We start from the raw sequence: 144,179 nt of genomic DNA, 5'->3' as shown, positions 1-144,179 counted from the left end.
TTTTCACCACATAACTAATTGGCCATAAGGCAATTTTGCCATAAAAGGTAAAATAACTGGTTGACAGTTTAGTTTCAGCTGGTGGACTTTGGTTTCATTTCTCCATTGACACAGTACTCCCATTTTTTTATTATATAACTCTTACCCTTTATGATGGTCTATATAGTGGCGCAGGATTGAACCCACATTTCCCATAGAACTTTGGAACAGCTATCAACAGGCATGTGACAATATGCCAAGAATAAACAACAACAGTGTAGAAGGTTTTCACAATGCAACACAAAGCTCAGTTACAAATATGCATCCTCGTGTTTGGAAACTGATATCTCTCTTAATGAAGTAAGAAATGTTAGCAAAAAAGAAAAAGTGCAATGCCAAACGAGAAGACAAATCTACAAGCAAGAAAAAGGTCTAATACTATTATAAAAAAATTCAAAGATAAGCTCTTAGGTACAACCCACAAAATAATATCAGTTATTTACACAGTATTGCCATGAATCTGCACACATTTTAAATTTATTCAAATATTTTGTATTTCACAATAAAGTCTTTTGTTATTTTTCATGTTTCATTATGTCCTTTTTGTGTGTGTGAGGAAGATTGGCCCCAAGCTAACATCTGTTGCCAGTCTTCCTCTATTTTATTTGGGACGCCACCACAGCATGGCCTGACGAGTGGTGCTAGAGCTGCACCCAGGTCCAAACTTAACCACAAAGCCACCTGGCTCTACACAGAGGTGGTTTCTTCTGAGGGCTATAATGGACTGAGTCTGTTCCAGGCATCTTCTTGCTGTTTTGTCCTTACATAGTTGTCCCTCGGTGAAGGTACAGCCCTGAGGTCTCTTCTTCTTATAAGGACACTAGACATATTGGATAAGGGCCCCATCCTAATGGTCTGATATTAGCTTAATCACTTCTTGAAATATGTTATCGCCAAATACCATTCTGAAGTCCTGCACATTGAAACTTCAAAATATGAATTGGGTGGGGATATGGGGGAAACAACTCAGCCCATAATAGCTGTGGCTGCATGAGAGAATGTCCTTGATTGTGGAAACGTGCATGGAAGTATTTGGGGTGGTGGGGAATCATGCTATAGCTTTCTTTTGCATGAGTGGTTCAGAGTAAAACTGTTCTTTGTAGGGCCAACCTCAGTGGCCTAGTAGTTAAGTTCAGTGTGCCCCACTTTGGCAGCCCAGGTCCAATTCCCAGGCACAGACCCACATCACTCGTCAGTGGCCATGCTGTGGCAGTGGCTCACATAAAAAAAAAAAAGAAGAAGAAGAAGACTGGCAACAGATGTTAGCTCAGGGTGAATCTTCCTCGGGGAAAAATAATGTTGTTTGTATTATTCTGACAACTTTTCTGTAAATTTGAAATTATCTCAAAAGAAATTATTTTCAAAAGAAAAAAATTAAGTTGATCAAATGTAAAAGTTTCATGGACCAAAATAATAATAGGAATCAGTCATAGCTTTGTTTTTTAGTATACACATCTGTTTTTCAGTGCACTAATCATGCATATGTAATAAAATAAGAAGGACACAATAATGCAGTGCATACGGCATGTGGATAAGAGTGTGGGATCTAGGGCTGGACCACCTGGACTCAAATCCTGGCTCTACCACTTACTTGCAATATGACTTTGGGAAAGTTTCTTAAACTTTTCATGCCTCAATTTCTTTACCTTCAAAATTGTTGACGTTGTTAGTGCCGTCAAGTTGATTCCACCTCCTAGTGACCCTGTGTACAGCAGAGCAGAACGCTGCCTGGTCTCTTTACGCCATCCTCTCACCCTGCAGAAATTTGAAATCCCTGTGGCATAGCTTTCAGCATCACAGAAACATGCAGCCACCACAGTATGACAACCAACAGAGGAATCTTAACCACTAGACCACTAGGGCTGGTCACCTTTAAAATAGATGTACGTCAATACCAGCCCTAAGTCATTATGCAAATGAAATGAGTTAACATGCAAAAGTACTTGAAACAGTGACTGGAGTAAGTGCTCAACAAATGTTAGCCCAAATTGTAAAGCAATGTGAAAAAAGTAAGTTAGTAGTTCTGGAATCCGGATCTATTTCTGTTAGGATGGTCTCCATTGAAAAATGGATTGTATTTTAGTTTATTCCCCAACATAAAAGAAGACTGGGACTAGGTTATGACAAGATTAAGCAATGTTATACTTCTCTATGTTTAGCTATTAAACAGAGCTGCCTGTTATAAATACCTCCACTTCCAGCTTTGATTGCTTTTTGCCCTTCTCCTAAGCAGTACTGAGGGCAATTTAATTTAGGGATTCACACGAATGTAGTAGAGAAATCCAAGGAGCAAGATGACTAGTAAAACCAGAAATGTGAGTAAGTGGTGCCGAAATTTCCCAAGGAGAAGACAAAAAGAGAGTCCCCGTCTTCTCCAGCCCTCCTCCCCTCCCCGCCACATCCAGTGTAAAGAGCAGAAGTCACAGAAAGAAGGGTACCTGTCTCTCCTCCATCCCTCTCCCTGATATAATGAGAGTGTGCCGTTAGGAGGGGCTGAAGCCAGGAGAGTGTACAGTGATGTGATGGCAGAAGAGGTTCCTTGTGAGCTGAATGCCCTTTACCAAAAATGCACACTTTTGAAACCAGCTTAGCTTACCAGAATGGTGTTTCCTCATGTGGTTCTTTGACTGTAAGAAAAGTATATCTTCCAAGGGACAACCTGCCATATTGATCTTTGTCTTCTATTAAATTATCTCAGGACTCCAAAGAACAAAAAGTAATTTTTAAGATGCAGGGGACTGTAGGACTGGCAACAGTAACAATTTTTCCACTACCTCACAATGTAACCTGAGGGAGTCAAATAACCCCTTTATGCTTCAGATTCTTGTCTGTAATATGAGAGAAAGGACTCAAGAGCCTCTGACGGACCTTCCAGTGCTAATGTGCTATCATTCTGTAAAGCTCCACAAATTATTCCTTATTTCCCCCAAAATCAACACAGGACAGACTAAAGTTGTTTCCTCAAATCCAAGGTGCTCCAAATTCCTTCCAGCTCTCATTTGTTCCTTTAATGAATTCAGAAAAGCTACACCAAAGTATTACATGTTACCATTGACCATTTTTTTTCCTGACCAACCTGCCCTGTGATCTGCCAGAGAAAAATGTCCCTTTCCTGAGAGACATTGCCCAGGGAGAAGGGCATACTCAAGTAGAGATAGGAGATAGTTTAAACAAATGGCATATGTAAGTGGAGTGGTTGCACATAGAAAGTGAGTTCTCTTTCCCATGCAAACATGGCGGTGCCAACCGAAAGTAGAGCATACTTTCCATCCCCTGGCCAGGATGCTAGTCTCTATGACGCTTTGAGGCCCTTACTAATTGAGATAAGCATTTCCAAGATTGCTAGCCAGGTTTTGGTATAAGATTCATGGTTAATATACCAGGGCTAAACTAGACACTCATTTATTCATTTATTCATTCAATGCCCACTAAAGCAGTGTACTGTAGTAGTAAAGAGCATGGGCTACAAAACCAGACAACTTACAACTCAGACACTGCAATCTCAACTCTACCATTTAAAATCCATGTGATGTTGGACAAACTGCTCGATTTCTCTTGCCTCAGAGTCTTCATTGGCAAACTGAGGATGATTGCTAAATGACCTGCTTCAGAGGGTGGTTGTGAGGATAAAATGAGTTCATAAACATTTAGCATTTAGAACAGAGCCTGGAACATAGCTCTCAAAATATTGCTTATTGTTGTCATTATTCTTATTTGCTAGGTACTAAGTATGGAAATTAATAAAAGAAACCTTAACTAAATTGGAGTGGGGAAAGCCTGTAGTGGGAGCTCCCATGCCCTATCACCCATTGTCAATTACACCAACCAGGAAGAGACATCTGCTTGCATCTTTGTCTGAAAGTAAAACTGCTTTACTACTAAAGGAAGATTTCTCTCCCCACCCGGCAACAGCTCAGCCAATGAGAAGCCATTGCTCTCCTGAACTGTTACTTTCCTCCAATGGACTTTTGTTTTGAACAGCCCCGCCCTACTTCCTTTTTCTCTATAAAAGCAGCTCACTTGTGTTCTGAATTTGCCTATGGTTTGCCATAGCGTGCATGGCCTGAATTGCAATTCTTTTAACTATTCCCAAATAAACTCATTCTGAGGGTAAAATAACTAGTGAATTTGCCTTTTAAGTTAACCTTGCAAATAATTAAGCCACTTAGGAATTACATGATTATGTTTAGAATATAGAACATAAGTAGAAGGATTTTGTCTTTGTCATCACCCCAGGACCTGTATCCATCAATAACATATTTTGAACACTCAATAAATGTCCACTGAATAATTCAGTGAATTAGTTAATGAAATTAATCTAAAGCTAGTCAGCAAGTTAGCCAGACACATAGATAATTTTAGATTGTTGATTTGAATGTAAATATCAATTTTTGGTCTAAAATTTTATCTTGAAACTAATTGGTAAAGGAAATGTCATTTTTATTTCTTGTCTTTTTGTTATCTGAGCAAGGATTTTATAAAGTTTATTCTGGTAAATATCAGAACATTTCATTATGACATTACAAAACCTTGGGTGTACACATCATAACCAAAGTGTGTGTGTGCGATCCAAGCATTGTGAAAAACTTTCAAGAAATTGTTTGCAGCTATCCTAAATATTGCTCAAGAATTGTTCATAAAATTTATGCATCAAATGAAACAGAGGTATCATTACTATGACAAATCTATAGAGGATAGTATATGCCTGAATTAACTGGGCAACTTCTGTATCATCTTTCTGAAGTTGTATCTTACTTGATAAATGAATTAATTTATTCCCTGAACAGTTAATGTGAGTAGGCATTTGAAAATAAACCCATTTAGACTTTGAATTTAATTTTAATTATTGTAGGTTGAGCCATAGAATTCTAGTACATTTAAATAATAAACCATAAATGTGCTTTATGTTGTAATTATAAATATTACAGGTAATTAATGCACCAAAAGGAAAGAAAAAGATAAACAACTCAATAAAAAAATGGATAAAATGAGGTTTATTTAACTCTCACTAGAGTGTGGAATATCAAAATTGTGCCTAAATCCTCATTCTAAATCAGCCTTTAAATTTTTCCTCTCTTTAGAAAAGCTTATCTAAAATAGCTCTATAAGACAATTCCAGCTGGTGTTATGATTTGAAATCCATCTCAGTAAAGTGGAGGATGGCCTCCCTTTGGCCACAGGCCTTCCTCACTGGCCTTTGTACTCTTCAGCCCATAGCACCTTAAGTGAAGGGTACAGAATTAAAGGAAAAGACTCCAATGTCCACTCTATCTTCTATGAATAGTAACAGTGCCGGCTGGTGCAAGCTGTAGCTCCTTGGCTTGGGTCCTGGTAAACATTAAGAATTCCAAAGGAGGTAAGGTTACAATCCTTATTAAGTATCTAACCTAGATTTGTAAAGCAGGCTAAACCAGCAATTCTCAAACTTCTTCATCTCAGAACGCTTTTACACTTTTACAGTTGTTGAGGATCCCACAGAGCTTTTGTTTATGTGGTTATATCTATCAATATTTACCATCATAATTTGAATTTAACTGAGAAAATTTAGATTTATTTATTTACTTTAAAATTAACTACCATAACCTATTACATATTAACATAAATAACATACTATAAGTAATACACATAATTATTAATGAAAAGTAATTATTTCTGAACCGAAAATCATTAGTGAGAAGAGTGGTATTGTTTTACATTTTTGCAAATCTCCTTAATATTTGGCTTAATAGAAGACAGCAAGATTCTCATATCTGCTTCTGCATTCAGTCTGTTGCAATATGTGTTTTGGTTGAAGTATACAAAGAAAATATGTACAGATATATAGTTGGGAAAGAAGGGAGTGTTTTATTAGCCTTTTTAGATAATTATGGATATTTGTCTTTGATACTATACCAAAACTCAACCAGTGGTAGTTAAAGATTTGCTGCAATGTGGAATCTGAAATCACATCAATGAACTTTTCATTCTCTTCCTTCGAAATCCATTGGTCTATCTTGAATGTTGAATGAATCTTCACCTATGCATGATTTTTACCAGCATGTACTGATCATTTGAAAAAAGTGCTGGTTCACTGAGTTATGTAGCAACTCCAAATGTTGACATATTTATTGAAATATTTGTTGCAACAATTCACTGAGATATTTTTACAATGGGGGCCAGCCAAGTAGTGTAGTGGTTACGTTTGCTCGCTCTGCTTCAGCAACCCAGGGTTCGTGGTTTCGGGTCCTGGGGCCAGACCTACACACTGCTTATCATGCCACGCTGTGGCAGAAGTCCCACATATAAAGCTGAGGAAGATGGCCACAGATGTTAGCTCAGGGCCAATCTTCCTCAACAAAAGGAGGAGGATTAGCAGTGGATGTTAGCTCAGGGCTAATCTTCCTCAAAATATATGTATATATTTTTACAATGACATTTGTTAATATCATCACTTATTTCATCAGAAAAGCCCTTAATTACTGGGAAGCTACCCAGTTCAGAGTGGCAGATCACAAATTTTCAAAATTCTAATTTTCACTTGAAAGCTTGAATTGTACCATTTTAGCAAAAAGTAGCATAACTTATTTACCCTGAAGTGACAGGCTCACTTCATTCACTTTTGAGACACTATCTACCAAATAACCATGTCTGAAAACCGCAGTATGTCTATCAGTCCTTCTTTGAAGTACAAACGGTGGAAAAAAATCAGCTAGCTCAGCTCACCAGTTAATCGCACAATTGTTCTCCTCAAGATAAGCATCATCGTTCCATAGCAGCAAAAAGCACTTTATGAATACATCCCATTTCATCACACAGAATATTAAAGAGACGTGTACCCATGGTTTGAGTTTTCATGAAATTAATAATTTTTGCTGCTTCACCAAGAACATTCTTAAATAAAACTGGTTTGCGCTTTTTTTTTTATAGCATGTACATTGTGGTGAAGAATTCAATGACTATCATTATGATTTGGTGCCATGTCTTGGTTCTTGCTAAGTCCTATTTTGTTTTGGCCCCATGGATCCCCTGAAAGGGTCTTGTGACACCTAGGGGTCTGTAGATCAAATCTGAGAACTCAAATTTGAGAGCACTGTAGAAAGAAATGAACTAGTCAAGCCATAAATGACAACAACTAAGAAAATAAGAATTTGTTTTTATGTAGCAACCTACAACATAACTTCTCATGCGTTACCTCATCTGACCCTCACAACACCCTCTCCAAGTGGTAGGTAAAGCTGGTAGTAGTATTTTTCACACACGTAAGAAAACATCTTTGAGCTAACTGGAATGACATGGTCAGCATCTTAGCTAGTAAGTGATGGAGCTAGCATTCAAAACCAGACTTTCTGACCTCAAGCGCAGAATTTTTCCCACAATTCCACATTTCCTCTCTGTCCAACATGGAATAGAGATCTGCTTCTCTTTTTCCTCCTTAATATGTCTGTAGCCTGTCCTCTGTTGATCCCCAACCCCAAACCTCACCTTGTGCTGAATTTAACAGGAACCTTCACATAATGGACAGGATAAAGAATTGCAGAAACTGGCCCACAAATGGGGTTGAAAGTTTGGGAGATTTTCTCCAAAGAGAAGGAAGTACGTAACAAAAATTGCCACCGTGAAGATGGTATGAGGTAAGCAGAGGACATGTCAGCAGACTGTTCAATGCTATTCTATTTAGGCCATTAGGATGCCCTAGGAAGTGACAGAGCAATTGCTTGTAAGCAACCTGTGTCCCTAGATGACCCCAGCATCAGAACTACCCCACCAACCTAGACGTTTTACATCTGGACTGCTATGTGAGAAACAGACTTCTTTGTTTTCAAGCCACTTCACTGTTACAACAGCTTAGCTTTGCCCTGATTAATACGCCCTCACATCTTCAAGATTTTAGCTCCTGATTCACTGTTCGTCTCCCCAGTACTAATCCGGTGATAATTCTTCAAGATTTTCATACCCGCAAAGGAGATCCTTCAAACCCCTCTACATTACGTTGACAAAGATCACCTTTGATCTCCACATTGCTAAATCAAAGGATCCCTTCTCAGTTCTCTTTTTACCGGACCTACCTGCAGTATTTGATCAGTCTCTTTGAAATACTTCTTGCACTTGGTTTCTGGAACACTATGCTCTCCTTGTTTTCCTCCCATTTTTTTGGCATCTCCTTAGTTTCCTTTGTTGGTTTTTCCATGTCTCCTCAACCAAACTCAGGTTTTGTACCATTTCCTTTTACTAAATGCACTCATGTCTTCGGTGATCTCATTCAGTCCCCTAGTTTTAAATACAATTAATTTGCTCATGATGCCCACACCTATCTCTCCAACCCAGCTCTTTCTTGCCCCAGAACTTTAAACTCATATATTCAGCACCTGTTCACCACCCGTTCAGCATCTCCACTTCCATGTACCTTAGACATTTCAAACTTACCATGTCCAAAACTTAACTCCTGAATTCCCTTCCCAAACCTGAAAGTAAATGTTAAGTATATTTTTCCACTTGCTCACATCCCGTACTTTCTTGAACATCCAATCCATCAGCAAATTCTGTTGATTCTAACTTCAAAATATATCTAGACTCCAACCACTTATCAACCCTTCCTTTAATGCCACTGTTGTACAAGCCACAATCATCTCTCACCTGCATTATTGCAATAGCCTCCTAACTGGCCTCCCAGCTGCACCCTTGCTGTCACCAGCCAAAGTGATCCTGTTAAAACACCTTAGATTGTGTCATTCCTCTGTCTCTTAGTCAGGGTAAGAACTAAAGTTCTTCAAAATGGCCTGCAAAGCCATGGGTCTAGACTTGATAACCAATAAGACTTCATTTCCTGTTACCCTTTCTTACATTTTCTACTTCAAGCACACTGGCCTCTGTGCTCCTCCAGGAACATATCAGTCATGTTTCTGCCTCAGGGTTTTACAACTGTTCCTTCTGCCCAGAATGTTCTTCTCCCACATGCTGCCTGACTTACTTTCTCACCTTAAAGTGAAACGTAAGAAGATAGAAAAATGAGAAGTGGAAAGATAACATGGGGTCAGGAATAGCCTTAAGAGTGTGTTGGCAATAATCATCCTTACTAACAATGGCCACTAACCAGGTCCTTAAGTCTTTTTATAGACAACTGGTTAGTGACATAATTTGATGTTTAGATACATAGGCTTAGGGCCTTTATTCTTGATGTTAAGATCAGGCAAGAATATCTTCCAGGGATCTTTATAAAGACACTGTGTGAAATGTACTTGTGATAATACCCTTAGAGTAAGGATAGCATTAATACTCCCATAGAGCTTTTTCTTGTAGCCTTCAATTGAAAGGCAAATTCAGTTTACAAAACAAAAAAATAAACAAAAGTAGAGGAGGTGAAGAGAATAACACACAAATAATCTGAGTACCCAGGCCAGTGCAGGGATATATTTTAGAATCCGTATTAGCAAGTGAACTGAATGTAGGTCTTTTAATCCATTGACCTGGAACATTGTTTATCTCTCATTTGAGATTTTAATAAATTTTTGAAGATGGCAAGCTAAAGATTTAAAAGTCCAGCCTAGAGAGAAGCTATTCTAATGTTGGATCAACTGGACTTGTAGACCTTAAGTAGCCTCTGTGCCTAAATAAGCCATTCTCATTCCTGTTGTGAAGATGCCTAGCTTTTCCTTAGCATATTGTTTCAGTCTGCTCTATAAAGTAGAGAAACAGGAAGATCATGTCTTAGATAGACAAATGAAGCTGTGGTGAAAATTCCACAAAGGCTATTCGTGTTTACAAGACTGCAGGGCAGTAAGAAGAAGTGCAGTCATCCTAGATGGGCCCCTGGTCTGACCTCTCCTCCCTCACTTCTTTGGTATTGCTCCAAAGTTGCGAAAGAAACATTCAAGTGAAACGGGAACCCAAAGAGTTTTCCCCAGTTGCTCCCAATGCTTTTCAGTCCTTCCTCCACAATGTGACCAGAGTTACCAATGTAAATGCAGCATTACAAAAGTTTCAGAGGTGCAGTTGTGTTTCCAAGGATAAAGCCCTTCAGTGGTTCCTTGGCATACAAAACCTCTTCACCTCCCAGCTCTCTCCACATCCTTACATGCTCTGGAGACTCACTGAACTACTTGAAGTTGAAGGCATGTTGCAATTAAAAGTTGTGGCACCTGACCAGTGCAGATGCTGTTCCCTCTCTTACCTGTCACTCAGCAGGAACTGCCTGCTAGTTGGCTTTTAGGACTCCATACAATGGCCCTTTCTTCTTGGGACCCTTTTCCAACTGTCTCTACCTGCCTTCCATCACTCCCCGCTCCCACCCAGCCTGGGGCAGAAGCTGCTGTGCTGTGTACACCTTTTCATTGCACATATCACATTATATTGAAGTTACTGGAGTGTTTGATTTCTTTTCCTCACTGGTCTTGAACTCCTTGAAGGCAAGGGCTATAATCTTGATCTTTGGTGCATAATTCAGTGCTAATTCAGACAACTAAATGTTGAATAGATGAAGGAATTCAATGAAAAATAACTATTGATTGAATGTCAACTATTCTGGGACCTGTGGACCTACGCACACGGGGATACAAGTGAAAGCAAAAATCAATACAGCATCCTCTCTCATGTGGCTTACACTCTATTGGGGGAGCAGACATGAGCCAACTAAACATACTAATGAATAAATAACTAAAACTAAAATGTGTGTTTTGCAGATGAGGAGTACAGTTCAGTGACAGCAGTATAGCCTAGACTGTTTATTCTTTTTATTTTCTGTTTGCCCTTGTTTATTTGTTTGGTTTTAGATGGAAAAGATCTGAGTATGATTTAGACTTGATGGGAATAGGAGAGGTTAAATAGTATACATGAGAGAAAAAGGATTACATAACAGAGAACACTTCTGGAGAGGATAGAGAGGATCCTACAACCCTCATGGAGGGATTAGCCTTGGATGAGAGAAGGAGCACCTCCTCTGAGGTCACAAGGGGAAAATGAAGAGCGTAGATACAGAAGTAGGTAGGCGGCAGATTTTGTACTAGAAAATTGAATGAGGTCCTGTCCAAAAGCCTGAATTTTCTCCAAGGGAGAAGAGTCAAAGTTATCTACAAGAAATAGGCAGAACATGAGAGAGTCAGAGATTTGAAGAGACTGGAGAGGGTTTGAAGCTTTCATTATAGAGTTCAGGAAACAAGTCAACTGAGAAACATAGCAGGATAGTTGGGCTCTATTAAGAAGAACCCATCTGAGTTTGATGATGGTGACTACAGATACTGACAGCAATCTGCCTATTATGTGATTTTCTCCAGCAGATTTGGAGGCTCAGGAGCAACCACAGAGAAAGCATACAGTTAGTCTCATTCAAGGTTGGGGTTTTGCCAAAGTGTGATGAGGACATGCCAGTAGGTCAAGGGAGTTAGGGCAAATGGTAAGAGTGTTATTGAAATAAAGGATCATAGTATCCAAGAGCAGAAGCCTGATGGATTGCAGAAAGGCGGGGGGGAATCGGTGGACTGGAGTTCCCAAGGAGGCTGAAGAACAACCGTAGTGAGAGTGGTTGAACAGGAGGCTGGAAGGAAAGACAGGAGCATAGCTAGAGGATAGGGGTATGGTAGAGCTACCTCTGAACACATTTCCAAACATAGAATCTTTCCAACAATATTCAAGATATGAAAAGTATGATGGAATGATATTAGAGGAAGCAGCATGGAAGCAAGGCAGTGAGAGTCAAGAGACATCGAAAAGGGTGGTGCATTTTCAGTATCGTTGTTGCTCCTCCATCAACCATTAGCATAAGCCCCAGAGTCTCTCTGGAAACTCACTTCTTACAGTTCAAGTTATGTTACAATTAAATGTTGTGGCACTAGGCCAGTGCACATGCTGTTCTCTCTCTTACCCATAACTCACTGGGCAACTGCTCCTGGTTGGCAGTTGGCAACCCACACCCTACCCACTCCTAGGTTTCATCTTCCCAGTGTTGGAACGTATCTAAGCTTGTGAGGAGGGGAAGACACAGTTACAGATCAAAATGCTTAAAATTGTTATTTTGGAGATGAATTATTTCAAATGATGACAAGATCTAGTGTTTAGCGGTGGCAGAAGTAGAGAGAAGGCGATTGGAGATGAGGAAGTCAGAGAGTTTTGGAGGGTCATCCGTGGAGGGTGAGGGCACACTTCATAGAGATTGCTCTTAGCCCAGCATCAAAGTCTTTAGTGAATGACAGAGTATAACCACAAGGCGGGTAAATGACAGGGAATAGGAGAGGGGAAGGATAGCTGATCAAAAGACATGACCCTTAGTAAAGGAGAATTTTTTGCAAGTGAGGGAATAAGAAGCAGTGGAAAGCAAGGACAAAACCTAGTGCTGGTTCCTGAGGTAAGTATATATAAGAGCATAAACAGCCAACATTTAACCTAGAGAAAGGTACACATTATAGAAGGATCATGACTTAAGCTGTGCCCCCAATGGACTGTATTGGCCCCAAAGATACGCCTTTCAAACTTGTCAAATGCACCCTCTGGGCTAGCTGTGAACTTGGCTGGGAAAGTGCTGACCTCAGGAAGAGTCAGATTTCAGCTCAGATGAGGAGGTGAAGGGAGGACAGAGAAAGGCTGGTTATGGATTAGCCAAGGATAATGGATTAGCCATAAAATAAATGAATATTAATTAATTTAAGAGAAAACTAAGATTAGTGGCTCTCTAAGGTTGTGTTTCATCAATAGATTGAAAGCTGCATGAAGGCAGGGACTACATGTCTTGTTCACCATTGTATCCCCAGGGCCCTAGCAGATAGCAAGTCCTTGAAATATGTTTGTTAAAAGTGGGAATAAATTTCCTGTTGCTGGAGATGTAGTATGGAAGGAAAATTGGTAAGAAAAACAGCGATGCACACTTTAAGCCTAAATCAGTGGAAGTAAGGTGGATAGTGAGCACAAAGTATATTGAAAGTCTATGCCCTCAAGAGAAGCTTTGGAAAGTGCCTTTGTCCCCTGACTTCCAAAGTCCTTGTTCCAAAAATGGAGTGTACCTGGGGATGCCTCCTGCTGACTTGAGTTCTCTAGTACTACAGAAGAGGCTGAGCAGTAGCTGAAATAGAGGAGAGAAAGAGGGAGGGAGAGAGAATGAAGGAAAGAAAAACGGAGGTGGGGAGGAGAAAGAGAGAGTTTCTGTTAGAAGAAGGTATAACTGGGATTCACCTGAATGCAAAGGTAGAAATTCAGCCCCAAATTAATTTTATTCTATGTTTTATATGAAGGAAGAAGAAGATAGATAGATAAGATGCTTATTAATTTTCTAGTGGTGTCTTAGGAGAAGGACTGGAAAGAAATACAACATAATGTTAACAGTAGTTATCTCTGACTGGTAGACTTGTTTTTCCTTCTTTGTAGATTTCCTCATGTCCGCATTTTCTGTATTGAACATATGTGACTTGATTTTGTAGAAAAATATTATGCCTCTTCTAAATTCCTCACAAGCCCAGAATATCTAATTTTAGGGCAAATTGGTTGCAAACTAAAGGGATTATAAGGCTTCAAAAGAAATTCTCTCTAGAAATTTCAGCAGTGGTGCTGTAATTGTGAAGAATCAATACCCGGTAAATTTAATAAAATGAAATTTGTGAGGAGAGCAAACAATATGCAAAACACCAGCTGTGTGCCTTAATGTTGATACTTAGCACAAAACACTCTACAGTACATAAAAGGAACATTCAAGGCTGCAAGAAAGCTTGCCCCATGATGGGAGAAAGGCATCCGTTTTAGGAAATCAGCATGACAGGCTACTAAAGCGGAAATAACTAAGTATCTATTATTGTCTAATAGTCTCAGAGGGGTACTAGTTTGAAACTAGGTGAGAAATTTTAAAGTTAAACAGAACATTCCCTTACTTGAAGGATCTACAAGGACATATCCTTTATTTCAATACAACTGAGAACTAGAACTGTGTATTAACCTGTTTTAGCTAGATTATGCTGCAGTAGCAAACAGCTCCCAAAATTTTACTGGTCTACAACAATACAGCAATGCATCATTTAATGACAGGACTACATTGTGAGGAATGCATCATTAGCTGACTTCATCATTGTGCAAACATCATGGAGTGTACTTACACAAATCCAGATGTTATAGCATACTACATGCGTAGGCTATATGGTATAGCCTATTGCTCCTAGGCTACAAATGTGCAGAGCATGTTACTGTACTGAATACTGTAGGCAATTGTAACACAGTGGTAAATTTTTGTGTATCTAAACATATCTAAACACAGAAAAGGTACAGTAAAAATATGGTATAAAAGAGAAAAAAATGGCACACCTGTATAGGGCACTTACCATGAATGCAGCTTGCAGGACTGGAAGTGAATGTGAACAATGCCTTCTTCTGGAATACATCCTGAAGAGCCTACCTGAGAATCTTCTAAAGGAGGTGTCACTCTTTCCAGAAATACGTCCATGATGGTTTGCTTGTTTTGTTTCTTTTTTCATCATAGATTTGCTTGTAAGTGGATAATGCACCATGAACGTTCTTCTCTATGAATGAAAACTTTTTGGTATTGGGGTCTATGTTTTCAAACCTTTTAAGGAACTTGTTGAGATCTGCAAAAGCTTCTGATAAACACTTCACTGTAAATTTTCTTGGGGGTTTTTCTTTTTCTTCTCCTGCAGTTTCCTTTTCTCTTGCCTCTTCTTCAGCTACGTGTTCCTGCTTCAGTTCCAACGACTCTGCATTAGTCAGCTCCTCAGGAACCACCTCTAGCAGCCCCTCAATGTCATCATCACCCACACCCAGGTTAAAGCTGTTTGCCATCTCAACCGCAGCCTTGCTCATTTTTGACACCTCATCCTTGGTAAATCCTTTGAAGTCATGGATGAACCTCTTGAGTGTCTTCTTCCAGAAGCCATTCATACACTCCTCAGCGACATCACCTCAAGCCCAAGCAAGGTTCTTGATGCAGTCGTAGATGTTGTAATTCTTCCCGAATTGCATCAGTGTCTTCTCAGTTCTTCCTCGGCGGCAGCAATAGCCTGGGTAAGGCTCCTCACCATGGAGTAGGCCTTAAAAGCTGCTATAACTCCTTGATCCATTGGTTGGATCAAAGAGATGGTGTTTGGAGGGAGAAAGACCCCTTGGATATTGGGATGAAGATCACCAATAAAAGGAGGATGGCCGGGAGCATTATCAAAATAAGCAAAATCTTGAAAGGTATGTTGTTCTCTAAACAGCACTTCTCTATTTGGCTCACATACCAACATAGAAGGGCATCTGGTAAAGAGAAGCTGGGTCATCTATGACTTTTTATTGCTCTTGTAGTAAACTGGCAGTGTGTGCTTATTGATATGCTTGAAGGTCCTAGGGTTCTCGCTGTGCCATATCACAAAGGATCTCAATTTTTAGCCTTTAACGTTGCCCCCAAGCAAGATTGTTATCCTGTCCTTAAAAGCCTTGAAACTTGAGTTGACTTGGCCTCTGTATGAATGAAAGTCTTTTCAGGCATCCATTTCCAGAATAGAGAGCTTTCATCCATATTGAATATTTGTTCTTGCAAGTAATTTTCCTCTACAATCAGCTTATTTAGAGTCTCCAAAAATTTTTCAGCTGCTTTCACATCAGCACTCACAGATTCACCACTCGCTTTCACGTTATGTAATGAATAACAACTGTTGAATGAGTTAAACCACCAGAGCTACAAGTAAACTCAATATCATAGTTGAGTCCAGCCTTTTCTTTCAAGATTATAAATAAACTTTTTTCTTTGGTCGTGCTTATCACGGTGTGAGAGGGATATACTTCCGTGTCTGGTCTTCAGTCCAGGTCATTAGAAGTTTCTCCATGTCTGATATAAGCTCTTTTCAAATTTTGGTTAGTCTCGTTACCTTCAATGAAGCAAATCCTTTAACAACTTCTCCAACCTTGTTCATGTTCTTCAAGATGGTAGCTATGGTGGAATGGGACATGCCTTACTGGCAAGTAATAGCCATCACTAATTTTCCACTTTCATAATTAATCATTTTTAATTTTGTTTCCAGGTCAATCACTTGACGTGGCCTCTCACTGGCAACATTAGCATTGGATTTTGTATCCTTAGGGGCCATGATGAGCAAAACAGCTCAAGATTAAATCAAGCACAAGAGAAAATGATGCAATCAAGAGCTATGGTAAACACAAGATGAGGCTGCTGCCACCATAACACAGCATACTGTTTCACAGTAAACTGTTTGTTTTTAAGCAGAAATAGTACACTCTAAAATAGTGATAAAAAAAGTATAGTAAGTACATAAACCAGTAACAGTCGTTTATTATCATAATACTTAAGAAATGTTATGTACCATGTTGATACCGAACCTGAAGTGAGTTCACTCACCCATTGCACAGCAAGCCAATCTCTGACACCGGGTGTGGTGAAAGAAAGTAGGAATTTTATTTTTGCACAGCGCTGAGCAAGGAGAGAGGGCAGCTAACGCTAAAATCCCAAACTCCCCGAAAAGCTAAAAGGAAGGATTTTTATTTGGGGTTTTAGGTAGGGGAGGGGGAGCATATGGCCTTGCTGGTCGGAGCTTTCCCACCAGTCTGTCTTTGGCCTTGAGACTACTTGTAGAGAGGAGGGAGCCCAAGACCTTGCTGGTCAGCAGCTTTCCCACCAGCCTGTATCTCTCTGTGAGGAGGAGATAATCCAGGTGCCTGTCCTTGGTGGTGTCTGTTTCCATGGAGGATAGTGGATTCTGGAGCCAGGAAGCCAGAGAGTAAGCAGGGAATGAGCATTTTGGTTTTAACCCCATATATGCTGGGTTTAATGTGGGGAAACTGATATCAGGGTCAACATCAATATGTAATTGTATGTGCTATACTTTTTTACCACTGGCAGTGCAGTAGGTTTGTTTACACCAGCATCACCATAAACACGTGAGTAATGTGTTGCACCATGATGTTACAATGGGCACGAAGTCACTGGTGATAGGAATTTTTCAGTTCCATTATAATCTCATGAGACCACCATCGTATATGGGGTCTGTCATTGACTGAAACGTTGTTATGTGGCACATGATTCGTTTATTTCTCATTCATGTTACATGTTAGGAGCTGCAGGTTGGCTTCAGCTCTGCTCTGTATTTACTCTCATTCTAGGAACCAGGCTGAAGGAAAAGTCTCTATCTGGATACGAAATTCTCAGGGCAGAGGGAAATATTAAGTGAGTTAGTGAGAAACAGCAATGGCTTTTAAAGCTCCTGCTAAGAACTGGGATATTATAATCTCTCTCTCTTTTTTTCTCTCAAAGAAAGTGACATGGCTAAGTCTAATGATAGCACAGGGACTTATACCCCTACCAAGGGATCCACTACAAGTCACACAGCAATGGGTAGGGATATACAATCACTTTATATAGAAGGGGTCAGTGAATATTTGGGAATAATTGTATAATCTATCACAAAATGTATTCACTTGCTGAGCAATTACTATGGTATTAAGCACTGGAAAAAATTCAGTGAAGATGAAAAACATTGTACCCTTAGGAGCTTAGTAGACAGGTGTCATAGAATGCCTGCTGTGGGGCATACACTACACCAGGTCCTCTATTTATAGTGACCCATTTAAGCCTTCAATAACCCTACAAGGTATTATAGGTATTCGTTTTTCTCATTTTATTTAAGAGAAAACCGAGGTTGGCTAACTGGTCCAGGGTCTCTCTGGTAGGTTGTAAAAATGGCCACAAATTCTTCCTCTTCCTGCATCCATACCTTGCAGTGTCACATGGCAGATATTTCCATAAGAAGTGGAGACAATTTTTCCACTCTTAAATCTGAGCTGACCATGTGACTTGCTGTAGCTGATGAGACATAACAAATACGGTAACAGAGACTTGAAAAGTGCTTGTGCATTGGGGCTTGCCCTTTTGCTGCTTTTGGAACCAAGCTGCCCTCAGAACAAGTCCAGGCTACCTTTCTGGATGATCAGTAACATGTGGCCCATTGTCTTTTTGTTCCAACCAACAGCCTGACAACCACCAGACGAGGCCATCCTAAATCATCCAGTCACTGGACAAACTGCCATCCGAAAACAGATACATGAGAGAGCCCAGCAAAGACCAGCTGAGATGGCCATCCAGCTGAGACTAAGAACCTTAAGCTAAACGAATAGATGCTATTTCAAGTTTTGGGGTGGTCTGTTATGCAGCAAAAGCTAAGTAATATGCAGAAAGAGAGGACCAGAAAGGAATTTGAATGCAAGCCTGTCTGTCTCCAAAGCCCTTTTTCTTCCTACTAAGCTATACTTTCTCTCTAGGATGGAAAAAGGACCTTGAAAATCATGTCCTCCATTCATTCATGCAACATGCATTTAACAAATATTTACTGAGTGACTAGCCTAGCATATCTCAGACACTATGCTATGTTTACCTTCACTGTATTGAACAAGAAGGAAATAGCCTCTGCCATCTAAGAGTTTACAGTATTATGGCTAGAGAGGAAGGAATATGTAATAAATGAACAAAGAATATATTATTTTTAATCGTGATCAGAGATATAAAGAAAACCAACATAATTATGTAGTAGAAATGTGTAGGATGAGAGGAAAAGAGGGGATTAGGGCAAGAGCCTAAGCTTATGTAGACTTGTTCAGGGGAGCAGGGAAGGCCTCTCTAAGGAGGTTGTGCTCATTAGGTTCCCCTGGAAGCAGATATTGAGATAGTTAGGAGTGCAAAAGGTTTATTGAAGAATAATGCTTATTAAGAAAAATTAAAGGAGAAATATTGGGCAGGAGGACCATCAAAATATAAGCTGACCAGAAAGAAACCACAAAGACTGATAGCCCAATAGGGAGCTCTGGAGCAAAGGTTGGCTGTTAGATGAAAATCGCTTGGGTGAAAATCGCTTGTACCACTGACTCTAACAATGACCACAGACATTGGCTGGGGAACGCCATGAAAAGGGTGTGATGTCAGTCCAAACACTGAGGGGACTAATAGGTAAACACACTCCTCACAACTGGGCAGTGAATCCTTTCTTTCTTTAATGTATTAAAATACATATATAACATTAAACAGCATTTTTTAGTGTACGGTTCAATGGCATTAAGTACATTCACACTGTTATTCAACTATCACCACCATCCATTTCTAGAATTTTTATCTCCTCCAACTTAAATTCTGTCCTTATTAAACGCTAACTTTGAAGTCTTCCCTCCTGTCAGCCCCTAAAACTACCATTCTATCTTCTGTTTCTATGAATTTGACTATTCTAGGTTTCTCATATGAGTGGAATCATGCAGTATCTGTCCTTTTGTGACTGGCTGATTTCACTTAGCATAATGACCTCAAGGTCCATCCATGTTGTAGCATGTGTCAAAATTTTATCCTTTTTAAGGTTGAACGGTATTCCACTGTATGTATATGCCATATTTTGTTTATCTATTCATCCATTCATGTGCAACCCACGGACACTTAGGTTGCTTCCACATTTTGGCTATTGTGAATAATGCTGTTATGAACGTGTGTGTACAACTACTTATATGAGTCCCTGTTTGTAAGTCTTTGTTTACACACCCAGAAGTGAAATTGCTGGATCATATGATAAGTCTTTGCTTAATTTTTTGAGGAACCACCATACTGTTTTCCATAGCAGCTGCACCATTTTACATTCCCAGCAACAGTGTACAACGGTTCCAATTTTTCCACATCCTCTCCAACACTTGTTATTTTCTGGTTTTGTTTTTTTATAATAGCCATCCTAATGAGTCTGAAGTGGTATCTCATTGTGGTTTTGATTTGTATTTCCATAATGATTAGCGATATTCACCATCTTTTTGTGTATTTATTGGGTATTTGCATATTTTCTTTGGAGAAATGTCTGATTCCTTTGCCTATTTTCTAATTAGTTTAGTTGTTATTTTTGTTGTTGAATTGTAGGAGTACTTTATATATATTGATTATTAATCCCTTATCAGATATATGATTTGCAAATATTTCTCACAGTCCGTGGGTCACCCTTTCACTCTGTTGATAGTGTCCTTTGAGGCACAAAAGATTTGCTTTTGATGAAATTCAATTTGTCTATGGTTTCTTTTGCTGCCTGTGCTTTTGGTGTCGTATCCAAAACATCACTGCCAAATCCAATGTGAGGAAGCTTTTCACCTATGTTTCCTTCTAAGAGTTTTATAGTTTTAGCTCTTATGTTTAGGCCTTTGATCCATTTTGAGTTATTTTTTGTGTATGGTATAATGGAACAGTCTAATTTCATTCTTTTGCATGTGGCTGTCCAGTTTTCCCAACACCATTTGTTGAAAAGACTGTTATTTCCCCTCATTGAAAGGTTTGCACCCTTGTTGAAAATCATTTGACTCTATATGCAAGGGTTTTTCTGGGTTCTCTATTCTATTCCATTGGTCTATAGGTCTGTTTTTATGCCAATACTGTACTATTTGGATAACTGTAGCTTTGTAGTTTTGAGATCAGGAAATGTAAGATCTCCAACTTTTGGTCTTCTTTTTCAAGATTGTTTTGGCTATTTGGGGTCCCTTGAGTTTCCATATGAATTTTAGCATAGATTTTTTAAAAACTTTTTAATTCTGTGAAAAACATCATTGGGATTTTGATAGAAATTATATTGAATCTGTAGATCACTTTGGATAATATTGACGTTTTAACAATATTAAGTCTTCAAAGCCATGAATATGAGATATGCCCCCATTTACTCGTGTCTTCTTTAATTTCCTTCAGCAGTATTTTGTAGTTTTGAGTGTACAAGTCTTTTGACTCCTTGGTTAAGTTTATTCCTAAGTATTTTATTCTTTTTGATGCTAATGTAAATGAAATTGTCTTCTTAATTTCCTTTTTAAATTGTTCATTTTTAGTGTATAGATATGCAACAGGTTTTTGCATGTTGATTTTGTACCTACAACTCTTTTGAATTCATTTATTTTTCTAATAGTTTTTTTATGAATCCTTAGAATTTTCTACATATAAGTTCACATTATCCATCAACAGAGGTAATTTTCCTTCTCCCTTCTAATTTGAAAGCCTCTTATTTCTTTTTTCTTGCCTTAATGTCCTGGCTAAGATGTCCAGTGTTCTGTTGAATAGAAGTGGCAAAAGCAGGAATCCTTGTAACGAATCCTTTCTTGAAGAGGATTTCCATCTTTACCATAGTCTACCTCCTTATTCTGTATGGATCCATTTCTCCATACAATTGTGGGAGCAGCTCGTCCAGGATTCTGGTGGGTCTCTCTCCCCACGGGAAAGCTTAAAAAAAGATGGTTAGTGTGATGAGCTTCAACCCCCATTAATGTCTTTGGTCTGAGGGCCACATCTGGTTCTCCTCCTCTCCCTTGCTCAGTATCCATTTCAAATTCCCTTTGCCTTCAGCCATCACCTGAAGTGCTCTTTGTGGCATATCTGGTAGTGTGAGCCAAATCCTCATTCTTCAAGGGTCTGAGCACCTGGTAACCATACCCATCTAAAGTTGAGGTTGCTGCACTTGCCCATTAACATCACAATTATGCAAAGGAGTAATAAGACACACACAAGTGGGTCATCTGTGTTCCACACATATTCCTCCCTGGCCACATTTTGTAACAGTAGCCTCACCTCCTTCTGTTAGAGAGGGTCAATCACCCCTGACAAGATGTTGTCTCATTTTCTTGCCTATTGGTCCCTGGACACAAGGACACCACAGATGGTAGCTGTAGTTCATTGCAACCCTTTCTGTGTCTCTAGGTGAGTGTATACCCCCTTTGGGATCAGGACCTCTAACCCTGCAGACCCAGAGTTTTAGGGACAGAAAGAACAGTCCCCAAGTAGGTCATTCGGAGTGACAGTGAGAGGAGCCCTTAGTTCCTGGATACATATATCCTTCCTACTGAAAACACAGCATCACATAAAGGTCTTTGACTGAATGAATATACTATGTCGTGGAGAATGCTGCCCTCATCCTTGTAAGGGTTGTGAGTGTCTCTGCCTTCAAGAAGCATGAGACACCCATGGAGAATTGTATCCCAACATACCTCAGATCTCCTTGTCTCCAACCTTCCTTTTTCCTTTTAGCATCCTAACCAGAGAGACAGGCTATTTACCACTACCCATAAGGCTTAAAATATATTCTAACTGTATCTTCTACCTTTACGTCACTTCTTCTACACAAAATGGATGACTGGGTAAACCATCCAAAACACTCTGCCCATTGAGAAGATTTCCCTAACCACTGTCCTTAAAGGCACTCCTGAGTAAGGCGGTATGCAGCCGCCATCCATTTTGGGCTTGTACTTTACCAACCTAAATCATTCATAACCCAAGACTGGGCTTTCTCCTCCTCCTTCATTTGGTCATTCAAGACCCCCATATGGCCATGGATGTGAGCTGATGGAGGGATACTGTATCACCTAGTGGTTTGAGCTATTTGCTCAAGTATTTTGCTCTTCAAAAGATACTACTAAGAAAATGAAAAGCAAACCATACACTGAAACAAAATATTTACAAAATAAATATCTGATAAAGAACTTGTGTCCAGAATATATAAAGAACTCCAAAAATAAGAAAAGTGACCTAATTTTAAAAATGGACAGAAGATTTGAAAATGTATTTCACCAAAGAGGTTGAGTGAATGGCAAATAAGAACACAAAAGAAATGATCAACATCATCAGTCATTAGGGAAATACAAGTTAAAATCACAACAAGCTGATTTTACACACCTGTTAGAATGACTAAAATTTAAAAGACTGATGATACCAAGTGTTGACAAGGAAGTAGAGCAAACTGGAGCTCTCATACATTGCTGATGGAAACTCAAAGTGATCCAGCCACTTTGGAAATGAGTATGGAAGTTTCTCATAAACTTAAAACATACTCACCATATGACCCAGCAATTCCACCCCTAGACACATACCCAAAAGAAGTGAAAACATATGAGTACCCAAAGACTTGTACATGAGTGTTCATAGTAGCTTTATTGCCACTGGAGACATCCCAAGTGTCCACCAGATGGTGAATGGATACACAAATTGTGACATATCCACAAAATGGGACATATTTTGATCATGATGTTGAGTGAGAGTAAGATCAGGAAGCCTTTGCAGGGGACATGCACCACAGCTGACTCTTGAGTGACACTCAAAGGAGCTAGAAGAGCATGTGATCTGAATAGAAACTAGTAGAGGTCTTGAGCAGATATATTAATGTCCATTTCTCATTCGTTAGCCCAGGCTTCATATATCTCAGCCCAACATTTTTTAATAACAGCTTCATTAAGATATAATTCACATATTATACAATGTATTTACTTTTAACAGTGCAATTTAATAGTGCTTAGTATATTCACAGAGTTGTGCAACAATCAATTTCAGAACATTTTCATGACCCCCAAAACCAGTCAGTACCCATTAGCAGTCACTCCCCAGTCCCCTGAAAGCTCCCCCAACCCTAGGTAACCAATACCTATTTTCTATTTCTAGGAACTTGCCTGTTATGGACATTGCATACAAATGGAGTCATACAATACGTGGCTTTTTTGCATCTAGCTTCTTTCACTTAGCATAATGTTTTCAAGGGTCATCCAATGTTGTAAACACAGCCTAACATTTAATAGTTGCTACAAACTGGTTTCATAATTTTTTTTTTGACTGAAGGATGAGAATGTCACGTTGCAGAAAGGTGGATGCTTAGGGTGTGGCCTCTTGCTGGGGGACACCCTGGCCCTGGCTTGGGCCAGCAGATGCAGAAGCAGAGAGTGTAGGGCCCAGCAGATGGGTGCATGGTCCAGGCAGCTCAGATGCAGGTAAGCATACATGTCATGATGGCTTATGATGCCATCTGAGTGCACAAAGCCAGGGTCAGCATCCAGGAAGTGGGCCCGTGAATGGCCAGCCAATGCTGCCTGTACCAATTGGCTCACCTGCTGGTTTTTCTCATTGGCCCCTTGGAAGCAAGTCCAACACCATGACCCAGACCTGGGGCTGCCGCTGGTTCATCAGTTGCACGATGGCCATGATGTCACCAGTCACCTGCTCTGCTGTGTGCCCATGGTTGTTGGCACTCACCCAGACCAACTGGTTTCATAATATTTTCTATTTCATTAATTAAATACATATATAGGTTAACATTTTGGGACAGTGAGATATTATTCTGTAATGGAATTGTACCTAATGTAATGTTATGCAACAAACCATCCCAAATCTTAGTGGTGTAAAACCACAACCATTTTATTATGCTAACAGTTTTGTGGGTCAGGCATTTGGACAAGGCACAGCAGGGACAATTCATCTCAATTTATAACGACTAAGGTGGCTCAAAAGGCTGGAGATTACTAGGATAGCTTCAAATAGGCCATATATCTGGAGTAGGCTCGGTGTTACAGGTGTGAGACCTATGCTGACTCAATAATAAAATGGCCCCATGGTTTAATTCTCTGTTGTCACCATCCTGAAGTTCTGAACGAGTTTTGAACAAAGGGCACCACATTTTCATTTAGCACTGTGTCCCTCAAATGATGTAGTCAGTCCCCCAGTTCTGGTTGTCAGCCGGCTTCTGCAATTCTTAACTCCTGTCTGCTTGGGCTGAAATGTCAAAGATGGCTTCTTCACTCAGATATTGGTTGCCTGTGTTGGGATGGCTGGAAAAGCTGGGGATGGCCAAGCATCGCTCTCCCTCTCTCTAAGTGGCCTCTCTATGTGGCTAGCTTGGCTTCCTCACAACACAGCAGTTGAGGGGAAATCAGAGAGTTCACACGGTGCCCGACTTCCTCTAGAGTGAGTAGTCTAAGAGCCTGGGGAGAAAAAAGCAAGGATTCTTATGACCTAACTGGGAAATCACAAAACTTCATTTCTATTACATTCTATTGCTAAACAAAGTTACTAAGGCCAGCCCAGATTGAAAGGAAGGGAAATTAATCTCCACTTCTCATTGGAGAGAGGAGTAAAGAATTTGGCTAACATTATCTTTAATATACAGCAGGCTAATATCTGTCTGATACATTCATTTTCAGGGGACAAAATTAGCATTTGTTATAGAAAGAATGCAAAGAGATAGGCCAATGTAATATACAGTTTTTAACATTCAAAATAGGATTATGAAGTAGGGCAATATGCTTGCAAGTCAGACCTTTATGTCTTCCTGAAGAATATGAAGGAGTCGGGCTAGAGCATAAATTATAGACTTTGAAGAATGGAGGGTGGCAAGCTTCCTCCTTCTGTCCCCCAGGGATAGTTGTAAATAGAGAGGAAAGAAGTGAGTGAAATGTGAGTTTCTCTTCTCTCTGATCTTCAGTCTGGAGGAGGAAGGTTCCGTAGACAAGTGAGGGCAATGCGGAAGGCACAGGAGGGTTCTTCGTCCTCCCCCAGCCTTGTCACACTTTCCACCGGAGGTTCTGAGAGGAGGTTCCTTCAAGAGTCCCCTGAACCAAACACACTTGGTAACATGGTATGGTCAGGCAGAGGGGGGAGCGTAGCGACCCTTGGTTTCTGTGTGGACTCCAGATCTCTTGCCTGCCTGATCCTTGAGCACCACGTTGAGTCCATATGGATTCAAGGAAAATGTCTTCCAAAAGTGTTACAATATGGCACAAGCCACACACATCAACCTCATACATCTGGACATCTTAAGTAAAACTAAGGAGGAGAAAGCTGACTGAGAGGCCAGCTGTTTAAACCAAGACAGACTGAACGTGATTTAAAGAGACTGATTAAATTATTAGACTGGACTGTTTTGAGTCAGATTGAACATTTAATGAACTCTACATAGACTCATATCCTAACTAGTGACAAAGAGTTGGGGGTCAAGGGGAGGAGGGAAGGGAGGGAGGGAAGGAGGGAAAGAAAGTCATTATTTTGGTACATCTGAATTGCAGTGTGAGTTACATTTGGGATTCTGCTACATTACATACCATACCACATAAAACCACAAGGTGGGTTCTTGAGTCATATACAGCTTCAAATACCAAACACAGGGACAGGCTGGGAGGAAAGAGGAAAAAGAGACTGAGTTCAAGCCAGAGGCTTGGGTGTGGGATAAGAAGTAAGCACCTCCAATCGGCATGGAGCTGCCCAGAGCAGGTGGGGGTGAAGGAATGGATCCAGCTATAGTGATCTCTCTCTTCCAAATCAGCCTCTTGAGAAGGAGTTATGGGTGAAGGAAAGAGGAACTTGACAGCATTATCTTAACTCCATCATTCCATCTTATAACCTGACTGTATTAGTTAGATAATTTTTAGGAAAATAAAGAAGAGCCTACTTGACAATTCATTCCTGGGAATATTCTCAGCTTTAGTGTAAATTGTGAAATAAGGTCAGATAACCTTCTGGCAAAAAGCTGACTCAATTATAATAAATAAATAGAAGAGATATGGAAATTAAATTAAACAGGCTGTCATTAAAATAAAGATGTATTGGAGCTGGACAAAACAGCCAGTTTGGAGGGAATTCCAACATCCCCCAGGCTGAGTGTGCAGTATTTCTGCGTGGATGGGAAGGAGGAGAAAGGTGGTCTCCTGGTAAAGTCCTCGAATTGGGCAGAAGAGGGGCCCCGGTGCCCAGGTACCCTATTGCTCAGCTGGGAATCACTAAACTAGGAAGGAGATGTGGCAATAAGAAGCTCTTTCAGGTTCTAAAGCTACAGTAACTACGGGTGCGCCCTGTTCAACTAGTTGGGAACCCTGCAGAAGGGAATTTTGATATGTGGATTCTCTAAATTAGAGTAAGTGACATCTAAGTGGGTTGATTTAAACTTGTCTTGTAGGATTCATAAACATCAGCTGGGTGCCTTTTTCCTTTCATAATAATTTGTATTTCATGTGATTTGTATTATCATGCCATCTTTTTACATATAGCATACTCAGGGGAAAATTGTTTTCTAGTTTGCTTAAATATATTGAAACTGTTTTGATACACTGATATGGAGGAGAAAAACCTTTCATTCAAGTATTCATTTATAGGGCACTTAAATGTAAGTCACTGTTCTGAGTATAGTGGACACTGAGATCAAAGACATCCTCCTGGACCTCAATGCTTCTCCAGGCCAATGTTTTTCTCTTTTCCTGCCTTTATGCAAGGGTAGACACAAGCCCATTCCAATTCTTCAAAGCAAGTTAAGACCAGGCTGTAACATATAATCAGACTTTATTAAAGGCTTCAGGATAGTAAAATGGAATTATAATTCAATAAAGGAAAACTTTAAACTGGCTACTAAATGTGACTGTCTCCTGAATGTCACAGGAGACAGTACTCTTACCTACCCACTCTTTTTAGCCCCTGACTTCCCACTACATCTTAGGAGGAGCTTACTCTCCTTAACAGGAATACCTGAGACCAAGAACATCATCTCCCAGAGCTCAGGCTCCCTGAATCCTCCCAGGCCCGGTGAGAAGAGGAACCGGCCTCCCCCTAGCTCCAGCCTCAGGTTAGCTTCCCAGGAAACATCATAATCTACAGAGAAACAACTCCACCCACAAGGGTGACAACTTCTGGTATTGTTAAGCAGGGCAATTTAGCTCTGCACTGTCTTGAACCTCTCCACTGCTGAACTGCATCTTGACTTCCTTTCTGCAAATCCACATGGCATTTTTCTTTTTTGGCTTTTTATTTTTAGTCATACTTACGGAGGTTTTATAGACATAGAGTAAAATTCACTCATTTTAATGTACAGTTCGATGAGTTTTGACAAACACATAGTCATGTTGCCACCACCACAATCAAGAGGCAGAGTAGTTTCCTCACCCCATCCCCCCGTCCTTTTGGAGTCACCCTCCTCACACACTCAGCCCCAGGCAAAGACTGAGCGGTTTTCTGAGTCCACAGTTTTGCCTGTTCCAGAATGCCATATAAATGGAATCATAGAGCACATAGCCTTTAATATCTGATTTCTGTCACTTGGCGTAATGCAGTTGAGAGTCACCCATGTTGTTGAGCGCATCAGAAGTTTGTCTTGTTATTATTGCTGAGTAGTTTTCTACTGTATGAATGTACTACAGTTGATTTATCCACCCACCAGTTGAAGCATTTTTTCCCAGTTTTTGACGATTATGAACAAAGCCACTATAACATGTGCATACAGCTCTTTAAATGAACGTAAGTTTTCATCTATCTTGGGTAAATATCTAAGAATAGGATTGCTGAGTTGCATAAGCGAACGCTTAACATTATACGCAACAATAAATTATCTTCCAGAGTGGTTGTACCATTTTGCATTCCTACCAACAATGTATGAGAGTTCTAACTGGTCTAAATGGTCACCAGCACTACTTGCAATGCCAATTTTTGTGAGGTTTTTAAGATCTTATTCATTCTAATAGATGTATAGATGCACCCATGTGTGGTTTAAATTTTCATTTTCCTAATGACTCATCCTGTTGAGTGTCTTTCATGTGCTTATTTGCCATCCATATCTTTTTGGTGAAATGTCTCTTCAATTCTTTTGCCCATTTATTTATTGAGTTGTTTGCTTTATTACTGGATTTTGAGGATTCTTTGCATATTCTAGATCCAAGTCCTTTATCAGAAATGTGTTTTGCAAATATTTTCTCCCAAGTCTGTACTTTGTCTTTTCATTTTCTTAAATAGTTTCTGTCTTAGCCAGTTCTGGCTGCTGTACAAAATACCATAGACTGGGTGGCTTCAGCAACAGACATTTATTGCTCACAGGTCTGGAGGCTGCAAGTCCAAATCAGGGCGCCGGCAGATTCGGCTCCTGGTGAGAGCCTCCTCCTGGCATGCAGAGGGCCGCCTTCTCACGACGTCCTCGCATGTTGGGGAGAGAGGCAGATCCCACTCTCTGGTTTCTTCTAATAAAGGCACTAATCCCACCATGAGGATCCCACATCATGACCTCCCTAAATCTAATTACCTCTTAAAGGCCCACCTTCAAACACACTGGGGGTTAGGGCTTAGACATGTGCGTTTTGGAGGGGATACCGTTCACTCCATAGCACTATCTGTCAAAGAGAGTAAGTTCTTAATTTTGGTGAAGTCCAAATTATCAGTTTTTCCTTTATGGACCATACCTTTGGTGTCATATCTAAGAATCTATTCCTAACTCAAGATCACAAAGATTTTCTCTGTTTTCTTCTAGACAATTTATAATTTTAGGTGTTTTTATTTGGGTCTACAATCCATTTTGAGTTGTTATATATGGTGCTAGGTAGAGATCAAGCCTCTTTTTCATATATATATATTATATATATGTATGTCAAATTGTTCCAGCACCATTTGTTAAAAAAACTCTCTCTTGGGGCTGGCCCCGTGGCTGAGTGGTTAAGTTCACGCGCTGCGCTGCAGGCGGCCCAGTGTTTCATTGGTTCGGGTCCTGGGCGCAGACATGGCACTGCTCATCAAACCACGCTGGGGCGGCGTCCCACATGCCACAACTAGAAGGACCCACAACGAAGAATATACAACTGTGTACCAGGGGGCTTTGGGGAGAAAAAGGAAAAAATAAAAATCTTTTAAAAAATTTAAAAAAAAAACTCTCTCTTCTCCATTGAATTACCTTTGTAAATTTTCAAAAATTAATCACAAATGTGTAGGTCTATTTCTGGCTGCTCTAGCCTGTTTCAGTGATCTATGTGTATACGCTTTTAACAATATCACACTCTTTTGATTACAGTGGCTTTATCCTAAACCCTGAAATCAAGTGGTATGAATCCTCCAAATTTTCTTTTAAATTGTTTTGATTATTCTAGTCCTTTGCATTTCCAGATAAATTTTAGAATTAGCCTGTCAATTTCTACTTTTAAAAAAGGCTTCTGGCATTTTGATGGGGATTTCATTAAATTTATATAAATCAATTTGAAGAGAATTGACATCTTAACAATATGAAATCTTCTGATCCATGATCATGGTATTTCTCTCCCTTTATTTAAATCTTCTTTAACTTCCCTCAGTAACATTTAATAGTTTTCAGTGTACAGATCTTACACATCTTTTGCTAATTTTTTTTTTAAAGATTTTATTTTTTCCTTTTTCTCCCCAAAGCTCCCCAGTACATAGTTGTGTATTCTTCGTTGTGGGTTCTTCTAGTTGTGGCATGTGGGACGCTGCCTCGGCGTGGTCTGATGAGCAGTGCCATGTCCGCGCCCAGGATTCAAACTAGCGAAACACTGGGCCGCCTGCAGCGGAGCGCGTGAACTTAACCACTCGGCCACGGGGCCAGCCCCCATCTTTTGCTAATTTTATCCTTAAGTATTTTATATACCCTAAAATTCAATTTCTGATTGTTCATTACTAGTATATAACTGATTTTTTATATTGACCTTGAATCCTATGAACTTGCTAAACTCACTTATCTGTTCTAATAGTTTTTTTGTGGATTCGTTAGGATTGTCTGTGCATAAAGACTGTTACTTCTTCCTTTCCAATTTAACATTTATTGATTTTTCTTGATTTTATTGGTTGCATTAGATAGAAGCTCCAGCAATACGATGACTAAAGGTGCTGAGAGTGGGTATCCTTGCTTCTCTCAAATTTTAGTCTTTCACCACTGTATTAGTTTGCTCGGGCTGCCATAACAAAGTGCCACAGACTAGGCAGCTTAAACAACAGAAATTTATTTCCTCACAATGCTGGTGTCTAGAAGTCTAGGATCAAGATTTCAGTGACTGGTTTTTTCTGAGGCCTCCCTTCTTGGCTTGCAGATGGCTGCCTTTTCCCAGTGTCTGCACATGGTCTTCCCTCTGTGTCTGTGTCCTAATGCCCCGTCTTTCAGGATATCACTCTAATGACCTCATTTTAACTTAATTACTTCTTTGTAGACTGTATCCTCAAATACAGTCACATTCTGAGGTGTTCAGGGTTAGGACTTGGACATATGAATTTTCTGAGGAGGGTGAGGGGACACGATTCAGCCCATAACAATTAAACATGATGTCAGCTGTAGGTCTCTGTAGATGCCCCATGTCAGGCTGTTAAAATTCTTTTATTTCTGCTGTGCTTAAACTTTTTTTTAATGGATGAGTGCTAAATTTTGCCGAATTTTATCTGCATCTATTAAGATGATTATCTGCTTCCTTTTCCATCTGTTAATATGATGAATTACACTGATTGTTTCAAATTTTAAGCCAATCCTGTATTTCTGGGACTAACACATTCAATCATGATACAGTATCCTTTTTACATGTTGCCAATTTTTACTTGGGAAAATATTACAGAATATCTTTGTGGTGCACAATGCACTGAAGGATTTGTTTGTGGGTGGAAGAGATGCTATAACAAAGCTTAATCAATCTTCATTTACTATAACATACACAACAAGCATATTACTTCCAAATATGTAGACAAGTAGACAGAAGAGTTCAAACAATTAAAAGTGATTGGAAGCAGGACTAGAGGGCACGGCTGTTCCTGTTGCAGTTTTTGTACCACCTGACTTTTCAAATTCGTTCGTTTTTAGTTTAATTCCAACTCTGATTCAGGTGGGATTTTCTGTTGGCGCGTGGTATGCAAAACAACTGGAACAGTGTGTTTTTCCTCGGAATCGGTAACTAACTCCCACCAGAATTCATTGATCAGTCCTTATTCTTTCCCCATGACTTGTGAACACTTGTTATTTATTCTAGAATATTTCTACACTATCTGTCCTGGCCCTGGTACCACACCGATTTGAGCTACAGTGAGAATGAGTTTACAGTGGTGGAGAAGCTCATTCAAAGAAAAAAGAATAGGATGTGCAAAGGCAGAGAGGCTTATAAAAGCTTATAAAAGCAAGTGGCTGGTAAATGCACGGCTGGGAGGAATCTGAGAGTAGATGATAACGACTGCTAGAAGCGCTACAGTAAGTGTCATTAGTTAAAAGAAACCCCATGACTCGTCCTCCTTCGGGAGGAAACATGACGCTTCCCAAGCTGAACCCCCCGGGGAGGCAGAGGCAGCACGCGCGGAGCTTCATTCGAGACCAAGCGGCTCCCCCTTTGATTTCGGGCGCCCGCGCCGGCGCAGCCGGAGATTGGCGGGGGCCCGGGGCGGGGCGAACGCCACTTCCGGCTGCGGCCGCCGGGTCCTGGCGCGCGATGACGGCCAGCGCGGCAGCGCGGGGGCGGCGGCCTGGCGTCGGGGTGGGAGTGGTGGTGACTAGCAGCAGCCATCCTCGTTGTGTCCTCCTGGGCAAGAGGAAAGGGTCGTTTGGAGCCGGCACTTTCCAGCTTCCTGGGGGTCATTTGGAGTTCGGGTGAGCAGCCGCCCGGGACAGCAGCGCACGCACGGACGGAGCTGCGCCGTGCATGCGTGCGTCCGTGCGTGCGTGCGCGGCGACGCTGCGTCGTTTCTTGCGCGCGCCTATGTTCTCCGCTTGGGCGCCTGCGCGGGGAGGGGCGCTGAGCTAGGTGAGGGTGGAAGGTGGAAGTTCCCCGTTGTCTGGGGCTGCTTTAGCTCGGGCCCGTCAGCTCTGCTCCTGCTTGGCCGCGGCTGGGCGTTGGTTTCTGAGATGTTTTTTACTTGGTATTTATGCATAAGAGATGTTAAGCGGGTGTTTATAATCCTCCAGCAGTCCAGTTTTGTCAGTTAAGACGTTTGCACGGTTTGCCTGTGGTTTAAACGTACACATAGGTTTGCTGTTTCCAGCCTGCGTAGGTGTGGTTGCACGTGAAACTCTTTAGGCCTCAGTTTCCCCATATTTAAAACGAGGAGGTTGGACGAAGTAGTGTGTAAGGTCCCTCTCTGCTTTGGCGTCTGTGATTTGGTGATGTATCAGACCGGCAGAGAAGGTTGCAGGGTGGAGCCACTTGTACACAAGGGATGAAGAAAGCCTGGGGCTGTGCATTCTGAAGTGAGAAGGTTAAAGTCAACAGCGGATAAAGGGCATCTAGAGCGTTCAGACACTGCACATGTGTTTGCTTAAGTATAAAAAGTTTCAAACATACGTAAAAGTAGAGAAAATGGCCATTGAATCCTCATGTACCCGTCACTTAGCTTGTTCTCCGTTCTTTACTGCTCCTCTCCCCACAACAGACGTATATACACACAGCTCTTGTTTTCTAGACTATTTGAAAGGAAAATTCAGATATCCTATTATACCACCCCTAAATAGTTAAGTATGTATCTTTAGTAGGCATTAGAAAACATCCACAATACTATTTTCACACGGTAACAAAATTTTTTTTTTTTTTTTTTTTTTTTGCTGAGGACGATTTGTCCTGAGCTAACGTCTATTGCCAATCATACTATTTTTTTAATGTTAAATAATTTATTATGTATCATAGGGTCTTCTAACTGAATAAAAATATATATTATAGAACTGCTTCCTGGATGATATAATTACACAAATTATTCTTCAGATCATTTGGATAATTTCCAAATAATTCATTGATTTTAGAGGGGTTCCCCCATGATTATTTGTTTCTTGTGACTGTTTCTAGGTGCATGATGCTCTGTTTCTTCCATAGTTTAACATAGGGAACAGCAACAACTTTGCCAACAAACTTCCTATTAAATTGGTAGTCATTAGGTTGCTTGTGAACTAATCACTATGGATTTTATCTTGACATAATCAATACTGGTTTGGGGGCTTTTTTTCAATCTTACTCTTTTTTTGCTTTAGGAAGATTGGCCCTGAGCTAACATATGTGCCAGTCTTCCTCTATTTTGTATGTGGGTCACTGCCACAGCATGGCTGATGAGTGGTGTAGGTCCTCACCTGGAATCCAAACTTGCCAACCCTAGGCACCGAACCTAACTGCTATGCCATGGGGCCAGCCCCCAAAATAATTCTTTAACAACATCTGACACTCAGTTTGTACTGTTTTCCCAATTGTCTTGAAAATGTCTTTTTACTGTTTATGAACCAATCGAGATCAAAGGAAGGGCACATATTGCCTGTGGTTGATAAATTTTTTCTAGTCTCAATCTAACAGTAACCCCCTCCTCTTTTTTCCTGTGCTGTGTTGAAGAATAGGGGTCATTTGAAGGATATCTTATGTTTTGACTATATTCTTCTAATCCACTCATTTCTTATTAAGTGCTAGTTAGAAGTAGAGGCTTGATCCTAGTGCCTTTTAATCAGACTTTATAAAATATAGAATTCTTATGATCTTTTAGCACATGGAATTTTTTTAATGGTCTTCAGAATTTTAAAAGGCATCAATAAATTTATCATTTTTAGATAATTAAGATAAGCCATCAGTTAATAAACAATAAAATTTCTAGATTAAGAATCCAATTGCCCAGACCGGCTCACCATATTATACTTTTTCAGTTATTGGTGGGCATTAGCCAAACTTATCACAAACTAAGCACTATTTAGAAAGTACAATTACTAGAGCAATAGCTAGAGACAGCTGTCTTAACAATTAACACGAGAAGGTATTGGAGTTTTGACTCAGATATAGAATAATAGCCAAAATTGAACTTGAATGAGCTTTTTCCTACGTGCTGGAGATTATGCTAAGCTCTTCACGGGTGTGCTTTCATTTTTTGTACCTGGTGTGCTGAGCAGGCTGCATTTGACGGGAAACAAACAGGAAATGGCTTTATAGGCTCCTTCCATTGTCTTCAAACAGGATTTGTCTTTCCCTTCTCTGTTGCCCCATGACATTTCCTGCAAATTCTGTTGTTTCCCTGTCACGTGATTATAAAAATAAATCACATTTGGGTCATTATGATCCACTTCCAAGCATTTCCCTCTCGCCTGTAGTGGGGAAAGGAGGTGTGGGCCATTGAATTGCTCTTTCTCCACCTCCTCCTCTTCTCACTGTTTCTGCTCTCCTTCCTTCCCCAATGTGCTTTTCCATGACTAGTGCTGCTGTGACCCATCCATTGGTGCCCTCTGGGTGCGGGGTTCATCTGTGTGCTCTCTTTCTCAGGGTATGTTTGTCGGTTGTTTGGAAGACCTGCAAGGCTTTCTGCACTGCACAGTTCCATTACAAAGACGGCTGACCTCCCTCCCCTAGCTCTTGCGTTTAGCATAGCATCCTACTTCTTTTTTTCTGTAGGGTCCCCAGCAATCTCTTGTAGCATCTGCTTGGCCCAAAGGAAATTCACAATGGGAATATTGCTTTCGCTGCTGCCCTTTTTCCTTGCACAGCCATCGTGGCTGCTCTAGCCAATCTCCTGTCTTCCAAATTCCCAAAGTGGGAATAAGCATCAGTCTCTGTATTCACATGCGTCCCTAAACACCAAGCGACGCGTTTCAGACTTACCAAGAGCTCTCACCCTCCTACCAGCTCTGCTCTGATGCATCAGGGTAGACCTGTGAGTTTCCGCTCAGGGTGTCTTTAGCAGAAGAGTGACACATCAGTATCTCCTTCTTGGGGGTCACACCCCATCTCTATGACTAATTCCCTTGCAGGACTCCTTACTTGGTTTGGGGGCAGAGTTGGCCCCTCATCAGGAGGAAGGGAGTCATGTCTACTAGACTAAAAACTGACAACTTACCCTCCCTAACAAAGATCTCCTGTCTTTCTTATGAAGACTGGGGAGGGGAGGCTCAAAAGTCCACTTTGGCTTTCCTTAGCTGACCCTTGAGTTTAGATGGCATCTGTTTGCTCTCTTGCTATACTCTTTAGAATTCAGAGGCACTTATTGCCTATTGTCCTCAATTTTGAGGCTTAAACTAAACTTCTGAGACTACAGGAAAAGACATCATCCGTTTCTTGATAGACTTGGAACTCAAACCTAGGTCGAGTTGACACCCAAGCCTGTGCTCTTAACTGATACGCTAAACTGCCTCCTGGTTGCATTGTGCTCCCAGGCCTGTGAACTAGTGCAGAATTGGCCAAATGTTCATTTTTTTTGTTCAATCTGAAGTCCTTTTGGTCTTCAGATAACTAGGTACAGGATAAACAGAGTGTTGAAGACAGGGTTGTTGATTTATTGTTTTAAAACATGAGCCAATTACAGTTCTTTTTGTGTTATACTAGAAATTTCTAGCCAAGAAGTTCGTGGCCCAAAAAAAAAAAAGTTTACCTAAATAGAATTGAATATAATGATGTGTTTCTGTTTTCCAGTGAAAGCTGGGAGGAATGTGCTCAAAGGGAAACCTGGGAAGAAGCAGCTCTTCATCTGAAAAATGTTCGCTTTGCCTCGGTTGTGAATTCTTTCGTTGAGGAAGAGAATTACCATTATGTCACTATACTAATGAAAGGAGAGGTGGATGTGACTCAGGATTCAGAACCAAAAAATGTAGAGCCTGAGAAAAATGAAAGTAAGGGAATTATATATAATATGCATTTTCTCTGAGGGGAGCATATCGTCTGAAGCAGTATTACATTATGTCACCACATGAAGAGGATTAGATTCTCTTCCTATAGAAATGTACATATACTTAAATCCTGGAGACAAAGGACACAGCAGAAAGAGAACTGGCTGTGGGGCCAGACCACCTGGCTTACGTCCTGGTGCTTCCACTTAGAGGTCTGTAACCCTGGGCAAGTTATTTACCATCTCTGGGCCTCTTTCCATCTGTGGTAATAGTAACCACCTCAGATGGGTTGATACAAGGATAAAATGGGTTAACCCACATAAACAACCTAGTGAACACAGTAAGTACTCAGTGTAAATATTAGTTTTATTTTTAGTGTTTAATTTTGTTTCACACTTGGTTTTTAAAGAAAACATTTAATGAGCCTTCCTCAGTTTTCTCACCTGTACAAGAGAGGCAATAAATTCCTTTTTTAGAGAATGACTAATCTAACAAAACAGTGACCTGTTACCTTCCAGGTTGAATTGAGTGCTCCGAAAGCTTTAATGGCAGCAACTGCTATCATCTACTGCATGCTAAGCATTGTTTTAAGGGCTTTGCATGTATCATCTCTCTTCAAATGTCATAAAACTCCGTGAGAAAAGGAACTAAAGAGAAAAATATCAAACTTGCTGAGTATATTATTTGCTATATGAGGGCTTATCCCAGTGATCTCGTGTGCTGGCCCTTCCCTCTCAACATTTAATTTCTCCTCCAATATGGAAGAATCTTTTCATTTAACAAATACTTCTTGAGTACTGTGTGTCAGACACTGTTCCAGGCACTAAAGAATCAGTGGTGTATGGAACAAAGTCCCTGCCCTCCTGGACTTTACATTTTATTGGGGAGAAAGGCAACAAATTAGCAAATATTTTATGATAGCAATGGTAAGGAATAAGAATAAAAATAAGCTGTGTAAGGATAGTGGTACATGGGTGCTGTGGTCAGGGCAGGTTTCTGACAAGGGGACATATATGCAGAGGCCTGGAGGAAGTGATATTTCTAGAATGAATAAATCACATCTAAAGTGTTTTACAGATTGATTTGCTTGAATGAACAGAAGGGCATGTTCCACCTGAAGGCCTGTTGAGTCATAAGAGGTTTTTTATAAAATAAGTAACTACTTGGAAACATCTAAAATGAGCTAGTAAAATGTGAGCTGTTTTTACTCACAACACTCTGACACAAATGTGTGGGTTTTCTGCTCACACCAAATAGTTCTCCAACTCCCCAGACAGCAGCAGTGCCCTACAATCAGTTCAGTCCTTCTGGAGGTAGCGTCAGATTCCAACACTTCAAGATCTCAGTCCCACAAGACTGCCCCCACTTCAAACGCCAGTCTCAAGTCCTGGCCTCCTGTACTTCTGACCGCCAGGCTATCGGGGGTCCCCACAATCCCCTCCTCAGGTTCATCCATTTGCTAGAATGGCCCAGAGAACTCAGAAAAATACTATGTTACCAGTTTATTAGAAAGGATACAACTCAGGAGCAGCCAGTGGAAGAGATGCACAGGGCAAGGTATGGGGAAGGGGTATGGAGCTATCTCACTCTCTCCAGTCTGCCACCCTCCCAGCGCCTCGCTGTGTTCAACTCCAAAGTTCTCCGAACCCAGTTGTGTAGGGTTTTTATGGAGCTTCCTGTGTAATGGAGGTTCCCGTGATTGATTAAATCATTGTCCGCTGGCGATTAAGTCAATCTCCAGCCCCTCTCCCCTCCCCTAAGGTGGGGAGGTGGGGCTGAAAGTGCCAACCCTAAAAGTTCCAAGTTAGTGTTTCTGGTGACCCTGCCCCATCCTGAAGCTATCTAGGGGTCCCCCAGCCACCTGTTGTCATATTAGCATAAACTCAGGTGTGGTTAAAGAGGGCTTATTCTGGATAATAAAAGATGCTTCTCTCAGTCCTATCACTGGGGAAATTACCAAAGTTTTAGGAACTCTGCTGGGAAAGCAAGACAAAGACCAAATATATACGTCTTAGTTCACAATATCACAGAAAGAAACACCCAAAAATTATCCAAAGGCCTTCAGTTGTCCTAGGGTACAAATAAAATTATTCAGGCCTCAAGAAGTGGAAGGCAGAAGAGGTAGATAAGAACTGTGCCAGGTTCATTGGGGGAATTTTCTACAAGTCTGTCCTGTCTCTCTCATCCCTAATTATCCAGAAAAAATGAGGACTAGGAGAGAGGAGAGCCCAGGACAATAACAATGGAAAAATCAATAGTTTTGACATTCCGAAGCTGGGGGGAGGAGCAGCTGATTGCTTGGCATTTTAATATTAAATTGAAGTTTAGATATGCATATTTCCATTTCAATACTTTTTGTAGGACTCAATTTACTTTTTTCTTTCCGAAGCAAAATATATTACATATAACTGAATTTTTTTTAATTTAGTTTTGAGATGTAATTTATTCTGGTAATAAGAACAGATTGTTGTTATTTTAAAATAGAGCCCTAAACTTGAAAGGAATGAACACACCCTTATTTTTATCTTTTCTTCGGGCAAAAAAAATCTGAGACTAGGTAAGACAAATATGATGAAATAGTTAAGTTTTTTGTACTTAGTCCCCTTCACAAGAAGCAAGGAATAGAGAAGGTGCTGAGGAGAAAACAACAGAGTCACTGACTGGACCATGGGCTGTCACAGTCTCGCTCGCCGAGCGGGCTCTTTGTTTCTTCAGAGCTCCTGCCCTGCCTGGTCTCTGGAGGGATTTGAGCTGGTGAACTCTGGTGCACATCACAACTTCTCATCTTGCTCTTCTGAGCTGCAGGCCTGTGTTTCTAGTTATCCCGTAATATTCACAAGGCACCTCACATTCAGCTCAGCAATTCAGCTTCAGACCATACTTACTATTTTCCTTTACTGAACTTTGAATACATAAGGAGCAGAAATTTTGGCTCCTTCATCTTTGACTCGCCCCTGCCTGACACTGTGCCTGGCTCGTAATCAGTGTTCGGAAGATGTTGAAGGAAGGACGCTTCCAGGGAATGAATATACTAGCAAACCTCTTGCTGTGAGCTTCTTAAATGTGGTACCTACATTGGCCTGCTTTTCAATAACTTCTAAAAGGTCCTTATTCAGCTTTCTGAAGTTCTTCTAAAAGGTTATTACCCTACTTTATGAAGTTCTTTATTAGAGTTTTTGTTACTATATTATTGTATATATTGCTTTTACCTCCTGGAATATAGTAGTTTTGAGTAGTTTTTACATGCTTTGTGATTTTTTAATTCATTAATGTAACTTTTTTTGTTTGCCTACCTTCGCTCTGTTGACCCTCTGACATTGCTAGTCATCTCACATCAAGCAGTGTGATTTTACAAAGCCCAAGGTTAAAGCCCCAAGTCAGATTTGATCAGAAACACTTGTTCCTCTCTATCTCTTAGAAACAGTGTAGCAGGAATTATTTTCACTTTTTTCCCAGTTGGAGCCCTTGCTGGTAACCAGCTGCAGCCTGGCCAAGGTGCAACGGCTCGGTGGGGCTTTGTTTTACTTATAATATAGAGATGCCGTCTCTGTCCCATGTTCATCAGGTCCTGCATCTGGATAGCCTGCTTCAGTTTACTAGTTACTGCATCTTTCCTCCCACCATCTGATTATAATGAGGGGGATCATCCGGATGCTTCATATTCTAGGAGACGGGGAATAAACTTTACAGACAGCTCTTGAGATTCAGTTAATTCAGCATCTTGCAGCACACTGTTGGGCAATCTGTCTCTGTCTCTCTCTCTCTTTCTCACTCTCTCACTCTGTTAGCACATGGCAATAGCTGCTGATCACCCCTTCCTGAACTTGTTCCAATTTCATGGATTCTTTGTCCCCCGCCTTCCCAGAATGAAACTACATGCCTGTATTTTATAGGCAGAGAAATAATGGAAGAAACAGTCCTCACACATAGGTATTGATTATGTGTAATCATAAAGAAACATTTAGAACATGGAGTATAGTCTTAATATAGTATTTATATGTTCACCTGTCATGAGCATCTCAGCTTTCGTGTTGTTTACATTTAGATCATCCAAAAAAATACTATTGCCTAGAATATTTTTCTAGGATTTCATGTGTTTTACAACTAACAGGCTGTTAAATCTTTCTTGTGTCAGTGGATTTTGTTTACATCAGTTCCTCCATATTTGTCATTCTATCTAAAATATGCCACAGCACAAAGAATATTTTTTATTCTCTGCACAGCTTCCATTACTTTTTTAAGAGATAGAGGTTAGCTTAGAAATTTTATAACCTACCTAGTTTTATAGGTGAGGAAACTGGTTTATTTTACTGTAGTGTAACCTGCTGTATATAAAGTTCTGTGTGTTTTGTTTAGCCAAATATTTAAATCAAAATTTAATGGTACTAAATCTGGGTTTTGCCACAAGGTTGCTGCTGTAAACTTGGCTTCATGTTCAAACAACAGCATGCGTTAAACCATCACTGTTCTCTTCTTAAGATCATTATTCTAAACGGTAATTCTGTTTATGTAGCTGAGCTAATGCATAGCATCACTGTTGTGCTTTATTTTATTAACAGCAAATCATTTTTAAATTTATTTCATTTTTTTTAAGTATAGGTTAACTTGCCAAAATAAATATCCTTTGTTTCCTTTCAGCTAAATAAATGGACTTGGTGTCTTTCTGTTCTAGGTTGGGAGTGGGTTCCTTGGGAGGAATTTCCTCCCCTGGACCAACTTTTCTGGGCACTGCGTTGTTTAAAGGAACAAGGCTACGATCCATTTAAAGAAGACTTGAATCATCTGGTAGGATACAAAGGAAATCATCTCTGGTGAACAAGAGAATTCCCTGATTTCCCTAAAAAAAAAACAAAATAAGGTCTGGTTAGAGAATGAAAAATATTTACATTTCGGAACAACTCCACTTTATCTGAAAAGTTCCGTATGACTGCCAGTGTGTTTGCACTCTCTTAATATATCCACCACCTTTTCAGCTCGTACTTGTGAAAAATTTTCTGGGATTTTGTCATGAATTGTACTTCAGACTGAGAAAATGTGATAAATGGTGATACTGTGGTAATTCCGCTTTCTGTATTTCTCTGTGATATTGACTGCAGTTTGTCATTGGCAGCGTGCATGGAGTCGGGTGCAATAGACTGCCTTTGTGTTTCAGTTGAAACAAAGATCCTGACTGAAATGCTAACGCCTGTTGCCTGTTGCAGAATTTATCATGTTTGTTGGTTTTCCTCTTCTGTTTTATTTAAAACAAAAATTTTTCGGTAATATATTGTGACAGTCCTTGCAACTAGAGCGAACAGGACAGATCATTAGGGTATATTTTCCAGATTTCTGATCGAGAACCTAAACCAAGAAAAGTGAGACACACAGTCTCGGATCTGTATCTCATCCTTAAGAGGCCATGTTGGGTTTCTTACCTAATCTCTATCAGATCCAGCTTCCTTATATGTAAAATGAGATTAGACTAGGGCACTGGTTCTCAAAGTGTGGTCTGAGGTTTTTTGTTATGGGTTTTTGTTATTTGTAAATGAGTTAATAAAAGAGTTCTTGAAATTTCTCAATTTTAATTCCTAGAGTCTGAAATGGAAACAGAGGAGTTGCCCTGGCTAAAGATGGGCACAAAGTCCAAGACTAGGAGGGAAGCTGAAAACTCCAAATGCCAGTTTACTAGTGGTGAGGAATAACAAGGAAGGCAAGTTATTGTATTGTAGGGAGAAATCACTACATAACATGTATGTGAAATGTACCTTAAAATGCGTTCTGTATTTTAAAAGATATATAATTATGTGGTTGTGCACATTTGAGAATACTTTTTTTAGTTGTATTACTCTTACTTATTTTTTTATTGAGGTACAACTCACGTATAATATTATATTAATTTCAGGTGTGCAACATAATGATTTGATATTTGTATATATTGCAAAATGACCGCCACAGTAAGTCTACTTAACATCCATCACTTTTACAAGTATTCACAAAAGAATACTTTTAAGTTATGTTTTGTTGTTGAGAATAAAGTGTATCAAATCAGTAGAATTAGAAAAACTCAACTCACACAGTAAGAAGTTTCAATCAACAAGACATTGGGATGCAGAGAAAGAGGCTGTTTAGATAAGATATTCTTCCAACACCAAGAGAGGTAAGCCAGGAGCACAGCTGGAAGTCCAGCGAGTGGGAGCCATGGTCTGGCGAGGCCTGCCCTGGGGGAGCAGCTGGGGGGACTTTGGGAGGCACTTGATCAGAGGAAAATGATGAAGATTATGAGGAAGGGCTTGAACCATCCACAGAAAGGGATGCCTGAAGGCTCCAAGTTTCAGAACTGCTGGGCACACACATACCTGCCTTTTGTTTCTCCCTCTGCTGTGGGTGCCACCAGTGAACACAGACCAAGCGCTCTTGACCGCACATTGCTGCATGCGTCTGTCTTATCATCATTGCTACATAGAAGGAATCCTGGGCTGGGAGAGTTTTCATTTTCTTAATGGCTTTTGAATAGGCTGGGTTTATAAGTACTTATGGCAGCCCGCTGCCTTAAGAGTTGAATTCAAATGGAAGAGAAAGAATAGGTGGTCAACAGGCTCACTAATGAAGGATGCCACATTGGGCAAGGGGCAAGGAAATGGTCAGAATAGAGGAGTGTCATAAGGTCCTGAGTGGTCATCCCCACACCCCAGCTACTACTGTGCCTGGCTTTGCTTCCATGGGCCATCCCAGGTGAAGTGTGTGGGAGTCTGGCTGACTGACCCAAAGGGCTGGAAGTGTGGCAGCCAGGAGCCATAGTTTAAGAACTGGTGGTGAGAACTGTGATAGAAACACGAGTAGCTTGGTAGCTAATTCTACCCACTAAGAGCTTGTCCTACTTGGCATCTAGCAAAACAGGCAAGCAATGAAGCCTATAAGTATTTATTAAGCAATCTGCTGTGCTAAATAAAAAAGGCTTTTTGAGTATCCTTAATGCCTAGCATAGCACATGGCATATTAGTAAGGGTCCATTAATATTTGAATCAATTTGAAAGATAAAATTAGGGAAACGAGATGATAGCAAATTAAAGTGATAGCATGTTTTTTAAAATGTTTTACATTTGACATATAGTATTTATATAGGATCTCAATAAATTATTACAAAATGAACACACCTATGTAACCACCACCTAGATCAAGAAAGAACATTTGACAGCACTTGAAAAGTGCCCCCTCCCAAAGGTACACTATGACCACCATCTCATCATAGATGAGTTTATTTTGGAGTTAGCTACGTAGAAGAATCATACAGTATGCATTTTTGTGACTGGCATCTTTCAATTAACATAATTTTTGAGCTATTTATCCATGTTGTGTAGCTGTGGTTTATGAGTTTTCATTGTGTATAGTAGTCCATTGGTTAAATGTACCAAAATTTGTCTAGTCTAATGTTGATGGTCGTTTGGGTTGTTTCCAGTGTGGAGTTATTCCAGATAAAGCTGCTGTGAGCTTGTGCGCATGCTTTTTCTTTGCACGTGTGTCCTTATTTCTGTTGGATATAAACCTAGGAGTGAAAAGGCCGGGTCACAGAGTATATATATCTTTGCTAAGAAATTTAATGTGCTTAATTTACAAGGTGACTCTTCAGACTTTGCTGGGGGTATTATATAACATATGATATATAAATCTATTAAGTTTCTAGAGTATTAAAAAATATCCTAATCCTGAAATACGTTTATACCCAGGGGTTTGGGATGAGGGGTCGTAGAGCTATGTATATAAATGCATGGTGAACATGTACACAGCAATTTGATTCCTTTGAGGTACATGTGAAATTTCTATTTGTTTTTCCAATGTATTGCCCTATCACTGCCCATAAGAAAGAATCTATCTATTCATTAGTCCTATCTGTTTTTCTGCTTGGCTTTATTTGTTGTTATGTTCTTTGTCTCTGTTGGTTTATAAGTGAAAAGCCGTGGAGGGAAGAGGTGCTAAAATTCTTGGGTGGTGAATAGCAGTGACTCAGAAGGGTCCTTAAAAGCTTTAGGGCCCTGGTGCTCAAACTTGGATGTGTGGGCCTCACATAGGTTCCTGTTCAGCTGGTAAGGAGCAGGTTCTTGAATCTGCCTCCCAGCAGCTACCCCAGTGATTCTGATACACACATAGCTTGTGGCCACACTTTGAGAAATGCCATTTTCAAGACAGTTTGAAGTGTAACTGATATGGCCATTGTACTTGGCACAAGTCTAACATCCTTAATATGGGGGATGCTTTTCCTAGAGGCAACTGTAGGCTACTGAAGCACCTTATTTTAGACTTTAGACACTTTGAATGGAATCCTATTGTAATAAATTTGACAAAATATCAACATTACTATTTACATTTCATCAAAATGAAACCCTATTGTTACACAGTAGAGAGAGGCACAGTACTGTCTTTGTGTACAGAAAGCCTACCCAGGTTAGGAAAAAAATGAGCAGAGGGGATTTTGAAAAAGCCCATTCTTATATTGATGCCTAAAGATGTTTTTGTACCAAACCTGCAGCTACTGTGTTTTTGATGACAGAGAAATGAGTAATGTTGGGTCAGTGACTTTATGGATAATTTGGTTGTGAGAAAATAAAGGCCCTTTGTCTGTGAACCATAATATTGGACCCATTTTCTTTTTTTCTTTCAGATAGCCTTTCTGTTCTCAGACTTGCACACAATGGCATCAAAGACAGGTCAGGCGAGCTCATTTTAATAAATGTACAGTGTAAGTGAGTCTCAGGCTTTTCCTTTCAGTTACTCCAGGATCAAAGAACAAACTTTCCACTTTGGGAAAAACAGCAGTCCAAAAGCATGACATTTCTTGTTTTTGTTGAAAATGTATGCAAACTTTGGCTTACACTTCATGAGAGACCCATGTGTTTGACTATAACTTTTTTGTTGTAATATCTTGGATTAATCCTAATATCTTTAACCCTCCTATGTGTGTCTGTTTGTCTGAATACCCTCCGGTCCCTGCCACAACTCTAGGGAGCTGTTTTTTACCTTCTCTGGAGAAGGAAGGGTCTTGCAGTAAGTTTTGAATTTGGAGCTCGGTTCCTTATGCTTTATTTCTTTATCCTTACCACTATCTGGATTTGTCTTATTCATTTGCTTATGTGCTTATTATCTGTCTCTCCCCTGCCCCTCTGCCTCAAAGTCCAGGAAGGCACGCTCTCCCTGTCTTATTCATTGCTGGATCCTCAGCACCTAGAAGGTGCTCAAACCTAGGAGAAAGGAAAGGAAAGAAAAGGACAGGAGAGAAGGGAGAAGGGGAGGGGAGAGAGCTATGGGGGGTCTAGACCACATTGGGAATGGCAAATATTCCTTCTCTCTGACTCCAGATCAGCCCAGGAAGCTTTCTCAATACAGCAACCAGCACCAGTCAATGGGAGATGATGTGTAATTGAAACCCATTTGTTACTGAACCAGGTTCATTTTTGCCCGCCTCCCAGAAAGCCAAACACTGAGACGATGAGATTGCAGCAGAGACAGAGTTTACTCACAAGGCAGCCATGCGAGGAAGTGAGAGCATGAGCCTCAAATCCGCTTCCCTGAAAATAGGGACTCAGGGATATTTATGGGGTAGGGGGCAAGGTGGTCTGAAATGTGGAGAGAGGTGATTGGAGGTGAGGAGAGGTGAGGTAATTGACGATCTGCGCAAGCGTATTCAGACTTCATTCCTCTTCATAGGATGCATGTTCACAAAATGGTGGTGTTACCATGATCTGAGGGTGGAGTTTTTAGCCTCTTGAGGTCAAAAGGTCACCTATCGGACATCTGTGTGGGCCCAGTTGATGAGTTGGTGGTCTCAACCTGCCTGAAGTGGACAAGGAGTTCTAATTCCTGAAGAACAGCTTACACACCCATTACCATGGTGACCCAGGCTCCAGGGAGATGTTATCCTGTAGGAGCCTAGTGGGAGTCAGATGGCATATTGCCTAAACAGCACAGTTAACAATGGGCGGGTTAAACAGCTAAAAGCTATACGCAGTAATTGCAAAAAGGAAAAACTTTAGTACCTAGCTACTTAATCATCAATGGCTGTTTGCTGGTTTCACATTCCATATGACCTCTAATGCTAATATTCCTTGATTCTACCTATCAAAGGGAAGGCAGCTAAGACATTTAAAAGGGAAGTTTCAGCAAAAGATTTAGGGGACGGTATACCTTACGTAAGGAAAAGAAGTACCCACTTTGTGGCAACGAAATTCCTTTAAATTGCCATAAATTCAGTTGCTACAAAGAAAATAATTTTCCCATACAAACATTATGATTAGGGAAATACATAATGACCAAAGATTTGGTCTCATAAAAATTGCTGAAAAAACTGTTAAAATGAACATACAATAAAAATACTGGTTAATTGAAACATTGATTAACCAAGTTTAGTAAAATGGTCTTAAGTGTATTATATGTATTAGTTATACAAGGGACCTTAATATGCAAATGTATATACCAAATTCAATCTAAAATAAAAAACAAATATCTCACTAGGATAAACATTCATTAAACATTTAGTTAATAGAGTTTATACAGACTTTTGGCTAATGTTATAGGCTGAGTTGTGTCCCCCTGCAATATTGTGACTTATAAGAAATATGTATTTGGTCATTCAGATGACCAAAATATATTTCTCATATATGTTAGTTCTTTGTCCACAGTTCCTGGCTCACAGGTCCCAAAACCCTTGGAATTTCCTAAGAGTTGAAAGTGATAAACGTGTCTTTTGTTAAGTTAATGGGGTGGCTTTTGGGAAATCTCCTAAGGATGGGGGCTGGTTGCCAATGGAGCCAACCTTGTGTTTAGAGGGTTGGAACTTTCAGCCCCACCCCCAATCTCTGGGGAGGGGAGAAGTGTTCGAGGTTGAATCAATCACCAATAGCCAGTGATTTAACAATCAGCCTATGTAATGAAGCCTCTATGAAAACCCAAAAGGATGGGGTTCAGACAGCTTACGTGTTGGTCAACAAGTGGAGATTTGGGGAGAGTGGTGAGTCTGGAGAGGGCATGGAAGCTCCACACCCTTTTTCCATACCTTTCCCTATGTATCTCTTAGGATCTGGATGTTCCTGAGCTGTATCTTTTTATAATAGATTGGTAATCTAGTGACTAAACAGTTTCCTGAGTTCTTTGAGCCCTTCTAGCAAATTAATTGAAACCATGGAGAGTGTTGTGGGAAGCTCTGATTTATAGCCAGTCAGTCAGAGGTACAGGTGACAACCTGGACGTGCGATTGACATCGTGAGTTGGAGAGGGGATTTGGAACCTCCAATCTATAGCTGTTCGGTCAGAAGCACAGGTAATAACCTGGTCTTGTGATGGGCAGCTGATGTGGAAGGCGGTCTTGTGGGACTGAGCCCTTTACCTGTGGAATCTGATTCTGTCTCAGAGTGGATAGTGTTAGAATTGAGTTGAAGTCTTGGACACCCTTCTGGCATCCAAGAACTGCTTGTTGGTTGGGGTAACTACCATCCACATTGGAACTGGAATCAGTTTAACCCCAACAAAATTCATACGTTGAAGCCCTAAACCCTCAGTACCTCAGAGTGTGACTATAAAAGGCCTTTAAAGGGATGATTAAGTTAAAGTGAGGCCGTTAAGGTGAGCCCTATCCAAACTGACTGGTGTCCTTTTGAGAAGAGGAAATTTGGACACAGAGACATCAGGGCTGTGAGCAAAGAGAAAAGGCCATGTGAGGACACAGCGAGAAGGCAAGCCAAGACGACCTGCCAAACCTCCTGACACCTTGATCTTGGACATCTAGCCTCCATAAATATGTGAAAATAAATTTCTGTTGTTTGAGCCACAAGCGTATTATTTTGTTATGGTGGCCCCAGCAAACTAACAAATCTTACAGCTAAATCTCACAGCTTGAAGAACCGATGTTTGCTATCATGGGTTCCCACACATTCTTTCCATGCCGCCATCTTTGGATTGGAGCTTTGGCAACGTGAAAACCATCTTTAGTCCAAACTTTCCATTCCTTGGCATTTTAAAACAGGGTATAAGGGGACACTTTAATGTTGAAAAGAAAATAATTTTTTTTAACTCGAAAATTTTCAAACACACCAGAAGTAGAAAATAGTACAATGAACTTCCATATACCTACACCCAGATTCAACAAATACCAAGATTTTGCCTTATTTGCTTCAGCTATCTCCTTTCCAGCCCCTTCCTTTTCCTTGGCTGTAGTATCTATTTTTTTTTTATTAGTCAGCCAATATTTTCTTATATTGACTGTGTAATACCTACTGTGGAATGACTTTATGTATATCAGCATACCATTAAAGTTAATTCACATTGATTAATACAAAAGTAAAGAAATTGAACTGAAATAAAATATTTATACTTTTAGAATTCCAAACTAGGATAGACCTTGCATGCCGTGTATTATTCAAGATACCAATCTAAAAAACAATTTTGTTCCTGGGAAATTGCAAAAGTTGGAAAACAAATGTTTTTCTACAGGGATCATGTTTCATTTAAATAATCAAAAAGTTGGAAAAATTGCAGTCAGTTCACTGAAAGGATTTGGAGATTACTAACAATTTAAAAATACAGCATGCAACAAAAAGAATAAATCATGTAGGAATAAACTTAACCAAAGAGGTGAAAGATCTGTACACTGAAAACTATAAAATATTGTTGAAATTGAAGACACAAAGAAATGGAAAGATATTCTGTGCTCTTGGATTGCAAGAATTAACATAGTTAAAATGTCCATACGTCCTAAAGCAATCTACAGATTCAGTGCAGTCCCTATCAAAGTTGCAACATTTTTCACAGAAATAGAACAAAGAATCCTAAAATTTATATGGAACAACAAAAGACCCTGAATAGCCAAAGTAATCCTGAGAGAAAAGAATAAAGCTGGAGGTATCACACTCCCTGATTTCAAAATATACTACAAAGCTATAGTAACCAAAGCAGCGTGGTACTGGCACAAAAACAGACACACAGATCAATGGAACACAATCAAGAGCCAAGAAATAAACCCACACATATATGGACAGCTAATTTTCAAGAAGGGAGCCAAGAACATACAATAGAGAAAGGAGAGTCTCTTCAAGAAATGCTATTGAGAAAACTGGACAGCCATATGCAACAGAATGAAACTGGACCACTATCTTACACCATACACAAAAATTAACTCAAAATAGATTAAAGACTTGAATGTAAGACCTGGAACCGTTAAGCTTCTAGAAGACAACATAGGCAGTATGCTCTTTGACATCAGTCTTAGCATATTTTCAAGTACCATGTCTGAGTGAGCAAGGGAGACAATAGAAAAAATAAACAAATGAGACTACACCAAACTAAAAAGCTTCTGCACAGCAAAGGAAACCATCAACAAGACAAAAAGACAACCTAACAACTGAGAGAAGATATTTGCAAACCATGTATCTGATAAGGGGTTCATATCCAAAATATATAAAGAACTCACACATCTCAACAACAAAAAAACCAACAACCCAATTAAAAAATGGGCAAGAAATCTGAACAGACTTTTTCCCAAAGAAGATATACAGATGGGCAACAGGCACATGAAGAGTTGTTCAACATCACTATCAGGGAAATGCAGATAAAAACTACAATGAGATATCACCTCACGCCCATTAGAATGGCTATAATTAACAGGACAGGAAACAAGTGTTGGAGAGGATGCGGAGAGAAGGGAACCCTTGTACACGGCTGGTGGGAGTGCAAACTGGTGCAGCCACTGTGGAAAACAGTATGGAGGTTCCTCAAAAAATTAAAACTAGATCTACCACATGATCCAGCTATTCCACTGCTGGGTGTTTATCCAAAGAACCTGAAAACACAAATGCATAAAGATATATGCACCCCTATGGTCACCACAGCACTATTCACAATAGCCAAGACTTGGAGGCAACCTAGGTGCCCATCAAGGGACGAGTGGATAAAGATGTGGTACATGTACACAATGGACTACTACTCCGCCATAAGAAATGATGAAATCCGGACATTTGAGACAACCTGGATGGACCTTGAGGGTATTATGCTAAGTGAAATAAGTCAGAGGAAGAAAGTCAAATACCGTATGATCTCACTCCTAAATACAAGATAAAAATGACAAACACATAGAGATTGGATATTATCAGAGGGTAAGGGAGGAAGGTGAAAGGGGTGATTAGGCACACATGTGTGGTGACGGATTGTAATTACTCTTTGAGTGGTCAACAGGATGTAATCTACACAGAAATCAAAATACATAACAATGTACACCTGGAATTTAAATGTTATAAACCACTGTTACAGCAATTCAAAAAAAAAAAGATGTTCAGATGATGACTCCTGACCGGGATCAGACACATTAAATCACATCCAAAAAAATACAGCAGCATCTCAGGAAATACACATTTTCTCCTTTTTTTTAACATATATATGTGGATTTTTTAAAAAGATGAATCTACACCAAAATGTTAATTAATATGATCTCTGGGTAGAATGCTAATTTTATTTTCTCCTTTGTGCTTTACTATATTTGCTAACATTCCACAATAGATGCTGTATTACTTTTGCAATCAGAAAAAAAAAAATGTAAAAGGTACAACATTGTCTAAAACTGATAAATCAAAATGTAGCTGTATAAGCATATTATGTAAATGTGGAGGTTAACCACCAGAAGCTCAAAGTGGTTAAAAGTGATTCCTTCTGAGAACTGCAGGAAGAGGGATGGTGAAGGTAAGAGACAGTGTTTTCCATTCTAAAAGCTTTCATACAGTTTTCCTTAAGATCAGACACTACTATGGTAAGTTTTTTCAATTTTTTTAAAAAACTACTTCATTTTATTTCTCCTAAGAAGAATGGTAGTTTGGGTCTTTGAGAAACCTGCCAGTTGTGATTACTAATTCAGATGTGTGCATTACACCACGTTCATTCACACTCCAGAATTCTACCTAAGTACATGTAAAATGCAACTGGATTACAGAAATTTCCTGCCAACACTGAAGGTATATTTAAACAAAAAAATAAAGGCACAGAGAGTACAAACAAAAGTGACTTTATTTACAAAAATTACAATAATTACAAATAGTACAAATTGAGACAATTTCTCCTGTTTCTATGACAGAAGTTAACAGCCTTCACTTTCAAATGAGGGTTTTTGTTATTTTGAGATATGACGTACATTCAGTGAGCCGCTGCCTTTTTGTAATGCTTTTCTAAATAATTCCAGGAGGCCTATTAGTGATATGTACATGGTCATTTCCCTCCAATCTTACTTCCAGAACTACGTACAAATCCAACACAACTGGACAAGAACAGGGTGAGATGGCACCAAACTGAATAATCTTTTTTTCCAACAGTAAATTTTGATTTTTCTTTACATATTCACCTAGTGGTTTAGAACTGAAACCATGATTTTTGGCTTTAAAAAGAAAGTCCACTGTGATTTTAATGGGCTGCACAATTCCACTATAGCCAATATTACCTGGCTATTTTCAGAGGTTTGCCATCGTTTAAGAAACAGAATTCTACAGTACTCAATTCTGTATGCTTTTTATCTTATATGTTTTTTTAATCAGAGTCACTGCTACTGCTCGAGGAGTCTGTTGACATAACCTCTACGTCATCTTCATTTTCTTTATTGTGCCCTGGAGGTTCCAACAGAAAGTCATTACTGTGATTGGGTGGTAACATGTTCATCGACATCTCATTTGACTGCCATGGATACTGTGGAGCAAGGACATCTGGAGAAAGGAAAGAAGCACATATAAGAACTGTTCTACTAGTAATTCATTTACTTCTTAAGTACTCTTCCCTTCATGCAAATAATCTGAAGTAAATATTGTTTTAAGGCTAGAAATCAAAATACACATTTGGCCAAAGTGAAGAAGATCAAATTTATTAAGGACAAGCATGATGTTTTAGTAACTAGAACCTGTGTTTCATTTTTTAAAAAACACACTTTCCTGTAAGTAACTATTCATATAGTCAGTTGATGCAATATTTCTTTTGCAAAACATTTAGTTACAAATCAGATGTTTCCTCTCTCTATATATATTACGTGTACATATAATATAACTAGGTCATATTACTCTGTATATTATAAACAGCTAATATATGGTATACTCAGTATTACAAGATTGAAGCCTCTTAAGCTTCAAATCCACCCTTCCTTGGACCCTGAAAACCTTATCTTTGCCAGCAGCCATACTGTTAAGCTTTGTCAGTAGAGGGCACTGGAGGGACTCCACAGCAGGAACAGGCTTCTCTTCCTGGAGGCAGTGTTTTCCTTCTGACTGCTGTGGTGCCTGGCTGGTGTGCAGGATTTCAAGCAGTGCTCATCCCCTGGCAAGTTTCAGGGGCATCCCAGAGGGTGGTTTCCCAGTAAGTTGCACCATTACCCCAAAGGTGCCTTCCCAGCAAATCTCCCCGGGACCCTAGTGGATAATTTCCTGCTTGCCAGCTCTGGCCTGTCACACCTCATCTAACATCTCTCCCACACAATGGGCCACAGCTACTCCCTCTCCACCAAGGGCACCATGCTATGAACATCGGCCTTGGGATGGGGGTGGGGGGAGCCTCTTCTCAGGCGATCCCTTCCCTGGGTACTCTGCCTTGGTCACAGATGCAGTAGCTGCTCCCCATATCTGTTATTACTGTATTTAAAAAAAAACCAGTTCTCTTTAGTAGTTAGTATCTTGTTACTAGTTAATAATTCCTTCAGTTTTCCTTGTTCATATTGCTGGTGTGGTTTCTGCCTCCTGACTGGACCATGACTGGCATATGACAGGGCACAATCACAATGAGAAAAATGAGGAGATATCCAGGGAAACCAATACACAGCGAGTTCCCAGTTTGTACTTTAGACAGTTACAAAAATGATGCTTACAAAGCATTTTTAATAACACAGGAACATCCTTACAATAAAATGTTAAGGAAAAAAGATTACCTAGAGCATGTTTTTAACAATGTAAAACAAATAGGGGAAAAAATGAAATAGGTAAAATATTGTGATTGCTCAAAAAAGGGTAATGTTTTTCCTTTTTTATGCCTTTTTTTACTTTTTAAATGTTCTACCAAATCAAAACAAGTCACCTACAAAAGATAAAAGATGGGGAACATAAATAAATGTAAGAATGGCAAAAACCTACATGTAAATCTTGAGGGGGCTGGAGCTCAAAATTAACTGGGCTTCACAGGGCTGTTTTATTTAGTTATTAAAAAGCCCATAAACAGCTTTCTTATTTATTTTGTTAATCTGGGGGTTTTCCAGGAGTGTGTACTTCGTATTTTTTAAAAGTGATGTTTTTCTTATTCTGCCTATACACACTATGTTTCACAATTTTAAAAAAGTTATGTTGAGAGCTTAATAATAAGAGAGGCCTAATAATGCCCGAAAATGGCATGTTAACAAATAAGAGAGAGAAGTCAGTTTATTCTAATTTCATAACCTCCGTCTAGAACAGTCTTTAAACTAGAGTAAGTAGGGAGCAGAGAACCTGGCTTACTTAAATTAGTTGGGTCTAGACCCTCAAAATTCCATCATCACGTCCAAAACAGCTTGGTCTACTGGAAAGCATCCTTCTAATGAACATTACCTGGCAATCTGCCTGCTGCAAGAGCGTCCCCTGGTAAATGACCATTCACACCATTAGTGGAAGGATTGTTCATTTGACCCAATAATCCACTTCTCATCTCTAAATCAGTTGGGTATGGTCTCCTTGGGTCCCCTAAAATATAAAGACTGCTTTTAATTCAATCATATACAAAATGAACATTAATACCTTCTCTGAAGTATTGATTTTCCTTGTTTCACTTTGAAAAACTCAAGCTACATTTTCACTTTTGGAATATGAAGGTCATCTTATCAACTGTTATTCAGAGCATAATATATTAAATTTTAAAATAGAGGCATTTGGGGCCAGCCCCGTGGCCGAGTGGTTAAGTTCACATGCTCCGCTTCGGCGGCCCAGGGTTCGGATCCTGGGCGTGGACATGGCACCACTCATTAGGCCATGTTGAGGTGGCGTCCCACATGCCACAACTGGAAGGACCCACAACTAAAAAATATACAACTATGTACTGGGGGGATTGAGGGAGGAAAAAAAATACAGGCATTTTTATTTCTTCTCTGAATCTTCACAATAATAGACTATTCTCGTAAGAAAACAAATGAGAGAAGTCTGCCATCTTAGCAAACTTTCCAAATGACAAATTAAGAAAATTCTAACAATCTTGATTCTTCTAACTTACCTGTATTTTCTAGTAAGAAAATAACAATGATATATACTCTGAGGGAGAATACATACTCTGAGGGAGAAGAGATCATACATACTTTTTTATAAAACAGACAAGACTAGAATGCTTATTGGAAAGATTGTCTAAATTAAAAGCTTTTTCTAACCAACCTCTTTGATCTTGTCATTTAAAGACCAATTCCTGTAACTCTCCAGTGGAGTTTTCAGGAGCCAATAATGTTCATTTCCAATCATGAAAGCATACTATTTAGTTTTGGGTTGATGAAAACTTGGCCAGGTCTGGACCAACTTTTTGGTAATATTTCTTACCAACTCCAGGTTACTTACTCCCAAAACTGTAGTTACCCTTAGTGTTTTCAGTATGATCAAAGACCACCATCAGGAGTCACTGAAGTTGAGATAACTGTCTCCCACTGCTCCCAGATTGCTGCTCTTGCTCAGGTCTCTGTCTTACAAATGCTTTACGCACTATCAACATATGCTGCAGCTTGTTACTCTTTCTGCTGTTTAATTACTCCAGATCTTTCCAGTCCTGTGTGTTTGCTGCTGGGTGGTCAGTGCTTCATCTTTATCGCCTAATGGTTGGGATTGTCTGTTTCCCAGGCTGGAACCCTTGGGGAAATCCTAATGGGGCTAAAAAGTTGACTTCTGGCCAGCCTGGGTTTTACAGGCATATAAATCTACAGCTTTAGAATCATCACATATTATTTTGTACTTTTAAAATTATTATTTTTTAAAAAGGAAAGAAACACAGTCTTTAGTGGCAGCAGCTTTGTAGAAAATCAAAGTGATAAAACCCATGGCCTATATTATTATTTATAGGACATTAAAGATATGAAATATGTAGCAGATGTTTCTAAGGATAAATACATTCTCTATTTAAATCGTTTTTTCTATTTTTGTGTACAGTCACCTAAGAATTTTCAAAACCACATATATGTAAAAAGAGAAGTATTTTTACCTGGAACCCACGTCAGTGGGGCACACACAGCATTACTTGCGCTAATCCTATGTGCATACTTAATAATTTCTTCAGAGGAGATAGCACCTGAGAGTCAAGAGGAGAGTGTAACATTTTAGTCTAATAAACATTTAAGTTTATAAAGGCATACATCATACTTAACTTAAAATTATCTGAAATTAAGATAATCTGAGTTACCTGCCTTCCCTAATATACCCAATAATATGTATATGGTCAAACTTAAATCACATATATTTCCAAACCAAAGAACAAGACATTCAGAAAAATCAGCTGTCACAGTTAAGGTATCAAATTTGGGACACTAATGTGATAATGTTCAATAATCTCAGTTATTAACTACCATTAAATACTCTTCCTGAAAGCAACAGTGAACACAAATAGAACAGAACAGATTGCTTCATCTCCCAATGACATCAAGCTATTAAATCCGAGCAGTGGTTCACACGACACCATTCAACTGTTCACTCAATGTGACCCCAAGGCTATAAGTAGCCCTAAGGAGAAAGATGTCCACAATATATTCATTAGGTGAAAAAAAGTAAGCTGCTAAACAATATGTATAACATGACCTGGTTTTTATTTATTTATTTATTTATTTATTTTTGAGGAAGATAAGCCCTGAGCTAACTACTGCCAGTCCTCCTCTTTTTTTGCTGAGGAAGACTGGCCCTGAGCTAACATCTGTGCCCATCTTCCTCTACTTTATACATGGGATGCCTACCACAGCATGGCGTGCCAAGCAGTGCCATGTCTGCACCTGGGATCTGAACTGGCGAAACCCGGGCCACCGAGAAGTGGAATGTGCGAACTTAACTGCTGTGCCACCAGGCCGGCCCCTGGTTTTTATTTTAGAAGACATATACATATATGTATTTGTATTGTTCTTGTTATATATGTACTACAGAGCTAAAAAAAATCTGGAAGGACACCCACCAAACAAACATTAACAGTAGTTATCTGAAACAGGAAAAGAAGAGGAAAATTAGACAAGTCAGAGATGACTGAATGTAAACCATATCTACAAATCGTTAAAAGCAAGTAAACAAAGTTTTTGTTATAATTCTGAGTTTAGTTTTAGTATGCAAACTAAAAGGTCCAAAATGGAAGCCTTTTAAAGAGAGAAGCAGGATGGGCCAAGAAGGTGTGCCGGGCTTCTGCACCACTAAAGGGGCATATGTCCCAAAGCCACAGCTAGTTCTGACCTCACATTCTAGTCCCTTTCCAGCTGTTCAATGGACCTTCTCTTTGATTCTGTCCTATTTTTCAAGATCCAACTCAAATCCCACTTGCTTCCAGCCTATAGTTCTCTTCCCTTCTCCCAACAATTTTATAAACTCACTGTCTTAATGGCACATTCGAGTACAAGCGCTGTAACTTGCTTCATATTATTACTTCTCATGACCTGAAGAAGGATGTGATACCTCCCTAACAATACCCAGCACAGTGCTAGAACACAGCAGGCACTTCACAATGAAAATGTGTTACAACCTTCCCAACAGCAGCAAATGGTTACCAATAACACTCTCACCAGTTTCTTGAAACCAAAACTTTGATTTTTCAGACAGTCATTCAGTATTCCCACAGTACTAACCTTTTCTTGCTTTTTCTATCGATTTGAGTTTTTCTTTTGCTTGGTAAACAGCTGTTGCCTAATTTAAACAACATTAAAAAAAAGAAATAGGGTTTATTCTTAACTATAACAAGCACAGATTTGGGCTTAATTCACAAAACCATTTATCCCATAGGAACAATATGCAAAATTTGGAAATCCCCACAATTTATTTATCATGTTCTGAAACACCCCTTGGGTGTCACTTACATCAGTCATAGTTAATGAAAGAAAGAAATATTATATTCATGAATCAGTCTCCATTCACAAATTAGTTAGAAACAAAGTATAAATTCAATTCTTTACTAAGACTTTTTCTTTATGTCTTCTATAATAAACATGCAGAAGAGATCCAGACCACGGACCACTCCCAAAGCATCCTATTCCTGCATCTAGTGAAGGATAAAATCTTTTTCTACTTTACAAGATAGATTCTGGGTTGACAGTCTTCTTCATTTATACATGACCATTACTCCATGCCCAGTGACTGTTGTAATGACTGCTATAACTGCCCCCATCCCCCTGCAAAGGAACACTGAAGGGGAAAATGAAGTTAACCCAGTATACGCAGCCTCAACTATAAAACAGTGGTTAAGAGTATGGAGCCAGAGAAATCTAGGTTTAAATTCCATCTATCTACTTTTTACCCTCCTTGGGCAAGGTAGTTCTTCATTTAAAATCTTGGCTTCTTCATCTGTGAAATGGAATAATGGTATTGACCTCATACGATTGTTAAGAAGATTGGGATAATACATGTAAAGTGCAGAACACAGGGGCTGGTGCACAAGTGCTCAATAAATGTTAGTTGCTATTATGTAAAACATAAATTTCAGTCTTTTTATAGTCCTGTGGTCACTGTTTTTAACTCAATGATTACATTTTTGGAAATCTAAAGAATAAAATCCAAAATGCAGAAGAAAAAAAGCTTTTGTGCAAGGATATTCATCAAAACATTATTTATAATAGAAAGCTGGAAAACTAAACAAAGATGATATAATTATAGGAAAAACGCTTAAGTTTTAATAAATAGTAACAAAGTTAGTTAGTGTCCTGCTAATTACAACAAAGTAAAAAATGAATACATCTAAGACTGAAAGGAAATACACCAAAGCATAAATAGCGACAATCTTTGAGCAGTGGGACTAAGGACAATTTTTCCCTCTTCTTTCTACTTTTCTGTATTTTCTGAATATCTTTTGATAAGCAAGTATTATTTTACTAATAGAAAATATATTTTATTATATATTTTTGAAAAGCTTTTACTTGGGGTCATTTCTTCAGTCGGAGTGGTTAAGTTACCCTGAACCACTCAGGCTTCTAGTTAATGGAGCCCATGTGGACACATTTCTGAAGAGATTCATTAGGGATAAGGATGCCAGCAATGTCTGGTCCATATGACAATCAAACTCCGTTGTTTCTGCAATGCCACCATATAACAATTACATTAGTTACTGTTCAGTGAAATAACTGGGCAAATAATAGCCAATAAATTGCCTCTTTGAAACAGCAGCCAAGAACAAGAAAGGAATAACTAGAGTCCTTGCCATATATCACAATCTCACTTAGTTTAGGATGGAAGGCTGAACAAAATAATGTAAATTTTAATCAATTTATAAAATTGGTACATATTTGTATTGATTCAAAAATATTTTTTAAATTGAAGTAAAGATTTAGACTATTAATAACTGAAAACTTATATCAGGACAGGAAAAAGGTAAAACTTCCTATTTCTATTAATTCAATCCTGTGAAATCTTTAAATTAATAAAAATATGGTTCAAAAGTAAAGCAGACAGTTTGAAAACCGTAACTAAAAAAGGGAAGGACAATGGCTTTTCATTTAACCAAAATGACAAGTTGTCCCTTTTAGATTTGGAAAGTTTTCTGCCACTTCAAAATAGACTGTCCCCAGTTTACAATGCTTTGACTTATGATTTTTCGACTTAACAATGGTGGGAAAGCAATATACACTCAGTAAAAACTGAAATTCAAAATCTGAATTTTGCTCTTTCCCGAGGCTAGCAATAGGTGGTGGTACAACCCTCTCTCGTGATGCTGAGCAGTGGAGGGGGCTGCAGCTCCCGGCCAGCCACAAGCTCATGAGGGTACACAGTTGATACGCTTACAACTGTTCTGCACCCATTCAACCATTCTGTTTTTCCTTTTCAGTACAGTATTCAATAAATTACATGAGATACTCCATACTTTATGATAAAATAGGCTTTGTGTTATGACTTTGCCCAAGTGTAGCCTAGTGTAAGTGTTCTGAGCATGTTTAAGGTAGGCGAGGCTAAGCTATGAGGTTTGGCAGGTTAGGTGCATTAAACACATTTTCAACTTAATATTTTCAACTTATGATGGGTTTACCAGGATGTAATCCCGTCATTTTTTTCCAACTTCTGCTAGGTTTGTTGGGAGGTAACCCCATCATAAGTGGAGGAAGATCTGTACTGATAATAGATTTAATTTTCAGAAACAGATTAAACAATATTCTTTTTACCTTAAGAACCAGCCTGTTAACTTACCAGTATTTGTTCTGCTTCCTTTAGCTGTTTTTGTAGTTGCTGAATATCACTGTCTCTTTTCTCTACTTCTTTTTCTAAAACTTGCATTTCATGATGGATTTTTCCCTGATTAAGTGCCAATTTCATTAGTTCTTGAAATTCTCCATCTCTGTGAATTAACAACTCCAGGACCTGTCAGATAATAGTCGAATAAAGCAGATAATAACAGCATATTGAAAAGCTACATTCCAATGAAACAAAGAATCCACATGTCAATTGGCTAAGCTACAAAATTTTAACACATTTAAAGTATTATTTCCAATCACTGTTAAGAATAAATATAGCCTATGATTATTTTGGAAAACAGAATACTATCAAGATTTTCTACTTTTTCTACTTATAGGCTGTTCTTTCATACAAAACAAAACAAGTCTTTCAGAACTAGCAATATGCCAAAATGTGTAGGTTCATTCATTTCCCAGGGAAGATAAAATTTTAAAGTTTATCTTTAAAAATATAATGTAATAGAGGTTCCCCCACAACTTGGTAATTGAGATGACTTTAGTTGGCACCAAGAACTTAAAAAAACTTTTACAAAACAATCCAACTTAAAAATGAGCAGAGGAAAGACATTTTTCCAAAGACATATAAATGGTCAAAGGTACATGAGAAAATGCTCAACACCACTAATCATCAGGGAAATGCAAATCAAAACCACCATTGGATACCACCTCACACCTGTTAGAATGGCTATCAAAAAGACAAGAGAGAACAATGTCAGTGAGGATGTGGAGAAAAGGTAACCCTTGTGCACTGTTGGTGGGAATATAAATTGGTGCAACCACCTCTGGAAGACAGTATGGAGGTTACTTTAAAAATTAAAAATAGAACTACCATATGATCCAGCAATTCCACTTCTGGGTATTTATCTGAAGGAAATAAAATCACTATCTCAAAAAGACATCTAGACCCCCATGTTCATTGCAGCGTTACTGCCAATAGCCAAGACATGGAAGCAACCTAAGTGTCTATCAATGGCTGAATGGGTAAAGAAAATATGTTTGACATACATATTACATACATGTACATATATAAGTATACATACATACATGCAATGGAATATTATTCAGCCATAAAAGAGAAGGAAATCTTGCCATTTGTGACAATATGGATGAACCCTGAGGGCATTATTCTAAGTGAAATAAGTCAGTCAGAGAAAGACAAATACTGCATGATCTCACTTATATGTGAAATCTAAAAAAGCCAAACTCATAGAAAAAGAGATCAAGTTGGTGGCTGCCAGAGGTGGAGGGTGAGAGGAGTAGGGGGTGGAGTGGGGTGGGCAAAATGGGTGAAAGTGACCGAAAGATACAAACTCCTAGTTCTAAGACAAATAAGTTCTGAGGATGTAATGTACAGCATGGTGACTATAGTTAACCATGCTGTATTGCATATTTGAAAGTTGCTAAGAGAATAAATCTTAGCAACTTAAAAAAGTCCTTAAAATATGTGCAGAGGAACTGAATAGACATTTTCCAATGACACACAAATTGTCAACAGGTACATGAAAAGGTGCTACTTTCCTTGCCATTATCTTAAAAGTTCTTAACACAAGAAAAAGAAATTTGTAACTTTGTGAGCTGATGGATGCTAACTAAACTTACTGTGGTAATCGTTTCACAATATACACGTATATCAAATCATTATGTTGTACATCTTAAACTAATACAATGTTATGTGTCAATTATATCTCAATTACACCAGAAAAAAATTAAAACAAAAAAAAAAACCCTAAAGCACTACACAGCATGCAACGACATTTTATTATAACAAAATGCAGTTTTTTCAAAAGCCACAAAATTGTATGTAACCAACTATGATAGCAAATAAATGAATAAAATAAAACTATAATGTAAGGAAACTTGATAAATACAATTACAGTAAATGCTTCATTACGTGTCTCAGAACTGAACTGATCTAAGAAATACTATCTTTTATGATAAATATTTATACAAATGCTTAAAAAAACTTTTACACATTTGTGCTAATATGTTTTAGAAAAAATATAACTCACATTAAACCTGTGATTTCATGCACAATATTGCTTTAGGATGAAGATGGTTTAAAAAGGAGCAACTTCAAAAAATAGTAAATAAATTGGTGGTATGCTAATGTGGCAAAAACTGTGAAGGTTAAAAAGCATAAAATAGAAAGTCTGGGTTCAAATCTCTAGTCCTTCACTTACTAGGGATATAATAACAGCACCTTATCACATAAGGCTGTTGTGAGGATTTATGATATAATACACAGTAAGTACAGACAGGAAGAGCTCAATAAAGGCTGGTTGTTGTCACCACCTCACTGCACAATTAAGATGCAATCTTACCTAAATACCCTTACTGGAATGTGCTAAGTAGGGAATACTACTTCAGAAAGAAAATGGCATCAAAATTCAAAATCAATTTTAAAACTATTAATAAAAATTTGTTTAAAAGTATAGACATGCCTCTTCAAGTTCCTTTGATCTTGAGTTCCTCTGATTTTTACACAACTTCTCCTGATTCAATAGACAAAAGACAGCTGCATCTTCCATCCAGGTACTAAGAGTATTTGTTTTAAATAACAGAAAGCTTTTTCTGTAAAAGTATATTCTATTTAAAGGACCTGTAATTCCCATTCTTCTCAAGTCACAGGAGGAGAAGGTTACTTTTCCATTTTTATAAAAGCTATATTTAAAAAGTTATTAACCAAAGTGAGTAGAGTACACATTAGTGCCATGACTTTTTTTTTTAAAGATTGGCATGTGAGCTAACATCTGTTCCCAATCTTTTTTTTCCCTTTCTTCTTCTTCTCTCCATAGCCCCCCAGTACATAGCTGTATATTCTAGTTGTAAGTCCCCCCGGTTGTGCTATGTGGGATGCTGCCTCAAATGGCCTGATGAGTGGTGCCATGTCCGTGTCCAGGATCTGAACTGGTGAAACCCTGGGCCGCCGAAGTGGAGCGTGCGAACTTAACCACTCGGCCACGGGGCTGGCCCCTCCATGACAGCTTTTAAGAAGTTTACACAGTTTGACCTATTCTGTATAGTACCAGAGAGTAGTAACGATTCTTTTTAGGTTTTATTGTTGAGTAGAGAAAAAGTATTCAACTGCAGTCTCGGTTCTAGTTCCACTCATCCAGTAACCTCTAGCTCACTTATCCACCCTGGAGCTCAATCTCACAGGAGGTTACATGGAAGACCATTAAGGTCCCTTCTAACTCCAAAGTTCTACATACACGAAAATATGAATATTCAAACAAAATGGTGGCTAGAAAACTTTCAAATGGGCATATCCCACTAATATTTAAGTTTCCATGAAAATTATACAGAAATTCACACACTAAGTACAAGGTGTAAATCTAGTGGGGTGGCGACGACGATAACTAGCCTTTATCGAGCTCTTCCTGTGTGTACTTAACTGCATTATATCATAAATCCTCACAACAACCTTATGTGATAAAATACTGTTATTTTAAAGACAGAATTGCTAGTGCTGAAAAAGTATAAGAAAGGTTAGTGCTGATTACGCAGGTCTTAGTTATGGCCTACTGAATAATCTGTGTGCCTGGCTCATAGCAAGCAGTTAGTAAGTGTCTAGGCAATAAAGTCAAACCTTGCATTTCACGTTTTGCTCATTTGTTAAACATTCCTATTTAATTAGGTAGATATTTATTTATTTAGATTGGCCCTGAGCTAACATCTGTTGCCAATCTTTTTTTTTTCCCTTCTTCTCCCCAAAGCTCCCCAGTACATAGTTGTATATTCTCGTTGTGAGTGCCTCTGTTGTGCTATGTGGGACGCCGCCTCAGCGTGGCCTGATGAGCGGTGCCATGTCCACGCCCAGGATCTGAACCGGGGAAACCCTGGGCCACCAAAGCGGAGTGCATGAACCCAACCACTTAGCCACGGGGCTGGCCCCCTACAGGTATTTATTAATAAAATATCTGAGGCTGGGATTCTTCTATTAACACATTTCTCTGTAGGCTCTTTCTTTTTCTAAAAACAAAATAAACAAAAAACAACCCTAATATCTCCAAAATTAGCATTTTTTTCAACTTGTAGCCTTATCTGATTCCCTCTCTCCTGAGCAGATTAATCCCTGAAGAAAATAAGTTCTTTGTCACTTCTCTATTGTGAGTTCATCAAATTTCTCTGCCCTCAAAACACATATTAGATAAACTTAGCTACAGACGGGGTGGAGGGAGAAGAGGTCTATTAAGACTGTCTCCTCTTCTGTCTCACATCGTTAAAAAGGTTAATCCTTCCCATCTGCTTTCTCTTCTAAAAAAATGTTTTTAATTGTGGTAAAAAAAAAACCCACATAATATAAAATTTACCCTCTTAACCTCTTTAAAAACTTTTTCAGAAAAAGAAAAATCTGTCCCCTGTAGAAAATCAGAAAGCACAGAAAGGCATAAAGAAAAGAAAAACAACTTGTAAACTCAAACCCACAAAACAACCTCTATTAACATTGTACGCTCTTTTATGTCCACTCATTTCTTTTTTTTTTAACTTTTTATTGAGATTATGATAGTTTACAACCTTGTGAGATTTCAGTTGTACATTACTGTTTGTCAGTCATGTTGTAGGTAAACCCCTTCCTCCTTTGTGCCCACCCCCTACCCCCTCTTTCCCCTGGTAACCACTAATCTGTTCTCTTTGTCTACATGTTTAACTTCCACATATGAGTGGAGTCATAGAGAGATTGTCTTTCACTATCCGGCTTATTTCATGTCCACTCATTTTTAAGTTGAATTAGGGGAACCAAGCCCACAATAAAGGGCTAGTTTATGACAGCACTGACTTTTCTGATTCCAAATAATGTTCTAATCTCCATTTAACAAGACTTTGTTGGTTAATTCAAAAGACAAAAATAAATAAATGTGTAACTAGAACTATAAGAGAAAATAATAAAATACTGCTAAAATAAAAATACTGTATTATTATCTTATGTAAATGATGGAAAGAAAATATCAATTTAAAAGTTGCAATTAATAATTTAATAGGATTCGATCTTCCTGTTCTCACACAAAGTAAATATATTAAGAGGAAAATTACAGAAATGATGGGGGTTTTTCGTTTTTAATTAAAAAAGAAACCAGTTACCTGGTTTTCCTCTCCAGCCTGTAACAACTTTTGGTTCCTTGAAATTGCCAGCATTTCTATAAGTTCTCTAAAAAAGAAAAACAAAAAATTAAAAACCTTTGCAAAATAAATACAATTGAGGCTTTCTTAACTGATCTCTCATTGACTGGCCGGCTGGATTCAGACACCCACAGCACACCGAGGACTCACAGCTCCGGTCCCCAGCCCACCATGACCCTGGACTTCAGCTCTCACTGGCTGCACTGCACTCTCTCTAGGCCTCAGCTGTGCTTGTTATCAGACCCACTAGGGAAGTTTTACTTACTACTATAATTATAGAAATTAATATCCATTACATAAATACCAATGAAATATCATGAATAGAAAGAGGTGTTTCTGTAAAACCTAAGCTGAATAATTGGAAAGACTCAACAGACAACTGTGAAAAACCCAGGGAAAGTCATAAAAACCCAGCAAGAGTCTGCCCCCACTGCTTGAGCAGCATCTAAGTTTTCATTTTACTTTAAAGAAACCAAACTGTAGACAACGCATTATAGGTAGTTTACGCAAGAAAAACTCCTACATTTGGGGTCTGCAGGCCAAATAAAGCACATCTGCGGTTTTTGTAAATAAGGTTTTCTTGGAAGATAGCTTCGTCCCTTCATTTACATACTGTCTTTCCCCCCACAACAGCAGAGCTGAGTAGATGCAGCAGGGAACTTAGGGACTGCAAAAACTAAAAATAATTACCATCTGGCCCTTTACAGAAAAAGTTCCCTGACACCCATCTTATAGGAAAAGATTAGTGAAAATCTAAGTTTGTATGTCTTAAGGTAGAATAAAACAATTAAGGAATGGAAGAATGATTTTCTACTTTAATTGAATTTTTAAATTAACCAAACAGGTGTCAATTAAGAGGGATTCTTAGGCATAATAAAATTCTATCTTTCTAGAATGCTCATTTACTAGATATGCCAATTTTCCTATAAGAAAATTGGCATAAATATCAGGAAAAAATGTATAGCAGGTAATAGGTATATATTAGTTTCCAACTTGTTGATAGATGGGACTTTCCAGAAATTATGCAGGAGGGGACGGCCCCACAATTAGCTACCTGACACTACTAGTTAGCCCCAGTGTTTGCACCTTCTCCCTGGCTGCCAGGCTATTTCTACCTTCATTTTTCCACCTTCCTCCCTGCTAGCTTCATACTATTTTTCTGGATGGCGCCAAGTGGACCCAACCTTCCTCACTACTACTTCCCCATACCATTATGTATGAATTAGCTAATTAATGAAAAAAGTGGATATGGGAATGGAAAGTCTTCATTCCCTCATTCATCAAGTATTTTCTGAGTGCCTATTATAAGTGAGGCACTTTCTAGATTCTGGGGCTGTAAAAATGAACAATGGCACTTAAATTCTAATAGAGGAGACAAGAATAACCAAGAAAATACATAAATAAAACCAGAGTGATAAGGGTTAGAAAGAAAATAAAGCAGAGTGTTATATTAGAGAGTGTCAGTGAGGCAGTCAGGGAAGGCCTCTCTAAGGGAGTATCTTTGAGGTAGGACATGAATTAAATGAGAGAAGCTAGCCAAGGGATCTGGGAAGAACACTCAGTAAAAAAATAGAGCTAGTTCAGGGGCCCAAGGATGGGTTTGAGGAAGTGTGGCCAGAAAGCAGCAGGCACTGGGGAGCAGGACACAAAGTGAGGACAAGGGGAGGGAAGGGAGGCCAGATGGCATAGGGCCTTGCAGGTCACGATAAAGGATTAGTATTTCATTCGAAGTGCAATGAGAAGCCTCTGGACCACTTTACACAGGGAAGTGACATGACCTGGTTTATGTTCTTAAATAACTGCTGAGCGATCTGGAGGACAGACTGTTAGAGGGCTAGAAGGAGGATCAAGTCAGGTGGTTTCCACAGCGTTCCAGGCAAAAGATGACGCTGCTCTGACTAGCTCCTAGCCACTAGGATTGAGCCATGGAAATGGGAGAAACATGGAAAGATTTAGGATCTACTTTGGCAGTAGCGCTGACAGGACTTGCTGATGGATTAGACATTTTATGAAAATAGCATGTTATATCAACCTTTTTCAGTACCCCAGAGATGAGCTATAGACAGTTGAGAATCTCTGGTCTAAATAAAAGCTGGTTTCTGCGGGGAAGGGATGGTAGTGAGGGACTGGGAGTATGGAGGGAGATGTGAAATGAGCATTTTTCTGCCTTTCTTGCAAATCTGGGACTATAAATCCACAGGAAACCTTACAAAGGCTTGCCTTAGGCACCAGAGAACAGGGAGGGAGCAGTCTGTGAGACTCAGTGCTGTCCTGTAACAGTCTAGGACAGAGTGAAAACCCTGACAGAACCCCAGCGCCCACTCTCTGGTTACGGGTGTGGGAGAGAGAGCCCTGTCATGCCACAGAAGCAGCAGCTGTATTCCTGGCACAGCAAATTAGAGTCCATCTACATTCCCCCATAGAAATATAACTTACATAGGGGTTAATCCTATGTTATTAGTGGTACTACACTTCAGGTAAATGATAGGCAAACAGAATTAACAGGCTGGTGTGGAAGCCTCCAGACCCCTATCAACATCGCTTCTGTAGAACAATGAGTTCTGTAGAGTACAATCTATCTGTATGTTTCTATTTTTAAAATTCCTCCAAAGACTACCTCATTCTATCACATTTTACAAAGTAATAAATACACTGAAAGGCCATACACTCAGGTAACAGTAAAAAATACATCCCAAATTGCAAACCCACTATTTTCTAAAGTCAAGAGATTACATTAGTGAGGAGTTTTTCTTTTCATTGTTCATACAAAATGCAAACAAGAGAAAAATTCCATTTAGAGGATAACACCAAACTTCACAGATCCCAGAACCAGTATATGTAGCCATGTTTGGGCACAAAAGGGGACTTTTGTGAAAGCCACTCACTGGAGCAGCCTCATTTTGTGGAAAAGTTCCAATGAGTCTTAAGTGACAAACCACAAAGTGACACCTCTTCCACTACCACCAACTATCCCCAGGATGGTAACAGAGATAAATTTCACTTACCTACTGTCATATAGTCTTTAGAGATGAACAAATAAAATAAATAAAATGTGGCAGATAAGTCATGAGAAAACCAGAGAAAAAGAAAAATGAACTTCTAAGACAAGGGCTGTTACCACACGCTGCAGAGTACCTCAAGAAGGAAGCAGCCTATCACCAATTTGTCAACAGATTTAGTGAGGGGGACTACAAATTAATGAGAAATCAGTCTTTTTGGAACTCTCGGAGAGAGGGCAACAGAAGAACCGTGCTTGTTTTAGAGGAAGTAAAAGAGAACTCAGTACCTCAACTGATCGCGTACAACTGGAAGGCTGAAGGAGAGAGTTTCAGAACCATTGAGGTTCTCGAGGAAAATTTAAATGATTCACCACTACTTTAGTAGGTAAATACATTTCATCAGACAGAAAATGCTATACTTGGTAATCAAGGAAAGAATCAAATATGGAGAGGCATAAATTGGTCAAATGTAGATACAAGAGAATTTCAATTTAGTTTCAAATTTAACATAACTGCTGAGATTACTTAATTATGCTATCTCAAGTGAACAGTACATGGATAGCAAGTGTATGTACTCCTACAGGTACCAACAGCATCAGGAAAACACAGCTCAGACACACAATCCAGGAGCCAAAAGATCCAGAGGCAAGATCTCAAGATGGATGGCTGCACTAATGTCAAAAGAAATTCTCAAAGACCATTACCCTGGATGAGTAGGCTCAGAAACACAACTCCTGAACTTGGTGATATGAAAGATATACTAGGGTTACTCAGCAAAAACAGACAAACCAAAAATGTTACAGCTTTGTTAACAGCTAACAAAGAATAAGAACTCACCGTGAACTAAATGAAGCTTCAATTAGCCGTCCCAAAGAGTCATGTCACACAGAGCAGAGACACGAATAATTTAGCTGCAAAATTCATACCACGAACACTGTCTTGCTGGGGTCTTTTTACTAAAAAATCATGCTGGTATTCATTGGATAGGATTAATTAAAGATACAGACAAGTTCTCCACCACAAACTACAAAGCCAACAAAGACAAAGAAGGAAACAAAGCACCACTTGCATTAACCTGCGTAAACATGTACACAGCGGCAACACACAAAGACAGGCACCTTGTGCCTTTGAGTGTTGGCTGCTGGCTGGCTGAAAATTCCATGGGCCCTATTTATTGTCAGGCAGTATTTGAGACTAATACCATCTAAACAGTGGTTTACACACATAAAACTACTTACCTTCTGCTGTCCGTGCGTTTTTAGGTTTTTATTATGTCATTTACTATTGTGCTAACGTAGTAATCTGGTAAGTAATGCCTGCTATAGCAAGGACTAAATTCACAGCAAAGATAAATAAATGGTAATAAATTATTAGAAGGTCAGGGAATACAATATGTAACATTTATTCTAAAGCTGTCAAAGAATGTGGCTACAGAACAGGTAACATTTGAGCTGGATACTGAAGGATGAATGAATGATTCATCAAGTTGAAGGTGGAGTGGAAATGGCACTGAAGATGAGGAAGTACAGCTGGCTTTAGAATGAGGAGCATTCACACAGGCTGGCAGGAAGGGTCTGGGAGGGAGGAGGGGTGTGGCAGCAAATGGGGATAATAGGATGGATTAAGAGGAGATGCAGAAAGGCCTTATCGCACACTAAGCTAAAGAGTTTGGACTTAATTTCATTGAGTAATGGGAACCTACCAAAGATTTTAAAGCAGAAAAGTGACACAAGATGCCTTTTAAAAAGATGGCTCTGGGGTTGCCCCATGGCATACTGGTTACGTTCGGAGGGGTGGCCAGGGTTCACAGGTTAGGATCCCTGGCGAACATACACCACTGTCAGCCATGCTGTGGCAGTGACCCACAAATAAAGTGGAGGAAGACTGGCACAAATGTTAGCTCAGGGCTAATCTTCCTCAGCAAAAGCAAAAAGAAAAAAGATAGCTCTGCTCTTGGACAATATGGAAGTATAAAGTGCAGAAGCATTAGTGCTAGTAAAACTGTTGAGGCTGCATTAATAAAAGTTATGAGAATGCAGATGGGAACGAGAGGTCAAATATGAGCAACATTTTAAAAGAAGCAAAGCAATTTTAACATCCAACTGAATGTGAAGGCGTTAAGGGAAGGCTCCAACTTGACAGACTGCCATGAAAGATGACAGAATAAGGAGAATGACATGTACCCCTGCCACACACGCCTCACTCCAGCCATCCCAAACTTGCAATTCCACCACCCAGCAGTGGGTGCTCATGTTTCCAGGCCCTTGCACATGCTGTTCCAACCACCTGCCGCCTAGGGAGTCTGATGAACTCATTCCTCCCGTGCAGTCCTTCCTCCAGGAAGCCCGCCCCAAGTACAACCGGGACAGGCGCCTGGTCCCCGGGCTCCCGGAGCCCGCAGCGCACGCCTCTGATAAAAACAGGCTCCGCGCCGCAGCCACTGTTGACACCTCTGTCTCTCCCCCCTGCACCGGCTCCTCCAAGTCGGCATCCAGTCCCCCTCACTACCGACCGTCTCCCAGCGCTCGGCCCCCAGGGGGTGTTCCTTAAATGTCTGGCGAGTGTCGTGGACGAAAAGACTCACACCAGGCAACCTCTAAGATCCGCTCCGGTTCTGACAGTCTTGAAGTTCCGGCGTCACTGTCATTACTGAAACGTCCTCGAAGGAGAAAAACGCCATCTCGGAGTCCCGGAAGGTCGCAGACCCTCGGGCACTGTCTTTGGGACCGAACGCCACCGTCTCCCGAGCGCGGCCGTCCCCACCGGACCAGCGCCAACGCAGGGCCGGCGGTCCCAGGTCAGTCCTCCCGGCCCAGCCCCCGGGCCGACAGCATTACCTCGACAAGACCTCCAGATCTTCCAGCGCGGATAGCAGCCGCTCTCGCGTGCTGTTCCCGCCCGCCGCAGCCGAGCCGCCTCCCGGCCGCTCCTTTTCCTTCTCGCCACTCGAAGACGCCGCCATGCTTCCTACCGGCTGGCAGCCGGCGCCAGCGCAGCTGCGCGCTGGCGAGGAGAGGCGGGTTTGGGAGGCGGAAGGAGGGGCCACCGAGGCAGGGGAGGAGAGGCCGGGCCAGAGCGCCCCCCGTGCGCCTGGAGGTGCACTGCGGGAGCGGGCGCCATCTGCTGGCCCAGCGAGGGCTTGTCGGGTCCAAGCCTGAAGCCAGAGCCAAACCTGGGTCAGGTTCTCCTGCGCCTTCGGGTCTTCAAGCAGGAATGGGAGGCTTCTGCTCCATGGAATTTAAACATTTGAGGGAATTACATAATGACCTACCTCTCATGGCAGTTTCTTCGTGAAATGGGCCGGAGTCTTCTCAGTATTGACCTCTCTTTAGTCTGCATTCCCATAACGCTATTCCCACCCTCCTGTTTGGCCTCTTCTAGAGGGTGTAAGCACCTTAGGACTGAAACCATGATCCATCTTTTGTTCTTCAGTTTTCCTTTATTGTGGTAAAATACACATAACATAAATTTACCTTGTTAACCACGTTTAAATATATAGTTCGGTGTCAGTACTTTTATATTATTAAGCTACCATCACCATCCATCTTCATAACTCTTTTCATCTTGCAAAACTGAAACTGTACCATTAAACAACTCCCCATTCCCGCCTCCCCCAACCCTTGGCAACCACCATTCTACTTTCTGTCTGTATGAGTTTGACTACTTTAGGCACCTCATAAAAATGGAATCATACGGTATCTGTCTTTTTGTGACTGGCTTATTTCACTTAGCACAATTCCTCAAGGCTGACCCATGTTTTAGCATGTGTCAGAATTTTCTTCCTTTTTAAAGCTGAATAATATTGCATTGTATGTGTAGACCACATTTTGCTTATCCATTCATCTGTTGGTGGACCCTTGGGTCGCTTCCTCATTTTCATAATCCATCTTTATAATCCTATATCTCCCAATGAAATGTGTTTTCCAGTGCTCAACATGACTGCCGAATTGGATGAATCAATTTGGAATGTAAGTGGTAGTTAATGAAATTGATGTAGCACACATTCCAAATCAGAACTCAGTGTCAAAGCCAAAAATGCACCTTAGCCTACTTTTCCTGGGGAGAACAATATAGTAGGGGACTTTCCTTACTAGGAAAACCCAAAGTTACAGCAGTATTGGGAATGGCGGATTCTATGTTGGGCCAAGTTGGGCTACAAAAGATGAGTCGAAGAGATGTCACCTACAGACAACAGCTAGGAGTGGGGCAGAAGTACTTGTGGTCCCCTCATTCCAGCGTCCTGTGCCTCAGGTCCGTCCTTCTGCTGGGCACCTAGTGTTGAGGATTCCGTCGGGAATGCATGCTGAATAAATTCATTCACAGCAACTGCTGCATAATCCAGAATGCTGATTTATTCACTTACAGTGAAAAATAATAGTGCCAAGCACAATTTTACTCATAGACAAACCTACACAAGAAGCCAAATTATCACCAGAATGTTGTTTGGTAAACCTGGATCAGAACAAACGAAGATAATAAAAAATTAATTAATGCAATCATGAGGATTTGTATCTCCATAATGTAGTGATATTTGTGTTATAGAGATTGGAATATTTGTGTTCACAGATCAGGGTACCTTCTCCCCTAGAGAGTGCAAAGACACACAGACACCTTTTATTTTCTAACCATCCCCCACTTCTGCTCCTGACCAACCCTTTCTATTAATACAGTCAATTCTCAGGCAACGGAATAAATTAGATGTAAGTTTTCTTAACTACAATTGCATTCTAAGCATGCCTCCCAGGAGCAATAGTCAATAATCTCTTATATTAAGTTTCCAAGGGAAAAAACTCTTACACTTTGTGTGGGTTTTTTTCCCTCAGCTCTCACAGGTTCATCTTGGGATGTGATTCTGGTGGGGGGAGGGGGGAGATCATATTAGTGTAGCTTCCACACAAATATTCTGGCAGGATTCTAATCAATTTAAGACGACCAATTATCGGTCCTAGTTTACAGACGTTGAGGGTCAATGTGTGGGCACTATATGTGTGCTGCGAACTCCAGAACTCCTCAAATTTATTGCAAATCCATATGCACATCGAACATTGTCTATGGACTGAGCATTATCCGCAGATATACTCTTTTGCTAACTGTGCAGATCCAGGCGTGATAAACAAAATATGAACTATTTTATAATATATGTTAAAATTAAATTGGAATATTTTATATATATTTTATAGTTATTATAATAACTGAATTCATGGTAACTTTGAGTGTAAAGTATTTTCTCAATCTACAGATTCAAAAAGGATAAGTACCACCTTCTTGTGAAATTTTATGTATTTAACTTGCTAGGTACTGTTCTTTAAAAAAATGAAAACTCATTTAATTTTCGTAACAGTCCCAGAAGTAAATACTGTTATTATGGCTACATTACAGATAATGAAGTTGGGAGGCAAAGAAGTTCAGAGACTTGCCTGAAGTTGTACAGCTGGTAAAGAGGCAAAGCTGGGATCTGAACCCAGAGTCTGGCTCCAAGGTCCATGTTCTTAACCCCTGGTTATCTCGCCTCTCTTTTCAAAGAAAGAGGTGCCTTTGTGGACTGAAAAAGGGTTGGTTAGGGCTAGTCAAAAATACAAATAGTGTCAAATGCACAGTTTGGAATTCTGAGTAAAAAGCAACTATAAACCTTTGGGGTGGTGGTGTGGGCATCCCGCAAGAAACTCAGCCAGGCCAGTCCCTAAGAGTCCGCAGACTAGGTGGCCACATACACTATGTGCGGTTTTTTAAAATTATTTTTTATTTTTGTCAAGCAATGTATATACATGGTTAAAAAGTCAAATAGTGCTCAAAAGCTAACAAAAACAAAAAAAGTTCTGTCACCACCTCCCCAACCCCCACATCCCGCCATATCCCTCTCCCTAGCAGCAGCCACTCTCAATATTTCTAACTGTTTCTTCTATGCGTTGCTTCCATGTTTTTAAATAATATGCATATACTCTATGTCTCTGTTCAACTTTTGAGAAATTTATTGCTTTCCTATTCTAATGAATGAGGATTTTCTCTCTCTTACATGTAGACTCCAATTTTATTTAAGTCATTCCTCAGCGCTTACGTTACTACACTATTATTTGCACGTAACTATGTAATTATTATTCGTTTGAGATGCCTTACAGAGATCTCTGCAGAGATTTTTAAAAAACAGAATAGAGCCGAAAATTTCTAAACCATCAAAGTGCATTGCACTGCTTTGTGGAAACTGTTTTCAGTTACGTATTTATGTATGTGTGTACTGGGTCAAAGACAGCGTATGTTTTTTACTGTGGATCAAAAATGTTTGCAAGCATTGGAGAGTAAGGAGTAGAAAAACAACACGTGCTGCCTGAAGGGCCCTGAAGGGAGAGTCTGTATACCTTTTGCATTCCAGGGGCAGAAAATTACAGCAAACGTATACAAATAAAGTGGCCTGTTGACATGATTACCTGGGGTGAATAGCACAGAGGGAGGGTGTTATGGGCTAAACCATATACACTCAAAATTCATATGTTGAAGCCCTAACCCCCAATACCTCCGTGTGTGACTGTATTTAGAGACAGGACTTTTAAAGAAGTGATTAAGTTAAAATGAGGCCGTTAGACTCGACCTAATCAAATCTGACTGGTATTCTTATAAGAAGTGGAAATTTGAACACGCTGAGACGTGTGTATGCAGAGAAAAGACCATATGAGGACACAGTGAGAAGGTGGCCATCTGGAGGCCAAGGAGATAAACCTCAGAGGAAACCAAACCAACAGCTCGATCTTGAACTCTAGAACTGTGAGAAAACAAATACCTGTTGTTTAAGCCATCCAGTCTGTGGTATTCTGTTATGGCAGCCCCAGAAAACTAATACAGAGGGCTTGCAAGCCAATGCGTATTTGGAGATTTCTAAATACTGACTTGCATAGACCTTGGACTTCCCTGCCCCTGTCTTGACTTGTCTTACTCCCTTGGCAAGACCACACACTGGGCTAAATGCAGCTGTGCCTACTGCATGCCCTCACCGATGCAGCTGAAGTGGCTGGAGAAAAATACACAAGCTAGTCAACTGGTTGTACTTGAAATTCATGATGCCAAACCCCAAACTTCCAGTGGGCCCTTGACACTACTGGGCAATCAGAACAGGGACTGTGCATCCCTATTCATACTTTCTCCACTGTTCTCAACATAATTTCACACCATTTCCTCGCTCTCCAAACCTCCAATAACTCCTTCTCCCCCTTCCCACTCTCAGCTTAAGACTTTGCTTTCTAATTCACTGAGAAAAGAGGAGAAGTCAGAAGAGAGGACTTCCATACATTGCTGGCACCGCGTCTGCCCACCCGTTGGCATTGCACCCACAGATCCACCAGCTACTGCACATGAACTGTGTCTGCTCCTGGACAGAATACATTCTCCCACCAGCTCTATTCCCTTCCAAGGGCATTGAACCAGCAGTTCACCCATCTCCCACTTTGTCAATTTTTCGTGCTCTACTTATCATCATATCTGCTGCTATTTCTCCTATTTTAAAATCTTCTCTCGACCCTAGTTTCCTCACTAGTGACTGCTCCACTTCTTTGCTCCCCTAAGCAGCAAAGCGCTTCCAAAGAATGGGATCTAAATATTTTGTTTCTAATTCCATTCCTTCCTCATGCTGATTTCAACTGGTTTTTCACCCTCACTTCCCCACCCAAGCTCAGCTTGCAAAGGTCATCGAAGGCCTCCACGCTCTAGATGCGACGGTCAGCGCTCACTATGTTTGCTCTCTCAGCAGCCCTAGAGACGTCAATCACCCCCTTCTCCTTGATAACTTTCTTCACTTGGTTTCTAGGATGCCAGATTCTCTTCCTTTATCTCTTTCCTCACTAGTCCCTCCTCTCAGTCTCTCTGGTTGCTTCCTCCTCTCAACCCTGATCTCTAAACAAGAGAGTGTTTTAGGGCCACTTCTTAGTCTTCATTTCTGTCTACACTCACTTTGGGTCATCTCACCAAGTTTAGGGGCTTTAAATACTATCTATAAACTGACTCCCAAATTTATGTTTCCTACCCAGACCTGCCCTCTGAATTCAAACTTGTAAACCAACTCCTGCTAGATACTTCTGCTTGAGTGTCTAAAAGATAGAAGTAAAACCAAATTCCTCATCGACACCTCCCACCCACCCACAGCACACTGCCTGCAGCCTCCCTCAACTCAGTTGACGGCAACTTCTTCATTTCCATTCTTGAAGCAAAAAATATGGGGTTATCCTTGACTTTTCTGCTTGTTTCTCATACACCACGTCCAACCCATCAGGAAATCAAGATAGTTCTGCCTTCAGACATGCCCAGAATTTGTCCACTCCTCACTTTTCCGCATCTAATTGCAGATTCACATCTCCATCATCTCTCACCTGCATTTACTGAAACTGCCTTCTAACTGTTTTCTCTGCTTCTCCCCTGACATCTGCAGAGTATTCCCAACACGGTGGTCAGTGATCCTCTTTAAAACTCAAGTTAGATCGTGTTATTCCTCTGCTCAAAGCACTGCAGAGGCTCCCCATTCCACTCAGAGTAAAAACCAAATGTCATGAGCTATGAGGCCTGACGTAATCTGGTCTAGCATGACTTCTCTGACCTTTCTTTCTTCACCTCCCTTGGTTCCCACCATTCTGGTCCTCAGGCACACCAGAACACTCCTGTCTTAAGGCCCTCGTTGCACTGCCCATTCTCCCTGCCTTCATCCATTGGCCCCTGACAGTCACATAGCTAACCTCTCTCACTTCCTGCACAAATCTCCCTTTCTCAAGGAGGCCCACCCCAGCCACCCTATTTACTGCTGCAACCTGACCCCCACTTTCCATCACCTTTACGCTGCTCTACTTTTTTCCATAGCACTTACCATTTTCTAACATTCTATATAATTTAGTGGATGTGCTAATTGTCTCTCCCACTAGAATGTAAGCTCCATGAAGGCAGAATTTCTTGTCTCTTCTGCTTGATGATATGGCTTCATTGCCAGAACACTCTCTGACACAGAGTGGGCACCAGGAGCTATGATTAGATTTGCTGTTGACTGAGGTGCTCAAATCACCAAAAACACTGAAGACAAACTGTACTTTATAGTTTTGCCTGTAAAAGGTAAAACTACATTATCAATATTTTCTGTCCATATTCTCCTTGAGGATTCTCAAAAGCAGCTCTAAATATCTATAACATCCTCAAATAAAAGTGGAATATTCTGCAGTGTGGTGGTGCATACTGTCCCGGGTACTTTGCAACTCAAGAAACACTAGTTCATCCAGGCCTCTTCTGTACTGAAGCTCTTTTCCCCAGCCAGTTCACAAAGTAAGTCTGAAGGCTCGTGTTCCACGTTAAACTCACCAAGGGTGGAGTGGAAAGTCAGACTCAGGCATTTCTCTCCCAGAAGTCAGGCAGTGAGAGAAGGCGAACAGGCTCACTACACTCATTAACTCTTCCCCAAGAAGCAAAATCCTTGAGACGTATCTCAAAGCATGGGCCTCAGAGACTCTAATCCCGGGTAAAAAATAACACTCAATTCAGGATCAAGCTCTGACGTCAAATGTCACACCGTTTATGGTTTCTGAAACCATGCCTCACCTCTCAAAAAGCTACTGAGGGGGAAAGGTAGGTTCCCAACAAGTGGCTGAGCTTTCAGGCAGCAACTTCAATTTTTAAATCAATTACAAAGCCTCAAAATGTGCCATTTTAACCACTTTTAATAAGCCAAGTTATCTCTGGTAAACACAGCTGGGGCTTCCCTCAGGAAGACAAGTTTCCTAGTCTGAACAACGCCCCTTATCTGCTTCACTCTCCTGCCCCAGTTACACTGTGACGCCTCCGTCAGAAGAAACCTATTCTCCTCATTTCAAAAACACAACACACACACACAAAACCTCCCACTGTCCAGAACTGCTCAATGTTAATTAAAGTGGAAAGTGTGGCATTTGTCTTTAACGCCCTACATTCTTGTGCCTTAAGAATGAAAAACTGTCTAGGTTAAACGTCTCATTCTCTTTAAATATCTGTGCTGTGGTTTCAATAGAAAGGTTTTCTAGAATTAACATACTTTCTAAAACTAACGTCTCATCTTCTCCCTGAAGTTCTCATGGAAAACTGACCACTTCTCAGTAACTCAAAAGAAAGGTGGGCATTATCATTGGCCTCCTCTGATAGGTTCATTTATTCTTTCTTTTTTTTTGGTTTAATCTACTCAACAGGCTTTTTAAAATTTTTTATTTTATTCTATTTTTTAAAGTTATTTTATTGGGGTCATATTGGTTTATAACATTGTGAAATTTCTGGTGTACATTATTATATATCAGTTTCTGTATAAACTGCACCTTGCTCACTCTCAATAGTCTAGTTTTTATGTGTCACCATACATATGTGCTCCTTTACCCCTTCCCCCCCCCCGCCCTGCCATCCCCTTCCCTTCTGGTAACCACCAATCTGTTCTCCTTATCCATGTGTTTATCTTCCACATATGACTGAAATCATATGGTGTTTATCTTTCTCTGTTTGACTTATTTTGCTCAACATAATACCCTGAAGCTCCATCCATGTTTTTGCAAATGGGATGATTTTGTCTTTTTTACAGCTGAGTAGTATTCCATTGTGTGTGTGTATATATATATAAAAATCACATCTTCTTCATCCATTCGTCAGTCGATGGACACTTGTGTTGCTTCCATGTCTTGGCTATTGTGAATAGTGCTGCAATGAACATAGGGGTGCATAAGTCTCTTTGAATTGTTGACTTCAAGTTCTTTGGATAAATACCCAGTAGTGGGTTAGCTGGATGGTATGGTATTTCTATTTTTAATGTTTTGAGAAATCTTCTTGCTGCTTTCCATTGTGGCTGTGCCAGTTTGTATTCCCACCAGCAGTGTACGAGGGTTCCCTTTCTCCACGTCCTCTCCAACATTTGTTATTTCTTGTCTTGTTAATTATAGCCATTCCGACAGGTGTAAGGTGATATCTCATTGTACTTTTGATTTGCATTTCCCTAAGTTGGTGATATCGAACATCTTTTCATATGCCTGTTGGCCATCTGTATATCTTCTTTGGAAAAATCTCTGTTCATATCCTCTGCCCTTTATTTATTTATTTATTTATTTATTTATTTATTTTGGTGAGAAAGATTCGCTCTGAGCTAACATCTGTTGCCAATCTCCCTCTTTTTTTGCTTGAGGAAAATTAGTCCTTAGCTAATATCTGTGCCAATCTTCCTCTATTTTGTACATAGGTCACCACCACAGCATGGCTTGATGAGTGATGTAGGTCCTCACCTGGGATCTGAACCTGTGAACTTGGGCCACCAAAGTGGAGCATGCCGTGATTAACTACTATGCCACAGGGCTGGCCAGCTCTGCCCATTTTTTGATCAGGTTCTTTGTTTTTTTGTTGTTGAGTTGTTTGAGTTCTTTATATATTTTGGAAATTAATCTCTTGTCAGATGTATGATTTACAAAAATTTTCTCCCAGTTGGTGGGTTGTTTTTTTTTGTATTTCTCATAGCTTCCTTTGCCTTGCAGAAGCTTTTTAGTCTGATGTAGTTCCATTTGTTTATTTTTTCTTTTGTTTCTCTTTCCCGAGTAGACATGGTATTCAAAAAGATACTGCTGGGGCCAACTCCATGACGTAGTGGTTAAGTTCGGCATGCTCTGCTTCAGGAACCAGTTTTGCAGGTTCTGATCCCAGGCATGGATCTACACCACTCATCAGCCATTCTGTGGCAGTGACCCACATATAAAGTGGAGGAAAATTGGCACAGATATTGGTTCAGGGCTAGTCTTCCTCAGAAACAAACAAACAAACAAACAAACAAACAGATACTGCTAAGACCAATGTCAGAGTGCACTGCCTATATTTTCTTCTAGGAGTTTTATGGTTTCAGGTCTTATATTCAATCCTTTAATCCATTCTGAGTATGGTGTAAGATAATGGTCTACCTTCATTCTTTTGCATGTGGCTGTCCAGTTGTCCCTATACCATTTCTTGAAGACACTGTCTCTCCTTTGTCAAAGATTAGCTGTCCATACATGTGTGGTTTTATTTCTGGGCTTTCAATTCTTTTGTTTTTTAATTAATTAATTTGTTTGGTTTTTGAGGAAGATTAGCCCTGAGCTAACATCTGCTGCCAATCCTCCTCTTTTTGCTGAGGAAGACTGGCCCTGAACTAACATCCATGCCCATCTTCCTCCACTTTATATGTGGGACACCTGCCACAGCATGGCTTGACAAGCGGTGTGTAGGTCCATACCTGGGATGTGAACCAGCGAACGCTGGGCCGCCAAAGCCGAATGTGCAAACTTAACTGCTGCACCACCGGGCTGGCCCCTGGGCTTTCAATTCTGTTCCACTGATCTCTGTGTCTGTTTTTCTGCCAGTACCATGCCGTTTTGATCACTATGGCTTTGTAGTATATTTTGAAGTCAGGGATTGTGATGCCTCCAGCTTTGTTCTTTTTTCTCAAGATTGCTTCAGCTATTCGGGTTCTTTTGTTGTTTCATATAAATTTTAGAATTCTTTGTCCTATTTCCACAAAGAAGGTCATCGAGATTCTGATCAGGATTGCACTGAATCTGTAGATTGCTTTGGGTAATATGGACATTTTCACTACGCTTATTCTTCCAATCCATGAGCATGGAATGTCTTTCCATTTCTTTATATCTTCTTCAACTTCTTTCAACAATAGTTGATAATTCAACAATAATCATAGTTTTCAGTATAGGTCTATAGTTATAGTATAGGTTTTTCACCTCCTTGGTTAAATTTATTCCTAAATATTTTATTCTTTTTGTTGGGATTGTATTCTTGAGCTCTCTTTCTGCTAGTTCATTATTAATGTATAGAAATGCAACTGATTTTTGTAAGTTGATTTTGTACCCTGTAACTTTGCTGTAGTTCATGATTATTTCTAATAGTTTTCTTGTAGATTCTTTAGGGTTTTCTATATATAGAATCATGTCATTTGCAGACAGTGAGAGTTTTACTTCTTCTTTTCCAATTTGGATTCCTTTTAATTCTTTTTCTTGCCTAATTGCTCTGGCCAAAACCTCCGGTACCATGTTGAATATGAGTGGTGAAAGTGTGCACTTTTGTCTTGTTCCTGTTCTCAGAGGGATGGCTTTCAGTTTTTCACCATTAAGTATGGGGTTGGCTGTGGGTTTGTCATATATGGCTTTTAGTATATTGAGGCACTTTCCTTCTATACCCATTTTATTGAGAGTTTTTATCATAAATGGATGTTGGACCTTGTCAAATGCTTTCTCTGCATCCATTGACATGATCATGGGATTTTTTATTCCTTATTTTGCTAATGTGGTGTATCAGATTGATTGATTTGCAGATGTTGAACCATCTCTGGTATAAATCCCACTTTATCACGGTGTATGATCATTTTAATGAAATGCTATATTCGATTTGCTAATATTTTTTCAACAAACACTTATTAAGCTCTTTTTATGTAGCAGAGACCACACTAAATGCCAGGCCTATGGGGTGAACAAGACAACAGCAATCATGGAAGACTTCCTAGAGGAGGTGAAAGCAGAAACTCTTAAGAAGGTAGGAGTTGGCTGGACTAAGTGTTGGAGATGGAGCAGGAAGATTGGCAGGGATAGAAGCAGGAAGAACTAGAATAAGGAATTAATGTCAAAAGGACAATGATTAAAATATCTCACCAACTATTGGTGGACCTCCAAAAAGATATGTCTATATCCCAAAACCTGTAAATGTGACCTTATTTGGAGAAAGAGTTTTTGGAGAATTAACTAAGGATCTTGAGATGAGATGACTCTGGATTATCCAAGTGGGCCCTAAATCCAATGACAAATGTCTTTGTATGAGACACATAGAAGAGAGACACACTAAGAAGAGGAGAAGGCCACATGAAGACAGAGACACAGATTGGAGTTATACAGCCACAAAGAATGCCTACAGTCACCAGAAGCTGGGAGAGCCAAAGAAGGATTCTTCCCTAGGGCCTTCAAGGGAGCTTGGCCAACACCTTGATTTTGGCCTTCTGGCCTCCAGAACTATGAGAGAATAAGTTGTTTTTAGCCACCCAGTCTGTGCTAATTTATTACAGCAGCCCTATGAAACTAATACAAGATGGAAGAAGTCTAGTCTGCAGAAGTAAAAATTCTAAATTCAATTCTAAAGAAATACAGGTTCACTTCTTCTCAGTACATAAAACAAATTGCTAAGTGTTTCTTAGGTGGCTGAATAGATTAATAAACTAAATGCACTTATATTGACATAAATTTGTACATCATGAGCTAAAGCAATTAAAAACACTCTGAGCTCATAACTAGAAGCCCTGGTTATAGAATAAAAGTTGAAAGAGATTTCAGAGGTCAACTGGTCTATCCTGACCCCAGCCTATGATTAAGCTCTTTCTGGTAGAGGGAAGTTGGCCGCCTCACACATTAGCCAATTCCATTTATATTGAGCCCAAATGTGCCTGTAGCTAATTTTCACACATTGGGCCCAAACTCTATCATAAGCAAAACATTTAATCTGTCTTTCACAGAGCAGACTATCAAGTTCTTCTTTCTTTCTTTTTTTTTCTTTGTGCTCAATGTGAACTGTATTTATAGAATTCACAAGGAAAATAACAGTTATATTTTCAAACATACATTTCAAATCTCAGTCTTAGATTTCAAAATAAAACCTGAACAATTATTTTTTTGAAAAGGGCCTAAATGTTGTGCTGGATATTTATATATAGCTTTTTTTCCTGTTTTATTGTGATATATTTGACATACAACATTGTATATGTTCAAGGTGTATAAATATTTGATACATGTATATATTATGAAATGATTACCACAGTAAATTTAGTTAACATCCATCACTCAAGTTTTACTTTTAACTATGATTTATTAAAATGTTCTTTCTTATTATAAAAGTAATTATAAAAAAATACATAAAACAAAAAAAGAAACATATATTCATCTTTAAAAATCTAAAAAGTGCAAAGAAGAAAAGTAAATCACAAAAGACCATGAATAGCCAAAGCAATCTGGAGAAAAAGAAAAAGGCTGGAAGCATCACATTTCCTGATTTCAAACCATATTACAAAGCTGTAGTCACCAAAACAGTATGATGTTGGCATAAAAACAGATACATAGATGAATGGAACAGAATAGAGAGCCCAGAAACAAACCCACATCTTTAAGGTTAATTAATTTATGACAAAGGAGCCAAAAATAAACAATGGGGAAAGGACAATCTCTTCAATAAATGGTCTTGGGAAAACAGAACAGCCACATGCGTAAGAATGAAACTCGACCACTATCTTATACCATACACAAAAATTAACTCAAAATGGATTAAAGACTTGAATGTAAGACTTGAAACCATAAAACTCCTAGAAGGAAACATAAGTGGTAAGCTCTTTGACAATGGTCTTGGCAATTAGTTTTTGAACCTGACTCCAAAAGTAAAGCCAACAAGAGCAAAAATAACCAGGTGAGACTACATCGAACTAAAAAGCTTCTACATGGCAAAGGAAATCATCAACAAAACAAAAAGGCAACCTACTGAATGGGAGAAAATATTTGCAAATCATGTACTATCTGAGAAGGGGTCGATATCCAAAGTATGTAAAGAACTCATACAACTCAATAGCAAAAAACACAAAGAATCCAATTAAAAAATGGTGAAGGATCTGAATAGCCTTTTTTCCAAAGAAGACATACAGACAACCAACAGGTACATGAAAAGATGCTCAACATCACGAATCATCAAGGAAATACAAATCAAACTACAATGAGATATCACCTCACACCGGTTAGAATGGCTATTATCACAAAGACAAGAGATAACAAGTGTTGGTGAAGATGTGGAGAAAAGGGAACCCTTGTGTACTGTTGGTGGGAATGTAAACTGCTGTTGCCACTATGGAAAACAGTATGGAGACTCCTCAAAAAATTGAAAGTAGAACTACCATACAACCCAGCTATTCCACTGCTGGATATTTATCCAGAGAAAATGAAAACACTAATTTGAAAAGATGTATGCATCCTCATGTTCACTGCAGCATTATTTTCAATAGCCAAGATATAGAAACACCATGAAGTGTCCATCAGTGGACGAATGGATAAAGAAGATGTGGTATATATATACAATAGAATATTATTCAGCCATAAAAAAGAATGAAATCTTGCCATTTGAGAAAACATGAAAGGACCTCGGGGACAATATGAAATACATGGAATGAAAGGGCTTTAAGTGAAATAAGTCAAACAGAAAAAGACAAATACCATATGATCTCAGTTACATGTGGAATTAAAAAACAAGAACAACAAATCAAGCTCATGGCTACAGAGAACAGATTGGTGTTTGCCGGGGGCAGGGGGTAGAAGAAATGGGTGAAGGTAGTCAAAAGGTACAAACTTCCAGAAATAAAGCAGTTAAGTTGGGGATATAATGTACAGCCTGGTGACTATAGTTAATACTACTGTATTGCATATTTGAAAGTTGCTAAGAGAGTAGATCTTAAAAGTCCTCATCACAAGAAAATAAAATTTTTATGTAACTATGTATGGTGACAGATGTTAACTAGACCTATTGTGATGATCATCTTGCAATATATACAAATATTGAATCATTATGTTGTACGGCAGAAATTAGTATAATGTTATATGTCAATTACACCTCATAACCAAAAGCAAAAACAGCAAAAAGAAATATATGTTCATCTTTTAAAATCTAAAAAATATAAAGAAGAAAAGAAAATTACGTGTCATCCCACCGTTGAGATACACGTTGTTAACATTTTGCTATATTTCCTTCCCAACTTTTTTTTTAAACCAACCATCCCTAGCTCCTTTAGTAGCCCCTCTTTTAAAAGGTTTTCCAGATCTTTCACCACTCTGATCGTCATCTATTTCGCTCTTTCTAGTTGGTCCTTCATAAAAAGTGACAACTCAAAGTGAAGATGATGTTCCAGATGCAATTTGTCTAGGGCTGAATAAAAGGGAACTTCTCTCGTGCTCCTGAGAATCACCATAGTAAAGTTAAAAGATCAGGGCCTTTGTACTATGATAGGCCTGGGTTCAAGTCCTGATCCCATTGATTTATGGTTTCTGCATTTCAGGGTCTCCATCTATAAAATGGGGATAGTCATACTTCTTTGAAAGTTTCTTGGAAGGCATAAAAGAATGTCTACAAAGTGCTTGCAATATTATATGTAAAATAGTATAATAAATTATAATAACAGCTAATGTCTATTGAGCCAGGTGCTGCTTGATACTTTATAGATACATTTACTATTCCTGTTTACAAACAAAGACACTGGGGCCCAGGAAGTCTGGGTAACCTAGCCCTGCTCACACATCCTGGGAGGTCGCAGCACCCAGGTGGTCTGAATTCCGAGCCTGTGTTCTTCACTACACCATGTTGTACAACTAACATTATAATTGCCCTACTGCTGTTAAGCCATGCAATGACAAGGAAGAATCTTAAATGCATACTGCTAAGTGAAAAAAGCTAGTCTGAAAAAACTAAATGCTGTATGATTCCATTTTATATTACATTCTGAAAAAGGCAAAATTATAGAGAAGGTAAACAGATCTGTGATTGCCAGGGGCTCAGGAAGAGGGGACGCTTGAAAAGATGAAGTACAGAGGAGTTTTTTAGGCTGGTGAAACTATTCGGTATGATATTTTAACGGTAGATACATGACACAATGCATTTGTAAAAACTCATAGAACTTTACAGTACAATCAGTGAATCTGAATATATGCAAATTTTAAAACTCATTTAGGAGGTTGGGAGATCCCAGGATGAAATGTAGAATGTGGCAAAAGAATCTAACTATATTATAAAACAACCTCACTGAAGGAAGTGAGTATAAAATGTGCTGACCTCAATAATTTCCAACTGTAAGACTAAAGGCAAAATAAATGGTACATAAACACTGTAGTCTAGTTGGTAAAGTTGTTTCTCGAGGGAGTACAGGTTAGCGATTCTGAAACCACTCTACACATGTATTGGAATTGAACAATGAAGTAAATAGATGGCAGATGTGGGAGTCAGGTTTCTCACTGTTGGAGTAGGAGGTTACAGAGAAGCAAGATGAGAAGGCTAGAATGATCCTTGTGGTAACAGATTAGAGTTGGATACATCAGTATGAACCCATGTTTACTCAACAGAGATACAGATGGTTAAAATAGAAATATTTATGTGAGTGTGTGTATACACTAGTTAGTATACACACATATCTTTCCTTGGTCTGTCAGCTAAGAAGGCCTAGAAGCAATGGCCCCTGCCCTCTGATAGCAACAAGCACACTAGGGTCTAGATCGTGGTTTTTAGTTTCCAATACCATTCTTCATTAAAAGAAACTAGGGCTCCTTGGAGAAATGGCTGCATCTAGCACTGGGACAGGAAATATGCAAGATGAGCCTGGAGCCTCTTAGAGTGCCAGAGAGCAAGGAAGTGCTGAAAAAGAAAAGAGAAGAAAAACTTACAATGAGGTGGGTATGTTGAAGAGTCGCGGGAGCCAACTGAAAGAGTCCCACGGTGAGAGCTGGGACAATCTGAGTAACAAGATAAGTAAGATAGTATTGGGTTATAGCCTAAAATATAAAATAAATATCCATTAGTCCATAATGATGTAAATAAATGATTGGATAAGTAAACAAATTGGGGAGAATAGACAAATCTCCCAAGCAGAATTCCAAGTAATTTATGCAGATATTCCACCCTCAAGGAGGTAGGGTGTAACTCCCCACTCCTTAAGTATATGCTGCTCATAGAAATTTGCTTTCAAAGAGTACAGGATGGAAAGGGGTAGGGGGAGTAACCTTACAGTGGAGAAACCTGACAAACACAACCTCAGCCAGGTGACCAAGGTCAACATCATCAGTGATAAGTCCTGTTGATAGCAAGAACCCTTGATAGAATGTGATAAGAATGGCACTTTACCTCTGTGATCTTCCTACAAACCCAAAACGTCATCAGACAAATCCCAACTGAGGGACATTCTACAAAATGGCTGACTCCTCAAAAATGTCAAGATCATCTAAGCCAAGAAAAGTCTGAGAAAATGTCACAGTCAAGAGGAGCCTGAGGAGGCATGACAACTAAATATAAGGTGGTATCCTTGATGGATTCTGGAACAGAAAAAGAACGCTAGGCAAAAACTAAGGAACTCTGAATAAAATATGGGCTTTAGTTAATAATAACATATCAAAATTTGTTTATTGATTGTGACAAATGTGCCTTACTGATATAAGATAATAATAGAGGAAACTGACGTGGAGTGGATCAGAATTCTCTCTACTATTTCCACAATTTTTCCTGTAAATCCAAAACAATTCTAAAATAAAAGTTTATTTTTAAAATTCTTGATGTTTTTCAGGTGGAGAAGGCCATTTTATGAGAGGCTAATTTAATGCGACCCAGAAGCCACCATAAGACCATATATCCGGACTTCTGATGATCTGACCTCATTTAAGGATAGAGTTTAAGGTAGCTGGAAGAGGGAATGAATTGCAAACACTCTGAATGTCCTTTCCTGCTTTTCTTATCTGGTGTTTGCTGAATGAATGTCACGTAATTCTTTTTTTTTTTAAAGTTTGGCACCTGGACTACCATCTGTTGCCAATCTTTTTTTTTTTTTTTTTTCCTTCTTCTCTCCAAAGCCCCCCAGTACATAGTTGTAAATTCTAGTTGTAGGTCTTTCTGGTTCTGCTATGTGGGACGCTGCCTCAGCATGACTTGAGCAGTGCTAGGTCCACGCCCAGGATCTGAACAGACGAAATTCTGGGTCTCCGAAGCGGGAGGCAGTGAAATTAACCACTTGGCCACCAGGTGGCCCCAAAATTGATGTAATTCTAATCCGAAGCAAAGATATGTGACATTTCAGTTAGCCCCAATAGTCTTGACGCTTTCAAGAACCTCCTGGGATGCAGCAGACATCAATCAATAAATAAATGCTGCTGGGGTACGGCCAATTAACCAAATACAAATCCACCTAATTATCCCATCACGCAGTCTACACTTCCTCATTTGATGCACAAGGAATCCATGATGGACTTTGTCAAATTGATGAACTTCAGATACAATAATTTTTTTATTCTTCTCCATATAACATCCCTAAACAGCAACAACAACAAGAAAAGTTTTGAGGACAAAGGAACATTTTTTTACACAGTATAATGTTCATTTTGCACAGAATAATATACGTTTAAATTTGTCCTCAAGATGTCAGCTGTATCTTTTTAATTTCATATAACCATATAACACAACATAGTAAGTGTTCAGTATTTTTATTGAAGTTGTTTGACTTACCTAACATCTTAATGTGAAGATCAGTTTTACATTCATTTTAATTTTCGCTTTCTCCCACATCAAAATATTTGTCTTGGCTATTTAGAGGGAGATTTCCCAGAAAAAGTTTCCTTTTTGGCTGTTAGTTTACTTCCTGTCTCTAAGTCTGCAGAGACAATCCAGAAAAGATTAGCTATAATCTTCACGCTGCCAGTTTGTTTTTCATTTCCTCGCGTTTCAAATTCTGTTCATTTTCGTGCGTTAGCCTCTCGTCTGATAGACAGATGCTTGACAAATGTTTACTGATTTGACTTAATTTAGAGAAACACCTTATGAGCTAAACAATATAGTTCAGTTGGCAAAATTGACCTCAGCTTGCCTTAGCTCTGAGTGCTTATCACAATCAGAAAGAACTGCACGACCCTGCATGCACATGAGTCACCGTATCCCCCAAAGGCACAGAGATAAACATCCAAGTGCCAGGAAATGAAGAACTGAATCCACCTCAAAACCACCAAAGTCCCAGCCCATTTAGCCTTCTTGATAGAACTACATCATCATTATTTTCCATTTTTCCCATTTACTTTCAAATACATCCAAACTCATGTTATCTGATTCTGATCCTGGATAGAAGATTTCTACCCTTAGAAGCACAAGGATGCGTTTACTGCTAAATGTTTGAGGGAGAGCAATGAGGTTAAAGGAGGTTTCTTGGCGCTCGCCAGGGCAGAACACTGGCTTCTTTGTCTTCTCAGATTCTCTGGGGCTCAGCCATTGCCTCTTCTTGGATAACTCGGTGCTCTTCCACATGCTGGGCGGCGGCCAGGTCGGGTCCTCAAACCTCCCCACAAGTTATTCCCTTCGGGCAGCCCCAAGCCAGCTGTGAGCACAGTGACTCCCTGTCCTCAGCAGTCAGGCTTCCAGAAAGTGGCCTGCTCATTTTGTGAATCTAACACCTGATATAAAATTTCTCATTACAGACACGAAATTCTCTCTCCTAGGAGATCTGAAACTGCAAGCTGCTCTGTGTTAAAGATCTTTTCTTTTCATTGGAAAGCCCTTGCCAAACGTTGGCCACATTTCACTCCATCTGACCCATGTTTTTTTATCTCTTCTCAACCAGACAAATGCATAATGCCTCATTTGTTGGATGACCAGGCAATCCATTTCCAAGATCGACGTGTACACAATGCTCCTGCCGGGCCAATGTGCTGTGCAAAGTGCCCCAAAGGTATTTCTCAGGTTCTGGCAGGACTGCCCGAAGTTCCTCAACAAAAGCCTCAAAGGCGGTTTAGAGTTAGATCATTCAATTTTAGCAGCATCAGTGGTTCTCTGAGTCTTCAGACACCAAACGCACAGTGCGTTTAACTCTGGATTTAGATGTGAAGTGGTGGAATTAAGGAAGACAAACGTCGCTTGGCAAGTGACCATTCTGGCAGATGCATATTTAAATCTCTTTGCAAAACTGTGCCTTTTTGGCTTGTTTGTGTCCTAAGGTGTTAGTCAGTCAACTTTACGTCCCCAGCACGAGTGAAGAGCCTGGCCTGTGTCTGTGCATCAAGGACAGCGAGGTGGGGAGAAGTCCAGGGATTGTAAAGCTCTAATTAGGTCTCTTCCTTATTCCAAATAATATTGATATACATGCAGTCTCTGTTTGGAATGCACCCCAGGGACCTGGGTTGGCTCGGGATAGTCCCAGGCAACAGGGAAGAAGAAAGGCCTCTGAGGTCCAGACAGCCCTGGGCTGTCAGGATAAGGGGTCAAGGTCAGCAACCAATGGTGGTGGGGGGGGGATGAGGGATCTTGGAGGAGTCTGCACAACAGGAACGGACAACAACAGAGGCCTGTGTCAGGGATAGCTGTCATACATTTGGCTAGACTGTCTTCTTTTTGTACTTCTCTCAGAAAACAGTATAGCAGTAAAAAACTGAAGAGGGGTCAGAGAGAAAAAAGTCTTATGCCAACTCTGGGCACAGCCTTCCTGTTCATTCATTCATTCACCAAATTATTGAGCAACTATGATCCCAAGTACTGTTCTAGATTCTGATGATACAGCAGAGGATGAGCCAAACAAATTCCCTGCCCTCCTAGAGTTTACCTTCTGGTGGGAAGGTAGAGAGTTAACAGACAAGCATATCAGATCATTTTGGTTTAGATGTTATGGTTTAGATGGTTTAAATGTTATGAAGGAGTGGGAGCCATTTTATATAGGGTGGCCAGGGAAGGCCTCTCTGAGGAAAGTGATGTTTCAGCTAAGAACTAAAGGATGAAAAGGAGGATCTTAGTGTGCGAGGATCTAGGGAATAGAGTTAGGGACCAGATCATGAGGCTAGAGCATGAAGAGTCTTCGAAGGGTGTTAAAATATCTGTACTTTATCATGAAGGCAATGGGAAATCTCTGAAGGGTATGGAAAATGGATTGGGAGTAGGGGAAGGTGGTGGTAGGAAAAGTCATTGTACTAATTCAGGTGAGAGATGATAGCAATTTGGCCAAAATAGTAGATGGAGCAAAGTTGACTGATTATAGCTACATTTTTCCACAGCCTAAAGAGATTACCTGAAGCCAACCCTCTCTCTAAGCAAATTAAGTCAAAATATGCAGAGAAAAGCCGAAAAGGCCATGATGGGCTGTGAAAGCCAAATTTATAAAGGCGTAAATCCCAAGAATATGTAGACACTATGAGGAAGAGGAAAGATAAGCATAGTGCAGGGAAAGAAAAGGGTATTAGGAAGAGAGTGTGTGGCCTGTGGGAGAGGGAGGGGAGCCAGTGGCAGTTTCTAGGGGCAGCCCAGTTCCTGGCAACTTTCCCATAAGGTTTACCTTCATCGTGTGTTCTATGCCTGGATTCTGATGATCCCTGTCTCCCTTATTGCTCCACATAAGGGAGCCTCGCCCCCTCCACACACAAGCTAGCTTGATTGAGTTTTGTTTTTTGCAACTTAAAAAAATCTGGATAAAATAGTAATTATGTTATGCAAACTAATTCTTCAGGAAACTAATTAAAACAGAATGCAAATTGATGTAATTATAATGAGCAATACAACTTCTGAGTGATCATAGATGCCCAGGTCCATGGACCAACTACTTTTCAATATGGTGAGCCCAACCACAAACAAAAAGTGGCTTGGAGAGCACAGATGCAGAACAAAACGTATTGAATGGCCACAACGTTTTATGGCCCCAGTTCTCTCCAACTCCTTCTCCAGGGGGTGGTGCTGAATCACCAGAAACCACTTCTGAGGCCAGAGAGTGCAGATGCAGGGGCAGTTACTCCAGGAAACATGAGGCAAAAAGAAACAGGGAGAGAAGCTGACTCTTGGTCAAGAAGCACTCCAGCATATCCTGGAGAATTCAGGTCAAACAGCAAGGGGGGAGTGAAGGGTTGACAGAAACCCAAGATGATCAATCACATTGGACATCAGGAGGATGGGGCAGAATGGGATAAGGCCCAAAGAGAGGTGGCAGTTGGAAGTTCAGTTTGGTTTGTGTAGTACAAGAAAATTAAGCAAGCTATCATGTTCCAGGCTTTGTTCTGGGGGAAAAAAGATGAATATCTGGTCCATATTCTTAGGGACTTATGGTCCGGTGAGAGACACAGACATCTATGCGGATGACACACTGTGGTGAAGAGACAGGTAAAGACAGGTGCTTTGAGTTTACGAAGAGCGTTTAGATCAATCTGAGGCTTCACGATCCGACAGCTGAGCTCAGTGTAAAGGCGGAGCCATACTTACGCAGGGAAGCTCAGGAAGAGCAACATTTCGAGTGGATTTTGGAGGAGCTGAAGCCCCATGAGCAGGCTGTATTATTAGCATGTAAAGTGAGAGGTAGGAATGGCCAAGAAGAGGCTGGAGAGATAAAGAGAAGCCATATCAAAAGAGGCATTTTCATTTCCAAAATAAAAGTCTTGGAGTTTTAAAACTAAGTCACAGTAAAAGTTTTACTCAATAAAGAGTATATCCGAGTTGCAAAAATTTGTGCATCCAACATCATATCTTCCAAATAAAAAGTTATAAATATAAGAAAACGTTAACAAAACGTCATTCTAATATAGCTATTGATAAGTAGCTTTTTGAATTCCAAATATCACATTAAAAAATAATATATTGAAGAATATAGTCAACAAACTCAATTTAATAGAAACATGTTAGGATGTGGACACTATAGATCGTGAATATAGACTTTTTGTAAACTAGAAACAGAAAACACGCATTCTCTCCTATTTTGATTGAGCATCGACTAATGTTGATCATATGTTTAGCCACAAAGAAAATCTTAAGAAAATATCCTAAATAGAGATTTTATAAGATATATTCTCCAATTGGACTCAAGCTAGAAATCAGCAATAAAATTGGAATTGGTTTTATAAAAAGTCACTGAAAGATGTTTTAGTAAAAGGGTGACACAACCATGCAGCACATGGGTTGGAGATGAGTTTAGCGAGTCAGGAGGAGAGAAGCTAGTTAAGGAGATATTGCTCCAGTCCAGGAGATCTTGCCACAAGTCCAAGAAAACAATAATAATGTCTTGTGTGAACCAAGGGAGGAGTAGTGGGGAATGAAAGGAGTAGACAATTTCAGAAATATTTAGTAGAAAGAGTAACAAGAACTGGCTGACTGAATCTAGGAGAGAGAGAGAAATAGAGATGATGGGTGGTAGAGAAGAGTTAAATGATTAGATTAAGTGGTGGCTTGGTGGAGGCAGTGTCATTAAGTGAGGTGAGGAATAGACAAGAAGTGGCAGGTCTTAGGGGAAACGGGAAGTTCAACTTTGGGCTAATTGGACTCGAGCAACACAGCCTGTAGTCCAATTTATGAAGAGAAATAAAAGTGTATAAATTGCCATTACCAGCCAGATTCTCCTTCTTTGTACAAGAAATTTAGAACTTAGGCCATGAAAGGTGAGAGAGCATCAGGGTTCCTCCTCTCTCTGGTGCCCAGTAGGGGCGAGAGTGCCTTAGCAAAAGTATTTAGGGGCCGGCCCAGTGGCGCAGTGGTTAAGTTTCCACCTTCTGCTTTGGTGGCCCAGGTTTGCTCGCTGGTTTGGATCCCGGGTGCTGACTGATGCACCGCTTACCAAGCCATGCTGTGGCAGGTGTCCCACATAGAAAAAAAAGTAGAGGAAGATGGGCACGGATGATAGCTCAGAGCCAATCTTCCTCAGCATAAAGAGGAGGATTGGCAGCAGATGTTAGCTCAGGGCTAATCTTCCTCAAAAAAAAAAGTATTTAATAGAACTCCCACCTCTTACACCCAGGGTTGACCTGGGAACAATTAAGATATGTTTAGGAGAATGCTTCAGATGGGACCACAAACATCCAATCCAGCTGGAAAGACAAGACTAGGGACAACAAGTGCCACAAATGTCTGCTAACGCAACAGTAAATCAGGAAATGGGACGGGACTGTGGTGAAACCAGGAGAACGGCCTTGCTTTTAATGAGTCATGGGGAGACTTGAAAGTCTTTTAGGTGCCGAGAGGGATCACAAACAATGGGCCACAGACAGGAATAAGCTTCCAGGGGTGGAAGGATCAGGACCCAGAGCGGTGTGCAGGGTGGAGGAGGGAGGGGATGGGCCTGCAGCCTGCACAGGAGTTAATGCTCAATAAGGGAGACAAAGGGCCGTGCGGCAAAGATGGTATCAGTAAGGCACAGTTACTTCATGGGCTCTTAGGTAAATTAAAGTCATTCAAATTAATTTTGGCCTGTGAATTTTCCTGAGAGCTTCTCTACACTTCTATGGATAATTGATATCCAAGTCTGATGAGATGCAGGAGAGACTTTTATCCAATAAAGACACAAAGAGAAAGCCTTGCGTTTTGCTTTCACATTTGAGGATTAAAGGACTCTGATTACTTGAGGGGGCTTAGTAAGTGTTGACAACAGTGATTTAGAAAAGCCTTAGGCGTCAAATGGTGATGCAGCACAAGCCTTGTCGGAGAGCGCATTTCACGTGCTCTGCAGGCACCGGGGACAGATGGCACGGATGAGAAAGAGGCAGACCCGCTTGGTCTCTGAGGGTTCTCAAGCAGACATCACGACCTCTTTCATCTGTGGTTTTCTAGTCTGTAAAATGGGAATTGCAATTTCTTCATTTATTCAACAAGTGTTTTATGTGTGTCTACTGTGCCCCAGGCACAGTTCCACCTGCCGTATAGAGTTATTTTGAGAATTACATGAAAGAACGTAAGTGAAAGTGCTTAGGATAGTGTCTAGAATCAATTAGGTGTGAATCGTATTCACTTTTCTATCCAAGAGGATTTTTTTTTTTTCCTGGAACAAGATGGGCATTTGAGCCATTATTGGATCAGGCCAAGAATGGGCCAAGATGCTCACAGAGTTTGTTGCAAATGTTAGAGTGTTTGCAGAGGGAAAGAATTGACTGAATCAGGCGTTCAAGAATGAAAAGACCTTTAATTTAATGATACATTTTTAAAGCAGGAGGACGAAGGGCAAAATGTTGCCCTTGGGAAAGTGAACAGGCCTAAGTCAAGGTTATTCTGGGAAGTCTGCAGAGGGTGCAATGAAGCAGCAGCGGTGTTCCAAGTTAAGACCCTTTGGAAATACCAATGTCCCACTGGGTCTAGAACATTAAGAAAGAACTACAAGGTAGCTGGCTTCATCAACCTGTTCAGAGTTAAGATGCATGACAAAATAATCGTTCTTCTGAGACATCTTTAACTGTAAACACCGCAATGCACCCACCGAAGCCTGGAGAGGAAATTTGCAATTCAGAATAAATATTTTGAATTGACTGGATAAGGGCCCTGATAATTCAGATATTAGCATTTTCCAGTACTCCAAGCAATTCATTTTTAAAAGGAAAAGAAGAAAAGCTGACTCAAGCTGGAAAACATGTTTTCTCCCAGTATTACTTTTGATTCTGAAGTAAGTTGGTTCATTATCAAAGGGTGTGGCATTTTCCACTTCCCTTTTTATAAACTGAACCTTAGACCAGACCCTGAAGAGCCTAATGCAATTGGTCAGAAGTCACAATGGAATGGGATATGCCTGATCCCCAAAGAACAAGGGGAAGATCAAGGCCGTTTACACGTGCCTCTCAGTGCTGGGAAAGGCAATAACATGACTTTTTACAGTGTGCGATAAGTATAATCGCTTATCTATTTTTCAGTCTTTTCCAATAGACTATAAGCTCCTCGAGGGCAGGGACTACGTACTATTAATCATTGTAACCCCAACTGCTTGAAAAGCCCCTTATAGGAGAGGCTTAGTAAATGCTTTATAGTAAGTGGATAGAATAGAGGGAGGGATGGATGGATGGATGGATCCTGGGTTCCTGGCCTTAAGGGAAAATGGCTATAACAAGTCAGGAAATGGTGTTCGAGTGAAGGGAGGACAAAATAAACTAACTGGCTTGTACCCAGAAAAGTCACTGAGAAGGAATATAATTTTAGAGTCTTTGGGAAGAAGAAAACTTGCATCGGTTTTTAACATAATTTCTCCTAATCCATCCTCCCAGGAGTCTTGTCTGTACCTCCAGTAGAGAAAGCTGCTATTGGATAAATAAGGCTACCTGTGGAGCCCAAGAACAAGTAAGAGCTCCTGACTTTCTGAGAAGGACACAAGGCCTGTCTACCTCATTCCTGTCTGTGGGGTAGTAACCCGGAGAGGCAAGGGCTCCATTTGCCTGAAGGAGAATGGGTTGTGGGTTTCTTGGGCCACCGAACAGTCATCGTGATGACAACCTCATAATGGTCTCTTCCTGGGGCCACCCCCATGGCCCAGTGGTTAAGTTCATGTGCTCCTCTTTGGTGGCCCAGGCTTTGCTGCTCCAGATCCTGGGCACGGCCCTCCATACTGCTCATCAAGCCATGCTGTGGCAGCATCTCACATAGAAGAACTAGAATGACCTACAACTAGGATCTACAACTATGCACTGGGGCTTTGGGGAGAAAAAAGAAAAAAAAAAAGAGGAGGATTGGCAACAGATGTTAGCTCAAAGCCAGTCTTCCTCACCAAAAACAAAAAAAAGGCCACTTCCCATCATGCATGGACTATAGGGGAGTGAAAGGTAGAGGAGCTTTGGAAGTGGAGTCAGTGTGGACTTGTTTGCAGACTTTAGAGTGGCAGTGGTGAGTTCCAGGGGAGTGTATTCGGTAGCAAGAGATTTTGTCAGGTCAGCAGCCATAAGGCCCCCCACAGTCCAAATCCTTCACCCCCAGGGCATCTCAGACTGAGACTGACAACACAGAACAGTAAGAGAACAGCAAGCCATCAACCCCTCCAGTGAAAGCCGCTGCAGACCTGCAAGCAGCCAGGAGACAGCGGCCCCCAGGGACAGCTCACTGGTCTGTAGAGCAGCCGGGAACGGAAAGAGCTGGGCATGGAGGAGACTGCAGGCCCCCTCCCTGAGCAACACTGACCCAAGGGCCTCTGAGAGGAGGTTGTGCCGTTAGAGTGGTCATCAGAAAACCTCTCTGCCATTCTACTGGCCTGTGGAACTTGGGAATATCAATAGGCTCTCAACTAACTGCATGGAAAACAGCCCTGGGGCTCACTTGTATCAGGGTACCCCTGGTACATGATTTACACAGATGCCTGAAATTCCAGGCTTCTAATTTGTACATGGGCCAAGGTGGGTATGTTGGAGGGGAGGGGCCAAACATACTGTACAAAAGGAAAGCTTGATTTTGTAGATTATTCCACCGCGGTTGCCTCTCTTAAGGAGGCAGCCGAACGTGGGGTTTAGGAGTGTGGACTTGGGAGCCACATGCTAGGGCTTCAATCCAGGCCTAGTTTCTTTCAACTCTGCCACCTTGAGCCAGTCTCTTTCCCTCCTAAGTCTCTGCTTCTTCCTCTGTACAAGGGCCTAATAAAAGCCTACGTCACAGAGTTGTTAAGGAGACTAATACAAGTAATCCAAGCAAATGCTGACACACATTAAATACTCAATAAATATTAGCACACATATAAAATATGACTTGAATTATAAAATTTGAGTCATATCACATTTCTCCAAACATACACAAGATTCCTCCTTAATTGCCCATAGATAGTGGTTTGTTACAGAGTAGCCATTAGAGAGGCTGAACTGGGACACAAATCAGAAACGTAGATTATGACACACTCTTTCTTTCTAAGATACTCAAAAATCACTATTGAGCCTCTGAAGTTTTTATGGAACATCGTTTGGAAACCATTGCATTATTGGACCAAAAATAAAAGCTCTATGTCCTAAAATGTTTATGATGGTGTCAAGTACTTTACATCTGGCCCACTCATGCTAGAATAACCATAGGTAACTTTTAAAGTTGACTCCATTGAGGCCATTCCTTCTAACATTTGGTGCCTATGCAAATAGGTATGATCCTGATCCTATTTGAAGGGTATATGATTGACACTGCCAAGGAAAATAGTTAGCAGGAGACACTAGGTTAGAGGAAATAAAAATCCATTATTTAGGGTTACTATGAATAGACACAGAAGCTTTGAAAACATATATAATAGCATGTTAGTAAGATACCGAGTAAAAAATTTAAGTGCCTGTGAATTTCATATAAAAATACAAAGTTTTAACAAAGGACACAAAAAGATAAAGTAATGAGCAGGTTAGAAAACAAAGACTAAGAAATAAGCAACCACCACCAATTTGCACAGAGCTGTAAGAAAAACTGGCCAGTGTTTCTATCGAGTCAGGTTACTTACGTCATTTGAAACTACAACATGAACTATAACTCTATTTCTGTGAAAAGAAAAAAAAGCTTTGAAGGGTAGATCGCCAGGCAAAGATGACTAGAACTTAAATCTGAGTATCACTGATTTTTAAGCTTTGTGTTTTTAAAATATTACCTCTGGGTGTGGAAGTTGAGGGAAACGCCCTGGGGAAAAGTAATCGCAGGCCTTTGGGAGTTTTTCCTTCACATCTATCCTCCCCTTGGGTCCCTTCTCCTCTCCATACCTCACCCTTCGTCTCCCCCACGTAGCAAAGCGTTAGGAGGTGAATTTCATGTATTTAATTATATGAAATAATTACATGAATTACCTGTTTTGCCTGGAAGCAAAAAGACAATGGACAAGGCTATAATCAACTGGTAATGCTACGACAGCAACTCATTAAGTCAGCCCAGCATGCGTGCACAGAGATTTGCTGTTTCCAAATAAGGACTAATAAAGTTAATATCTTATATACTTAATAATATAGACTCTGTATTATTATGCTGGAAGACAATTAGGCTTAATTGGTAAGCCCTCGCGTACGTAGCCTGTCGCTTTCATATATGCAAATTATACCTTTATGGCTTAGATCTTCTCACTTTCGGTCCACACAACAGTACCATCGTGGCAAAGCAGGGTTGGGGTGAGGAGAACCTAGGCCAGAAAGAGCTGGCAGAGCAGAGGACACATGAAAACAGGCCCTGCTTTTCTGGCATTTGGAGGTCTTGGTTTAGAGTGAAAGAAGAGAAAACACTAAAGGTTACTAATGGGAAAGTGGCTCATGTTGAGACAGAAAGGGACAGGATGGGGGTGTAGAAGAGATTTTAAAAATAGGAGGGGGTTCTGGTGAGGTAGGGTGACCTGTTTTTTGACAGAAGAGGAACCTTGAAAACACTTAAGCAGGTTCCTTTGGATATTTTCAAGGGTAATTGAAATTTTTCGTGTTCTCGTCTCCCACCTTCTGCCGCTCCCTCAAAACATTTTCAGTACCCAAAATTCCTTAGATGGGGACTAAAGTTTTTTTATTCCACAATTAGAGACAAAGCTTAATAAGCAAACCGACTGGCAGAAGTAATGTGAAACTCTTTCTTACTAAAATGTTAATGGCTGACACTGGATCCATTGCTATTTTGATAGGAAGAGGAAGTAAGAGAATGGGAGGGCCTGGCAGGAGAAGTCTTCCCAGGGAAGGAAAGGAAGCATATTAAAGGATAACAACAGAAACAAGTAATATTTATTGAGTACCCATGTGCCACACTCTGCTCTGAGTGCTTTACGTGAATTAACTCACTCAATCCTCACAGCATTTTGTCTGGGGTAGGCACTGTTACTAACCCCCACTTTACAGATGAGGAAACTGAGTCACAGAGAGGTTAGGTAACTGGTCCAGGGTCACAGGAGTAGGGCCAAGGTCTGAATTCTGGCATTTCTGGCCCTCGAGTCCATTCTTTTGGCCATAGCGGAAAGAAAATTGCCTCAGAGAGAAGATGGCCCACAGAACTTCCCTGCATGGATGCTGTTGCCTGAAGCCAGGCTGCCTGCTTCCGAGGGCTCAAGACAGGAATCAGTCCCGGGCAGAAGCGTCTTATCTGGCCGCGCGCTGTGTCTCTGCTACTTAAAGCGACACCAGTGCTGGAGAGGTTATTGCATTCAGTCCTGTGGAACATTTTATACCTTCTGGGTCCCATGTGTGTCCTGCTTTGCTGCCTGAACTAGCGATCCCGTTGCAGTTATTTAAGCTCTCTGTGCCTCTGAGTCCACATTTGGAAACTGGGTTGTTTCCACTTGTCAGCTCCCTGACTCAGAGGAATGCCGACGGCTAATGGGCTGATACGTGCAAAGTGCTTAGAGGACTAACTGAACTTTTAGAGAACAGCGTGACTTGGCAGTGGGATTTAAACCGACAGAAGTGGTAGAATATTCTCCCAGGAGCTTCTTTAGATGTTCATGGTTCAGCCGCTACGGCTGCCAGAATTCTTCTCTAGACTTTTAAACTGTGCAGCTCGAATGGAAGAAGTCTGTCTGGTAGACCTGGGAGAGGCCCACATAGTCTGGGATCCTTCAAATTAGGTAGAGATAAGAACTCCTAATTCTAAATAAGAATCTTCAAGCCAGGACTTTGAAAGCCATTGCTTATCAAATAAAGATAAAAAGACCTGGACCCACTCCAAGGAAACTTTTAATCTAATAACAAACACCATACCTTAGCATTCAATTCAAATGATAGTGATCTAATTGACACCACCAAGGGCAGAGCAGATTGCAAAGCTTTTAAAAATATAATGATTTACAAAGAGATGTGGGTAAGAAGTTGCCCAAGACAAAGAGAGTGAGGCAAGAAGGAGTCTCAGCTGCGGCTCTGATTAAGGGCGAACGTGCACAAAAAGAAGTATGAAGCCAGGTTTTTTTTTTTTTAAAGAAAAATGTGTTTGATTAATCCACACTGTCTATTGGGACTTTCCTCCAGTTTTTTAAAGCATAGAAATATTAGTTACCACCCCATGTCTTCAAATAAAACAAATGAAAGCAGAAGGGTGATCACAATATTTTTAATAGATGCATTTATCAACTCGATGATTTTGCCTTCTATTCATGTCTTCTCAAGGATAGAAGCATATTTGGGGGCAGGCATGCGTCTCCAGACCTGAGAAAGGAAGCAATCATTATCAGCTAATAAATAAACATGACCAGTGGGAACCAAGTTGGAAGTTCAGGAGCAGAAATAGGGCAGATTAAAATAGTTTAGAGGGGCCAGCCTGATGGCGTAGTGGTTAAGTTCGCATGCTCTGCTTCAGTGGCCCAGGGTTCTGGGGTTCAGATCCTGGGTGCGGACCTACACACGGTTCATCAAACCATGCTGTGGTGGCATCCCACATACAAAATAGAGGAAGATTGGCACAGATGTTAGCTCAAGGCCAATCTTCCTCACCAACAAAAAGGTTTACAAAAAGAGTTTGCGAGTGACGAAAGGAAATCATATGACATGAGCAGACAGTAGATGGTCATGACCATAAGATATGAAAGAACTACAAATCCAAAACAAGGAAAATGAGAGACAGTTTTTCAGAGTGCTATCACGATTCAAACTGTTTCAAATAAAAGCTATGACAAATTTCAGAAAAATTTAGATGTAAGAGATTGGGTTTTAAGATGCTAAGCCTCCTTTTTGGCAGCGTTTTCTCATATTTGCAGACTCTTCTCTGTAAGCACTCAGGGCCCTATCTGTTCCTCACCAAAGGGAAAATAGTGATGCCGACTGCCTGGTGTGACAGCAAGCAAGGCACGCTCTTCCCGGGAGTGTTTGCCGATGAGAGCTTCACCTCCACAAGGGCAGGAACTTTCAGTCGACAGCAGGTGGGAAAGGTTTGAGAACCTTCCCAATGCCCCTTCTCCAAACTCTCACCGAAGGCACTTTCTGCATTTGCGTCTGTCTTCCTTGGTCCCATTTACGACGCTGGTTATCTGTTTTACAAACACGTCTTCGCATTGTCTTTGCCCGGATTGAAAAAGATTCCTTTCACTAAAGAACAATGGGATTTGTGTAAAGATAAGGTCATTTAGGTGAAACCGTGCTGTGATATTTTGCTGTGTCCAATCTACGTTAAGGTCGTTGAAGGCTGACTATCGAAAGCATCAGGGAGACCAGTAGTCATTCAATTGTCCCATTTCGCTGAGGAACTTTCATTGCCTTTGCTGAGAACTGGGGCGTAGGGGCTGGTGCTCCAAGTCTCTGTGCCACAGCTTGTTTACACAGAAGTAAAGGATAGCTTCCTCGCCCACATTCTGCGGGCCACCCCACCCTGCACTGGACTCAATAGGAGGAAGGGTGGAGTAGGCACACAGAGTTTTGACAATGCTCCAGGTCTTTGCACCCCAAATATTTACTGAGACAGGCAGGTAATTCTTTAGAGAGGCTCGGCCTAACCTACAAGAGCTGGCAGAAGGGCAGGAGAAGAAAGAAGTGCTCCTTCTGTTTGGTAAAGGTGTGCTCAGGGCGCCTATAATAAATGTGAAAGCAGCAATACAGAAATACAGGGTGGTCCTGGACCCTCTTCAAACTGACCCCCCATTGCAAACTCAGCTTCAGGGCCACCGGCCTGTGCCGCTCCCGCCCAGGCATTCCTGGGTCTACAGGCAGCTGCTTCCTGCTGGGAATAGTCTCTTCTCCTCCTCTCAGGTCTACCTTTGCTTCTTGAATTCCTCTCCAGCCCTCTCCACATCCCACTTCCTGTGTTAAGCCTCTCCCAGTTGTCCCAGCCCACAGTAATCACTTTGTTCTTTGGCCTCCTACACCACTCGCCTAGCACTTGGTAATTTCTGTGGCGTTTGTCTGTTTATCCGTTCAGCTCCCCACCCCCACCACGGGACTTTGCACATTAACAGTCAACCGTCACTCCCTGCCTATAAACCATGGTCTATATATTAGAGAGTTGCTTAGGCACGTCGGCCTCAGGTTCACATTTGCGTAATTTTTAACCCCAAGTGAAACATTTTCCACAGTTAACGTTTTTGAAATGTAGCAAATACTTAACATGTAATCGTTTTCACATATTACGGATTTTATTAGGAGGTATAAGGAACAGCCCTGGGCAGATCTGGGGTAAAAGAAAGAACAATTAAGTGAGGAGACTGAGAGCAGTAAAGAATGGGTTCACACAGTCCTCAATACATACTGGTATGACCAGCTGGGCCCGTTTACCTGGGACGTTGCTGGTTTTAGCACTGAAAGTCCTGTGTCCTGGGCAATCCTCAGGCTCAGGCAAACCAGCACAACTGGTCACCTACCAGGTGGCCAGTGAGTAGTTTTGACAAACAGCAAATGCAAGTTTTAAATAATGGACTGAGCCCTCTTTTTCTTCTCTCCCCTCAAATCCTGGTACCACAGGCGTCTCCCAGGACACTTCACTCTCCAATGACAAGTGGAGCAGCAGGTACTAACGTCCTATCTCCAAGAAGGAGCCCTGGGTTCTTTGACTCTCTCCACTGCAGAAGCAGTCTCAGGCCTGGGAGGACAAACGGTCAAGGGAAAAAGCTTTAAACAGAGTTCTCACAAAACAGAAACTAAAAGGAATATTCAGGACAGGAAGCAGTGACCTTGATGGCATTATTCCCAAAGGGAAGGTCAAAGGCGGAGCTGGAGGAAGGCACATGTCCAGGGTCCCCGGGAAGTCCAGCCCACACTGAGGCCCGCTCAGTGCGTTGCCAGAGCATCTGTTTTGATAATGTTCCCATGCAGTCAACCCAACTGTGACAATTCGAGTGGACAGATTAACAAGAAAGCTAGACTCTGTGGCTGTGAACACATCTGAATGGTGTAGCGTGTAGCAGAATGTAGTCATACATTCTCAACACCAAAAATCGCCTCTACCACAGAGCCAATGCAATTTGAAAACCAAAATGGACCTGGAAGAAGGATAACAACACAATCATTAATAAGGGTACACACTGAAATCAATTTGAGCTCTGTAGTTTGTATAATGGTGGGGATTTTTTCCCACAATAAAATGATAACAAAGTTAAGAATTTTAATCTGCGTAAGGTTTAACCGGGTAAACCAGACAATAAAAGCATAATTGGGAAATGAGAATGTTACTGTCTGTCTATCACTCAAGATTAGGATGGAGTTGATTTCTTTAAGTAAATATTTCTGTGACCAAAATGCTCCCATGTCCCCTGGTCCCAGTGCAGTTAAGGCAACTCGGCCAGGAGCTGAAATTGAGGGTACACGGTGCACGGATTCGATCTCACCACCAGAGGGTATTCTCTTCTCTTCCGGATTGCTGGCAAGTTTATGTAACCATAAACTAACCCTAAACCAGTCCCAGCTAAAAATGGGCCAGGCCAGATCACAGCAAAATGGATTCATTTAAAATACTTACACAAATTCCCTCTTGCCCTCCCATTTTAGAGTGCTCAGTTTCCTTCAGTTGAGAGAACCATGCTGGCTGCCAGCCAACCTACACAAACTGTAGAAAACAAATTACACCCCTACTGCCGGTCAAAACAAGAGACATTAGCCCAGGTGGCTATTTCTGATTATCCCCGGTGGAGCACGAATTTTCAGTAAGCGAGACGCACAGGGCTAGAAAGGGAGAGTAGAGGAGATTTGGGGGTAGAGATGCCTCCTGCTTGAATTTTGATCCAAACTGATTTACAACTGAAAAAGGTCCACGTCGCATTAGAGACCAGAAAGCCCAGGAAAGTTACCAGAGAGATTTTGACAACTTCCAAAGTCAGCCAGGGAGTCTGTCCCAGCCCATTCGGATACCAAGTTTAGAAAGCAAGGCCCTGGAAAGCTGCCCCAGGGAGATGCCCAAGGGAGTCAGTTTGAATCCGGCCAAATGCTAACTCTTGAAAAAGGAAGACTTTGTCCCCTCGGGCTCGCTCAGTGCCAGGAGCTCTGTCAGGGAGAAAGGCTGTGAAGTTGGGAAATATGGGATATTAGGTCATCTGCCTGAATGAAGGCAACACAAATCCACACTTCATCAACAAATAGTTTCCTTTTTTTAAAAAATGACCAAAAGTTATACTTGTTCCTTGCTAAAACTTCAAACAATACAGAGATTAAAGCAAAAAGTGAAAGACTTTCCTCCCACAGCCAGCCCACTCCCCTCAACCGCACTCCCCAGAAATACTCGCTGTTGATAATTTGCTCATTCAGGGCTTCCAATTTCCATGAATGATTAAAAAATTGATCAGGCTATCTGCCTAGCTCTCCATTTATTCATCCTATGCATCTCTCTATTGCTCATTCGGTTTGGTTTTGTTTTCATAAATAATGAGATCCTACAATATAAATTCTTCTACTTGAGTTGTTCATTCAGTATATCATTGAATTTTTTCCAAGTCTAACTCATTCTTTTTAATAGTGACACAGCGTTCCATTGTACAGATATCCCATAATTTTATTTACCCCATGCCCTGTTGGTGGACATTCATGTTGTTTCCAGTTTCTTTTTCCGTTACAAAAATGTTATAATAAAATTCTTAAGTAAAAGAAGTAGTTATTGAGCTAGCCCTAATGGCCTGATTGTTGAAATCCAGCACTCTCACCACTTGGGCAGCTTGTGTTAGTTTCCCAGTTGCAGAACCACACTACCCATCTATCAGTGGCCATGCTGTGGTGGCGGCTTATGTAGAAGAACTAGAAGGACTTACAAGTGGAATATACAATCAGGCACTGGGGCTTTGGGGAGAAAAAAAAAAAAAGAGGAAGATTGGCAACAGATGTTAGCTGAGGGCAAAATTTTCCCTACAAAAGAAGAAGAAATAATTATTAATGAATATGTTATGTTAGGGATCAGGCACTGTGCGAAGCCCTCTACAGGATATTAAGATGAATAAAATACATTTTTTGCCTACTTGGAGTTTACTCTCTAACGGGAGAGAACTATAAACATTTAACTGACGTAAGAAAAAAATGACTTAAATACTAAGTAGTTGGACAAATAACATATTCAAATAAACATCACGTTCCCTGTGCAGGGAGCAGAGAGAAAGGAGCTATCCAAGTCGGACAGTGGAGATTAGGGAAGGTTTCATGACTTGACTTCATCTACATAGAGACTTGCTTTAGTACGTCTGATGGAGGAAAGGTGAGGTGGAAGCTTGTGCTCTTAAAGTCATTCTGTTCACCATGCACAGGGGTAAAGGTCCCTACGATTTTTGCTCTCTGAATTTCCTTTAACAAATAGAATTTCAGAAAGGTCTGGGAATGCTCTGTCCTCCTTCTAAGCTTGTTCCGCTGGGGTTAGTCTACAACTTTGTCTGAAAACCTGAAAACACACTACCAATATTCAACCTGGTACTGCTTTTTGCTCTATCCGAATATTTTCTGGATAAAGGCGTGATCTCCAGTTCAAGTACGTCATAGCTGTTGAATTATTCTTGTCACATCTGGTGTGACCGCCCAGAGAAAGACATTTTGTCAGTACGCTAAATCCAACAGTCTGTTTTTAAGAGAGAACATACGAAATAACTCGCCGGTGATAACAAATCTCTGTAAGTCAGAACCTTCCCAGTAATCATGTAAACATGCTGAAAGGAGGGTTTTTATTTTTAAGCAATCTTAATTAGCAGGTCTTTTTCTTATTAACATCTTCAAAGTGCTTTGAGCTCCTCCCAGATGAAAGGTACTGGGTGAGTACAAATTATTATTATGCTCACAAAATACACAGACGAAATGCAGGAAACGTGCAAATGGTTTAACTCCATAGCCTGCAATGCCCTTGAGACACTTTGATCTGCCAATATAGCCATCAATTATTCTACATCCCTTACTCTCAAAATGCATGCATCAAAGCATTCTCATGCACACCCTTGTAAATCCAGCTGTTTATTCCAAAATAGTTCCTCTTAATTAACCCTTGTTTCCTTTCTCCTTTGTGGTTAGCTGCTGATTCAGCTTTTCTTCTGCTGAGGAGAAGTCGTAGGCAACCATGGCGTTGGAATGGAAAATAACTCCATTTTTTCTCTACAAAGATGGCCATGACATAAAAGATGTCTATTGATAAAGATTCTTTGATAACCTGGGAAAATGCATATGATACAATAAGTGAAAAAAGCATGCTACAAAAATTATAGAATATTATCGCAACTGTTAATACTAATAATTGCTAACATGAGTTGAATACAACCATGAAGGACACTGACCTGAATGCTTTACCTATGTCATATACTTTAATCTTCACTATGTGGTGAGTCCTCTCATCTCTTTTAAAGATAAAGACGCTGAGGCTCAGACAGGCTAAGTGATGGGGTTCTGTCTGGCACTGTCTGGCTCCAAGGCTCATTCGCTTAGAGAGGGTCATACTGCCTTTTAACAGTGATTGTCCCAAGGGGGAGAATTTGGGGATGATTTTTTTCTCCAACATTTTTATACTTACAGATTTTTAAGAAGAAACACAACTAACATACTAACTACGTGAAATAATCAAATGAAAATAAAGGGGTTAAGTTGCTCTTTCATTTCTGGGCATGGTGACTTGGGATATATATAGCTAACATGTCATTAAGCTCAGCATTCTCTGGGTCTCTGCTTCCTTATCTTTAAAAGAAGAGAATTGAACTAACAGATCTCAGAGGCACCTTTCAGTTCTAATATTACTTGAGTCCTTTCATTTCTGATTATGCTTCAGAGATGACACTTTTCGTGAACAATAATTAAAGTCTAGTTCCCTAAATTTCCTCAAAAAGCTCTGTTAAGTACCAAAGGAAGAACCATAGAGCTGAGTGTTAAAGGAACCCAGTTTGCAATTCATTTTTGAACATCAGAGAAGAATAAAGACTACTTTTGCTAATAATGAATATTGAATAAGTATTAATGAATGTAAAATTATTATATAATTATTAAATTATAATTGTGAATCAAGAACAAGCATATTTTTCTCATCTAATTCTGGAGTAAAAAGACAACAAGTTGCACTGGAAATCAGGACCAGGTCTTTTTCTGACCAGAGTTTAGTTTGGACATGTCTGGAATGCAGGAGTGAGAAGCCCTTTGAAACAACGCGGAGAGTGGGCGTTTCCAACTGAGAGGAGGATTTGATCTTTTCTTGGAAAATAAGTACCTATACTACAAAGGAAGCTTGCCCATGCCCTAGAAGGACGAGTTCCTCCACGGGAAGCATGTGGCACCAACCATGAAGAGAGGACAGAATCATCTGTAATGCTATAAATATTAAGATGTCTTGGAAGCATGAAGAATTTTTATTTCTGGCCACCGAGCATTACATTTATTTATTATTTCTGGTTCTGAGAGTAGCCTGGTCATTGTCTGGACCTTTTTCATGTCCAGCATTGCATTTTTCAACAGAGGGAAATGTAATGATTCAGCACATAGTAGATTTTCAATAAATATCAGCTCAATGAAGAAAACATATGAATAATTCAGCTTTGATTAGAATAGTTTTTTAAGGTAGGGCTTAGGTACAGTACCTTTTCCTTGATGAATATCTAGAATTCCATCTTCCACAGAACCTAAAATCTTCATATGAACCACCATTTTTTAAAAAACTTTCCATACCACGTGGATCAACAGTTCAAATATAACAAATAAAATCATGATAAAGTTAACAATATAATAATTTAAAATTTCAGTCTGGCAAAAACAACAAAAACATGCACACATAATAAGAAACAATGGGTAAAGGTGTTAAAAAGGTAGAAACTTCTAGTTATAAAATAACTCATGGGGATGTAATGTACAATATGGTGACTATAGGTAATAATATTGCAATGCATATTTGAAAGTTGCTAAGAGAGTAGATCTTAAAAGTCCTCATCACAGGAAAACAAAATTTCTATAACTATGTATGGTAATGGATTTAACTAGACATTGTGGTGATCATTTCTCAATGTATACAAATATCAAATCATTATGTTTACACTTGAAGCTAATATAAGGCTATATGTCAATTGTACCTTAATAAAAAATAACAGAGACTAAGAGATTAGAAAATAAATTGAGATTAACAACAAACAGATAAGAAAAGGTTTGCAATTTGTATTGAGATAAAAAGCTAGTCTACCAATGTATAAAGAGTTCCTAGCAATCAGTAAGAAAAGGACCAACAGCCCAATAGAAAAAAGAGCAAAGAAAATGAACTGAGAATTCACAGAAAAAAAAAATATATGGCTCTTAAACCTAAGAAAAGATGCTCAACTTAACTCATAATTCAAGAAATGCCAGATACAACTATTTTAAGTCTTTTTGTCTTACCTATCAGATTGGCTAAAATCTACAAATTTGATAACACATTCCGCAGTCAAGACCTTGGGAAGGAAAGCCTTTGCACTGTGGGTTGAAGAGTAAACTGGTACAAACTCTGTGGAGGGCCATTTGGCAATATCTATCAAAATCACGGATACACATGGCCCAAGGCAGATTTACCAGGGAACTAATGAAGCATAAGCTTCAGGGCCCATCACTCGCACAGGCCCCTTTTGAAGCCCTGGGAAGAGTGCCAACAATTTTTCAACATGTTATGTTCTTTTTCAAAATTTTGCAAAATAAGGTATTTTACTCACGATTGATTAAGACCATAGTTCTCTTTCCACTTAGGCTTCCTCTCCATCCCACTTCCCCTTGTGAAGTGTGGCACTGGAGCGGCATCAGGAACTTTTGGGATCAGGGTGAAAGGAAGTTGACTTGGAGATACATTAATTTGGATTTAGTAATATATACTTACATGGTGTGCGGTCACTTACATTATAGCCAGGCTATTGCCATGTGTCCTGGTATAGGAATGGTTTCCACCACACACTTGACCAATCGCCTGCCATTCTGATTAGAAGTCGCAGGGCCAGAAGTCACATTGAAACATGAACATGCTGAACATATGAACATATGAAATAAGAACATAGTCTTACGGTGCCTAATACCAGAATTGTGCAGGTGATGGGAAAGAAACAAAGCTTGAAATATATGGAGCCAGAAGCCAATCTGTGGAAAATTATTTTAATAATCAGCTATGTAAAATTACAAGCAGAATGTTTAGTTTTTAACAGATATCTGGTCAAAATGGACACCAAATCAGGATATACTTGATAATGTGGCAGTTATAAATGCACAATATATTTATAACTTTTTTAATGGGAATCATGTAAAATAGAATTTATCAGAATTTCTGGATTGTAGGGCACAAAAGTTATAGCAGCACTGCAAATAGCAAGCATGTTTGTGTGAAACTGAATGCTTTATGCATTCCAAATGTCAAAAATAAAAAATAAGAATTTCAATCAATCAAGCTAAAGAAGAGCCTGAGTTATTGTTCTGCTTTCTTTCTTTAAAGTGATATTACAGGGGCTGGCCCCGTGGCTGGGTGGTTGGGTTCATGCGCTCTGCTTCGGCAGCCCAGGGTTTCGACGATTTGGATCCTGGGTGTGGACATGGCACCGCTCATCAGGCCATGCTGAGGCGGCATCCCACATGCCACAACTAGAAGGACCCACAACTAAAATACACAACTACGTACCAGGGGGCTTTGGGGAGAAAAAGGAAAAATAAAATCTTTAAAGTGATATTACAAAATTGTGGCCATATGAAGGGGTAATCAAAGTGTGTGAAGCCAAAAAAGATAAAGAAAAAAGCATTATAGAGATACTTCAGGTCATTAGTAAAAATATTTTTCAGAATATTCATGGTATTTTTTAGCTTTTTAAAATTAGTAATCTATTGTGATTTCCTTTCATATTCTATTACATATTCCTTTTCGTACCTACTTTGAATTGGATAATTTTGTATTCTTTTTCTTAATGAAAGCCCACAAAGTTACAATATTCAGGCTCCATACAACCCGAATCAAGCTTTGTAATTACCCAATGCCCTAGAAAATCTCAAATATGGGAATTGATCTTGGAGTTGTTCTTGCAGCTATGTGAAATGATGTGCGTACAAGGTTATTCAGTCCTAAATTGTAATAGGAAAAGGTTGAACTCAGTGGATTGAACAGATTATGGGTACACTCACACAATGGAATACTATACAGCTTTAAAAAGTGAGGACACAGTCTATGTTCTGAGTCAGAAAGGACTACAAGATATATTGTTCAGTGAATAAACCATGATATAAAACAATATGTACAGTAGACTACTTTATATTTTAAAAATAAGCAGGAATAATAGGAATGTGTATTAATATTTGTTCATTTTTGCACAAGGGATTTTGAAAATGAATAAAAGTGATTGCAGGCGGGAGCACTGAACGGGGTGGAGGCAGAGGTGGGAATGAGATTGTTCACTGCATATCCTTACAGAAGAGATGTACATTCACTATTCAAAAACTAAATTGAAAAATACTGGCCTCCCTTTTGACAACACTCATGGGTGGGGAGTGGTGTTTCCAGACTCTTTTTGACACTTTTTTGAAATGATAATTTAGTTGCTCGTTAGCTATGGGCCTTATATACATAGTTATTCATTTCAGCATTATTTATATAGTCAGCCTTCAATCAAAAGAATTTTGAAAATAATCTGCGTGAACTTAACATAATAGTACAAAAAGATTGCATAACACCAATGAAAATATTTAATTATAGGAAAATTTAACAATTTCTGCACTTCAAAAGAAATAAAGGTAAACAATCTTGGGATTTATTATCTTTAATATTTCATTCTTACAGAACAAAAGGAAACTCTTAAAACTACTCAACAAATAATGAGCAATGAATATCAATTAGGTGGCCAAAAAGGAAAAAAATACTAAACTTGGGGAGCCAGCCTCGTGGTGCAGCCGTTAAGTTTGCACGTTCCGGTTCTCGGTGGCCCAGGGTTTGCTCGTTCTGATCCCCCGTGCGGACACGGCACCACTTGGCAAAAAGCCACGCTGTGGTAGGCATCCCACATATAAAGTACAGGAAGATGGGTACGGATGTTAGCTCAGGGCCAGTCTTCCTCAGCAAAAAGAGGAGGATTGGCAGTAGTTAGCTCAGGGCTGATCTTCCTCCAAAAAAAAAAATACTAAACTTGGAAATCATCATTAGCTTCACCCTCTGCTATACCCTCAAATCCAATATATTGCAAGGTGCTGTCAATTTTACTTCCTAAGTATCTTTGCCATTGTCACTGTTATCATTCTAGTCCAAGCCATCGTTTTCTCTCATCAAGACTAGCCCCATACTCAGTAAGTAGCCTCCTTGCGCTTTCTTGCTGTCCCTCATTGCATTCTCTACACAGAGAGCGTATTTAAAAGACTAATCTAATTATATCCCAAATACGCACACTCTTAAGACCCTTCACTCACCTTCCATTGCTTATAAGATAAAGTTCAAAATCTTTTAGGGCTCCTTCTCATTTGGGAGGCTTTAAACACTGGCATACCCTCCCCCTATCATGCTTACCCCATCCCCACTGAACCCTCCACTCTTGTGACCTAGCCAACTCCTACTCACCCTTCAGATCTTGCCTAAAAGCTCACTTTCTCAGGGAGACCTCCCAGACCAGGCCAGGACCCCCATTACAAATTCGTGAAGCGCCCATGCAGGTCCTTCATGGAGCTTAGCACAGGCATCATTCTAATTCACTATGTGAAAAGTGGGAGCGGGTAGAGACTGCCTCTCCCAGGGACTCCACCAGGGCAGGGGCTGTCCTGTGTACCTCCATATCCCCAGCACCCAGCACAATGTCTGACATTGGGATGACACTTAAATATTTGTTGAACAAATAAATGAACATTGCTAAAAATAACGATATAGAACTTAGAACAATCAGATACCCATTTAGCTCATCAAACTTCAAAAATTAAAAAGGAAGGCAAGTGTCTACCTTTCATTAGCAGGTCCAGCACCCTTCTACCTTTTAAAAAAAATAGTGGTAAAAAACATGTAACATAAAATTTACCATTGTAACCATTTTTACGTGCATAGTCCAGTAGTCTTAAGTATACTCGGATTATTGTGCAACAATATTTTGAAATTTTTCAGCTTGCAACAGTGAAACTCTATGCCCATTAAACAACAGCTCCGCACTTCTCCCTCCCCTCCTGGCCTCTGGCACCCAGCATTCTACTTTCTGTTTCTATGAATTTGACTACTTTAGATACTTCATATAGGTAGAATCATACAGTATTTGTCTTTCTGTGACTACTTTATTTCACTTAATGTAATGTCCTCAAGATTCATCCATGTTGTAGCATGTAACAGAATTTTCTTCCTTTTTAAGGCTGAATAATATTCCATTGTATGTATAAACCATATTTTGCTTACCCATTCCTCCATCAATCAATATTTGGATTGCTTCCACCTCTTGGCTATTGTGAATAATGTTGCTATGAATATAGGTGTGCAAATACCTCTTTGAGACCCTGATTTCAATTCTTTTGGATATACACTCAGAAGTGGGATTGCTGGATATCTTTTTTTTAGGTGAAATTTTTTTTTAGGTGAAATTCACATACTATCAAATTAACCATTTTCAGGTGAACAATTCAGTGGCATTTAGCATGTTCACAATGTGGTACAACCACCGTCTATCCAGCTGCAAAACATTTTCGTCGCTCCAAAAATAGGTCCCTACACGTTAAGCAGTTATTCCTCATTTTCTCTTCCCCCAGCCTATAGGAACCAACAGCCTGCTGTCTGTCTCTACAGACTTACCAGTTCCAGATACTTCATATAAATGGAATCACACAATGTGTGGTCTTTGGTGATTGGCTTCTTTCACTTAACATAATATTTTCAAGTCTCAACCACATTGTATCAATACCTCAATTGAAACCAATTGCATCAATTTCAAGGTTTATCCAGGTTGTATCAATACTCCATTCCTTTCGGTGGTAGAATACTGTTCCATTACAAGGATATGCCACCTTTTGATTAGCTCACTCATCTGTTGCTTGTTTGGGTTGTTTTCACCTTTTGGCTACTGTGAATGGTGTTGCTATGATCACCTACCTTTTTGACAGGCGTGTAAATTGGTACTCAACGGACTGAACACCAAGCCTGCTGCGCCCTCATCCGGAGATGGTATCCGGCAGGGACACTCCAGTATGGCACATTGGCTGGGACTGACTGGTTGGTGCTTCTGCCATTGGTGGTTAAACATTTTGACTAATTATGAGTAGATTACCATAAATTCAACATGGGGGGGCCATGTTCTGCTCCCCATAAACCCACAAGGGATTGAGATAAAGATGGGCACTTAACCAAGAGCAGCCAAATATAATGTGTCCAAGTGACCGATGGCGTAGCCTGCAGTAAAAATTCAATCTAAATAGGCGTGATGACTATTAGCTGAGCTGATCAGATTGCTTCTGTGGGGAAAGTGAATCGAAAATATGAAAAGAAGTTGAGGAGTTGGTAATAGAAGCAGAAGATGAAACAGACCAGTTGTTAATGGTGGATCTTTAGGGCACAGCTTCCTGGGCTGTGACTGCTGATGGATGACAAGCTGACAAGCTGGTCCCCAGAGCTCCCCTACATCCTGAATGACCTTCAGTTGCAGCCTATGTGGCTCAGCCAGTTCTTATTTACTGTGTGAAGTTACACGAGGCCTGGCTTCATGGCCTGGATTCCTACCCTGAATATTTCTACAACCGTCATTCCTACAAACTTCCCAATGACTGAGGTAACCTGAGTGAATCCTTGCAGCCAAAGAAGCTTAAGGAGAAAACCTCTGACAAGAAGTTAGTTTGTAGATATTGAGCTTTATAATCATTCATACTTTTTGATTCAGTAATTTCCCTCTGGAATCTCAGTCCAAAACAATAATCCCAATGTCAGGAAAGCTATATGCACAAAGAAGTTAATCTTGATTTTAGTTTAATGCAAGAAATTGGAAATATGTTTCCAAATATAGGAGAATAACAAAAAAAAAGTTACCTAAATTAGATTAAATATTTATTTATTCGGAATTATATATATGAAGAGTTTTATATTAACATTGGCATATTATTATATTATAATCTTAACTGGAAAAAAGCAAGAACTATATGTTCATGTGAAAAATATTCATAGAAAGAAATAGCAAAATATGAATACTGATTATCTTTGGGTGATTTTTTTCCCTATATTTAAAACTTTTTAATAAAGCGTGTATGTGTTGTCTTTATAATGGAAAATTGCCTTAAAAAAATAAAAGCAGAATATAGCATGGCTTTTAGATGGAAATTAATCATCCTAAAGTGATACTTAGAAAAGAGGGAGGGACAAGGGCTTCAGTGTGAGTAGAAAACTAAAAGAGAAAGACCATGGAGCCTTGAAGGATTCAGGCTCCAGCATATTCCTGGAGGAAGCAGATGGGACTCTGACTTTCCAGAAGGTACAGGATATTGCTTTTTGTGGCAAGGACAAAGAACAGTTGGGGTAGCTGAGAACAACACCACCCTGACAAGTCTAAGCTCTTAATGGCCAAGAAGGTCCAAGACACAGCTTATTAGAAAAAGCTCCTGCCAGATGGCAGTTCCAAACGGACTTGTAATTTTTCCACGCGGGGTCAGAAACATCTGCCCTTGATGCAGTGTTGTAACAAGGCTACAAGAGTGGCAGGCTATGGGAACTATCTGAATATTTATTTTATATGAATGTTATTTACTTTTCAAACATGCTGCTAAGGAGTGTCCCTCAGCTGCTGAGCAAGCATTTATAGTTTACACAATGGCAGAATGCGCCAAAAGCTTAGCGTTGTGACCTATTTTAAAAATAAAATATCTTGAAATAATTTAAAAAGAAAAAAGGCCAGCCCCAGTGGCCTAGTGGTTACATTCAGCACGCTCCACTTCAGCAGATCCTGTTTAGTTCCCAGGCACGGACCCTGCACCACTCATCTGTCAGTGGCCATGGTGCAGCAATGGCTCACTTACAAAAAGAGGAAGATTGGCAACAGATGTTAGCTCAGGGAGAATCTTCCTCAGCAAAAAAGAAAAAATCAGCAGCAATGGTAGGAGGAAGAGATTGAGCAGTTAACTAATTAATTAAACACATATTTATTACATGTTTACTATGTCCAGGCACTATTGTGAGCTCTTAGGGGAAACATTCCCGCCCCCGTGGTGTACACATTCTATGATGTGGGGTTGCGAGGTGAGGAGACGGGGATACAGTAAATAAAAGGAGTAAGTAAATTATAGATCATGTTAGACAGCTCTGGAGAAAATAAAACAGTGAAGAAGTTAAGAAGAGTCAGTTGTCAGTTTCTTAGAGTTCAAATAAGGTGATTAGAAAAGATGGCACAAGGATATTTGAGCAAAGATGTGAAGTAGATGAGGATCAGAGCTCAAGAAAAGCATTTCAGGCAAAAGGAACAGCAGATGCAAAAGTCCTGGGGCAGGATGGTGTCTGGCCTGTTCAAAGAATGGCAAGGAGGTCCATGTGGCCAGAAGCAGAGTAAGCAAGGGGAGGGGATCAAGGGAGGGAGAGTTACGAGGGAGGGCCAGGTCACATATAGTCTTGAAGGCCATTGTAAGGAGAACAAAGAGGACAAATGCGTCAGCAGATGCTGATTCGCTGTGGAAGGTGATAAAGACGGATGTGGCAAAGATCACTCCAAGATCTCTAATCTCTAACCCAAGTGAGTGGAAGCAGGCAGTGTCATTAATGGAGACAGGGAACACAAGAGGAGGGGCAGATTTGTGCCAGGGAGGGCATGAGAGGAGAGAAAGGGGAGAATCATGAGTTTATTTGGAAGATTGCTCTTTTGAGGCGCCAGTGGGGCCCCAGAAGTTAGAGCTGGTATCTCAGGAAACAGGACGGGATGGAGATGCAATTGGTGGATTACCAGCAGAGAGAGGAGAGCTCAAGTTACGGGAGTGAATGAGTGGGTGACCAATAATGCAAATAAATGGTTGTTGAATCAACCTAGTGAAACCACTCAGGGAGTGCGTTGGTTAGGTTCTCACGCCATGCAAGGAACAGATATGTGACCTCGGATATTGAGGTTATCCTGAAGCTGCACAGGAAGCTAGAAGACATTCTTAAATAGCAGTAGGGCTCACGGAGTCTGAAAGCTCATCAGAATACAGCGCGGTTCTTGTGACCAGGTTGCATGTTCGTCACAGATGAACCCAGCCCAGACCTCTTTGTAGTCACTGAGCTACTCTCTGCCCCTGTTTCTACTGCTCCTGCTATAGTGTCTCTCTCTCGTGCTCCCTCTCTCACTCTTGCTCACTGTCCACACTCCTCAGGAGAAATGATCTAATTTATTTGGGTAGTTATCACCCATCATAGAGAAGCTTGGGCTGGAGCCCTTGAACCCAGGCAGCTCCTAGGCCAACCCATAGATGCTGCCTTTGGATCAGGTGCCCCTCCCTTGTCCAGGCAGGTGTGACCAAGCAACACATGATACCAGGCCTGGAAAGAAGGATTAGGGAATCATCAAATAGGGGTTGTGCCATGGCAGGTACTCTGGGGCATTCCAGGGCTAACACAACTAGAAGTCTTCACCATCAAGAAGAACAGAAGAGAGTCTTAAGGAGACAGTGTTCACAAGGATCAAATGCAGCAGAGAGATGTAATAATTAATAGCAGCTATAATATTTTGAGAGCTTACTATGTATCAAATGCTACACTAAGTGCTTTACATAATTCTCCTCCTTAATTTTTCGAGTAGTCCTGTGACATATCCTAATGCCAGTCTAATGCCATTTTGAAGAAAGTGAGGCCCAGACAAATTAAATAACTTACCCATTACATCTGGTGAGTAGTGAAGCTGAAATTCAAAGCAAAGTCTGTCAATATCCAGAGACCAGTTTATTGATTTATTCTCCAACATTATTTATTGATTGTGTATTTTGCACCATGCAAACTCGTGGAGCTTACATTCATGAGAGGAAGACAGGCACAAATAAGTAAACAAAAAAAATATAATTTCAAATAGCAATAACGGCCACATGAAATAAAACAATATGTTAGGAAAAAAACAAAACAATATGTTAGACTATGAATTGATTGAAGATGGATGGGGTCACTGTTCTAGAAAAGATGGGCAGAGGAAGCCTCCCTGAGGAGGTGACCTTTGCGGTAAGACTTGAGTGATGAGATGGAACCAGCCATACAAAGATCTGGGGAAATACTCCAGGAAGAAAGGATAGCAAGTGCAAGAGCCAGGCAGGCATGACTCCGGGGTTCAAAGAAAAAGAATGAGGCAGGAGTTGGGGAGAGAAGAAGAACTGCTTAGAAAAGTAGGCAGGAGTCAAATCAAGTAGGTCTTAAGGAAGTCTGGATTCTATTCTAATCACAAAAGACAACACTGGAGAGTTTTAATTGAGGAGGTGATATGACATGGTTTAAGTTTTTAAAAGAAAGGTTTGGTACTGTGTGCAAAATAGAAAGAGGGAAGAATCTAGAGCAGAAGTCTAGGTAAGGGGTGGGGTAGCATTGGAGAGATCGAGGAGTGAGTGGATGGGGAGCTGTCATCATTTGTTGATTCATTAGCAGGGGGGATGAGGAAAAGAGGAGTCAAGAATTGCTCATTTTGATAAGAGCGATAATAGTGTTATAAATACGTACAAAATACCTTTATGTTTTAGAGATACAAACTGAAGAATTTCAGAGTTAAATGTCACAATAACTGTACTTTACTTTAAAATACATCAGCATAAACAAATAGGTGAAACAAGCATGGTAGATGATAGACGTATCTGTATTCATTAGACTATTTGCTTTACTCTTCGGTATGTTTGAGTTTTCATAACAAAAGTTTTTAAAGAAATGACTTTAGGTTTTTAGTCTGGGCAATGAGAGGAAGCCATCTGCTGAAACAGAAACAGTGTGGTAGGAGCAGGTTGGAGGGTGGGGAGAATCAAGAGGTTTGTCCAAGTTTAATTTGAAATGCCCATTATACATCCAAGTGGAGATATTATGGGCATTGAGATGTGTAAGTCTACAGCTCAGGGAAAGTTCATGGCTAGTGTGGCAGAGACTGCTAGATCCCTACCTGATAGCCACTCTCTTCTTCTTCCTTAGTAAGAGAACCCTGATATTTAGCTAGGTATAGTGCTATCTGAAATAAAGACTACTTTTCCCAGCCTTCCTTGCTGCTGGGTGTGGCTTTATGACTAAGTTCTGGACAATGAGATGTAAGTGAAAGTTTTGTGAAGAAACTGGACAGGTTACTTAAAGGGAATTGATTCCGCTGGGAACTGAACCCTTTCGTCCTCCCTTTTTTCTTGTATCTGCAGTCTGGAATGTGGATGATATGGCTGGCACTCCAGCAGCTATCTTGAAAAAATGAGATGCCCTTGAGGATGGAAGCCAAGGACTAGAATAACAAAGCAGATAAAGAGAAGTTCCCTGGGTCTCTGATAACTATCAAGCCACCATACAAGTCCTAGTCAGCTTTTCTTCAAATTTCTCATATATTGAGGTAAAAAAAAACCTTTTATTTTATTTAAGCCACTATTATTTGGGGTTGTTCTGATACACTCAACCTAAACTAATCTTAGTGACTATAACTAGAGATGTAGATTTGAGAACCAATATCATATAGATGGTATTTAAAACAATGGGATCAGTGAGCTTACTAAGTAGAGATTGTAGAGAGGAGAAAGCCTGCGATTAAGCCCTGGAATCAACCAAGATTTAGAAGTCAGCCATAGAAGATGGGACCAGAAAAGAAGACTGAAAGGGAAGAGTAAAATAAATGGAAAATCAGGAGAATGTGACGCAAACAGAGGCCTAACGCAGAAATTATTTTTGGAAGGAAAGAGGAGTGAACTATATCAAATACTACTGGGAAGTGAAGATGAAGACAGAGAATTGACCATTAGATTTAACAAAATGAAAGTCATGAATGATCTAGGTAAGAGTCATTTCAGTAGAGTGATGAAGACAAGCCCTACTGGGTCAAATGGAAGAGAACTGGAGGTAAAAAAGGAGAAAGCAAATACAGATATCTGTTTTGAGATGCTTTACTATGAAGAGGAGCAGAGAGGAGGTAATGGGGTCAAAGGAGAGTTTAAGATGAGCAATACTAAGACAGGTTTGCAGACTGATGGGAGTGGTCCAATAACAGGGAGAAACTGATAACGCAGGAAAAGGTGAATAATTGCAGAAGTAAAATGCTTGAAAAGGAAGACTAGATAGAGACCAAAGTCCACCAGGAGGGTTGCCTCTGACAGACACCGACCTATGGGAGAGCAGTTCCCAGGAAAAATGATGGAGGCAAAATCCAATTATGTGAGGTTCAGGAGCAAATACAGGGTTAAAAATGACACAAGTAAAATGACATTAGTGGTTGCCTTTGGGTAATATAGGATTTGGGATTATTATTTTTCTGGTCTTCTTCATGCATTTCTGTGACTTGCAAATTTTCTAGAAGGAGTTCTTACTGCTATCATAATTAGAAAAAAACTTGAAAAAAGTGAAAGACAAGTGAAGTCAGCGACTGCATTCATTTTCATCTGTCTTGGAACTAGGCCCACCCTTCGGAATAGAGGAAATACAGCAAGAGCAGCTAGACGCAGATGTAACCCTGCAGGAAGGCCTCGTTCATGATGAAACCATTTCTTCTTTTTTAATCCCTAGTCCCCTCTTTATTGGGAGCTACCAACCCAATGGGTTCCAGATAAAGGAGGAAGTCTGGTCTAGCAGGCAGAACACAATGGCTACCGTCATTGTAGTGTTTCAGGATTGTGGCTGCCCCAGGCAGACTCCTGGTGCTCACTGGGGGGGCAGAGGCTAGGAATAGGACATCCCAAGCAGGTGAGGCTTGGAAGTCTAGGTAGATAGGCAGTGAGCACTAGAAATGTCTTCCTGCAGGCAGCCACCCAACTCAAGTTCAAGAGCAGAACTGGTGGAGCCGGAGGTGAGCTTGGAAGATCAAAGCTAAGCCCCAGTAGGGCCCATCATGGAACTACATTTAACAGAGGCCTGACATTCACGAAGGGGCTCTGAGCTGGTCATTGCCAAGTGAAGTTTCATACACATTACAGAGATGCACCAAGAGGATTGAAGGAAGACAGCTCTCATCATACAGCTTGAACATGCCTCCCATCACCACGCCATTCATCTGTCACGCACTATGAATTATGATATTTATAATCCCGCAATTACCTTATGAGCAGCACAATTACATTGCATTGGTTTTTTGTTTGTTTTAAAAGCACTGAGTTTTTCAATGGACATATTTAAAATACACTAAATTTAAAGCGAACCCTGTTTTAGTATTTCTTTATTTTTTTTTAATAGACTTTACTTTTTAGAACAGTTCTAGATTTACAGAAAAATTGAACGGATAGTCCAGTTCTTATATCCTCCCCTCCCCCACTCCTACACACAGTTTCTCTCATTATTAACACTTTGTGTTAGTGAGGTGTATTTGCACAATTTTGTTATAATTGATGAACCAGCACTGATACATGATTATTAACTGAAGTCCATAACTTACATTAAGATTCACTCTTTGTACATATCCTGGGTCTTGACAAATGCATAGGCCACACCTCCACAATTACAGTATCATACAGACTAGTTTTGTTGCTCTAAAACTCCCCTGTGTTTTACCTATTCAGCCCTCAACCCTCTCCCTGGACCCTTGGCAACCACTGATCTTTTTACTGTCTCCATAGTTTTGCCCTTCCCAGGACGTCATACAGTTGGAATCACACAGCGTGTAGCCCTTTCAGATTGGCTTCTTTCACTTAGCAATAGGCATTTAAGTTTCCTCCATGTCTTTCTGTGGCTTGATGGCTCCTTTCTTTTTACCACTGAGTAATATTCCCTTGTCTGGATGTACCACAGTTTATCTATCCATTCATCTAATGGAGGGTACCTTGGTTGCTTCCAAGTTTTGGCAATTAAAAATAAAACTGCTGCAAACATCCATGGGCAGGTTTTTGTGCGAACACAAGTTTTCAATTCATGTAGGTGAAATCAAGGAGTGCAAATGCTGGATCATATGGTAAGAGTATGATTAGTTTTGTAAGAAACCACCAAAGTGTCTTGCAAAGTGGCTGTACCAGCCTACATCCCCACCAGCAACGAATGGGAGCTTCTGTGGCTCCACATCCTCTCCAGCATTTGGTGTTGCCAGTGTTTTGGATCTTAGCTATTCTAATAGGTGCGTAGTGGTATATCTTGTTTCAATTTGGGATTTCCTAATGACATATGATGTTAAGCATCTTTTCATACGAGTGTCTGCCATGTATATCTTCTTTGATGAGGTGTCTGTTCAAATCTTTTGCCCGTTTTTTGAGTTGCTTGTTTTCTTATTTTGAGTTTTAAGAGTTTTTTGTATATTTTGGACACAAGTCCTCTATCACACATGTGTTTTGCAAATATTTTGTCTTGGTCTGTGTCTTGCTTTTTCATTCTTTTAGCATTTATTTAATATACTAAAAGCCTCAAAAATTGCAAGTGACTCAGGCCTTTCTTCTCTTCCGAGAAAGTAGAGATGAGGTTGGTTATCCAGATAAGAATTTCTGGACCTGTGTGGCCATGAGATGTGTGGGACTCTTAGCCTCTCAGACTAGCAGTCACTGGGGAGCAAGTTAAGAAAAAAGAGATAATAATATCATATGACAAACACTGGGCATTTTACATACGTTATTTCACAACTATCTTATGAAGTAGATCAGGTCATTTATATGGGAAGAAATCTATCGAGTCTACCAAGAATCAAGCAAGTTAAGCAAACCGTCCAGGGTCTCATGTCTATTACATGGTGGCTTTGGGACTCAAATAACCACATGACACCACAGGACCAGATGGAAGGCTAACCTATCTCAGGGTAGGTCTCACGCGGGACAGACCACAGAGTAAACCACTGCATCCAGAGGTGCTGAAGCTGAGGCTCACTCTGGGCCAGTGTTGAGATCTAAGGGGCTCCCATCTGAGGGGGAGAACTGCTCACATAAGATGGATCCAGAGGGTCTGTTTGGTTTGAAGCAGGATCTCAATGAGCAGCTGGGGATATAGGAAGCAGGGTCTGATCCTTGAGGGAGAAGAAATGCAGAAATGAATGGAGAATTAAGGCTCCAGACAAGTACGCTGGGGTCCAGTACAAGGCTGCAAACAGAGCTGGGAGACTGGAGCCAAAGGAAGACAGCCCAGGCACAAGCTATGCACGGCAATATCGTGGGCATTCTAGAGATCCTAGAGGGAAGGGGATGAGGGTTGTCGGGCCATCACAGGGTCATGGAACAAGGCCACTTTGTACCACTGGTTGATGAGTCTGAGCCTGTCTTATCAGGGACAAGCTCAGGGTCTGTATATGGCTAAGGTTTCAAGTTAAACATCCTCAGAGCCTACCTTTGAGGGAGCGTTAAGGAAACACCAAGGAAGGCAGAAACCCCAAGTGATGCTCAAGCTCTAGGCTAGCATTTGGGGAGGAAAGCTGAGAGCTCAGTTATCAGAAGAGAGGACCGCAGGCTGTCCGATGCCTGTTCTCAGTGCTGAGCCGATCCTGAAACTCCTGTGACCTCAGGACTCATCCCAGGGCTGAGCCTAAAGGCGGGGCCACGTGGGCCCCACTGCAGAAACAAGGGCGTGGCCAAGACAGCACACCTGTGCGAGGCTGGTGGCTGGGACACTGTGGGAAGAAGACTCGGGCAACAGACTCTACAGACCAATCAAATTCTACGAACCGAAAGCCCAGCTCCTTCAGGATTCGGGTCCTGAAAGCAACACATAAACCGAGGTTTTGTAAATTGATACTTAAAGGGACCTAAGGGGATTTTTTGTTTAAAAGGAATAATACGGTGAATTCTTTTTGTAATGTGAATTATGACCCCCTAATTGTTATTATTATTATTATTGAAAATCTGTGTATTGAAAATCCGGTTTCGATCCATTGGATTTTCTTAAATAGCGCATCCTTTTAATCTGATTTCTTTCTATTAGAGAGTAATATATGCATATACATAACTGATATTTCTGAAAAAGCAATAGATGTTACTAGTACTTCTTGATTCTAGCAAGGTTTAAATTTTAATCCCTACAATATATTCGTTAAACTAAAAACTATGGTCTAAACCAGTAGCTCCCAAACCTCACTGCACACAGAATTAAACTGGGAGTTTTAGAGAACACAGATTTCAGGCCCCGCCTCTTGAGCTTCCGATTCAATGGAAAACACAGGAAGGCACCAGGCACTCCCCAATGGGAGTTTATGGCTTAGAATCCTTTGTGCAGCCACAGAGATTGAGGGCAGATTAACCCATAGCTGATTTTATTGCTACTGTCCCAGGCTCTCCCTCCCCCAGTGCCAATGAGAAAGAGATTTCCAGCTTACATTAAACATAGTGATCCCACGATGTGGGGCTACTGGTCTAATGAGATGGTCTCCAGAGCCAAGGAGTGGGCAACTGCTCTGCAGCCGGATGTGCGGGCAGACCCTGGTCACAGCAGGTCCTTTGGCTCCCAGTGTAGACCTGTAGGTACAAGGCAGAGTGTGTCACTGTGCCCAAGGGGCTGTGAATTTTACCTGTAATTTTAGCAGGGGAGTTTGTATCCGCTCATTTCATACCTAAAAATGATTAGAAGAAAACGGAACACGCTCCTGTGGTTAGCAGAATAACGTTCCCCCACCCCTAATGATGTCCGTGTCCTGTTTCCCGAAACTGTGGATATGTTAGGTTGTGTGGCAAAAACAAGTGGTTGCTAATCAGCTGACTTGGAGATGGGGAGATTATCTGGATTATCTGGGTGGGTCCACTGTAATCACAAGGGCCCTTAAAAATAGAAAAGGGAGGGAGGAGAGAGAGCCTAAGAGATAACAGCTTGAGAAGGACTCCACATTGCTGAGAAATGAAGCCACAAGCCAATGAATGTGAGTGTCCTCTAGAAGCTGGAAAAAACAAGAAACTGAGATAGAAAGAGCACAGCTCTGCTGACACCTTGATTTTAGCTCAGTGAGACCCGAGTCAGACCTCTAACCTCTAGAACTGGACAATAATAAATGTGTGTTGTTTTAAGCCACTAAATTTGTGGTAATTTTTTTACAGCAGGAATAGGAAACTAATATAACACCCATGACCAAGTTCTCAAAATTTTTTTTCCTTTAAAATGCAAGAAAAAAAAACTAGAACTTAAAATCTGACAGCCTGTCACTTCTCCTTTTTATTATTGCAAGGCCCTGCAAGCCATCTCTAATATTTTACTGTTTTTCTCTTGGAAGATTCTGTATCTAAGATAACCAGGCTTATTTATTGGGCCAAGTTTTGAACATAGTATGATGAGATTGTTGTAAGATCCAGGATCCATATTTTTAAAACCTCCCTTGGTGTCTCCAGGTTTGCAAATCACTGGTCTAAAATTTAAATTCTAGACCACATAATTATGAGTGGCTGCATGCCTGGAGAATGAGCACAGTGGATTATTATTAACCTAGGAGGACATAACAAATGTGGGGTCCACAGAGACTGGGCCTGGTGATGTAACATTTCATCAGCGACCTGAATAATGGAATGGTGAGCATGCTCATTAGCTACGAATGTGGTACCAAAATGGAAAACAGGCGGAGGAGGGCATTTTAATTAACTAATGAGGGTTGTTAGGGTGGGGAGAATATTGATTCAAAGGACAGGTGACAGCAGGGTGAGGAAGTGCCGGAGGAGTTGCTGGGAACTGAATGAAGTTCAGTGGCAGTGAGGGCAAACGCAGAATAACGCATGTTCTGTAGAAGGGAAGGAAACAGCACAATAACAGGCGGGGCGGGGGAAGACTGCAAAATCAGAGAAAGATCCTGAGGTAAGTCTGATCACGGAGTTGGGCGGGCGCTGGGGGGTGGTGCAGGAAGGCCACTTGGCCTGGGCCTCACATTCACATGGGCCCTGAAATTTAGAATTCTGGCATCATTTTGGCATCTGATAAAGGTGTTCATTTGCTCGTGTAAACCTGTAAAGCTCACCACGGTTTTGTAATCCCATTTTTGCAACTTTTCCTTTTTTAATGCACTGGGAGCCTCAAAAACGGAACGTGGCCTGGATGTCTCAGTTCGAGAGTCCTGACTGGAGATCACGGTGGAACACAAGATTTAATGGGTACTGCAGTTGGTGAAGCAAGCATCACTGTGCAGCCACAGGGTATTTGTGGGAGGATTCACAACGAGCAGCGAGGGCCTCTAGCAAGCAAGGCTGGGAGAATTCGAATCCAGGGAGGAAAGGAGATTTACTTTGTTCCTGAAGAAACTATTAATAGGTACTTTGTTGTTTTCTGCCCCCCCGCCCCCGAGTTACGCAAGCACAGAATCCAAGATGTCGGGTAGTCCTATGCGGCTTGCCACGAAAAACAGCAGCCCCCAGCCCCTCCTCGCCGTTTTCCACGCTCTTACCTCTTTCAGATGATTCTTTTGGTATTTACCTCCAGGTCTCTAAATTAAGGCGCTTCTAATACTAGTCCTTGTTTTTCAGAGTTAACCGTTATCTGGTTTGTCCCCACAATAGAAGGCAGTGATTTGGTGTCCTTCCGCCGGGTGCACCCACCAGACCTCATTCTTCTGCATCCCCTTTTCTTCCAGGCCAGTTGTGTTGTAATCTTGGTCAGGTGAATATTCATTGTTTGCGTTGTTGAGACTGTAAAACACCCTTCACAGCTAGACTAGAGTAAATTATGATAACTCCTCCTTTCCTGCACACCTCTTTGTTGTCCTTGGAGCTAATAACTGTCTTGGTTTTCATTTGCTCCATTTTCTGTGTATTTGTATCTGCCATTTGTCTACATCTGCTCTTGAGACATTCAGAATCTTTGGATGTTCTAATCATCTCCCAATCTCTCCCAAAGCCTTCCAACGTGCTGCGACCTGGACCTGAGGCACAGCTCTCGTCTTGGGACCTCCCTTCACTGTCATCCCAGCGATTCTCTTGCCTCCCTCCTGGGTGAACTCTGGTCCCCTTTTTCTTGATTTGCTCCATGTTTTGACACATGTTCCGGAGACTTCCTGAGGCAGGGGAATGAAATGTAAAGTTTTGAGATCTTGCATTTGTGAAAATGTTCTTAATCTACCCTGCCACTTGAAATAACAGCAATCGTTTGGGCAGGGTATAGAATTCTAAATTAGAAATAATTTTCCTTGAGAAATTTGAAGGCCGTCACCATCTGGCCTCCAGGGTTGCTGTGGAGAAGTCTGAAACCATTCGGACTCATCATCCTTCATATAAGACCTCCTTTCCCAGCCTCTTTGTAAGCTTGCAGTATCTTCTCTTTGTCCTCTTTGTTCTGAGATTTCATGCTGGCCTGCCTTGGGGTGGGTGTATTTTCAATCCTTGTGCCTGCATTTGGTGGTCCTTTTATTCCAGAAACACATGCTCCTCTGTTGTGGGAAATATTTTGGAATTATGTCTTTAATGACTTCCTGTCCTCTGGTTTCTCTGTTTTTCCTCTTTGAAAATCCTATTTTCATATATTAGATCTCCTGTTCTGGGCTCCTCATCTTTCTTATCTTTCCTTTCGTTTGTCCATTTTGCTCTAATTTCAGGGAGATTTGCTCTTCTTTATTCTCTAACCCTTTTATTGAATTTTCACTTTTATTGTCATATTTCTAATTTCCAAGAGGTCTGATTTGTCCCCTGAATGCTTCTTTTTCTAGTTTGATGGTTATGTATCTCAGCCCCGAGAATACTAATCAGAGGGTTTTGGACATTTTCTTGAACGTGCATGGTCTCTCTTTCCTCCACTTCCTTTTTTCTGTTCATTTTGTTCTCTGTACTTCATGTGAGAGGTTTCCCTCAATGGCTAGTACTCCTTGATCGTCTGCTCCTGTTTGAGAATGGGGGTTGAGAAGCTGAGCGGAAGGTCTTCATCCGTAGGGGCTTGTTGACCAGAGACTGCACTAGGTATTCTGGCTGGGCTGTGTGGTTGGAGGGCCCCCACATTAGTACCTTTAAGTTTGTCCTCTTTGGGAGACCAAATTCTCCAGAGAGGACTCTTTCAGGTTCATGCCTGGAGGATAGAATTCTGGCTACAGGCATCGTGGGAGCCCAGTGGGGAAAGAGCTGTGGTCTCCATTTATTCGCTTAACCCCTCTGTTTTCGGTACGTCACCCACTTCTCAACTCTGCACCATGTCCTCCAGTCTAGACACCTTCTGTTCTAGTCGCTCTGCAGTCGGGGGGAGGGGGGGGCGGGGGGGGCGGTGCACAGGCCGGTCTGTGCGGAGCGCGGAGTAGGTCTGGGAGTCTAACCGATTCCTAAATAGGCTTTGAACCGCTCCTTCTGGTTTTAGCGTGTCCACCTCTTTGCCACAGGTATCTGGTGCTGCCAATTCCAGAGCCTTTAGGGATTCTGCTCAATTTCTCAAATTTCCCCAGTGCTGGCTTAGGATTCAATGTTCCCATGTCTGCTGCATCATTGGTCACATTTCTTATTTTCCAGCTGTTAAAATTTTGTTGCTATGGGGAGTTAAAAAAAAAACTTTTTGTTGCTATTTTTCCTTCCCTTTAAAAAAATTCACTTACAGGGCCAGCCCCGTGGCTAAGTTCACACGCTCCGCTTTGGAAGCCCAGGGTTTTGCCAGTTCAGATCCTGGGTGGAGACCTAGCACCACTCATCAGGCCATGCTGAGGCGGCGTCCCACACAGCACGAGCAGAGGCACTCACAACTGCAATATACACCTATTTACTGGGGGGCTTTGGGAAAAAGAAGGAAAAATTTTAAAAAAATAATAATGATTTTAAAAGTTAACTTCCTTGTTAAAAAAATTCATTTACCATCATTTTAGTGAGATTTCAGGAAAAGAGAAAAGAAGAGATGTGTGCATGCTGAATCCTCTCTGTTTACCTGGAAGATTTACTTCTCACATTTACCTTTTTCTATTATTTCATTTTTTTAATCCATGTTTGCTCACTAGTTATTATTCATTGTTTTCCTTTCCAAGTTACGACAATTTAGTTGCTTTTTTCAAAGCAGCTATAAGAGGATAGCGCATAGGAACAATGAAATAATCATCAGCCTTTTTAAGGCTTTGCGAGCTTCCAGTGCTGATCTGTGTAGTAGGGGCATGTACATGCATGTGTATTTGCCAAGAGACAGCCGCAGCCTACCTGGGGGAGATCATATACCCACAAATGATGACACAAGACCAGGAGATAGCAATACCCCTCCAAGAAGGAGATAAAGTTGGTCAAAATGAGTCATGGTCAGGAGTGTGAAATTTCCCCAGCCGTTACTTCTGCCTGGAGAAGAATTTCCAATTTGCTTAAACACTTGTCTATCCCGCTCATGGAGAATTCTCTGAAGGAGCCGTCTCCAAATTGTTTGATTGACATTCTTATAAGAAAAGCATTTTTAACACACTCTCAAATAGGCAAATTTATTTACTTGCAAATTATACATGTCTTACTCTATCAATATTATCCATGGTATTAATACACATACAAGTAGAGATTTTTAAAGGATGCAATAGAAAATAAATAGAATTAGAAGTTCTAATATTTTCCTTCAGCACCCCAGCAAATCACCTTGCACATCACAGAATTCTCAAGCAGGCTGAGCATCAGAGCACCTGCGAAGGTTTTTCAAAGTCCTGCCCCGGGCCTACCTGGCATATGAATCAGAACTTCTGAGGGTGGGACCCTGGCAAGGGCGTTTTGAAAAAGTTTCCCCACTGAGTCCCATGTGCACCTCTGGTTAAGAAATACAACTCCAAAGATTTCAAAATTAGAGCCCTTGAAAAAGTATAAATAGTAGTCAAATGGCTACCCAAGTGCAAAAAGCAGGCTAATGATACTGGGAGATTCTGAGCTTGATTAAATATCTGGAATGTCACATACCTCAAAAAATTCTGTCTCCTTCCCACAACTCCATATTTTTCTTCCTCTATATCTGTCCTTTCTCTTTACTTCTTAGGATAAATTTAACTTTTCTGTTATAACAAATAGGTATTCAATGTAGAAAATATAGATAAGCAAAAAGAAGAAAATAAAAGCTCATCTATAATTCTACCATTCCAAGAAAACACTTAAAGTTTTTATTTATAGCCTTCCAGATATTTATGGCAACACATGCTTAAAATGGGATCATAGGGGCCAGCCCGGTGGCGCAGGGGTTAAGTGCACACATTCCGCTTCAGCGGCCGAGGGTTGGCTAGTTCGGATCCCGCGTGCGGACAAGGCACCACTTGGCAAGCCATGCTGTGGCAGGCATCCCACATAGAAAGTAGAGGAAGATAGGCACGGATGTGAGCTCAGGGCCAGTCTTCCTCAGCAAAAAGAGGAGGATTGGCAGCAGATGTTAGCTCAGGACTAATCTTCCTCAAAAAGTAAGGGGGGGAGGATCATACTGTACATGCTCTTTTAAACATTTTCACTCGGTAATTATTTTTTTTCCAGGACAACAAGAATGAAAGCTCCAATAGAGCAGTGGACAGTGGTGGGACAGCTGATCCGCGTGCACAGAGCAGGTAGTCAGAAGCCCCCTGAGTGCAGCTGAACAGCTGGGTCCTCCAACTAATATTCTCTCCCTTCCCCTTCTGATCCTTCCTTATTTTGCGTCTCTTGTTCTGATTGCTTTCTACATGCCCTTTCTCTTTTCTTTTACTTTCTCCCCTCATCTCTCTTCACTAAAGCAACCGAGCAAGGCTTTCAGGACAAGGGTTAATATTTGACAGAATGAAACTTCCCGATAATTTGACAAGGGATGCCTAACCAGGAAGCTGAAGAGACAGCTGCACCCTTCTCTGCAAAGAGGATCTTCTGAGCAAGCCCAGGCAAGAGCCCTCTGTTCTTGATGACTATCTGTTATTTCCACTTGGGAGCCCAAATTAAAGTTGCTTATTTGCCTTAGAAGCAAAGTTCGGCCAGAGGCAGCCTGGGGTGCCCAGGTTGTCCGAGAAGAGCCATTTGAGGGAAATTGCATTTCTGGAATTGAAACCAAGGGAGGTGGAACTGCAGTCGACACAAGGCAAGGACTGAGAAGGAGGCCGGGATGACAATCCAGAACAAACCAGCCACAGCACTCCCACTTGGAGAATAATCAGTTTCCCCAGTGGTGTTATAAAACCGGTTGCAAAAAACCAGTTCCTCTTGCTTTAGGTGGCAAGGATCTTCCGAGTGCTGGTTACCCTCTCACAGCTTTTCAACCTGCTGCCAAAGAAATTTCCATCTGTAGTTATTAATCCACTGGTATTGAGGAAAGTTCCTGAACTTTGAAAGCTTGTTTGGGCTGGTATGAAAGAAAATAAGCACTTTCCACCACAGCAGAGCCAAACTGTGCTTTCTAGAGGCTGTGGAAAATTGTTTTCATTAAACGCAAATCATTGCCCCCCAAACCAATGTTCTTGGGGATGAAATTGTCTTTGGCTCCATTAACTCTGAGAGGCTACATTAGCCAGTTCTCTAACGGCACTCTGCTATGGAAGGTTCTAGAAAATGAATAGAAAGTGAATCACTTTCCACTCGCACCCCCAGTACCAACCCCTCACCCCAGCAGCAGCTTACCCCTTATCAGTTGGAAAGGGGGTGGGGTGGGGGATGTAGCATGACTGTGCTTATACTATGAAGATGCTGGGGTGGGGTTGGGGGGACAGCAATTAAATGCTGCAACTGGGGTGTTAGTCACAGTGGGTGGGACTCTCCCTGTCATCCTGCAGAAGCAGAGCCAGAGAAGCTGATGATAGCTGAAGAGAGGGAGGGCCCCCCGCGCAACCTCTCTCTTTTCCCAGCAACAGCTGCTTCATAAGCAGCACTTAGCATATGTACAAGGTCGTAAAAGAGGTGAGAAACAGGGAAACAGTATTTTGACACAAACTTGTCCAGAGAGGATCTCTTATAGGAAGAACATCTCTGGCCTATAGCAGAATTGAAACTAAATTAAAAAAATTTTTTTTTTTCTTCTTTGAGAAAGACTGGAAAATTCTTTGCTTCCTCCAGGGAAACAAATCTTTACTTGAGGTGGCACCTGAAATTTCACCATTAATGATATAGTCCTTTGTGTATTGCAGGCAACCTGGCATCTAAGAGACCTATATAAAAATGCAGATACGTCATATAAGGCCAGCCAGCGATTCTCACTGGAATCAGAATCCTTCAGAAGACCTTTACATGCAGACTGCTGGCATACACACACATACTCCATCCCCTGAGCCCTACTACAACCGCGACCTTTAGTCACTAGGTGGGTCTCCAGTTCTCTGATGTGTTAGTCATCACAGGCTGATATAGCAAAATACCATGGACTGGGTGACTTAAACAACAAACATTTAATTCTATAGTTCTGAAGGGTGGAAGTCCAAGATCCAGGTGCCAGGAGCTTCGGCTTCTGGTGAGAGCCCTTTCTGGCTTTCAAATGACCACCTTCTTGCTGTATCCTCATACAACCTTTCCTTGGTGCATGCACGGGAAGAGAGCAGCATCTCTCAGCCTTCCTCCTCCTGTAAAGACACTTTTCCCATCAAGAAGGTCCCATCCTCACGACCTCATCTACACCTAATTACATCCCAAAGGCCCCATGTCCAAATACCATCACACTGGGGTTAGGGCTGCAACATACGAATTTGAGGAGGGGACACAAACCTTCAGACCATAACATCTGGCTTCTGACAGGACCTTGGCGTAGTTAACTTTAGATCTTACTTTCGCAGGTTAGAAATTGATTTCCACTGTGGATGATGATTTGATTGCCTCAATCAGAACTGACCCTCTATAGTTAAGGAAGAAATCAATGGAAAATTGGAAATAGTTTTTTTTTTTTTAATTTTGACACTTCAAAGGGGACTATATAGAAGAGTCAACACTGTCACTTTCCTCCCCTGAATCCACGGCCCCCTCCAGTATCCTATCTCTTTCTTTTCTCCCTACGTTCTCTATTGGTACATTCCCTTTCTTCTCCTCCTCTTTAAGAAGGAAACATATTAGGAATGTGGGTTGTGTTTGTGTTACCCTTGCTTAATCATTTCGTACTTTCTTTACATAACATGGGCTTAATATTTTACTTCGGGATGTGGTTATTTCAGTGTGTTGACCTTCTTTACTTGATGCATCAGTGGCTGTGATGGGAAAAAAGGTCCTTACACCTGTCTCATGACCTTAAGAGTGGAGGAATCATTCATCAGGTGCTGAGGCCACAGGACCACTTAGAAAGTGTGAGAGGGGAGTAGGGGGTGAGCTGGGAGTTTGAAAAAACAAGACCAAGGACAAGATTTCCCTACCTCCCAGATTTGCAAAGAACAAGCTTCTGTTATGCTAAAGTCAGTCCTAGTCAATAATCTACTGTGGGGAAGCAGCAACCAAAGATCCCACGGGTTGCTCTGACTTGTACCTTACCTAAGATTTCTCTTGAGTGGGTATGTACATGGAGCCCAGAGACACTCCATAGGGTTGGGACAACACAACGTGCCTCTCCTACCTGTTGGCCTCCTTTTCCCCATCTCATTACATATAGGGGAAATCAGATTGAAATTAACACCGAGGACCCCACAAAAGTTAAAGCAGAAACTATAGGGTCGTGTAGGCAGAGTATGTGGACAGAAGAAGGCGGAAAGCCATTCCAGTTTCTCCTGGTGTTTAGGAGTACCTTGGATGATTAAGTTACTTTATTTTCAAGGCTTCACTGGCCAAGCCCTCTTCTCCTCTATGTGGGGGTGCTGCCATGAACTATCCAACATGCTGCCTGTCGCACCCCTCCCAGCTCCACTCAGCAGCTCAGCCCCCTATTCTGTGGAGAAGGTGCAGTGCAGAATGAGAGAACTGCCTGGCCACTCAGCTGCCTAGACCAACAAGGCTCTTGTGTGCTGGTCCCAGACCATTTCCGGAGACCAACATATGACAGAGCCACAACCTCCGGCCCCTCTGTCAGCTATCTGCAGTTCCTCCTTTTTCTTTTCTTCTCCTAACCTCATAAACAACGATCGTTGAAGGTCCCACTATCTACAGATTCTGAGCCAAGATTGGCTTTGGTTAAGAGGAAATTCTCCGTTTTCTACAACAGTGGACAAAGGGTTTTATTTTATGAGTAGGAACTTTGCTTTCTCTAATATGGATTATTTAATGTATTTTTACTGTTCCTGCTTTTGTTCTCTATAATTATAGTTCATAGCAAAATTGATGTTACCCAAGAAATAGACAAGGAACTTCTTGGTAAAGGAAGTAACCGAGGAGTTGAAAGCAGAGGCCCAAAAAGTAGTTCAGTTCTGCATTCGATTCCTTCCCTCATTTGTATGACCTCCCCGTCTAGAAAAAAAGAACAATAGGAACAACAAAATCAACAAATTGTGTAACTCTGTTTCCCAACTTTCCTAAGAACATTCATGTTCCCTGTGCCACCCTTATGACACACACAATTCTTCACGGGAAACGTAAGCAAACATAGAAATCTGTTGTTACAAGCAGGTAGCTGTAGGCATCTGCTGTCACCTCCCAAAGACAGGAAGAGCCCTCCTTTTTTTTGTTTTTTGTTTTTTTTGCTCAGGAAGATTCACCCTGAGCTAACACGCATTATCAATCTTCCTCTTTTTTTTGCTTGAGGAAGATTAGCCCTGAGCTCACATCTGTGCCAATCCTCCTCTACTGTTTTATATGTGTGACACCTACACAGCATCGTTGGTAACTGGAGTAGGTCTGTGCCCAGGATCTGAACCCATGAACCCAGGCTGCTGAAGCAGAGCATGTGGAACTTTAACCATCTGTCCACGGGGCCAGGCCCAGGAAGAGCTCTCTTTTGTCTAAATGGCAGGTCCTAACCCTTCCCACTTTCTCCTCAGTAAGTTAATGTCTAAAGGTGGTATTTGGAAACAGTGGAGGAAAAGATGGATGATCCAATACATGATATTGAGGCACCCATATAACCATGTGGAAAAAAATGCATATGAAGCAAAGATTTAAACGTAAAAATGAAAACATAAAAGTACTAGGGGAGGGCTGGCCCAATGGCGAAGCAGCTATGTTCGCACGTTCCGCTTTGGCGGCCCGGGCTTCACTGGTTTGGATCCTGGTTGCGGACATGGCACCACTTGGCAAGCCATGCTGTGGTAGGCATCCCACATATAAAGCAGAGGAAGATGGGCACAGATGTTAGCTCAGGGCCAGCCTTCCTCAGCAAAAAGAGGAGGATTGACAGCAGATGTTAGCTCAGGGCTAATCTTCCTTGAAAAAAAAAAGGTTTTTAAACGTGCTAGGGGAAAAGAATAGGTTAAAATTTTTAATAGATTTTTTAAGTAGTTTTTGGAGTGAGGAAGTACTACGTAAAACCAAGAAGTCATAAAAGATACAACTGTGTAAAACTGGCAGATTCATCTATACAAAAAATTCTCATAAATGCATGGGAAAAAACACCAAAAACAAAGCCAAAAGACAAATGACAAATGGGAGAAAGTGTTTGCACACTTACCACAAAAGAATCATTTCCTTCAGACAAAAAGATCTCATAAAATTTAATAAGAAAAATACCAAAAACCCAATAGAAGAAATAGAAACAGATTACAAGCAGACAGTTTACAAAAAAAGATATGGAAATGGCTCGAAGTCATATAAAAAGATGTTCAGCCTCTCTCAAAATAAAAGGAAAGGAAATTGAAATTACACTGACATATCGTTTTTTTCCTATCAGACAAAGAGCAAAAAGTTTGATAACATACTTTCTGGGCAGGGCTATGAGGAAACAAGCTTGCTACCCATTGCTAATGAGAGTATAAATTGGTACAATCTCAACAGAAGAGAATCTAACATCATTCAACACCATTCGACCTTTGACTAGCAATTCTACTTGTAGGAATTGATCCTACAGATATATCCACACATATGCAAAACGAAGTATGTTCAAGGTCATTCACAACAGCTGTCTACGTGTAAATGGATTACCAAGCAGCGGTAAAAGGTAATAAGGAAGTTCTGTATGTACTGGTATGGAACCAACTCTAAGACGTTTTATTGAATGAAGAAAAGCAATTTCAGAGTGGTGTGTGTATGTGCGCACGTTTAAAAATATTCTAAGAATTTATTTAAGAATTTCCAGAAAGTACACCAAAAACTCCATTAATATTGGTTTTGGAAGGCAATTAGACAGCTGGGGGACAGAAGTGGGAGGGAGACTTTTTTTTTTTTTTTTTTAAAGATTGGCATCTGGGCTAACAACTGTTGCCACTTTTTTTTTCCTGCTTTATCTCCCCAAATCCCCGCTGTACATAGTTGTATATCTTAGTTGCAAGTCCCTCTAGTTGTGGGATGTGGAACACCACCTCAACGTGGCCTGACAAGAGGTGCTATGTCCGTGCCCAGGATCCAAACCCTGGGCCGCCAAAGAGGAGCAAGCGAACTTACCCACTCGGCCATGGAGCCGGCCCCGACTTTTTACTAGATATTCTTTTGTCCCTTCTGAATTTTGAACCAGGTAAATTTGTTACCTTCTCAAAAATAAAATAAAATATTATAATGAAAATAAATAAAGAAGAGATAATCCATGAGCTTGAATGAACTTCAACAAAGGTGAATAGGATAGTGAATTTTGTGTTATGTGAATTTCATCTCAACTTAAAAAAAAATGAGCATGATCCCAACAGAGAAATAAAGACCAAGCCTGTTCTTCCTCCAGCCTTCCTCCGTCCTGAGGCATACTACCCCCATGTGCTGTAAAGGGTTAACAACTAACTCCCCAGAAAAAAATCCTGATTTGTAGCATTTGCCAGTTTCTGTGGTATAAATAGACCCACTACTGAATATAGAATTAGATCAAGTTTGCTCTTGTGAGCCAGCACAATCCAGCTCCAGTACACCCTGGGCATCTACCCAGTAGATGAAACCAGAACCTCAGGAAACAACCTTGATTCCTAGACCTTTCCTGTCCCCTCTCCTTACTACCCAATTGTATCTTCAGTAACCATTCCACTCCTCCCCCATTGAGTAGAAGCCTCATAGTTTAGGAATGGATTCTATCCCCAGTGGGTGGGTCCTAATTGTCCAACCGACAAACACGTTGCTACCCATTGGTGTGCAAAGATATTTATCCCTTGGGACAGCCAGATGGACCCTGGGTGGTCTGGAGCCCAAGCTGCTTGCTTTGAGCCATTCCACTCTGCCAGCCATACAAGCATTATTTGCCAAAAAGGTTAGGAGGCCCTGGCCTAAGGCAATCATAGCCAACCATTCCCCTCACTGCTGACTGACTCAAGACGTCAAAACTAAGTAAGCCTATTAGTGCACGGCATTCCTCAGTCCAAACATGGATTCGTGACCCAATTCAGGTCAATGATTGCGCCAGGAGGGTTGCTGGTGGTATCTAAAAAATCTCTGACTCTTCAGAGAGTGACAGGAAGAGATGCTCTCTCTCTTCCTCATGCAGATGAGGCCTAGAACTACTGCAGCCATCTTGTCAAGCAGCCAGAGCACGGAGCCGTCAAAGGAGGGAGGGCCACGCAGACAGCCAGAGCCAAAGCACCGCACCCTATTTCTGGTTTTCCTGCACTGTAAACAATAAATTCATCATTTAAGATGCTTTGATTTGGATTTCCTGTTTCTTCTACTGAATGCATCTTAAGCAACATATTTTTAACCCTCTTGTGCTGGTTTATTTTGGGTCAACATGGCTAGGCTATCATACCCAGTTAGTCAACCAGACACAAGTCTCTGTGTTGCCATGAAGGTATTTTGTAGATGCGATCAACATCTACTTAAACTGACTACTAGGAAAGGAGATCATCTCTGATAATCTAGGTGGGTTTCATCCAATCAGTTGCAAAGCCTTAAGCGCAAAACTGAAGTCTCCTTGAGGGAGAAGAAATTCCACCTGTGAACAGAAGAGTCAGCCCTTGCCCAAGAGTTTCCACCGTGCTCTTCCTGATGGCCTGCCCTACAGATTTCAGACTTGCCTAGACAGCACTACAGTCTCATTAGCCAACTTCTTGTGATAAATACCTCACCCTCTCTCCCATGTATATGTAAAATCTCCTGGTTCTGTTTCTCTGGCAGAACTTTGAATGATACACTTATTCTCCTTTATAGTACTTACCTCAATTTGGGATTATATACTTTGCATTTATTTAAATGTTTGTCAATAGTCCTAGTTAGGCTGTAGGCTTAATGCACGTAGGTAAGTAGTTTCTAAAGGAGAATAGCTGGTCAAAGGTTTGCACATTTGGAAGATGAAAAATATTGTTAAATTACCTTCTCTAGAGGTTGTACCAATTTATACTCTTACTAGCCTATAGACTTTATGTCTTTGTATTACTATGTGTTTTCAGTACATAGTAGGTGCTCAGTAAAGATGAACAGATGGAATTCTAGGAGGAGAAACATGAATTAAGGCAGAAAGACACAAAGGTATGCTAGATCAGGGAGTCCAATCAGAACAACATATCTATCTGGCTGTCCAAACTTAATGCCATTCAACTTTTGAATCACATAAGTGGCTCCTTTTGTTCTGTTTCCATGCTGACCCAAACTTTTCTGATAGTTTGAGTTCCTCTATGGCCTGTCTACAGGGAATGGTCTCTGGTCAGGCCCACCTGGCCAGCCAGCTCTCCCAAAACCAGCATCCCACTCAAATACCTGTGTTCTTTTTCACTCTGGGGGTTAGGCAAGACAGTCTGACCCAGATGGGGGAGGAAAGAGCAATCGCATTTGTGTCTAATTTACAGCTCTAATTAAGGGGAGAAAAGAAAAAGAGCATGAGAAGAAATTGTCCAGGAGTTGGAAAAGTGTTAAAGCACTCACATATCTATGGGCATGGCACCCTGTGAGTCAGCCTGTGCAGCTAAGCTGATCTCACACCAGCTCTGCTGGGAAGACAGTGCAAGCGCTTGTCCTGCATGTTCCCGAAAAGACTTAAGGCAGGCATTAATGGCCATACTCCTTGACTAGTGATAAAACCAAAGTGGTAAAAGGAAGAGGTTTGTCCAGGATCACACAAATTTTATCTAGAAGTCCAGAGACCAAACCTTGGCTTTCTCAGTCTGAGTACAAAGCTCTTGCCAAAGAACCAAACTGAAGACGAGACAGGAAGGGCATTTGCTCCAGACAGATTGCCAAGTCCAAAAGGCTTGAGGATGGGCTTCGATTAGATGGGAGTTCTGCAATCTGTAACTCCGTTTTCATGCTTTTGTAATTTCCTTATTTCAGTTTCTTGACTTCCTTTAGATTTTTTATTTATAATAGAGAGTGTACCAAACTGTAAAAGAAGAAAACTTTATTTTTAAGGTGATATCTTTTCTTTATTTCATTACTTTTTAAACTGATATACAATTGACATATATTAGTTTCAGGTGTTTGACAGAATGATTCAATATTTGTATAAAAAGAGAGGAAAACTTTAGATTTCAGTCATAATAGAATAGCTTATATTGAACCAATTGTCCCACTGAAAACAACTGTTAGCAGTTGGACAAAATACAGAAGCATTCGAGGGCACTGGAGAGTAACCACTGCAAATGACCCTAAGAGAAGCGAGGCACATCACGGTGAGCTCCATACTCACCCTGGGCCAATTCAAAGGGCAGAGAGTAGAGTAAGTGGCAGTTAATCCATCACTCTACTGGGCCAAGGAGACAGATCGGAGTTCAAAGCTGCCAAAGTGGCTGGGACTTGGGTGGTAAAATCCTGGAGAGGATGGAATTGCAGAGAAGTGAAGCCAGAAGGCTACATGCAATCTCCCCTTGAGTGTTTGCCAGCTCCCAAGCTGAGCAAGCACGGCAGAAACTGCAAGACAGCCAACAGGAAGCAGCAGCTGGGAGGCTAAAGTGCTGTGCAAAGGTTTCGCAAAGCGTGATACTGAAGAGTTACTGGTTGGAGCGCAAGGCCCACCAAGGTGGAGTAACAACCCCGAAACTTCCAACTGAGACCCTAGAAAGACCACAGCCTGGTTATGAAAGCAAAACCAAAACAGACCCACCTCAACAAAGTCTGAAACCAGCCCTTGAGAGGATCGAGGCGATTAGCCTGCACTGTCTGCCTCCTTTTCAGAAGGAACATAAAGTAGTGCACCCTCTAAAAACTAATAGCTAGTGAGCTAAAATAGGAGAAAAAGGGAATAATAAAAATACTTGATTCTTCCCCCCCAAAAAAACAAAAAGGGAGAAATAAAGGAATAAAGAATAGAAATAAAAACAAATAACAGTAGATAGAAACATAAACATTTTAATAATCACATTAAATGCTGATAGATTATTACTCCAATTAAAAGGCCAAATTTGTTTTTGGATAAAAAAGCAAAATCCACATGCTGTTTATAAAAGACTCAACTTAAATATAAGGACACAAAATTTTAAGGAAAAAAGAATGGAAAAAATATGTCACACAAATGCTAACCAAAAGAAAGCTGATGTAGCTATATTAATAAGAGACAATATGGACTATAGGGGAGGAATATTTCTAGAGGTAAAAAGTCACATTTCATAATGGGGAAATGGTCAATTATCAGTAAGATAAAACAGTCTAAATTTATATATACCAAAGAATTTATAATGTAAAAATAATTTGTAAAAAATGCAGCATAGTTTTGATATATATTAAGCAAAGTTGACAGAACCAAAAGGAGAAATAAACAAATCCACAATCATTATTGGAGATTTTAAACCTCTTTCAATAGCTAATAGAACAAGCAGAGAAAAAAATCATAAGGCTATAGAAGCTTTAAACAGCACAGGTAACCAGATTGACCTAACCGACATATATAGAACATTACACTTAATAATTGCAGCATACATGTTGTTTTCAAGAGCACATGAACACTTATCAAAATGGACCATGTGCTAGACCATAAAGTGTCAAAAAATTTCAAAGGATTGTAATCATACAAAGTGTGCTCTCTGACTGCAGTGGAATCAAACTGGAAATCAATAACAGGAAGCTAACTAGAAACCCCCAAACGTTTGGAAATCCCAGTGAAATTAGAAAATATTTTAAACCAAATAATAATGAAAATATGACATATCAAAACATTTGGGGGCCAGCCCTGGTGGCCTAGTGGTTAAGTTCAGCATGCTCCACTTTGGCAGCCTGGGTTCAGTTCCCGGGCATGGACCTGCATCACTCTGTTAGTGGGCATGCTGTGTTGGTGGCCCACATACTAAAAAAAATAGACGAAGATTGGTACAGATGTTAGCATAGGGCAAATCTTCCTCAGTAAAGAAAAAAAAATTGGCATACAGATAAGGCAGAGCTAGAAGGGAAATTTATAGCTTTAAATGTATATATTTGAGAAGACGAAAGCAAAAATCCCCATGATCTAAGCTTCTATCTTAAGAAGCTAGAAAAAGAATAGCAAATTAAATACAAAAGAATTAGAAGGGGGGCAATAATAAAGATGAAAGTAGAACTCTTTGAAATAGGAAACAAATACGCAATAAAGAAAGTCTACAACTTCTGGGGCCAGCCCAGTGGCACAGTGGTTAAGTGTGCACATTCTGCTTCAGCAGCCCGAGTTCGCCGATTCGGATGCTGGGTGCGGACATGGCACTGAGTGGCAAGCCATGCTGTGGTAGGCATCCCATATCTAAAGTAGAGGAAAATGGGCACGGATGTTAGCTCAGGGCCAGTCTTCCTCAGGAAAAAAAAAAAAAAGAGGAGGATTGGCAGATGTTAGCTCAGGGCTAATCTTCCACGCAAAAAAAAGAAAGTCTACAACTTCTAAAAGGGACTTGAGGTACCTACCTTTGTTTCTCGTTAAATGTTTGTTTTAGTTCTTCCTCTCAATCTGTTTACTTTTTATTTCCTTTTCTTATTTTATTGCACCAGCTAGGACTTTCAGGATGTTGTTGAATAGGAGTGATGAGAGAGCACATCTTTGCCCTTTTCCCAATCTTAAGGGAAAATATAGGGTTTCTCACAATTAAGTAGAATGTTAGATGTAGGTTTATCAAGTTGATAAAATTCTTCTCTATTTCTAGTTTCCTGAGAGTTTTTTTTTTTTATCATGAATAGGTGTTGGATTTTGTCAAATGCTTTTTCTGCATCAATTAATATGATTTTTCTTCTTTCATCTATTGATGTGGTATATTACACTGACTGATTTTCAAATGTTGAACCAGCCTTGCATATCTGGAATAAATTCAACTTGGTCACCATGTATAATCCTTTTTATACATTGTTGGATTTGATTTGCTAATATTTTGTTGAAGATTTTTGCAGCTACGTTCATGAGAAATATTGGTCTGTGGTTTTCTTCCTCAAAATGTCTTTATCTGGTTTTGTTATTAGGTATTAGGGTAAAGCTGGCCTCATAGAACAAGTTAGGAAGTACAGGTTTGTTTTTAAAAGTTCCCTTGAGAGACAGATGGTGGTGATTGTTCTACAACATTATGAATCTATTTAATACCACTGAGCTGTACGCTTAAAAATGGTAAGGATGAGGGTGGGCCCAGTGGCTAGTGGTTAGGCTCATGCACACTGCTTTGGTGATTCCAAGTTCACTGGTTCAGATCCCAGGCACGGACCCATGCACCACTTCTCAAGCCATGCTGTGGCAGGCATCCCACATATAAAATGGAGGAAGATGGGCACAGATGTTAGCTCAGGGCCAATCTTCCTCAGCAAAAAGAGGATTAGTGGCAGATGTTAGCTCAGGGCTAACCTTCCTCAAAAAAAAAAAAAGGATGGTAAATTTTATGTTGTGTATATTTTACAACAATAAAAAAAGTTTGTTTATGTTTCCTTGAACTTTGGCTATATTAAGAGGCGATCTATGTGAGACCGGACGGGCCTTTGTTGAGAGATCCAGGAAGCTCTGGAAGAAATGGAGCTGAAAGCCAGGCAAAGACCTGGGAGCCAAGAATTGTAGGGAGTGGCTATAGTTGTTTGCTCCCCTGCTAGGTTAAAATCTACTTGGGAAGGTTATAGACACATTTATGAATATTAAATTAATAATGGAAGATAGTACATTGACCAAAAAACACTTTAGAGACAGTATGCTGTGTAGGATTTGAGAAAGGGAGGTCTGGAAGTCTTTTTCTTCTTCTAAACTAAGTGTACTCTTTCTTTAACTCTTCTCCCAGCTGGATGGCTAAGGATGAGGGGCGAGGGTATGTGAAACACTGCCACAATTACATGCAAAGATTCAGCATTTTACACTCAGGGAAAAGGTAAACACACCACATTAAAACCCTATTAGTTTAAGTTCCTATAATTCAAAGGCACATTATTCTATCCAAGGTTGACAAAGCATACTTTTGTAATGTGGACACAGAGACCGCTAATCAAGTTAATGGTGTAGGCAAAATTGTGTTGGAGGTAGAAACAGAGGAAGGAATGACTTGGACTTACTTAAAAAGAACAAACACTTCAAGCTTGCTAACCATTATGGTAAAGCCTCATTAAGTTGAACTTTACTAGTTCGGCATTTATGCCAAAATTCAGTGCTAGTGCTGAATTTTACCTTCACTAAATATAATCTTTCTTCAAGATAAAAGGCATTTTAAAGGCTTTCCTTCTCTGATTTCTCAAAACGCCATTAAACATAGATCAGTTAAATTTTTACAGAATATTCTTATTTCACAGAATATCGTCTATTTTAAGACACTATCAATTACAGTTCACCATTAAAACACTATTTTAATACATAAACTGTTTTTAAGACCCATTCTAATTTTAGAAATAGTAAACCTGAAAAATATCCTTCTTAGAATTAAAGAAATTTCATAGCCCATTCTTCCTTCCTGAGCCTCAGACCCTTATAAGCCAACTGCCTGCTGGACACAACCCCCTCTATTTCAATCCCCCTGAAATTCAATCTATCCTCCCATCAACCCCACCCCCCCCCACCCAAATCTGCTCCCATTTCTATTTCCATTATCAAACCAATCACCAAGTTCCGTTCGTTGTACCTCCTAGGCGTGCTTTGACCCCATCCACTTCCTTTTATCCCCACTGCTCCCATCCTTGCTCACACTGCCAGCCTCTCTGTCCTGGAAGACTGCAACCTCCCAACTGATTCCTTCTTCAAATCTTCTTAATGCTTTCCCAAGACCCTTAGAATAAAATACCAAACCTTTACTGTGGGATCCGAGGCCCTTTGCAATGAGAACCCGTGCTTTGTTCTCCAGCATCGCCTCGCTCCACTTGCTTCCTTGTTCTACAAACTCCAGCCACACTGACCTCCTTGAGTTCCTCAAGCATTCATGGAAGGCTCCAACCCACTATTGATCCCCCCTCTTCCCTTTTGTCTAGCTTATATACATATCCTTCAGGCCTCAGCTAAAATGTCCCTTCCTCAAGGAGGCCTTCCCTGACCCCCAGCTCCCCCCACCCCTATTAGACTAGGTCCCTCTGTTCTGTGCTCCCACAGCACAGTGTTCCTTCATTTTCATAACACACATCATGCTAGTAATCATTTGTCCAAATCCGTCCTCCCCAATAGAGTACAAGCTGTATTCCTGCACTGAGTTTAATGACGGGCACACAGTAAACTCTCCTTAGAATTTTGGTACATGTATTAAAGAATAATATCATTAAAGAATATATGTTATTAAAGAATAAACATTCACGTCTATGCTACCTAAGAGCATGGTATCTGGAATCAGACTGCTGGGTTCATATCCCAACTTCCCCAGCTATTAGCAAAGGGACAAGTTACTTAACCATTTTGTGTCTCAACTCTTGCTTTATAAATGGGTACAACAATGCTATTTACTTCTCACAACCTGGGGCAGCTGTGAGGACTGAATAAATTAGTGTGTAAAGCACTTAGGACAAGTCTGGCACATAGTAAACACTCAGTAAACATTAGTCATTATTATGATCTCATTTATGTAGCCCAACAATCCTAGAAGAAATATAGTCAGTAAACTGGTGGGTACATAAGAGTCTCCAGAATTTGAGGAAAAGGTCACTGTCTTGAGATGCAACTACCACAATTCAACATAAAAAAGCATAAAGTCAGCCCTCAACTGGAGTAGTCCTTCCGTCACAATGGATTGGATATAAGCTGCTGCAGATAAAGCGTTGGGAGCCCTCCAAATGAATCAAGGTAGCAGGATGCATCTCCAGGCCCAGACTCCAAGATTAAACGAGATAATGCACATTAAGTGCACTTAGAAAATCATAAAGCATGATATAAATGTTTGTGGTTGTGATTACTGTTATTAGTAGTGGAGTAATTCTATTACCCAATCAACGGTATTGTAATCTGACGGTCTGAAGCAACACAATTGCTTGTAATCACAAGGGCAGAGGAACTGAAGAAGTGACAAGGAAGAAGTTGGTCCAGCACAATCCAATCAAGAGGGATGCTCATGTGAGACAAGAGAGATTTTAAAATTCATGGAACAAAGTTTCTCCCGACACCTTGCAAATACCTTGGTTCTGCTTGTCCATGCTTATCAGGCAAGTGCTTTTCCTTGATCAGTTTTGCAGGTACCAGGAAAAGAAACACCTTGGATACAAATCACTATAAAGTTCATTCATTCAG

At 40.5% G+C, this 144,179-nt stretch overlaps 2 protein-coding genes and 3 long non-coding RNA genes across 12 annotated transcripts; 2 read left to right on the top strand and 3 right to left on the bottom strand.

The window, feature by feature from the left end:
* The first annotated feature begins 31,884 nt into the window (after window positions 1–31,884).
* On the top strand, window positions 31,885–44,676 carry NUDT15 (nudix hydrolase 15). Its single transcript, XM_001490727.5, has 3 exons — window positions 31,885–32,105; window positions 35,878–36,074; window positions 40,744–44,676. The coding sequence occupies exons 1-3, from the start codon at window positions 31,948–31,950 to the stop codon at window positions 40,884–40,886; spliced, it is 498 nt and encodes a 165-aa protein (XP_001490777.1). The 5' UTR covers window positions 31,885–31,947; the 3' UTR covers window positions 40,887–44,676.
* Window positions 44,677–51,068: 6,392 nt separating this feature from the next.
* Window positions 51,069–70,619, bottom strand: MED4 (mediator complex subunit 4). Of its 2 annotated transcripts, none has more exons than XM_001489904.6 (7): window positions 70,403–70,619; window positions 64,528–64,594; window positions 59,402–59,572; window positions 56,860–56,917; window positions 55,248–55,334; window positions 53,627–53,758; window positions 51,069–51,772 (listed from the first exon to the last, which is right to left on the bottom strand). In XM_001489904.6, the coding sequence occupies exons 1-7, from the start codon at window positions 70,525–70,527 to the stop codon at window positions 51,600–51,602; spliced, it is 813 nt and encodes a 270-aa protein (XP_001489954.1). In that variant the 5' UTR covers window positions 70,528–70,619; the 3' UTR covers window positions 51,069–51,599. The 2 variants fall into 2 exon arrangements, with proteins under 2 accessions (XP_001489954.1, XP_005601281.1); XM_005601224.4 differs by having other exon boundaries at window positions 68,403–70,563.
* Window positions 70,620–70,836: 217 nt separating this feature from the next.
* On the bottom strand, window positions 70,837–87,969 carry LOC138918400 (uncharacterized). 2 transcript variants are annotated; one of them, XR_011427769.1, is made up of 3 exons: window positions 87,834–87,969; window positions 86,009–86,077; window positions 70,837–71,002 (listed from the first exon to the last, which is right to left on the bottom strand). It is a non-coding gene; the product is annotated as an uncharacterized lncRNA (long non-coding RNA). The 2 variants fall into 2 exon arrangements; XR_011427770.1 differs by lacking the exon at window positions 70,837–71,002 and adding an exon at window positions 71,888–72,017.
* Window positions 87,970–100,021: 12,052 nt separating this feature from the next.
* On the bottom strand, window positions 100,022–143,051 carry LOC106781887 (uncharacterized). 3 transcript variants are annotated; one of them, XR_011427961.1, is made up of 5 exons: window positions 142,761–143,051; window positions 132,903–133,021; window positions 123,151–123,289; window positions 108,517–121,396; window positions 100,022–100,132 (listed from the first exon to the last, which is right to left on the bottom strand). It is a non-coding gene; the product is annotated as an uncharacterized lncRNA (long non-coding RNA). The 3 variants fall into 3 exon arrangements; XR_011427960.1 differs by lacking the exon at window positions 108,517–121,396 and adding an exon at window positions 127,312–127,483 and having other exon boundaries at window positions 142,761–143,024; XR_011427959.1 differs by lacking the exon at window positions 108,517–121,396 and having other exon boundaries at window positions 142,761–143,020.
* Window positions 123,286–136,272, top strand: LOC111768586 (uncharacterized). 4 transcript variants are annotated; one of them, XR_011427964.1, is made up of 6 exons: window positions 123,286–124,607; window positions 124,821–124,900; window positions 129,185–129,255; window positions 129,421–129,561; window positions 130,795–130,967; window positions 136,125–136,272. It is a non-coding gene; the product is annotated as an uncharacterized lncRNA (long non-coding RNA). The 4 variants fall into 4 exon arrangements; XR_011427963.1 differs by having other exon boundaries at window positions 124,592–124,900; XR_002801019.2 differs by having other exon boundaries at window positions 123,286–125,057; window positions 129,421–130,967; window positions 136,125–136,269.
* Window positions 143,052–144,179: the final 1,128 nt, after the last annotated feature.

Source organism: Equus caballus, chromosome 17 (assembly GCF_041296265.1).
Source record: "Equus caballus isolate H_3958 breed thoroughbred chromosome 17, TB-T2T, whole genome shotgun sequence".
Lineage (NCBI taxonomy): Eukaryota > Metazoa > Chordata > Mammalia > Perissodactyla > Equidae > Equus > Equus caballus.
This window is presented reverse-complemented; position numbering and strand designations above follow the sequence as displayed.

Excerpts from the sequence above, each read along its gene's own strand:
- NUDT15 (XM_001490727.5), top strand. The coding sequence starts at position 31,948 with ATGACGGCCAGCGCGGCAGCGCGGGGGCGGCGGCCTGGCGTCGGGGTG. Across the intron at positions 32,106-35,877 it reads GGGGGTCATTTGGAGTTCGG|TGAAAGCTGGGAGGAATGTG; the intron begins GTGAGCAGCCGC and ends TCTGTTTTCCAG. Across the intron at positions 36,075-40,743 it reads AGAGCCTGAGAAAAATGAAA|GTTGGGAGTGGGTTCCTTGG; the intron begins GTAAGGGAATTA and ends TTTCTGTTCTAG.
- MED4 (XM_001489904.6), bottom strand. The coding sequence starts at position 70,527 with ATGGCGGCGTCTTCGAGTGGCGAGAAGGAAAAGGAGCGGCCGGGAGGC. Across the intron at positions 59,573-64,527 it reads AGGCTGGAGAGGAAAACCAG|GTCCTGGAGTTGTTAATTCA; the intron begins GTAACTGGTTTC and ends ATTATCTGACAG. Across the intron at positions 55,335-56,859 it reads GATAGAAAAAGCAAGAAAAG|GTGCTATCTCCTCTGAAGAA; the intron begins GTTAGTACTGTG and ends CTTGACTCTCAG.